General features: G+C 41.1%; 1 long non-coding RNA gene and 1 pseudogene across 1 annotated transcript; both read left to right on the top strand.

Annotated features, from left to right (window-relative positions):
- Positions 1-68,843: 68,843 nt before the first annotated feature.
- On the top strand, positions 68,844-90,326 carry LOC123383119. The gene is made up of 3 exons (XR_006592506.1): positions 68,844-68,965; positions 83,086-83,174; positions 87,544-90,326. It is a non-coding gene; the product is annotated as an uncharacterized LOC123383119 (long non-coding RNA).
- A 3,422-nt stretch (positions 90,327-93,748) lies between these two features.
- Positions 93,749-127,752, top strand: LOC101091597 (annotated as a pseudogene).
- The last annotated feature ends 16,427 nt before the right edge of the window (positions 127,753-144,179 follow it).

Here is a 144,179-nt window from a genome sequence, read left to right as displayed (position 1 = left end):
CAATTTGTCAGGAGGAAGACCAACTGCTTCTGGACCACAGTTGACCACAGGGAACTGAAACTGTGGAAAGTAAAACCGTGGAAAAGGGGAAACTACTGTACTATCATTTGAGCAACACTTTTCCAGTCTACAATAACTGATACCTAATTAGCACTTTATGCTTTAGATAAAGGTGAAAGCACCTTTATATCTCATTTAAACCTGTAAGAAATCTGTAATGAAGGCATTGTTTTCGCCATTTTCAGATGAAGAAACTATGATTTCTTGATCAGGTCAATTTTTCCTGGACCCCATAAATAAGCTACAAAGCTAGGACCCAAACCCAGGTCCTCTGACTATAAATCATGTGCCTTTGTGACTATATCACTCTACTTTAGACTCTTTGATGATGCTTCAGTGATATAATGATAGATTATCATCAAAGGCATAACCTCCAAAAATTAGTTTCCTGTTCTGCCAATGTAAGAATCATATCCTAGGCTAAAACGAGGGCAGCATGACAGGCTGAGTCACGCTGCCTCTTTTTCAAAATGGTCACAAACCATCCTTTTAATTATTCACTTTAGATTCTTGCCCATATTTGACTTCAAACTCACTGACCTATTGTTTGTGGTCTGATTTTTTTAAATTTTTTATGTTTATTTTTGAGAGAGAGAGAGAGACAGAGAAACAGAGCATGAGTGGGGAAGGGGCAGAGAGAGAGAGGGAGACACAGAATCTGAAGGAGGATCCAGGCTCTGAGCTGTCAGCTCAGAGCCCAATGTGGGGCTCAAACCCACGAACCATGAGATCGTGACCTGAGCCGAAGTCAGATGCTTAACCACCTGAGCCAACCAGGTGCCCCCGATTCTTTAATTTTTTTAAAGTCAAGACTACATTTTCAGTATTCCAACCTTCTGAAACCTTCCCTGCATTCCAAAATTGCCAAATGATCACCAACTCTTACTCAAGTTCTTTTTAAATTCAGATCTCATTATGTGATGTATTTGCTATTAAAGTTTTAAAATATCCTTAAAAGTAATTACTTGCTCCATGCCTCCATCAAAGACATTATTTAAAATTATTTTTAAAAACTTTGAAAAGTCTAGGCTGAGAATACAGTCCTGGGACTTCTGTGACTTTTCCCCAACTCAAGAGCAGGGCAGGACTCCCTAGGGAGTATATCAGAATCCACATGGCAGGAAGCTAGAGAATGTGTAGAGGTGAAAAAGCATTTTACATATAATATAATTTTATATTGAAAAAATATTGCCTTCCTATTACAAACTGCAGGAACTTCAAGAGTCTTCAAGTTTACTAATTAGGACCAAGGATTTTGAAAATTTAAGACATCTTGCCTGAATTAATAATATTCTATTAGTCATGATCCTTGAATATTACTGGGCAGCTAGCTATAAATCCGGTTTATAATTTTTTTCCTTGTTGATGGGATTTCACTAGAGACTTTCCCGCATGTTTTACTCAAGTCAAGGTAACTCTGTTTATTGCCTTTCTCTGATTTCCACTCCTTCGAACACTTTCTTCATTTGGTTTCCAGGAAACCATAACCATTTGGGTTTTCCTCTCACACTTCCGGCTACTCCTTCCCCAGTTCCTCTTCATTTCCTTGACATCTGATTTTCAAGTATCCCATAACTCAGTCCTTGGATCTCATCTCTTTTCTAACCACATCTACTCGTAGATGATCTCCTCCAGACTCATGGCTTAGGTAGCATCAGCATGCTATTGCCTGCAGCCCAACTCTCCCCCTGAACACTGGGTCTGAATATCTGTCCACTTGACATTTCCATTTGAATGTCTAATAAGATTTCCAAATTTAATGTGTCAAATACAGAGTTACTGATAACTGTCCTACTACCGCTATCACCATAAACTAGTTCTTCCTGCAGCCTTCCCAACTCAAGACATGAAAACACATTCTTCAAGAAATGAAAACTCCATTCTTCCATTTCCTCGGGCTAAAAATCCAATATTTAAAAATCAGAATTCGGCTCACTTATATCCATTCCTTAAATAGCCCTAACAGCAATTTGCTCAGCAATATCACTCCCTCGTTTTTGAGGGATTCTGAGACACACTGGCTGAAATTCCTGAACTAATTTAGAACATACAAGCCTTGCCTTCCTCTACTTGGACTTCAGTTTCCTCTTAATATTTTTTCTACCCAAAGATCATTCCACTCCATGAAATAGACAAAAACAAAATAACAGTTAAGCTTTCCTTTGTTTCTCATTCATCTGTCCACATACGCCACTCACTACAAGCAGCAGGCCTGCCCTTGTTGGATTTGGACGTGTCCTTATACAAGTACATGGTAGATCATGAGATGAGTCTCCTGTCCATATATAAACACATGGCAGATGGTCAGGTGAGTCACTTCCACCAACAATCCTTTGCTGAGGTCAGGCAGTGCTAGTCATTCTAGCTTAGTCTCTCATGTCAGCAGTCTTTAGGTTTTCTTGCTCACATCTCATAAAATAATTTCAAAAAACTAAGCATCCCTTCACATGGGGTGTTATTGAAATCTAAAATTTTCATCATACATTTGAAAATGTATTTGCAATAATAAGTAGAAAATCTTAAATATGTTATAAGCTGAAATATGATAAAGATTGAATGTTTGATATCAGAGTAAATAGTTCCTTATACTATGTGATAAAATAGGCTTTTATTACATTATGCAATAACGTGCCAAATCCAAAAGAAGTCATGCATAACTTATCTGTGGGTGTCAGCAAACATATCTTGAAAAATTTAACAGTCCCAGAAAACATCCCATTTAAAAGATTAAATATACCTTTAGAAGATTCAGAATTACTAATCTACAGCATTTTGAGTGTTCTGAATTCAGAACACCCCAATACAGATCCAGCTCTACCCTAAACAGAAATATGTATAAAACAGCAAGACAAAAAGCCCCACCAAACTGAGACAATTTGATTAATCTTTAAAGGAGTCTCCTCCAAAATAAAATTTTCTAATTATTGCTTTGGCCACAAAGAGTCTTATACCCTGGTACAATCCACCACAATAAGATTCTACTGAGAGATAAATCTGAGAGATAAATTCTACTGAGAGATAAATCTCAGGGACTTTGAAAAAAAAAAAAGCATTGTAAGGATTGAAAATTGACCTCCTTAAAACCGTGTGCACACATATACCCTTTGGAAAGTCAACATATACCCCTAGGTATACACACAAGTTTGAAGGCTGCTGCCTTAGTTCTTAAACTAAGGAATGCCCAGGCCCACAGTCCCTCATCATCCCACCCCATTACTTAGACATGGTCTTCTCAGTCTAACAAGAGTGCAGGCCTTATGGGGACAGCCTCTCTTACACAGAATGTTGAGAGTTCTTCAGAATGAAGTAAAAGAAGACCAATTTTAAAGGCCAACAGAGTTCAAGCATTCCAAATCATTTACTTAGGAGAGAGATTTGGTGACCTTATGACCTAAAGAGTTTGGATTGCAAATATTCTGGCCCACCTGTACCCGTGAAAAATTTTGGACTTTTCCTAAAGGTGACCCAACTTTCAATTGAGTAACACCTGTTCTCCTAGGACAGCCTAGAGTTTTTATATGTTCAGATGAGGAAGAAAAGTAACTTCTAGAATGTTCTCTTGGGAGGTCTAACATCATAGGACAACAGACTCCTTTGTACAATTTTACTTGCCCTAGGTGTGTGTATTATTCTGTGTGTTGTGTCTCTGTGTGAGAAAGAGAAAGGATGAGAATGAATAAGCTCAAAGGAGACTTCTATGGTGACTTTGGAGGTGATGGTGTGCTAAGAAAAAGTTACCACCTGGCTTTACAATAAGACAGAAAAAGAATAAGAGACGTCACTATAAAGAGAAATGACACAAGCAGAAAATGTGAAGTGAGGTTTACATTAGGCCATATTTGCAGCTTCTTTTAAAGTTTACTGTAAAATGCAAACTTCTATAGACAATGTAAGAATTATCCCTTCAAACCAAAAGCACCCCTTAGGGAATCAGAAGTCAAACCATTGGATTAAGGATACAATATGAATGCAAAGAAGCAAAACAAAGATGTCACATTTTCATGAAAACTTGATTAGATGGGTGCAAAAACATTGTGAGTATCTAGGTGGACTCCCTGGCATTAAGTTCCAAACCTACCGCTTTGCAAATAGTCATACAGAACTGGAGGAATGAAATAAAAAGGATAATCACAGTCCTTTCCTAAATCATCTTCTACAGAAGCTACTATTGTCTAGCAAGGCCAGTGAAGAGCCAAGCTTCCCAGAAGCATCACCACTTACACATCCAACATATGAAACTCGACACATTTTTCATAAAATATGAATCCTAAAAGGGACTAGAATAAAGCAGAGAAAATCCAGCTTACGATATGTGTGCTAGTGTTTAGGTTACTTTCTCTGAATCTCAGCTTCCTCATCCATCAAATGTTATTGCTTATTTCAAAGGTTGGTATGATGACTAGTTCCATTTACTCCACATAAAGCGCTTAGTGCAGAGTGAATGGCATGGGTTAAGCATTCAATAAGTGGAAGCTACTGTCGTTATTCAGGAGACTTAATTTCAAATCCTATCTCTCCTACAAAGAAGCTGTGTAACTTTGACCCATTTAACTTCTCTTGAGCCTCCAACATATACCCTTTAATATTCCAAAGGATTGCCATGAAGGTGAATGACACCTGAGAAAGACCTTAGCACACAGCCAGGCATATAGCAGCCATGCATGTCCTAAGATCATTTTTAGTGCTTTTGCTTCAATTTGACCATTTCTTGTTTATAAACAGACAACGTTCAACAATAACATGACAGGTGGTAAGCAAAGATCCCTTCACTTAATACAAAAAGCATGAGCTTTAAAAGACATTTGAACTCCACCTAAATTTAAAACTTACATTCTTTGTATGATACCCATTCAGAAAGTGAAAAGGCAACCCACAGGCTGAAACAAAACATTTGCAATACATGTATCTGATAAAGGGCTTGTATCCAGAATACATTTTTTATTTTTTAAGTTTATTTATTTGAGAGAGAGAGAGAGAGAGAGAGAGAGAGAGAGAGAGAATCCCAAGCAGCACAGAGCCCATCACAGGCTCAAACCCACAAACCATGAGGTCATGACCTGAGCCAAAACCAAGAGTTAGATGCTTAAGTGACTGAGCCACCCAGGCACCCCCCAGAATACATTTTAAAAAATAAAATTCTTTCAACTAAGTAATAAAGAAAAGCCAATAAAAAAATGGGCAAAATAAATTTGAATACTTTACAAAACAAAATATGAAGATGGAACAAGCACATAGAAGAAAGTTCAGCATCCATAGTCATTAGGGAAATGCAAACTAAAGGGAAATGCAAACAATAAGACACCGTTATACCACCAGAACAGTAAAATTCTAGAAGAGGGACATTACCAAGATTGTGGAGCAGCTGAAACTCTCATTCACTGCTGTCAGGAATGCAAAAGGATGGAGCCACTGGAACACAATTTGGAGCTTCTTCTAAAGTAAAGCATACACTTATCTGATCTAGCAATGCTACCCTTAAGTATTTATCCAAAGAATTTTTTTGTATTTGTGTACAAATGTTTTTAGAGCTTTTATTCATAATAACCACAGCTTTGCATGGTTTCTAATGCAAATGTCCATCAAAGGCTAAGCAGATAAGCAGGTTGTGGTCCATCAATACAATGAAATACCATTCAGCAACAAAAAAACTATTGACACATACACCCAAAATGGATGAATGGATGAATCACCAAAACATTAAAGTGACCCAAAAAAAGCCAGACATAAAAACAATACTGTATGATTTCATTCATAAAAAAAATTCTAGGAGAGGGGTGCCTGGGTGGCGCAGTCGGTTAAGCGTCCGACTTCAGCCAGGTCACGATCTCGCGGTCCGTGAGTTCGAGCCCCGCGTCAGGCTCTGGGCTGATGGCTCAGAGCCTGGAGCCTGTTTCCGATTCTGTGTCTCCCTCTCTCTCTGCCCCTCCCCCGTTCATGCTCTGTCTCTCTCTGTCCCAAAAATAAATAAACGTTGAAAAAAAAAATTTTTTTTTTAAAAAAAAGAAAAAAAATTCTAGGAGAGATTAATCTAGTCTATGATGATAGAAAGTGGGTCAGTTACCTGGGACCTGGAATAGGAGGGCGTGAGGAAAATCTTGGGGATGAAAGAAAGGCTCTATACCTTGATTGTGAGCGAGCACATTTGTCAAAACTCATCAAACTGTGCTGTAAAATGGATGTATTCTACTTGTATGTACATTACACATCAACAAAGTTGAATTTTAAAAGTTCACATGCCCTTATCCAAGATGCCAAAATCCAAAAGCTCAGAAGTCAAAGTTTTAAGTGCAACATCTGACCTAGGCTAACTCAAAGCTATTCATAGTCTATATTTATCCTATTGAGTGATAATATGTTTGCATTAAACTGCAAGTAATCAGAGTGCTTCCTCAGATCTTGCAAAGGGTATGCATATTATACAGTATATACATTAAATTGTCTTTGTAAAATCTGCAATATTCTGAATTCAGAAATGGGCCTTTCCTCGGGGTTTTGGATGAAGAATTGTAGATTGCTTTTCTTGTCCCAGGAAAAAGATGAAGAAAGTGAGAAAGAAAAAGGACAGAAGGATGAAAGAAAGGAAGGAAAAGGAAGGAATGTTTTCCTGGTGCCAGGGCAAACCCTTTATAACCAATCTTCCTGCCAAAGTGTTTTCATCTTTGCCCTTAATGCAGAAGTAGTACCTGCTCTGGTGTCTGGTGGCAGGCATGAGATGACTCCCCCAACCCTCTCCTCACGCCTGAGTCACTACAATTTATCTGATTGATTAGGTTTCCTTAAAAGATTCTGAGCACTCCCTTTTTAGAATGCGGTTCCAAGAGCAAGCACTGCTGGGCCCCTTTATCATTCCCATCTTAGAATTAAGAACCTAAGGGAGAAAACTGGGAGGAAAAAAGATGAAAGAAAAACTATTTTGAGAATTTGCCAAATGGCGAACTTTTTCACACCCCTCTCCCCCCAGCCTTTCCACAGAGGGTTGGTTTGAATCTAAACACTTCAAAGCTCTTTTGATATCTGTTTTCTCCTCCTCCATATAGCCCCCACCACAGAGAAATGGAGAAAAGATCCATATTTCGTTGTGGGGCCTTGGAATTAATTTAAAGCAAATATTTCCCCTAAAATGTTTCAATCCACAAAATGAGATTGTTTTTCAAGCTTTCATTTTACTTATTCTGTTTCCAACATGTTCTAGTGGCAGCCTCATGTGTAAACTATTGTGAACATATTAAATTAGAAACACATTTTTTATTGTTATCTTTACCTCTCCAACTTTTAGTCTTCCCTAAAATATCTTGTGACCTCTGTGGTACCACAACCCTGTCACATAAATTTTATGTCCCTTCCTCCTTAATTAGCCATGGTTACAGAGCAGCAATTATGTGGTACAGAATAGGGAAATCTCAGTATTTCCTCTGAGAAAGGGTTAAATAGACAAATATTTGGATCCGATTCCCCTAACACCTTTGAATTAATTGGATTTGAGGCTAAAAATAAATTACTTAATAGGTTAAAGTGAGGTAATGTTGAAAAAACTGTGTGAAAGGAACTACAAAAAATAAAAGAGCTTCACCATGAATAGTTAAGAGCACCTTGCAAAGGGAGGAGAAAACAGGTGGTTTCTCAACTTGATGAACACACTTCAGGATGTTTGCCATGTTAGCCCTGACACACTGACTGAAGATGTTGTTAATACTATCATCCCTTAGGGTAAGGGGTAAGCATATTTATACAACAGAAAAGGAAAATGTTCCTTCTCTTGGGGAATTTGACAGCCTCTTTAGCATTCTACTCTAAATCTAGAGTTGCTTTCTTCCTGGGAGATGAACTGAGCAAATAAAGGTGCATACTGGGGCAGGAAGGAGATGGATGATTTAGGGAAATCAGTTTAAGGAAAAACTGCATCTTCTATCTCCCTCTTGGAGATTCACTACATTATTAGCATGTCAGAGACTCTGAAAAGTCCTTCAATAAAGAAACTTATTTATATCTATTTAAAGCATAATTTCCCAAATGTACTTGACCATGAAACTCTTTGTATATCCACTAATAGCTTGCAGAACTAGGGTTCCTTAGAACACATCTGAGGAAACTGATCTAGGACTATTGTTTTCTCATGTTTTGGTGTTAATGTTCCACCCACGAAAATAAATCTCCTGGATTTGGTCCACAAGTTTAAAGTCTTAGGAGAGGGTATAGGAGTTTGCTCTTCTAGTTCTCGTGGTGTTTTGGAAGGGCAATCCTCCCCTTAGCACTCTTGAAGCATGTTGGTGGTGGCTGATCTTGGCTACATCTCAACACAAGCATCAATACTGGTCTATGACAAATCTCTTCTCAACCTGGGCCACCACACCTGGAGTTGCTACAGAATATGGAAGAGGTGTTATGTGTGTAGACTCTGGTGTTAAACTGACTGACTTCAAAAGCTCTGCTCTGTGTTGATCATCTATGTGCCTCAGTTTCCTCACCTGTATAATGGGTGACAACATAAGTCTCTACCTTATGAGGCTACTGTGAGAATAAAATGAGTTAATATAGAATTTTAGAATAGCTACTGGCACATAATTTGTAGAAAGATGAAAGAACACAACAAGAAATAAGGGAGAGGCTGAGAGACAGAGAGGAAGAAAGAAAAAGGAAAAGAATCACAGACGATGTTTGGAGTTCTGGACATCCAGGGAACAAACACGGAAGGACCAAAGTCATGGAGAGAAATGGAACAGCTCTTTAATAGTAGCAGGGCAAGCCCACGATTCTTAGCGCGAGGTTCTCTGCCAAGCTGAGCTGGAATCTATACTTGAACACCAAAAAGGGCCGCCTCCTTCCTTTCTCACAGACCTAAAATAACTTTGTCTATAAAGCAGATATGCCTATCCTACCAGCTGAAGCACAGACACAGAGAGAGAGAGGACTTAGCCAGACCATGGAGGGAGCCAAGCCCAATCAGTCCTACCCACCTGTGGAGGACAGAAGAAAAATACCTCATAAATATGAAAGAGATGCCACACAGATGCAAGACAAAGTAGGCTAAGTATGTACCCTGTCTCCAGGACTCCAGTTTAGGATCCACGCTATGGGATATGGACCATAAAGAAAAAGTAATACCTTGCACACTAAATCTGTGAGCAATTAATCAGAATAATACAAAGATATTCACCAACTTATCAATATTTACAGAAAATGTATTTCTATAAGTTACCTTTTAAAATTTGGAATGTCCCCAAATCCCCAATAGCAGCATAGCTATACCAAAATTCCTGTCTTGGAAGTGTAAAAAACAACTCACATGGATTTAGCTGTGTTGGGCATCCCTCACCAGGTAAAATGTAGGTCAGGAGTACCAGGGCAGCTGAGTCTCTGGGGCAGGAGGTATGGCTCCACTCAACGCTGGGAGGAGTCCTGCCCATGCTGTGGCACTCCTCCTGAAGGACATGTATGAAGAGCAGTGGGCAAGGCTAGACCTTCTGTCACTGCAGCCACAACAGGGGCTGGAGCAAAGCCCTCGCTCACCAGAAAATGAGGAAAGACAACCACCCTTGTCACACTCAGACCCCAGGTTCTCAGTCTGCTAGACCTGGGTCATATATTCTGTAACTCTCAGTTTAAAATCCTAGGAGTGGCTCTGGCATGGATCATCTAGTGGATCTGACTCAGTCACCTCCCCTCAAATGACACCCACGTGCCTTACCCCAGCCCTTCTCGAGGATTTCAAGGTTATTTACCTTTCTGTCAGAATGGACACTTAGAGATTCTATAGTGATACCTCCTCCTATACTGTCAAGCAGCTGGAGTTGCTCTCGCTAAAAAAAGGGGAAACCAAAAGTAGTATCTGAGAGGCTCCCTCTCCCCATTCCAGTGTACTATCCTATTATAAAAGGTTTTGAGCCCTTCCTCTTTCTCATTACACAGACAAGTAATTTTGATAGGGTAATCAATCTCAGATCATCTGTCTGACAAACATAATTGCCTCCTGTTGGCAGGTACAATGCCTTACTCATCAATATATCTTCAGCCCATAGCACAGTGACATTTAGATGCTATATAAACATCTTGAGGGGTGCCTGGGTGGCTCAGTCGGTTAAGCATCTGACTTCGGCTCAGGTCATGATCTCGCGGTCCATGAGTTCGAGCCCCGCGTCAGGCTCTGTGCTGACAGCTCAGAGCCTGGAGCCTGTTTCAGATTCTGTGTCTCCCTCTCTCTCTGACCCTCCCCCGTTCATGCTCCGTCTGTGTCTCAAAAATAAATAAACATTAAAAAAAAATCTAAACATCTTGAAAATGAGTGAATGTTATTTCTTCTGACACATTTTTTATTCAGTTCCTGTAAGAATGAGCATAAACTTCTTTGCCTAAACCTTTATACTTCTCTTGCCTAGGTTCATGAAGAGTCTCCTCTGCACATCTAAGATTGGATTTGTCTTCTGAATCCTACTTCATTAAGTTAGCATGTTAGCTACTGACTCCAGCCTCTTCCTTAACCACCATCTCCAATTCCTCAATCTGTTCTATAGTCTCAAATAAGACTTCTCAATAAGTCTCAAGTCTGTCCACTTCTTTTCATCTGCTCTACCATTGCCATAGTCCAAATCACCTTCATTTATCTCCTGGGGCCCTGCAAAAACCTCTTAACTAGACTCCCTGCCTCCAGTGTTACGATCTTGTTCAAGTATAAATCTGGCCATGTCACTCCTATGCTTAAAATAGTCTAATAAGAGAAAGATATTGAGGGCTCTGGAAACATGGTAACCTGAGTAAAATGTCCATCTCAGCATTCCCAGAACTACTTGCTTCTCCAACAGCAGGCAGGTGCTGAGACTTGTGAGAGCTTGAACCCCAAAAAGTCCCTTCAGACAGAGCTGCTGTAGGATTCCCTTCCTATTTGATTGGACAGTCCACAGCAGAACAGGGTGGGTGGCTTGAACCTATGGGTATAGAGGAAGAGCTTTTCAGTCAGGGATTTGTGGAGTCCAAATACATCCGGCATTTCCTCAAAGGTGACTTCATGTGCTTGTGCTAAGTCTTTCAGACCCTTCCAAGGTCAAGATAAGGAAAAAAGGTATATAAACCTTCCCTTCTCCTGAGCTGAGTGAGTAAAGGGAGACCACAGGAATTTCTTTCAGGTCTCTCATCAGAATGCGGACATCTGCCTTTATACTACAACTTATAGGACCATAAATTCATTGGCTTTTCACCTCCTATAGGATTCCCACCATTCAGGACACTTCAACAACCAGGCCTGAGTCCTAAAGAGCTGATAGAGAAAACTTAAAACCCATCTGAGAGGCCCTAGCAACCAGAGAGAAAGATCAGGTAATCAAAATGAATTCTCAGTGAAATAGAACTGCTGGAGAAAACAGATGAAAACTTGAATGGAAAATAAAATTAAAGAAGTTTAAAGAGACTTTACTAACATAAGTATAAGATCCCTCATTGGAAAATTTTATTAGTTGAATTAAAGGAGAAGATGAGCATTAGGACTCTAATCAGTGCTCTGAAACTAAATGCAACAAACACTTAGAAATACTGAACAAAAATGTAAAGTAATTAAAGTATCCAATAAAAAAAAGAGAAACTGGAAACATCAGCCAGAGTTAATACGAAGTTAATATGTGTTTCTGTAAGAGGAAAAGGAACTGATGGAGGAAAGGCAATCATTCAATAAAGAATAGGAAAAGATTTCCCTAAACTGTAGAAAGATCCAATTCCTCAGATTAGAAGAGTATATATGGAGTTTCAAGGCTGGACTGACAAGAAGAATCATGGATAAGCAGGTCAAAATTCTTGAACTTTAAGGAGAAAGTAAAAATCTCAAGCATGAAAACCATTTAAAACCAACCTACCTGCTACTAGGAGGAAAAAAAATCTAACTTCTCACCCAGAACCTAGGAAGCTAGAAGTTAGAGAAAAGGATCTACAGACAACTGAATGGAAGGACTAGGAATGAAGAATTTCATACCCAGTCAAGATACATTCCCTTCTCAGATGGTTGAAAAATACTAAAAACAGGAAAAGACCCAAAAAGATACATTACTCAAGTTCCCCATATGAGAAAAAAATTCACACTCTAATAAATTAATCAAAGACTTTAAGATGGGAGAAGATAAAAACAAAAACTATTGGGGCACTGGGGTGACTCAGTTGGTTAAGCACCCAGATCTTGATTTCAGTTCAGATTATGACCTCACGGTTCACCAGTGCAGAGCCTACTTGGGATTCTCTCTGCCCTTCTTCTGCTTGTGCTCTTTTAAAATAAATAAACATTTAAAATTTTTTTAAATTATTAAACAATGATCCCTGATGTGTGTGCATGTGTATAAACTTGTATCTTAATGAAAATGCATATCTCTTTGTCTAATATATAGTGTACAATTTGTTATAAATAAGGATCATTGAAATAGAAGAGATACTTAAGAAGCACTATCTCAACAAAACGTAGAAGTTGAAGGTAGAGGGTGGAAAGAGGAGAAAAGCAAAAGTACTCTCAAAGGGGTAGAAAAAAGACAGAAGTTAAGCATAAAAGTTTTCTACAGAAAAAAAGCTGAATTAATAGACTGTGGCAGTCATGGAGGTCTTACATCTTTAAGAGAAAACCTCCATGAGGAATGTAATTTGCTGACAGCCTCAAAGGGCTGAGAAAGAAGGGACTTAAAAATCAATACCTTTATTCTAGAATAAGCTCTTAGGAATTAAATGGGGGAAAGATTTAAGAACAAAAGCTATGAAACACAAATAAATTTAACAAAAAGTATGTAAGAACTATATGAAGAAAACTAGAAATATTATTAAAACAAACAAGATAACCACTCCCTTGGATGGTAAGACCTATTACCATTACATGTCAATCTTTCCAAAATAAGTTTGTGGAAAGCAATCTTACAACATATGTTAAAATAAACAGTATCCTTTGACTCAGTAATTCTAGTCCTGGGAAATAAAAGCACTAATACCTAAGGACAGATGCACAAGTATACTTACTGCAGCATCAGTTACAGTTGCAAAAAGCTCCATAAACAAAATGAGTGTTCATAAATGGGAAACTAGCTAAACACATTGTGATACATCTACACAATAAAACAGTATATGGCTACCTAAAAAAAATGAAACAGAGCTATGCCAGGTGACTTGGAGGGAGTTCTACAGTATTGAGAAAAGCAAAATGTAGGAAAACATGAAGATAGTGCCATCTCGATAAAAAAAAAAAAAATCCACACCACCCAAAACTGTGTGTATATGTGTATAAAGTAGATGTTTGGATTTCCTTTATTTTGAAATACCTATTTCTTTCCCCACACTGTAACATCTCTGAGAGGAGTTTGTACCTTCTAGTCACCAAATGCCATATGGTAGTCGTTACAGCATCCTCCTTGCCCTCACATGGGCATCAAAACACGTCTGCCCACATGCAGTGGGTGCTGGGGGTTCAAGGAACAGCCCCCAAAACAACTGCACTGCTGCAGGCCATGCTGCGTCACTAAGGCTCTTGGCACAGACGATGGCAGTGCGTGGAACAGCACGGACCACGATGTCTAGGAAATGAGAAGGAATTCCAAAGAGCCAAATTTTAACATGAAATTCCAGGGATATCTTGCCCCATTTATTCCACTTACAGTTTTCTTCTCATGCGTGCAAAAGAGTGACGTCTAAAGAGAGCTAAAAGAACTAATTCAGTAAGTTTAAAATAAAAATTACAAGGGTTAAGAAAGCACTGTGGCATGGTTTAACCGACAGCATTGGTTTCTATACATAACAAAGTAATTGTGGGTCTTACACTAACAGCATTTTAAGTGAAATAGGTGGTATAGATATACGCACATCACTATCTGTATAAGATTGTGTGAGGAAAGAGAAAGTTATGGATGAAATGATCCAGGATACAGACTGCCACAACAAAGTACCACAGACTGAGGGGGGGGGGGGTTAAATAACGGTTAAATAACAGAAACTTATCTTCCCACAGTTCTGGAGGCTAGGAGTCCAAGAGCAAGGTGTCAGCAGGGTCTGTTTCTCCTGCAGCCTCTCCTTGGCTTCTAGAAGGCCTCCTTCTCACGGTGTCCTCACACGGCTTTTCTTCTGTGTGCGTATCCTTGGTGTGTCACCCCTTCCAATAAGGACACAATTCCTACTAGATCAGGGCCCTACCATTATGATAATTTAACCTTAATTATCTCTTTAAAGGCCGTGTCTCCAAATACATTCCTATTCCAAGGTACTGGGGATTGGGGCTTTAACATCTGAACTTGAGGGGGACACAATTCAGTCCATAACAAAAAGCTCCTCGAGGAGACTTGGGAAGACAGAAGAAAGACCAAGCCAAAAAGGAAAAGAAAAAAAGACTATACTTAAAAAAAAAAAAAAGAAAGAAAAGGCATATATTCATAGCCACTCACATAAAATCACACATATGTGTACATAAATATATAAAGATACCAAATGATTTTTAAAACATATTCAATGGTTTCTCATTGTCCCTAGGATCAAGTCCAAACTGCAACACAGCTTATAGTCCTTCTAGAGGGGAATTTGTCTCCCTCCCCCATCTGTTCGGTGTCCTGCTCCCTGCACTTCTCTCTGCACCAGAAGCCTCAGGCTTTGTCCACTTCCTCAGGCACTCCCTGCTTTGGTTCAAGGTCCCTTCTCAGAAAACTCTTCTCCAAATCACCCATTTTTGCTCCCTTCAGTATCCAAGTCTCAGCTGGGTTTTACTTCCCTGGAGAGGCCTTTGTTCCACCCCACTGCAGGTTTCTCCTGGTTAGTCAAACTCCCAACAGAATCCTGTGGATTCTTGTTTAAAATGCAGAAAGCCTTGTTTTGACTTCACAGCTGCTGAGTAAGACTACTGTTGGGGGGAGGGGGGAGGGGGTAAGGATTCTTCCGCACCCTAAAGTGCTGGAATCTATGCCATGAACAAGTTAAAACCCCTTGCTGTACTCTCCCATAACACTTTGAACTTCCTCCTTCAAGATCCATCTCAAATGTGACTGTTTATTTAATGCAGGAGTTGGCAAACGTTTTCTGTATGGTCCCAGGTAAAATTTATTTTAAGCTTTGCATGCCAAGAAGTAAAATCAAGGATTCTGTGTAGATAACCTATATGACAAAATAGAAAACAAATGTCCACAAACTTTTTAACAACATTTTTTAACAAAATTTGAAATACAAGAAAATATAATTTTTCTTATAATACAAGTCTACAAATGAGAAGAATGGAATTTTTTGTTGGAATAATATTTTGCTTACTTAGGTCAAAGTTAATGTTTTCTAAAATTATAGTAGAAACATAACCTCAACCTTCTGTAAAACTTTCTCTTCCTTCTCTGGAGCACAGTATTTGAGTGGTCATAAATCAATATCACCTTGAAAAAAAAAGTGACACAAGGTACTGCTATGGATCATCACACATGTGTACACACAATTTTTTTTAATACCAAAAAATCTACTCAAATCAGCTTGTAGAATTTCACCGCTCCTTTACTTGTATGCTTTCTTTGCTCTGCCAGTCAATTCACTTCCCTATCTTTCACTGGGTAAGACAAAAGCAATTTCCTCTAGTGAATATATTTTAAAGTCAGTTTTCCAGGTAAAAATGGGCACTTTTCAGAGTTAGAACTTGAAGCTAAATACAAAAGATGACTGACTACATGTCCAAAGGAAAATACAGAAAGTCATTCTAGGTCCTGACATGTCAAGGTAAGAAAAGTGTGTGTTGGCCCTCCAAAATTTTACATGATTTTTCTTTGACTATCTTCCTGACTTTCCACAAATAGAGAGGTACGGTAATATCAGAAATGCATTAGAAGAAAACACGATTTCAGAGAGTAAGATAAATTTTCCTAATCATGTGGTTCAACATTCAGAAGCTTCACCAAAAACAAAAACAACATAAAAGTGTAAGAATCTGGATAGTAAAGAAAAAATACACCACTATAATAGGCAACTAAAAAGACAAATGACAATCTATAGGGCTTTTTGGAAATATATATTAATGTTTTTTAAAAAGACATGACAAACTAGGAAAAATATTTGTAATTTATATATAAAGAGCCTCTAAAAATGGAGAAGAAAAATTTTGTTTAGAAAATTTCACTCAAGATACAAGTGGACAGTTCACAGAAAGATAAATTCAAATTACTCTCAATTATATGAAAACATGCTTAACCTCTTTTATAATAAGAGAAATGCAAATTAAAACTACAGTTACATACAATTTCTCACCTGTTTTACTGGTAAAACACCAAAACTTTGACATCCTACTTGGCTGGTAAGACTTTAAGGGAACAGACACTCTCATAATTTGAATATGGGAATGCACAATGGTATAACCCCTAAGAAGGGGAATTTGGCAATATCTAGTAAAATGTCATATGTGTTTGCCCTTTGACCCAGCCATCCCACTTATAAGAATCTCTCCCACAGAAAGACTGGTGAAGATACAAAAAAAACACACTCACAGGCTATTCATTTCAGCACTATTTGAGCCAAAATCTACAACAACCCAAAGGTTTATCAACAGGGGGCTGGTAGAATTAACTACAGTGTATCCACCTATAGGGGTACAAGACAGCTCTAAAAAGAATATACTCCACATACTACATATACTAATGTATAGCATACCTATATAAATATACTCCATAAACTACACAGACTCTTAAACTTTGATTCATAATCCCCTTAATGTCTCCATAATTTCTCATCGTATCCCTAGGCCAAAGGAAATGCCTAATAGTTCTATTTATTAATGAAACTAATTGAACAATTTCATTTATTAATGTAAGAATTTGTTTGGTCCTGGAGTAGGGTGGAGGGAACAAAAAATAAATTAGACTTCATTAAGTATTTCTTATTTGTAGACATGTCTTTTGAACTGTAAACATATACTATGCAAATGAAAAACAAAATTAAAACTTCTTAAAGCAAGTCTTGAAAATCAAAGGCAAAAAAACCAAGTGAATTTAACTACATATGTAGTTGGTGGCATTAACCACATGGAAAGGAATTATTCCAAGTTAGTTTAGTTAGAAAAATTTGACTATACATACCTAATAGGATATGCTCTAAGGACAAAAAGAAATGCAAATGATAACAACTTAAACTGACTTAAGTAATTATAACTTTTATGTTATCCTTTGTTTTATTCTAGTTGTCTATTGTGGGACAAAGCAATTAGGCAAGCATGATGTTATAATTGAGAACCATAATATTCAGCATGGAGGAAGCAGATACAATGTAAGACTAATGAGGTTAAGTGAAAAATTGGCAGTCCTGAATTTGAACTGGATGTATCAGTACAAACTCATAACATATTTTATCTTCAAAATATTACATGCCTTGACAACTTCTGGGAAATATGATAAAGTAGGAAATCCTAAGTTTACCTCATCCCATGGATACAACTAGATAACATCCACATCTGTGTACATAACCCAGAAAATACACCTGAAGACTGGCATAACAGACTCTCCACAGATAATGTAGAGAGGAGGTGACATCAAAGGGAATATACAGGACTGAGACACTAGAAGGAGCTAAATAGACCCTCAGGACTGTCTGTGGGAGGGAGGGACACTTCAGACACAGAGAAGGAAGAGGACCATACACCCACACCAGGCACTCCGGGGAACAGGGGACCCAAATGGGTAAGATGAATCCCCATAACATTTGACTTTGAAAAACAGACAGGCCTAACAATCAGTGTGGCTTAATACCTGGAACTTTAAAAATAAGTGGGCTTGGATATGGGATTGCTGGGAAAGTGAAGTCCCCACCTTAAAAAGACAGCACAGCTAACACCTCCATTGAGATACAACACAAAAGTTTGAAAAACACCTGCGTTATATGGGAAGGAGATTTATTACTAATCTCCGAGCATGTGCTGGAAGGGCAGGGATCTTTGGGAGACTTCAAGAACAAAAGAGCTCACAGGCACCATTTCTCTCCCCCTCCCTCCAGCCTAAATACACAGACACTTGTGGGAACCAGTACAAGATGAACACCCTCCACCTAACTTGCTAACAGCACACCCCACCACCAAGTGCTTCTGTGGATCCACCCCATCAAACCCCACCAGCCTTAGTAGGAGTTTCCCCAGGCAGCTACAGGTCCCCTACCCTTATCAGACCAACGGGGAGCTTGCAAGTATCATGTACCCCACACCTGCTTTCTCCTGCAGACCTACCCCTACAATAAGCCCTTGGTTGGAGCCTATCCAAAGTGGTGCCAGAGGCCTTTATATGTCCACATAATAAAGACCATATGTGAAAAACCCACAGCTAACATCATACTCAATGAGGAAAAACTGAGAGCTTTTCCCCTAAAATCAGGAACAAAACAAGGCTGTCTACTCTCACCACTGTTATTCAACATGATACTGGAAATCCTAGCCACCGCAATCAAACAAGAAATAAAAGGCATCCAAATTGTTCAGAAAGAAGTAAAACTTTCACTATTTGCAGATGATCTGGTACCACATATAGAAAATCCTAAAAACTCCACCAAAAACCTACTAGAACTGATAAATAAATTCAATAAGGTCATAGGATACAAAATGAAAACACAGAAATCCATTGCATTTCTACACAATAAAGTAGCAGAAAGAGAAATTAAGGATATAATCCCATTTACAATTACACCAAAAATAATAAAATATCTAGAAATAAACTTAACCAAGTGAAAAGCCTGTACTCTGAAAACACTGATGAAGAAAATTGAAGATGACACAAATAAAATGGAAAGATATTCCATGCTCATGGATTGGGAGAATATTGTTAAAATGTCTATACTACCCAAGTAAATCTATAGATTTAATGCAATCCCTATCAAAACACCAACAGCATTTTTCACAGAAGTAGAACAAACAGTCCTAAAGGTATCACAATCCCAGATTTCAAGATATACTACAAAGCTGCAGTAATCACATCGGTATGGTACTGGCACAAACATAGACACATAAATCAATGGGACAAAATAGAAAGCCCAGGAAAAAAAAAACACACACACACCCAATTTTATGGCCAGTTAATCTTTGACAAAGGAGGTAAGAATATGCAATGGGAAAAAGACAGTCTCTTTAACAAATGGTGCTGGGAAAACTGGACAGCCACATGTAAAAGGATGAAACTGGATCACTTTCTTATCCTATATACAAAAATAAACTCAAAATGGATTAAAGAGCTAAATGTGACACCTAGAACCACAAAATTCCTAGAAAACAATAGTTTCTCTAACATCAGTCATAGCAATATTTTTCTAGATTTGTCTTCTGAGGCAAGAGAAACAAAGTGGAAATAAATGATCGGGACTAGATCAAAAGAAAAGGTTTTTGCACAGCAAAAGACAATCAACAAAACCAAAACACAACTTACTGAATGGGACAAGATATTTGCAAATGACATATCTGATAAAGGGTTAGGATCCAAAATTCATAAAGTACTTATACAACTCCACAGCTACTAATAACAACAACAACAACAACAACAATCATCCAATTAAAAAATGGGCAGAAGACATGAACAGACATTTCTCCAAAGACGACACATAGGTGGCCAACATAAACATGAAAAAAAAATGCTCAACATTACTCATCATCAGGAAAATATAAATCAAAACCACAATAAGATATCCCCTTATATCTGTCATAAAGGCTAAACAAAAACACAAGAAACAACAAATGTTGGCAAGGGCGTGGAGAAAAAGGAACGCTTGTGCAGTATTTTTAGAAATTCAAACTGGTACAGCCATTGTGGGAAACAGTATGCAGGTTCTGTAAAAAATTATAGAATTACCATATGATCCAGTAATTCTACTGGGTATTTACCCAAAGAATATGAAAACATCAGGTCTAAAAGATATAAACACTCTTGTGTTTATTGAAGAATGGCTTACAATAGCCAAATTATGTAAGCAACCCATCTGTCCATCAATAGAGGAATGAACACAGAAGATGTGTGTATATATAGACAATGGAATATCATTCAGCCATTAAAAAGAATGAAGTCTTGCCATTTGCAACAACATGGATAGATCTAGAGGGTATGATCACAAGTGAAATAAGTGAGAGAAAAACCAATACTATATAATTTCACTCACATGGAAAGTAAGAAAAACAAATGAACAACAACAACAAAAAGCAACGAACCACAAAACAGACTGTCAACTACAGAGAACAAACTGATGGTTACAAAAGAGAAGGTGGAGGGGCGCCTGGGTGGCGCAGTCGGTTAAGCGTCCGACTTCAGCCAGGTCACGATCTCGCGGTCCGTGAGTTCGAGCCCCGCGTCGGGCTCTGGGCTGATGGCTCAGAGCCTGGAGCCTGTTTCCGATTCTGTGTCTCCCTCTCTCTCTGACCCTCCCCGGTTCATGCTTTGTCTCTCTCTGTCCCAAAAATAAATAAACGTTGGAAAAAAAAATTTCAAAAGGGAAGGTGGATTAAACAGGTGAAGGGGATTAAGAGTACTCTTATGAGCACTGAGAATTTACAGAATTGTTGAATCACTACATTGTATCATGAAATTAATATAACACTATATGTTAACAGTACTGGAATTAAATTAAAAAAAAAAAACAGTATCTTCTCATAGCTTTGTCTACTGAAAAAGCCTAGAAACTAGGACTAACCTCAGAAATCAGCATCTCTGCACCCAGATTGGGTTCTAAATGTCATTTTCCACTAGCAGGCCCCAAGAATCTTTGCAGAAATGGATGACCCCAGGTCTGGGGCAGGAATTAGGAAAGATGAGCCTAGACTATCTTATCATTCCAAAAGACAAAAGATGCAATCAAAGATCATGTCAAAAGGACGTGGAAGATGATCCATGAGAATGACCCAAGTTCCTCATTTCTGAGTAGTAGAAGCATTCATAAAGATAAGGGAGGTGGGGCACCTGGGTGGCTCAGTTAAGCATCTGACTCTTGATTTTGGCTCAAGTCATGATCTCAAGGTTCATGAGATTGGGCTGATAGAGTGGAGCCTGCCTGGGATTCTGTCTCCTGTCTCTCTGCCCCTCCTCCCACTCATACTCTCTCTCTCAAATAAACAAACTTTAAAAAAAAGATAAGGGAGGTTTTCTGTGGACATGTTAAGTGTGGGGATCCAGTAGAGAAGGCAATATCCAGTAGGAAGTTGTATTCCCTGCTCTAAAGTTCAGGGGGAGGTTTAAGTCTTAAGGTAAAGTTACAAGGGTGCATGAAATCGTTTTTGGAGAACTAAAAAATGAGGAGGGATAATGACCAGGGACAGAAGCCTAGGAGAACAGTCATCCTTTTCTTGATGAATTAATGCACACCAACAAAGAAGGCAGAGTTTATGGGAAGGAGAAACCTATGGAATCACCTGGACTGACCCAGCCTACTTGCCTGCAAAGACCTCTGAGAGGATATGTGGCAGAGGGTAATGTGCCAGGAAACCACTAATAAGCGATACTAGTTGGAGAAGGAGAGGAGGACCAAGAAGGATGGTGCTAAAGAAGAAAAGAAAGGAGATGGTATCAAGAAAGAGAAAGGAACAATTACTAGTGACAGAGAGAGCAAGCAAAATGAAGAATGAAAAAGGTCCCCTGGAGTCGGCAAATAGTGGGTTTAGTCAGAGTGAATTTAGTGGAGAGATGAGGGGAAAAGAAAACATGCAGATGTGTAACCTGCCTCACAGAGGGAAATGACCAGAAGATAAGCAGATGATGTCAATATGGACAGAGGAACATGGGGGCATAACCAGAAAGCACAATCCTAAATGGAGGAAAGGACTTTACCAAAAGGTAAAAGCAATGGTTTAGAAGTGCCAGGGTGGTTCAGTTGGTTGAGCACCCGACTTTGGCTCAGGTCATGATCTCGTGGTTCATGAGTTCGAGCCCCGAGTGGGGCTCTGTGCTGACAGCCTGGAGCCTGCTTCAGATTCTGTGTCTCCCTCTCTCTGTTTCACCGCTGCTCACGTTCTATCTCTGTCTCTCTCAAAAATAAACATTAAAAGAAAGAAAAAAAAAAGTACAGGTCTACAATCCCTTATCCAAAACCATTGGGGCTAGATGTGTTTCTGTATTCAGAATTTTCCAGATTTTATAAACTTGGTAATGGAACATATAGAGTTAATACATAACACTTCATAACCAAATACCCTGATATTTCTTCAGACAAGTGTATGAATATTAACAGCAAGTAGGACAAATAGCTTCACATCAATTCAGGTCTATCTTTGTCACAAGATACAAATAGCTTTCAGGTCAGCATTTCTTTTTTTCAGAATTGCAGACTTTATAGCAAATAAACGCTAAGGGCAGATCTATGACAAGTTTCTGCTGAGCAGATGGCGAAAGGGACATTCACTGAGAAGAATAAAGGTCCAAGTGCCCAAGAGGGCAAAATGGAACATGCTGGGAAAGGGGACAGAAGAATAAGGAAGATGGAGAAGAAAGCTCTGGGCAGTATGCAGAGAAAAGGACTCTGAATAGAGGCTTAGCATTAAGGGAAAGGAACAAGATGTCAAGGATATGAGCATGGTTGAACTGACGGCACTTATGAATGCTGAGTCCCAGGAAGTATCAGGATAATGAGTTTAAAAGACTACATCTTTTTCTACTTCCCAAATGGAAAACTGATGAGAGGCTCTTCTGAAGACTTCTGAAGAGAAGTCTGACCAAAGTGGATAAGGGGTCAAGAAGACTTTGCAAATCCATCTTGCTTATGGTATCACAGCTTCTGGGGATGGTGAGGGGACTTACGGCTTTATGTTTATAGCACAAGACCTCTCCCCATGTGCTAAAGGAAGAGAAGGATCTTGTATTTCACAAGTGTCTTCCAGACCTTAACACCCCAAAATGTGGGTGCTTGCAGTCTTAGAGCTCTGCTATCCCTTTCATGGACCTAAAGAAAAAGAATTACCAGGTTCCTTGCCTTCCTCCCTAAAGAAGGTCATTCCTGAGAACCAGCAGTTCATGCTTTTAATGTACTTGAACATCATAGATTAAAGGCATGTCTTAAAGTAAACATGTAACTGTATATGCCTATGGAATGTCTTTTTTCTACCATGCCTTCAAGGTTTAACAGTAGGTATAGAGATTATATTTGGCTTGTTCTAGTAATATTTAATACACTCCCATCAGGCTGGAAAGACTCTTCAGCCTCAGCCAAAGTTTTTCCATACAGATTCACGTGCAATGAACCCCAGTCAAGGTAAATCCCTGGCCAAGGAGGCAAGAGACCATGCACGCACTGTTTGAGGCAGAACCAGACCCCAAGTACAGTCATTCCTGCCCCATACACTTCAGCAAAATGAGCAGAGATTAACAAAACATCACATTAAACCACTCAGCTCCTCTTCACAAAAGTCACGGATGGAATGAGGGGAACACAAGGCTTTGGCTCAGGCCTGTCAGGATGCTGCTGGCCAGGATCCCCCGGGAAGGTAAGGGGTTTATGAACACCTGAGAGCAGGCATGTGAGCCGGTGTTTAAGCAGTTCCAACATATCATCAAGGGCTTCAGCCAAGTTAATGAGAACCAGAGCTCCAGACCAAAACACTTATTTTGGAAATACCTATTTTTCAAAGATTTTTGCATTTTAAATTAAACCATATGAGTAATTGTATCCTAGTTTCGTAGTCCATTTTGGAAAATAAAATTCTTGTCCCCTAACTTGGAGAAGAACATCATGAATTTGCAAAAGAACAGCAGCTAGTGGGGAGGAGAGTGGGGAGGAGAGTGGAGGGTCGATACCTGGGGCCACCTGGAGGAGCAGGGAAGTAATGCCCCTGAGAAGAGTTTCCAGACCACTACCTCTTCCTCCCCCCATATATCCAAGTTCATCTTGCAGGCTGATCCTACCTACACCTTGCTTCTATAGAAGATGAGAACTAGCTACAAACTACTGAATTTTAGGCATTCGAAATTCACGGATTATAAAGAATTATGTAGGGGGCACTTGGGTGGCTCAGTCAGTTTAGTGTCTGACTTCGGCTCAGGCCATGATCTCACCAATCATGGGTTCAAGCCCCACATCAGGCTCACTGCTGTCAGCCTGTCAGTGTAGAGCTGGAAGCCTGCTTCAGATTCTGTGTCTCCCTCTCTGCCCCTCCTCTACTCACACTCTGTCTCTCTCAATAATAAATAAACATAAAAAAAAATTTTTTTTTAAGAATTATGTATAATCCAAGCATTGCTATGGCCTTTAAATGGGACAAATTCATCTTGTTGGTATGGGTATTTCTTTTTATTTCTTCCCTCTATTTAATTTTGTTTTGTTTTGTCCTAGGAATTATCTGCCCTTTCTGGGTTTTAGGTCTTAGAATCGAAGAGTGCTCTAAGCAGCTATCTCCAGAAAAACTGCATACGGTTAAACTGATAATAGGCATTCAGACTACAGATTTCCACAGACCTAATTCTTTTGTTTCTCCTTTGACCTGGTGATGTTACACCCAAAACGATTTAGTTCTAGAATAATTATTTTCTGGTTTTTGAAATCAATTAAGGAGCCATCAGTAAAACTTGCTCATTCTGCAAGAGGCATTCATCTCTCCATTAAATCATTAAATAAGGCGATGATAGGAGGCTGCAGGGAGTGCCCATGGGGAACCAGATAAGTAGAGGGGTCTGATGGAGTCAAGCAAGGTTGCATATTCAAATCCTCCTTCTGCCACTGAATCTTGTGTGTGGCCATCTGCCAGCCTTGTGAATAGAAGTTAATATGCACAGAGCTCTACCACGTACTAGGCACTCTCCTTGTATATAACCTCATTTAATTTTCACACATAAAATCCATTTCCATAAGGAAACTGAGACACCAAGAGGTTACTTTGGCTTGAACAGTGCCTGAGAACTAGAAAGTGGCAGAAGCAGGATTCGAATCAAAGTCTGCCAAACTCTAAAGCCCCCTCTCTTAGGACTTAGATTTGCAAACTAGGCCCCAGGAATTTCACATTAATTCATTGATTTGCATCCAGCTGTGATATGAGGGAAAGAACAGGGCATCTGAATGCTTCTAAATTCAGACTCTTCCCCTTACTAGTGTTTGTTTCCACACTGAAAAAAATAAAACTAATAATTACACTTACCTCCTAGTCTTATTGTCAAGGTCAGATAAGAAAATGAAAGTAGAAAGCATCTATCACACAGGATCTCAGTAGATTCTAATTAGGTTACTCAAAAGGAAATACAACAGAGTGTCTAAACACTTGGCCTCTGGCTCATTCTACAGGAATCAATCCCAGTTTGATCACGTAGCAACATCACCTTGGGCAAATTACTTTAGTTCTTGGCAAAATGGATATAATGTTATAAGAATCTCTGCTAGGTCCTAGGACAGTGCCGGACATAGTATTAAATGAATGGGTTTTTGTTAGAATTATTATCAATGTAAGTGAATGCAGACTCCTTGAAAATGCTAAGTAGTTTTACTACCACATGCTTGGAGAAAGTACTGCTACAGAAAAAAAATATTAATCTACAGTTAGTACTAAATGGCCCAAGCTAAAAGGCTAACACTTGGTAGAGACATAAATACATAGCTGTGACTCAGTGGGTGATAATAATGAATCATTTATGAAACACATCAAACACATTAATTTGACTTTTTTCCACACCATTTTTGGACACATAGTGTGTTCCCAGCACCATGCTTGAACTGGGAATGCAAAGATGAATGAGGGAGGATCCCTGATCTTGAGAAGTTTATCCTCTGTGAAAGAAACGGACATGAAAACAATTCCAATTCAGGTACTAAAAACTACATCAAGGTTAAAAGTTAAAATGATTTTATATTACTTAGTGATACAATTATGCATGCAGAGTATCACCTTTTCAGGCTGTGAAAAGGGGTAGGCAAGAAAGAGAGGGAGACAGAGACAGAGACAGAGAAGCCCAATGTAGGAAATAGAGATTCTGTCATGGCTAGCAGGAAGAGAGACATGGATGGTCACAGCAGTCAGCCTATAAGGATTCTGGTAAAATTATAGTGGTGGTATGATGGTGATGGCAACCAAATGTTCAAAAAACTAAATGACACTTCTAATTTCAAATATTTTAAAGCATTACTTCCAGAAGTATACAAATAAATGCTGCACCTACAAATTCCAATTTGGGGTTTGCAAAATATAGGCAACATAAGTCTAGAAAATAATGCCCATGGGGAGGTTGTAATTAAGGCCGAACAGGGCTAGTGGCTGGGGGAAAATAGCCATTGAGTGCTGGGTTCAGTTCAAGATTAGAAAAGGCAGCACCCAGCGGAGGCAGCAACAGATGATCCTTCCAAGTTGATGAGAAATCAGCCAGGAAAAGCCAGAGCCCAAAGGTTCTCCATTTCAGGCACTTAGTATAGTGCAGTTTAGGATACTTCTGAATAGTTTGCTTGCCAGTGACCTCTATGTTTGTTAATCTGCTGCATATGGGAGGAATTTCCTAGGAGAAATCTTCCAGAGGGAGACTCCAGACCCTCAAATATGAGATCAAAAAGACTAATTCAGGAAAACTGAAAGGGCTACTCCATCTAAGAGACAATTTGGGACTGGAGGCCAGCATGGGCAAGACCAGCAGGGAAGGGACCATCAGATCTAAGTTTCCTGGGCCATTCCTCAAGGTCCCCCAAAGCCCCCACTGACCCCCATGGCTTTCACCTGGCACATACCTTTCTCCCCAACCAGACTACAAGCAGGAATAAGTCACTGAGAAACCCAGGCTGTGGAAGTTCCATCTTTTTTTTTTTAACAGCAAGCGTGAACTACAGGGAGTGAGAGCATGCAGGGGAGAGGGGCAGGAGGAGAAGGAAAAAGAGACAGAATTTCACCCTACCTGTTCTTAACAGCTATGTGAGCTTGGGCAAGTTGTTTGTCATCTTGCTTCTCAATTTTTGCATAGTAATAATTAAGTAATAATTAGTAATAATTAAGTGAATATGAGCACTTATAGTAGTGCACATACTTTGGTAGATCATGAACAGTGATTTTCCATAGCCCAATGAACAGTGCATGTTAGTTTGCTTTGCTAAGTTTTCTCATCTGAAAAATGAGGGCATAAGATTCAGTCTCACAATTTCTATCGAGCTAACGGAAGTTAAAAAACATGCTGAATGAAAAAATGCAATCCAAATGTTTGTGTTTGCTGTTATCACTGCACATAGTAGGCACTGCAATCAATGACGGCTAAAATATGGAAACAAAATAGACACCAAGAGGTTGGACCAGACCCTCTCAAGACCCACCATCCTGAGATCTTACACAGGAAAGTTATTTGTAAACGTGAATGCCAGACAAGTGTTCCTTGTTAGCTATGCATGGGCCCTGGAGACCAGCACTGCCATGTGGTAAGAAGAGACAGACTCTGCCAAGTACAGCTCTGAGGCCATCCTTCACATGTGCCTGAGAAATAACTCCCCCAGAGGCCTCCTGTGAAGTGCCCCACCCCCATCTTGGCCACCTCCCCAAAGACCCCCAGCTCCTCCTCCAGCAATCTTCCGGACTTTGTCCATTCCCAGTTGGCATGGAAGTGCAGAGCTTGGCACATTCTTCACTTCATCCCCCTGGATTCACCCCAATGGGGTGGTTCTGCCTGGCTGTCCCACACAGCATCTCTAGGAGAGTTAGAAAGGAATGTGCTTAACTTGCCAGCACCAGGAGCAGAACCAAAGCCAGCATGGCCTGTCATACAAGGTAGTTTAGTGCTCCCATCATCACTGCAATATACACACACAGCAGGCCCTGAGAAGAGTCTGCACCTCCCCCAGAGCCAGAGAGGTCCAGAGAAAACCACATGGGAATGTGGGTTCTCCTGCACAAGCTGGGTCACTGATAATGGAGCCTTGAATTCCTTCCAAACATGCACCTGACATGTAAGGGAAAAGAGGGAGAACTAGCAGAAAAACAGCATCTGTCCCTGAAGCTCTTGGATCCATATAAAACTTAGAATGGCATGTTTAATATCAAATCCCAGAGCTTTGCAAACCAAGGCCATTTGCCTACCACTGTGCTCACTGCTTGCCACAGAGTACATACTCAAGCCCATTTCCTCGATCACTTTAACCGAATGCTACAGGTGCCCTCAGACATGGACAACTCGGGGGTGATAAGCATGACATTCCCAGCACTACAGTCTCACAGTTATTTAAAAATGCTGCTTCTCCCACTTCCAACATGGAATCAGTCTATTAGTCCTTATTTTGCATAAGCAGGATTATGATCTTTAATTCAAGTCATTCATAGTCACTCATCCATTTATTCATTCAATCAACAAATACTTATCGACTGCCTACAATGTGCTAGACATTATGCTAGACCAGGAGTCAGAATAGTGATCAAAGCCAGAGATGATTCTTGTTCTTGTGGTCTAGTACATTGTTCTCAACAGAGGCAATATTGCCCACAAAGGGGACAAACTGGTTCCTACGTAGTGACAAAATCTTACTCATTTTACGTGTAAAACATGGATACATATATAGCACATACTATATATATACACACACACATACACACACATACACACACATACACCTAAGTACACATATAGTTGGATTATTTTCCTATTGTTGCTACAACAAATTACCTTAAAGTACTAGATTTGTGGTAACACAAATTTATTATCTTCCAGTTCTGGAAGTCAGAAGTCTACAATGGGTTTCACTGGACTCAAATCAAGATGTTGGCAAGGCTGCATTTGTTCTGCAGGCTTTGGGAAAGAACTAGTTTCCTTGCTTTTTCCAGTGTCTAGAGGTTGCCCACATTCCCTGGCTCTTGGTCCTCCTCCAACTTCAAAGCCAGCCATGACGGTCCAGTCTTTCCTAATTGCCATCTCCCTCACACTGACTTCCTGTCTCCCTCTTTCACTTATAGGAACATTTGTGATTACTTTGGGCCCACCAGGATAATCCAGGAGAGTCTTCCCATCTCAAGGTCAGCTAATTAACAAAGTTTAATCCATCTATAGCCTTAATTCCACCTTTCCATGTAATGGGACTTACCGTTCCAGGGTTTAGGATATGGATGTCTTGGTGGGGGGAGGGTGGAGGAAGGGAGCCACTATTCTGCCCATAACAGTATCTGTAGTATTAAATTTTTCCAGGGGGAGGATTAGTAAAACATATCTTAAAAGGCTCTTTAAAGGAGCAAGAATGAAGCAAAGATTCAGAAATCTTGGTCTACCAGGTAGGCAAATGCAATGTCTTGGTTAAATCTGTACACGTTGCAGTCAACAGGCCTGGGTTAAAATCCAAACTCTGCCTACTAGCTGTGTGGCTATGAGCAAGTTACTAAAGGCCTCAGGAAGGACAGTAAATTCCTCAGTTACTGTGAGGACTTAATAAGTCAATGCACTGAGAGGACTTAGAAACTGCCAAATACAGATCATCCTTGATTTACAATGAGGATATTTCCTCATTTGTAATTATGTGGATGGAACTAGAGGGTATTATGCTAAATGAAATCAGCCAGAGAAAGACAAATATCCTAGGACTTCACTCATATGAGGACTTTAAGACCCAGAACAGATGAACACAAGGGAAGGGAAGCAAAAATAATATAAAAAAAAAGAAGAGGGACAAAACATAGGAGACTCTTAAATATGGAGAACAGAGGGTACTGAAGGGGTTGTGGGAGGGGGGATGGGCTAAATGGGTAAGGGGCATTAAGGAATCTACTCCTGAAATCATTGTTGCACTATACACTAACTTGGATGTAAATTTTTTAAAAAATAAAACAAAATGCAATGAGCCTATGTCCTGATAAACTCACTGTAAGTTGAAAGTAAGTTGCAAATGCATTTTATACACCTAACCTACTGAACACCACAACTTAGCCCAGGCTACCTTAAATGTGCTCAGAACACTTCCATTAGCCCATGGTTAGGCAAAACCATCCAAAAGAAATCCAATTTCATAATAAAATGTTGAGTATCTCATGTAATTTACTGAATGCTGTACTGAAAACAAAACAACAACAACAAAAAACCAGAATGGTTGTATGGGTGCAGCATCATTGTGAGTGTATGGGTCAGTTACCCTTGTAGTCACATGGCTGACTGGGGGCTGTAGCTGCCCCTGCCCAACATCAGGACAGAGGATCACACTGCTTACACTAGCCTGGGGAAAGATCCAGATTCAGAATTCAAAGTTTGGTTTCTACTGAACAGGTATCACTTTTGCACCATCATAAAGTCAAAAAATTGTAAGTCAAACCATCATAAGTCAGAGACCATTTATATACAGTAAGTGTTGGATAAAAGTTTTCAATAGTGTTAGGGGAGACAACAAAAGATTCAAATAATCACAGAAATCAATGTCCAAGTTCAAATGATGTTAAATGCTGGAAAGGGAAAGAAGAATTGATCTTGCAGTATTGTAAGAGTATAAGCAAGGAGGTCTCACAGTGGGTAGGCGGGAAGAGTTTCCTACAGAAGTGACTTCTAAACTAAAATTGGAAGAAGGAGTAGGCATCAACTAAGGTCAAGAGAATGGGGGTAGAGAGAGAGTCAGAGGGAGTCATGGAGAGGTTCCCAAGCAGAAGAAACATCAGGAGCCCCGGGGTGGCTCAGTTGGTTAAGCATCCAACTTCGGCTCAGGTCATGAGCTTGAGCCCCGCTTCAGGATCTGTGCTGACAGTGCAGAGCCTGGAGCCGCCTTTGGTTCTAAGTCTCTATCTCTCTCTGCCCCCTCCCCCACTCATGCACTCACTCAAGTGCACATGCACTCGCTCTCTCTCAAACATTAAAAAAAAATTTTTTTTGTAATTAAAAAGAAAAAAAAGAAACAACATCATGAAGGTTTCCTTGGGGCAGGAAGGGCCTGGCACAAACTCCTGGGACGGACAGCCCAGTATGACTGCCCAATGAAGAGCAGACGTACAGGGTGGATGCCAGGCCAGGCTGGAGACCAAGATGGGGCCAAACCAAGGATTTTCAGCCTTATCCTAAGAGCAGTAGGAGGCACTGATTGAACTGAAGCAGAAATGGTGGTGAGAGTGAAATGATCCAGACTGGAGGGGAGAAACAGCAAAACAGCAGATGCACAGCAACTAATCAGAAGGTGATGGGGCTGGCGGGGGTGAGGCACATGGAGAGGGAAAGGTGAAGAGAAAGATATTTAAAAGGTAAAATCAACTGGATTTGTGAAATGTGGCAGAGAGAGGTGGGTTATAGATGCACACATCTAGTTTCCAATGTCCCATGTGCAGGTTCTCATGCATCCATCAATGCCCAAAGCCTCCCCAAGCTTGCGGGTAGTCTGTCCAGAAAAAAGCCTGCCAAAATGACTGATCAGTCCTGCCCAGATGTGCAGTGACTTCTTGTAGCACTCCACACACCATTCTGTATCTCGGGTATAAAATAAACTTTAAATTGGATACAGCTTTAACAAAAAGTAGTGCTGGAAACAGCTCTTCTTTTAAGACCTCTGTTTACTATAGAGTGTTTTAAGCATGACATTTTAATTTCATTTTTTTTAAATATGTATTTTGTGAGAAATAAACAGGGATGACTTAACTGGAAATTGAATTGGGGTCTCCTGGCCCCTGGCCCACATTTCTACCCAGAGACGACTGTCTGCTGTAGTATAAATCCATCTCTGCAAGCTGCTGTATGATCGAAGTGAGATGTGCTTATGTTCTTCTTAAAAATGTATGCACTTCTTAGCCAGAGGGCCCATGCACCCAAGTATTGATCTGTTAGAACTTCTGCTTTAAGGAAGCCTAATTCAATTTGTGACATAATGATTCAAGGTTAGACTGTGGCTACACATATTGTCCCAAAAGTTCTCTGCATTTGCCTATTCAATATCCAGGACAGGACCACAGTTTACCAATCAACAGCTCTGAGTTCCTTAAGCCATAGCAATAGTTGGAAAAGAATCTGCTCAGAATGAAGAAGACTGGAAGAATCTAAACCATGAAAGAAATGAATAAGGATTAGGGGTGAAAGAAGGAGAAAGGAGGGCTGTCCCTGTTTCTTTCAGAAATAATGAAGTCTAGTGACTTGGGTTTTGGGGTGCCTGGGTGGCTCAGTTGGTTAAGCATCTGACTTCGGCTCAAGTCATGATCTTGCTGTTCTTGATTTCAAGCCCCACGTTGGGCTCTGTGCTGACAGCTCAGAGCCTGGAGCCTGTTTCAGATTGTGCCTCCCTCTCTCCCTCCCTCTCATTTCCCTCTCTCTCTCTGCCCCTCCCCCACTCACATTCTGTCTCTCCCTCTCAAAAATAAACATTTAAAAAAAAGAGAGAGAGAAACATGGGTTTTACTCCCACTTCTGCCACTGATTACCTATGTAACCTTTGGCAATTTAGTTCTATGCTCAACCAACAGTGAACAAATTAATGAAGGACTTCATCAGGCAAGTCAATTAGCCAAACACTGCAGGAGGCACTGAGTGTCCAAAGATTACCTAAGGATAGTGCCTACCTGTGGAGAGTTTAAAAGTAAGAGGTGGATACCTAAGCAGGAACACAATACCTAACAGGAATAAACACTGAAACAGAAATACAATAAAGGATCATAAGTGATAAAGCATAAATATGCCCCAAAGGACTATGGGAGAGACAGATCCCAACCTGGGTGCAAGGAAGACTTCCTTGACACAAAGACACTTGTGCTTGTATCAAAACATGAGTCCAATAGGGGTGCCTGGGTGACTCAGTTAAGCATCCGACTTTGGCTCAGGTCATGATCTCACCATTCGTGGGTTCGAGCCCCGTGCCAGGCTCTGTGCTGACAGCTCAGAACCTGAAGCCTGCTTCAGATTCTGTGTCTCTCTCCTCTCTGCCCCTCTCCTTCTCACGCTCTCAAAAATAAATTAAAAACATTAAACAAGAATTAAAAAAAAAACACGAATCCAATAATGAAGCAGCAGAAAGAATGAAAGAAAGAAAGAAAGAAAGAAAGAAAGAAAGAAAGAAAGAAAGAAAGAAAGAAAGGAAGAAAGAAAGAAATCCCATTTGAAACTGCACCCAAAACAATAAGATACCTAGGAATAAAACTAAAGAGGTAAAATATCTGCACTCTGAAAACTATAGAGTACTTATGAAAGAAATTAAGCGTGGGGGGGAAGAGAAGGAAACCACAAGAGACTCTTAACAGAGAACAAGCTATGGGTTGATGGAGGCAGGTGAGTGGGAGATGGGCTAGATGAATACTAAGGAGGGCACTTGTGATAAGCACTGGGTGTTTTAAGTGATGAATCACCGAATTCTACTCCTGAAACCAATATTGTACTATATCTTGGCTAATTAAAATTTAAATTAAAAAAAAAGAAAGAAAGAAACCCTGAAGTACGTCAGGAGCTTAAATTGCCCAAGGGCCTACTTTAGACTAAAGCAAGTTTGAAAATAAAATTAGCACCAGAATTGCTATGACTCATGATTCCATGGTTTAATATTGGACTGGGAAGAGGGAGAGCAACAATGTATAATAAAGCCTTAAAAACTAAAAAAAACCCAAAAAACAAAGAAACAATGAGCAAGAATTAACTAGGTGAATAAAAGCGGAAGAGTATATTAAAATAAGCCATGAGAGAATGCTGGGCAGCTCACAGAACTGTCACAAAGGCTGAAGAATCATAGTGGACAGTTGTCACTCTTCAGCTCAGCATCTGAAATTCCTTTGGGGAATTTTTTTAAGTTTTGTGGGTTTCCCTGCATAGAAGGTGAATTATCTTTCCCCCATCCTATGCAATTAGGGACAGACATCTGACTTAGGCTTTATTCGACAAGTACGTCCATATGCCAAAAATATTCAATTGAGAGCTAATGGCACAAGAAACACAGACCACACAAAAAAGAGAAAAACATTTCTGGTACTGTAAAAAGCCATTCAAGGTCTAGCTTTCACAGACAGTGGTGCTGAAGGAGCCAGGGCAGTCCCCAGGGTCAAGATGCAGGCAGAGCAGGCTGTGGTGCGGGGGCCCCGGCAATGCAATCTCAACAGACCTGCTCCAGAGCACCATCTGAGCTACAGTTTCAGTTGGGTAGCCTCTGACCCAGTTCTTCAGCCTTTGTGGTAATTCTGTGAGCTACCCAATGACAGTTTAATAAACTTCTTTTCTGCCTAAGTCAACTGGGGTTGGCTTCATTTTTTGCAGCCAAAACATCTAACTGATGAAAGAATAACATAAGCACACCCTCACAGGTGAGGGACAGTTTGGTGGCTGTGGATGTGTAGTGGGGGCACTGCAAGCAGTTCAGTATCAAGAAAGCATAAAGAATGAAATGGAAAGGATGGGAAATGAGGCTAGAGAGATGTAGCTAGAGAGAGCCACAGAGTGGCTGGTACACTGGGCTAAGAAACTTGGAATTCATCCTAAAGGTGATGGGTGCCTTAGCACAGAAGTGGCATTCGCCATATTCATATTTTAGAATGATTAATCTAACATTAGTAGCAAGACTGTAAAGTGGACAGGGGAAGATTGGGAAAGGCCAGACAAGAGGCTGTGGTGATAGGACCCAAAGAAAAGGTGATGAAGGCTGAGACAGGGCAGTGGTTGTGAGGAGAAAAGAGGTGGTGATGGCCTTGAGAAATATTTAGGCAACAGAGTAAGATGCGTACCTTCGCAAGGAGAGGAGAGAAGTCTCTTTACCATTCTGGTCCACAATATCTTCAACTATGTATTAGGAGTGAAGTCTAGGTATCCTACAAGGCATGTAACAGTCCCTGATTCTAATTACTGGAGATGCAGGCGCATTTGCCTAAAGACAGCAGAAACTTCACTAAAAGAGAAAAAATTCCTTAAGGACAGGTCAAACAGGCAGGCATCTTCTAATGATTGAAAGTGTAGGATGAAAATTAGAAGTTTGTAGAATTGTGAAAGACACCACACGTGGTAAAGATGGGTTTGTTTACTGAAACTTATGCTTCTATGACTGAAAGCTTAAAAGAGCAGGATGTCCTTATATGAAAGGAAACACTTCATTATACAACAGGTGCACTGCCGAAGTATACTAACCTTTGAAAACCTGATACACTGTAAAATACACAATCTCCTTTATAAACCGATCTTTTTTTTACCCTTTATCCAGATGTTTCCCATTACATAGACATCAATTCATGGGTGGATGTGAGGTCTTAAACATTTACAGTGAATTGTTTCCTTCATGAGATTAAAGCATTTCTTGATTGACATTACTATTCTTCCAACAAAACAAATATCTGAAGGGCATCAAAACATACAAAATAGGATTCCCCTTTTAAGTGTGTGTATAGCTAAAATTTAAAAAGGCAACCAACACCAGAACCATAAAAAATGGACATTTTCACAGAATCTCAGAGTTTCTGTGCACAGGGAAAACATACTTCTGGTCCAAGTAGAATTACTTGCCTTTGCAATTCATGAGTTCTTTCTCAGCTACAAAAAAAAAAAAAAATTGAGTTACTGCGATTATAGTTTTGTTTGAAAATGTCAAGTCCTTTTATTTCCATGTAAATATTCTATTCACTTTCCAAAAGATTTCCCATACAATCCCTTTTGACTGGATTCTTTTTATCTGAGTGCATTTTTTTCAAACATTTCCAAAGTTTTTATTTTAATTCATTAACAGTGTTCTATTAGTTTCAGGTGTGCAATACAGTGATTTAACAATTCCATTCATCACCCAGTGCTCATTACAACAAGTGCCCTCCTTAATCCCCATCATCTATTTAACACATCCCCCACCTACCTCCCCTCTGGTAGCCATCACTTTGTTCCCTATAGTTAAGAGTCTGTTCCTTGGTCTGTCTTTTTTTCCTTTGTTTTGTTTCTTAAATTCCACATATGAGGGAAATCATATGGTATTTGTCTTTCACTGACTTATTTCACTTACAATACTCTTTAGCTCCACCCACATCATTGCAGATGGCAAGATTTCATTCTTTTTGATGGCTGAGTAATATTCCACTCACTGTATGATACCTTATCTTCTTTATCCATTCATTATAGATGGACACTTGGGCCACCTCCATATTTTGGCTACTGTAAACAATGCTGCTATAAACATAGGGGTGTGACAACATGCCTCAGATGTTGGGGGAAAGTATGACTCCCTCATCCCAGTCCCTTCTGACCCTACATACCCTCCCCCAACCACAGGCAGAACATGACATTGGGCAACTTGCTCGTAAAGCCCCTTCACTGTCACAATTATTTGGCCCACAGAAAAGTATAAATTAAAATAATACTTATAATCATTGTCCATCCTAGTTTGTTTTTTCTGTCTTTCAAACTGAGGAATATTTGGCAAGTTTCTGATAGGATAAGTATATAATAAAACCCTTCCATACTCAACACACATCCATACACAACCATCCTTCATATACCCTTCCAAATTGGGCACACAAGAAATCAAGTTATGTCTTGAAATAGCCAGGAAGAGTATTTGCCTCTTATATTCAGTTTGTTATCTATTGGAGGATAATCCCATTTTTGAAAATCACCTTGATTTGATGAAGAACAGATTTGTTTCTAAAAATCAGTTTTAAAGAAACTAATGCACTCTTTCTCAAGCAGAGCTGAGTTTTTAATAGCTAAAGACATTACTATTATCCTTATTCCCTCTCCCAACAAAAAGGGATTTATAAAAATATATAAACCTGTGTTCCTGGAGACTTCCAGGTGTGTTTCCAAAGCCATAGCAACTTCTAAGGTGCCCAACAGTGGGGAGAAGTGCAATCCACCCTAGCTGGTGCAGTTCTTTTTTTCTCATATTTCTAATACTTCCTAAAACCATGAACTTCAGTAAAATTTGCTATGTAGACAAATGTTAATATCTTGGACTAATTTGCTCAAAGAGAAACAAGTTGGCCATGGCTGCAAGTGGACAGGGTAAGCAGCCCCTAAGCTGTGGGGCAAATCCTAAGAGGGGTCTCCAGTAAAAATACAGGAAGACAGTTTCTTACTACTAACCAGCTCACCTCTGCTATGAAAAATCGATTAGAGGTCGGGAAAGCTACTTTAAAACAGATTTTTTTTTTTAACATCAAGTTACTTAGTATAATTTTCTTGCCCCTTCTTTAAGAAGTATGTCCTCACTGGCAGACAGGGACAAATTTCTCCCTACTCCCCAGTATAAATGCACCTCACCATCTACTTCTCCACATCCCTGTGGCCCTCAAATTGGATTCCATGATAAATAATGCTGCTGATGCCCTTGTCTTTATCTCAAACCAGAAAATTAACACAATTTCAAAAACCTGTTTTCTAAACTCCCAGTGACTGAGACAGGAAGGGGTGGCAGGGGCGGGGAGAAGAGGACAGGCGGCCTGTTTGTACACCCACTGGCGCTGCGTTTTCCTCACCAGTGAAGCTTTCCATGGAAATTCTGGCTGCATTAGCCTTGGCTAAGCTTGGGACTATTTTTGGAAGCCTAAAAACCTCAGGGGAGTGACTTTTACTTTTATTCATGTACGGAGTCCTTACTTTTATTTATTAAAGAAACAAAAACATGTCTCCTGCTTAACTTCAACCAGCTTTCATGTCAAGTAAAACAAAACTTGTTGGCTGGTCCAATCGGCCATTGGCCAGGGTAGAGGGGGAGCCCCTGCCACAGTGCGTCTGAAGCATATGTGACCTGGGTATTAATCACCCCACAGAGAAAGGGAGGAGTTATGGTCTTTTGAGACTCTTGTACCAAAGGAACAACGTTGGGAGTGTGTTTGAGTCCGGCTGGGAGAGGAAAAAGTCTCTGGGCAAAATTCCAGCCAACTTGAAGTGTTTTCAAAAGCATTTCAGGTGGGAAAGAAAGAGATGGAAGGCTCAGTGCTCCCCCCGACTCCCAACACTGTGACACTGACATCGTAGAACCTAAAAAATCAGCAGAGAGGATCATGGGGTGAGAATCACCCCACAGATTTAACTTCACCCCCTCCCAGAGTCTAAGTGTTCATTTTAACAAGTTGTGAAGGGCAGGCAGCCAACCCCTCAGCCTCCACAAGACAAATTGATTCAAGGTTTTTCTCCTTGAGCCTGCAGCCAGGGTGACTGCAACAATAGCAGCTGAAGAGGTGCTATTGTTTTATCTCAGTGGCAATTTGAAACTCTTACCAGGACTAGTGGCCCACCAGGCATCTACAAATGGGGACAAGAAACAGCAAGAAGTTCAAGCAAAGTAGAAATTAAAGCTCTCCTAGGACACTAAACAACAAAGCTGCTAGCAGAGTCCCCAGGGAGTGTGCTTGGTGGGGCATTGCCAGGCCTAATATAAGCCTGACCCTCTATTACCTCAGCTCTTCCTTTCCTTCTATACCCTCTTCATTGCCCCCCACTTATTACTCTAGCTGGATTCACATTAGATCCCAACATGTTGGACAATGGCTACAAATATCTGTGCCACAGTGGGCAAATCATTTCAGCTTCCCTGGATTTCAGTTTCATCCGGTTAACTGGGTGTGTGACAGGGACTGCCAGCTGTTCGCCATAAATCTGTTTCATCTTCTTCCTGGGCACACAGCTAGAGTACATAACCCCATTTCCTCTGTGGTTAAGCAGGGCCATGTGACCAGCCAACAGAATATGAACAAAAGTGGCGTGTGCCATTTTCAGGCCAAAAAGTTGGTGTGCCCCCTTTTCTCTTCCCACCAACTGGATGTGGTTAATGGTGGAGACCTAAATAACCACACACTGAAGATGGCAAAGCTGGAAAATATATCCCAGGATCACCCTGTGAAAGAAAACTTGACCTTTAACCAAAATACCCTACTGGGACTATTTCATAAGGAAAAAAAACACTGATTGCACTGGGCCACTAAAGCTTTGTGGCCTATTACTGTAGCCTACCCTTCCCTAATACAATGTGATATAAAAAAAATAAATAAAATAAAAATCCCTGCCCTGTCCTGCCTATCTCAAAGGACAGTGGGAAGGATCAAATGATCTATTTTATGTGAAAATACATCACATCCTTCAAGTCTAGAGCAGAAATAACACCATCTATAGACAGCAAAGCATCCATAAGTTAACAATATGTATTGATTCCAGCATTATACTATTTAAATATTTTGTAAGAATTTTCATTTAACCCACCTAACAGCATTATGAAACAGATACTATTGCCATTCCCACTAACCAGATAAGGAAACTAGGGCTTACAAAGTGAACGACTCACCCCACATTCCACTCGAGCTGAGCACAGCAAGCCTGACCCCAGAACTGATATCCTTAACCATGAATGTAGAAAGAAAGGCAGCTTCACATAAATGAATAATTGGGACTTTTAATTAGATGAGTGAAACTTTAAAAGCACTTTGCTTCAATTACCTATTTCAAAAGAAAGCCATCTTTGGCCTACTATTTGCCATCATGCTGACTCAGTTTTTCCAACTTATTTTCCATCTACACACACAGTTCCCATCTATGGCACCTGGTGTTCTTTCAAACAAATAATGCAGACTACCACCTAGATTCCTATCAGAAGTTTGGATGCAGGATTTGACGTTTACTAGGTGTATTTTAAAATCTCAGTCCAGTACATTTTTTTTATTCCCTCTAGAACCTCTTTTGTCCTCTTCAGTGAATTTAATATAAGCTAAAAGACAAAGAAACGCTGTTTAATGGGTGAAAGAGGGCAAGGGCACCTCCCAGGTATTAACTCATTTAAGAAATCTTAAAGCAAGGTTACCTCATGCTTCCACCATTAGCCAGAGTCCCAAAGTACAATTACCGAAGCCTAGTAACGAGACCACCAAAGGTAAGCAGGCCATTATAAAAATTTAAGAGCTATTGAGTACTCCGGGTTTTGCAGCCGGTCAGCTCAGTTATTTAGCACATGTTTTTTCCATCCTTGCAATGCGTGGGGAAAATTCAGTATCCAACATCTCTCAAAACCACATTTCCACCTGTGTGGGGCAGTGGAATTAATAAGCATATAGAATAACCTCACAAATTTGGATCCCACTCATCTGGAATTCATGATATTTCAGTTACGCATATGTGGGCCTGGCCAGACAAAAAGGCTGGCAGGGGCGGAGGTCACTGCACAGAGTTGGAGTGAAATAAGGGCTGGCAGGGTCAAGGAAGAGAAATAGGGCTGCAGAGCTCAGAGACCATTATACATGCATGTTTTAATGATCAAATTAAAATCATATATATAAAGTCACTAATTATGTGCTGAGATTTACTTTACCCTTTGATATTAACGTGGGTTTGGGAAATAAATTTAAATGCTTTAATGAAATTGCAGGAGTAATGTTTCACCTGCTTGCTACTTAAACCAAACACAGCATTTTCTTGTACTTTTCAGAAATACATTCACAAAAGCAACTGGCAAAGCGATCTATTCACCAAAGGAAGGAAACAATGCAAGCCTTAGAGTCCTCCTCACATAAAAATGATAAAACGAGTCTGTAAGACATGGTTCTATTTTGAGACTTATAATAATTCTGATAACCCTCCTACAATCTCTGACCATTCTCACATACAAACAACCTGTTGCTGAGTCTGTGAGGTTTGGCTCCTCTGCACATAGAAAGTAGATAGATCCAAACACAGACTTGACTGTGGACCTACCAAGGTAAGGCCATGTTCGCTGTGCTTATTTCTGTCATTTAAAAAATAGGTAACATCATTGAGGAGGGCACCTGTTGGTATGAGCACTGGGTGTTGTATGGAAACCAATCTGACAATAAATTTCATATATTAAAAAAAAAAATAGGTAACATCAAACTAGACTTCTAAACCACACTAGATTAACCATCCTGGGGTTCATTCTCTTCCAATTTATCTTAGGGAAATGCTCCCTTCCACCTTTTCAGATCTCTTGTAAGATAATGAACATAAGGCAGTTTTGCTACCTTTGAGGACGGTTTCCATTTTGATGCTGTTAGAAAGATAAAAAGTGTAAGTAGCCCTACAGAGACAAACATGCTCCACTACCTCCATAGGACATCAAAATACATCATACTCTCTTAAGGAAAATAAAACATCAGTATAGTATGGAAAATACCTTCCTATAATGGGAAGAACAAAAGTTAAAATAAAATCTCCATGTATCTGTTTATTAAATTGTCTTTTTTCTTAATACCAGAAAGAAAGTCACTATCTTAGGTTTCCAGGGCTGTCCCAGGAACTTTGCATGTATCACTGTCTCACCTCTTCCAGCCATTTTCCAGCTATTGATCATGGAAAACACACACACACACACACACACACACACACACACACACACACACACACACCAATAACTGAAACTGTACTCCTAAGAAGAATACTTCTTTTTGTTCTGATTATTCTCTTTAAGCATTCAGAAAATAAACACAAATATAAAAGAACAAAAATCACCTATAATCTCATACCCAGAGATAGCATTTTAGTGTATACGCTTTTAAACCTTTCCCATACATACATATGCATGTATCATTTTAAAATTTTTACCAAATGGTAAGGCTATGCATTCTTCTTTATAGTCTTTTTTTTTTTCCTCCTTAAAGAACACATGATAGTTACATTTTCTGATCAGTAAAGATCAACATTATCATGGTCGGTGACCGTTAATTTAACCAATCCTCCACTAATTTACATTTACAGGTTTTCTAGTTTTTGTCCATTATAAAGAATACTGTTATATACATTCTTTGTGCATACCAGAGTGAAACTGATTTAATAAGTAAATACTCTTTTTGAGCGCACACATTGTCTAAGGATTTCAATACCTATTGTCAAACTGCACTCCAAAATGTTCTGGAACACCAAGTTTACTATCCTAATAGCAAAGTAAGCAAATGCCCACCACCCACCTTGACAACTCTTAGTATTTTTTTTTGATGTTTATTTATTCATTTTTTTTATTTTAAATTTTTTTTAACATTTATTTATTTTTGAGACAGAGAGAGAGTATGAACAGGGGAGGGTCAGAGAGAGGAAGACACAGAATCTGAAGCAGGCTCCAGGCTCTGAGCTGTCAGCACAGAGCCCGACGTGGGGCTTGAACCCACAAACTGCGAGATCATGACCTGAGCTGAAGTCGACTGCTTAACCTACTGAGCCTCCCAGGCGCTCCATTATTTATTCATTTTTGAGAGACAGAGAGAGAGAGAGAGAGAGAGAGAGGAAGGAAGGAGGGAGGAAGGGAGATGGGGGGGGGCAGAGAGAGAGGAAGAGAGAGAATCCCAAGCAGGCTCCATGCTGTCAGCACAGAGCCCAATGCAGGGCTCAATCCCATGAGCCATGAGATCACGACCTGAGCTGAAATCAAGAGCCAGATGCTTAGCCAATTGAGTCACACAAGCGCCCTGATGACTTAGTATTAATAGACTCTTTTGTTTACTTTTTGCCATTCTGATTGTTCAGTCTCTAGTAAAGCGAGGCAAGCATTCTGGCCATTCACATATCTTCCTTCATGATTTACTTATCTACTTCACAGAGTTTTCTAATGATATATTTAGCTTTTTCTGAATAATTAGGACACTCAACTGCTCCGAATTTGCTCCAAAGTTGTCCTTGCCTTCTGCTACAGATTTGTTGATCTCAAATTAAAGGTGCCTATAGTCATCTCTTTTCTAAATCAGTGTCCCTCTCTCCTAACAATGGCTTTTCAATGTTAGCTTTAGATATCTTAAAAGAGCCATGCTGTGTTTCTCTCTTGATTAAAACAGTAGGAGGTAGGACAAATTGCAATGCTATAGATGATATAAATTTGAAAACTTTAAACAAAGACTTTCTTTGGAGACACCAGGACCACTCACTAGAACCCATGCCCATTCACTGACCCAGGTAGAATTATAGCAGAGATGAAAAAACAAAAACAAAAACAAGAAAAACCCCTAACTTTTCATGTTCAATTTCTGAAGTTTCAACATAGATGTTAAAAATTCATAACAGAAACAAGAATGTGGAAAGTCCAAAAGTTTTGTGTTGTAAGAACAAGCTTTTTTAACAAATAAGATTTTTGAGAATTAAAAGCTAAACCATAAAGGAAGCAAAGCTTAGAGTTTATAAGCTTCTAGTTTTGATCTATGACAAATCTGACACTTCCCCCTCAAGCATGATGATGGTAAGAAGTGAGGCTGAGTTGGAAATATTGGTGGGGGCATTAATTAATTATTCCAATTCCAATAGCACCCTCATTGAGAAATTACTCAAATTAATAAATTGAGGGAAAAACAGATGAAGAATCAGAGAGCATATACTGAGACCAGAGGAAAGCTGCCCAGCCTAGGAAGGGGGGGATGTTTGACCTGGACAAAACTCTGAATTTATGCTGAGAAGGCCAGAACTGGAAGGACCCCCAAAAGGAACTGAGTCAGCTTTGAAAAATGGTCCAGTCTTTTACCCAACAGAAGGTTATTCACCAGCACCAAGGATCCATATGGTGGCTGAGCCCAGAGCTGCAGACTATCAGTCACCATTCCCATGGGCATCTTCATCACTTGTGCTGAACATCTTAGCTGTCCTCATTTCTGCCTCTGAGCACTTCTTCCAAAAGCCACACACCACTCAAGAATCTTCCTGGTCCATCTAAACTGTCCCAGATGGACAAGGCCCATTCAATAGCTCGTAAGTTTTATAAACCTCCTGAAGCCAACGGTGGCAGTCCTAATACTCAGAAAGGCAGGAATTAGTGTGGAAAGGTAAGCCCCAGGCACATGATCTCTGAAGGGAGTGAACAAAAGCGCTGGAGACTCCCTCCCTGCCTCAATGCCCACCATGTCCTCTAATCAAGACAGCTGTGAAACGCAGCCCCATTAAATCTGCCTGGCCTCACTTGGGAGAAAAGTGAAACAGACGTGCCAAGAGTCTACTTGCTGAGAGTCTGAGAAATCTTTTAAGGAAAACACCTAAAAATGAAAGCAGCAGACACACAAAGTCTCAATACCCTATCTCTAACTTCCTGAGAGCAAGGACTCTATCTACCTTATCACCACTGTATTCTAAGTATCTGGCTCAATGGTAGACACCTCGAAGTTCCAGTAAATGGCTTCTGGAATGAATAAATGGATGGAATACAGCACAATGTCCCGAACGTGGATTTATCTAAATTATAAGGTGATTGAGAAATGTTAGTCAAGAACATACAGCTGTGTTTTCTTTGAACTCTCACTGAGAAATTAAGAAAAAAAAGCAAAACTGTTTTCAGACCCTTAAAGCAAAAAGGAACAGAGAAGAAAACATAGCCATGCTTTCTACACCTGCCCTGAACACAATGTAACTGGCAAAGGAAGAGCTCCAGAGAGCACAGAGCAGGTGGGAGTTCTAGATAATGGTGGCCCTGCTGATGGTGACTGTACCCATACTCACCTTAGGAAGCCACCTTATAGGCACATTACCAGGAGATGACTTGGAGATGTTTTATGAAAAAGCTGGGTCTTGAGACAAACTTTTATTACTTAGGTATTTACTGAGCATCTGGTTAGCTGCAGGTAGCTATGTGCCAACCTCAGAAAACTGGGGAGATTCTGAATGAACACTGAGGGTTGCAGGTGACTCCAAATTAAGAGAACAAAGTAAACAAAGACAGGAAGGCAACAAAAAGAGTAACTGAGAATGGGCTCACAATTTACAAAGCAATTTTACATATATCATCTCATTTAGAAGGGAGACAATAGTGAACAGACAGACAGGTCTAGGGTCAATGTGGGGCTGATAACTCTCAACTTGGGGGATAGAGACAATGCATGGAAAAAAGGGAAAGGATATATTCACCCTCCCAACAGCTTTCTGGATAGAAGCAGGCAGTTAGACATTACTTAAAATTTCCATACAATGGTACTTCTCCTAGACCAACTGGACAGAGGCTAGAACTCACCTACCTTGGATGACAAGTTTCCAGGATTGTTTCCTTATGGCACATGTATTCCACACCACAGAACATTTTTAAATAGCAAATTTGGGTGAGGTTTTCAAACATAAAATTTTTAAGTGGTTTCATGACAGTTGCAAAAACTGGACTCAATGAATTTATTCTTCAGAGGATCCTGGGAAGTTAGAATTCCAGGCTGCTATTTACAAGACCAAGAATTAATTAATTCCCTTCTTGTATCTTATAGAGTTGCCACTGCTGCATGCCCATGGAGAAAATGCTGAATGCTATATTCATTACTGAATGAACCAAACATTTTGAAATCAATGGTAATCTGTGTTTTAACTCCCGCCCCCAATTTCAGAAGGTGGCAAGGTCTGACACCTTTCCCCATCCAGAGGCAGATAACATGGAAAATAATGCCTTGTTTCCCTTTCCTCTTTTAGTACATCCCCAACCTATGCCCCAAACTCTGGCTAACATACCTCTTGAATTAATGTGTAGAGAGTTTCCCAAGATCAACACTGACATCTTTCATCAAAGCCTTAATTCAAGGCTAACTGGTATTTTAAGGTAACAGAACCAGCTGTGCATACAACATGTTTGCCTGAGACACCTCTGCAAGATCCAGGCTTCTTAATATAATCATTCAAGCATGAACGAGCCCAGCAGCTCCCTGGAATCTCTGACCAGATAAAGGCAGGCAGGCAGGCAGCTACCCCTAGGAGTTTTGCATTCCACACTGAGTCCAGCTGCCTTGACCCCTTGGGAATTTCTTTCGCTGTAATTCCAAATATTTGGACCCAGCAGCTCAGTCCTCAGCAATCTGACAGTTCAATTAATATTGTCATACCTAGAAAAATGGGACTATAAAACATCCATGTGTCGTTACAATATGGTCTATTTTTAGGAACCACCCAAACTGGGACAGGGTCTTACAGGTCACCGAGGCCTTTGAATTCACGAATTCCTCATCGGAGTATGGTCCCTCTCCTACTCTTAGATGCCCTCCCTTCTCAGTTCCTTCTAGCAGATGATCAGTTACCAGTGTCATGGGTCAAAAAGGCCATTTATCTGCTGCAGATAAAGAGAAACTTTCTTCTCTAAAGAGAAGCTCTCCATCAGAAGCAAAGTGAATAAAATCTGAATACTGGAAGAAAATTCAGACATTAGATTGTCTGACCTCCAAAGACAGCTTGAGAAAACTGACCCTCTGACAGACAGAAAACCTGACTGGGCAAGAAATACAAAGAGTTTCCAGCCTTTGGAAGTACCAAACAAATTTTATTTAAGAGAACTGCAAAAGTTGAAATGAACTGTGTTTCAATTAAAGTAAAATAACCTCATGTATTTACCACATTAGGCCCTGAAATTATTGGAGAAATAAAATGGACTCCTACATAACTTGAAGTCTTCTATCTTGAAATGATCAGGTGATTCTACTACTGTCATAATCCTTTTATATTTTAATATATGCTTTTAATTAGATTCTATTTGTGCCTATCAGTCGATTACTCAGAAGTACTCAAGAAGTTTCCTGTTTACCCAAAAAACAAATAATCCAGTAAAGAAATGGGCAGAAAACATGAATAGACACTTTTCTAAAGAAGACATCCAGATGGCCAACAGACACATGAAAAGATGGTCAACGTCACTCCTCATCAGGGAAATACAAATCAAAACCACACTGAGATATCACCTTATGCCAGTCAGAGTGGCTAAAAAGAACAAATCAGGAGACTATAGATGCTGGAGAGGATGTGGAGAAATGGGAACCCTCTTGCACTGTTGGTGGGAATGCAAACTGGTGCAGCTGCTCTGGAAAACTTTGGAGGTTCCTCAAAAAATTAAAAATAGATCTATCCTAAGACCCAGCAATAACACTGCTAGGAATTTACCCAAGGGATACAGGAGTGTTGATGCATAGGGGCACTTGTACCCCAATGTTTATAGCAGCACTTTCAACAATAGCCAAATTATGGAAAGAGCCTAAATGTCCATCAACTGACAAATGGATAAAGAAGATGTGGTTTATATATACAATGGAATACTACTTGGCAATGAGAAAGAATGAAATCTGGCCATTTGTAGCAACATGGATGGAACTGGAGAGTGTTATGCTAAGTGAAATAAGTCAGGCAGAGAAAGACAAATACCATATATGTTTTCACTCATATGTGGATCCTGAGAAACTCAACAGAAGACCAGTGGGGAGGGGAAGAGGGGAAAAAAAGTTACAGAGAGGGAAGGAAGCAAACCATAAAAGACTCTTAAATACTGAGAACTAAGGGTTGATGGGGGTCGGGGGGAGGGGAAAGTGGGTAATGGGATTGAGGAGGGCACCTGGTGGGATGAGCACTGGGTGTTGTATGGAAACCAATTTGACAACAAATTTCATATTAAAAAAAATAAAGCTATGTTAATTGGAAAGTTTAACAACAACAAAAAAGAAGTTTCCTGTTTTGACTCTATTTTGTAGGGTGGGTTAGAAGTTTCAATGGACACTTTAGATTCAGTTTGTGAGTCTAAAAACTAAGAGTGGGGGCAGCAGTTTCCCAAAAGGTATATATTCTGTGGAATTTCATGGAGTTCATAGGAAAGTATCGAAGGATGGTTCATACCCCCTTTCTGGAACTGGAAGCAAAACCATCTCCTTCCAGGGAACCTGGCCTCAAAGCATAATCAAGAGGGTCTCTGAAATGCCGGGGGAAAAGGCCAAGACATTTAACAAAATAACATACCAGAGCTATACTCTCAGAATATTTGGGAACAGCCACTTTTCTTTATGACCTCCCCTCTCCATGCAAGACCCAAAGCACACACAGAATCACCGCCAACCAGCTCCACCAGCATCCAGCTCCACTGAGAGGAACAAACAGAAGCTGGGAAGAGGAAACCTTAGGAAATGCAGAGATTATCATGAGAAAGAAGTAGTAGGGAAGGAAGGACTCGAGAAGAGAGATTTCCTAAGCCCATCTGTGGGCACTCAGTATAGACTGGAATAACCTGCAAGATAAATGATTTTCGCCATCTTCTGTACTCTGAATATAGTCAATCCTCTAAGAGTACACTTTGATCCTGCAGCAGGAAGACCCTCCAACACTAAGAATATTAAGTGAAAGACTGCACATTCCTGCCTTCCAGAAGTCAAAGGCATGACTAAGAGGTTCCATGTGGCTAAAAGTTATAGGGAAATCCCATTACACTAGGCTCATGGTTCAGAGAATTATACATTAAAAAATAAGAATAGGCTTCCCAGGCAAGATAGCTTCATGATGTGGTTTCGCCTCTCTTCCAAATAATAGATGAAAACAGAAAGGGATAAAATCCTAAGACATATGTAGGCTCAAAACGTCTATAAAAAATCTAAAGTCTAGGTTGAAGCTATGGGCCTGCTGGAGTCAGAAGCCCAAAGCTGCCAGAAGTGAGACAGGGTAATAAGAACTAAAGGTGTTCCATCTGCAAGTAGGTATGGAGCCAGGTTCTTTGCATGAAGCCATAAGGCTGAGGTTCCCTTGATTACTGACGGAGTCAAAAAATAAAAAAATACTGACCGAATACATTGGACTATAGCTTCATAAGAAGCGGTAAGCTGAGGGAAATGGAAGCTCAGAGACAGAGCTTCATGACAAGGAACCAAGTTTATCATCAAAGCTCAGTTTTAAAGCCTGGTAGCCCACATATAAAGGCAAAAATGGAACAGCAACAAAACAAAACAGACTGGACACCAAGGGAAAAAAGAAACAGCAAAAGCTCCCACTTAAAATAAATCCTCAAACCAAAATTCTAAAACACAAGAAATCTAATACTAAGAAAGTTAGCCAACAAACATGAACAGAAATTTATTGCAGGTGGAAATAACTGTATGGAATTATTTCACAAAAAATAAGCGTTCTTAGGATGCTCGGAAAAATAAAGATCCTATTAAAGCAAACAAAAATTTATAAAACACATAAAAACAAAAAAAGAATACATGTGATTTTTAAAGACTTATCTGAAATATTAGAAATGAAAAATACAATAATTGAAACTTTTAAAGATTAAAAATATGTGATGACCTCTAGCCTAGAAACAAAGAGATAATTAAAGAAATGAGAAATAAGGCAGATCAAGCAGGATGAGCAGAGTGTCGATACAGGAGGGCCATCTGGACTGAGAAGTCAGAAACTAAGCAGGAGAAAGCTAAGCTACGTGGGGCAGTCTGGGTGTATGCACACATATGTACATGCATATATGTATGTCTATCTATTATTATTTATAAAGGTACATACACACATATATTTCCTAGCTCTGTCCACTGAGAGGGCCTTGGGGCAGGGACACCACAAGAACAATGAGCACACTTAGTGCCCAGTGCTTGGCTCCTAAGTACTCTTCTCCACTCCAAGATCAGAGTTCCTTTGAAAAATAGATGACTCCAAGACTGGGGTAGGGAAAGTAGAACACCTTGTCACACCAGAAAGTAAGGAAATGTTTAAAAAACGAGGGAGACGTGTCAAATGAACACAGAACCCAGCTTGGATGGATCCCTACTCATCTTGGTGATGTTTAAGCAGAATGTGATGAGACAGAAACAGTAGCAAAGTCTCTGCACCCTAATGGTTCCAGCAGCACATGGTACAATAAGATGTCAGATGGTTCTCGATGAGAGAGCACATATTTGACCCAACCAGTTTAGTTTTCGTCTCACACTGCCTGAAGTGCTCAGTGCTGAAAAGCGACAATGATTACATAATGTCCCTCCTACTGTCTTCCTGTGAACACCAGAGTTTGAAACTTTAAAATCCCAGATATGGGCATGAACTTTAATTCTGATTTTTGTAATCAAGCCAGCTCCAAAATGGCCTGCTTCTAGGAGATATATGACTAATGTTTTCATTTCACAAAATCATAGAAATTAGAAATGGAAAAGACTTAAGTCATCTTATACTTGTGTCCTGCCAGACATTGTTCCCCAAGGTTTGTGGGCTCCAACTGTGTCCAGGCATGCTTGCCATGAGGCTGCAGTCCCCTACCTTGGACAACGATCACATTCTGATAGTTCTTCCACTCAAAAAGATTTTCCCCTGGGATTCAACCCCACTAGTCCTTTTGTAATTTTTTTCTTTTTCCATCTTATTTTTTAATTATAGTTTTACCACTCTCCCTAGAGTAGGAAAAACGTCTTTTGGCTCTATAACCCTTAAAGGATGCTGAACCTAAAGTGCTGAGTGAGAATTGTTTTAGTTTAACCCAGGGAGACATTTCTGCTATTTGCCCAATGCCAATGGTGAAAATAAACAAAAGTGGGGGAAATACATAGTGAGTTACAGGGCTCCTAACATATATAGAACTTTGTATGATTCAGAAGATAGACGTTTTGTGAAATCATTATAGAGCTCCCATCAAATTATCAAAGAGTGACCCCAAAATGTTTAAGAACTGTTGCCCCAGAGCAAGGTCACAGAGAAGAAATGGAATGAACTCTTGACTTGGGAGTACATAAGCTGTGCATTCTTTTTTTTTTTTAATTTTTTTTTCAACGTTTATTTTATTTTTGGGACAGAGAGAGACAGAGCATGAACGGGGAGGGGCAGAGAGAGAGGGAGACACAGAATCGGAAACAGGCTCCAGGCTCTGAGCCATCAGCCCAGAGCCTGACGCGGGGCTCGAACTCACGGACCGTGAGATCGTGACCTGGCTGAAGTTGGACGCTTAACCGACTGCGCCACCCAGGCGCCCCATAAGCTGTGCATTCTTGAATCTGCTGCCAACTAACCACATGGTCTGAACAAGTTTCTTAACTTTTCTGGGCTTTGGCTCCTATTTCTAAAAAAGGCAGGGAGGAAAATATGGCAAAAGATAAAGCGGAGGTTGAATTAGATTATTTCTAAGGTTGCTTTCCACTCATAGAATCCTATTTCGTGATGAACACCACCAATCCTTATGTTCTGGTTCTAAAAGCTTTGCCCATGGGCTGACAGCTATTAGTTCATTCCAACTCTGCCCCTCTCCTAGATGAAGATCTTTGACATAGGTGTGCTATGTGTAAGTAGCATCAACAGACTTCAGTACACATAAGCATGAACCCCTACCCCAGCCACATCCAACACCACAGTACCCCAGCTTATGAAAAAAGTTCCATGGACCATTACTCAGTCACATAGTCCTTAATCTTCTGAATTGCTCCAAAATGGAGGCCCCAGTGCTTTACATGGATATTGCTGTGAAAAAAGGCTACTCAACCTTTCTCCTGTTTCTTCATTTATCCCACATTTACTGAGAAGCTACTACATGTCAGGCACTAATCTAAATCCTGAGACACTACTATAAATAAAACCAGTCCCCATCCCCAAGAGGCTAAGGATCCTAACACCACTTAAAAGCCCTCTCCATGGAGCTGTTCGTGGTCCAGGTATAGCTACTGGCTTGATTCAACTGAGGAGAGAGAGAGAAAGAGTTAGAGCTGGCATTTAAATAAGGGGAGATAGAGTACCACACACCTACCTATCCAGGGAAGAGTGATGCTGGCACCTTCCCAGAAGTGAGAATGATAACCCAGCCTAAGGTGCACTATGTCCCTGTGCTTGGTCAGGAAAGATGCTAAGGTTTTGTGTTTTCAAGTTCTTCTTCCACCAAAAAGAAACTAACTACCATACTAGATTAGCACTTAAGTATTGCTCTCCCAAGGAGCATGATCCCTCAAGACTCTGAGCCAGCTAACTTCATTAGAGCACACCTAGTAACACTAATCCTAGTGTGATGTTTCCCACAAGGGAAGAGCAGACAGCATTTGCCTTTTCCCCAAATGGCTAATATTTCTTGCCTATGTTCTTTTCAAATTGACATCTCATTCTAGTGGAAAGCATTTCTCTCATTTAAGGCAAAACACTGTCAAATATAAAACATCCTCTCATGGCAATACCAAAATGCACAAAATTCTGTACTTAACTGTTTACCATTTCTTTCTGTTGGGGATACTTGCCTGGGCCAAAACTGTAAGTCTACAAAATAAACGCAGGCTTATGGCAGTGAATGAAGTGGTCATTGCACAAACAATACCAATACCAGCAATCCAGAAGTGAGACTCAGCACCACCATCTCCCCCAGAACCCCAGGAAGATATTCCTCTCCCATCAGGGACTCAAAGATAAAACCCCATCTCACTTAGTGAGAATATACTGTCATAGCCACCCACCTGCTCCCCACCCCCTATAGCTGGACAGTAGTGGGGATGTCCTATGTGAAAGCCAGAATGGAAGATATATAGTAACAAGGATAGAGAAAATCATACTCATGCACTGTAAATACATAATATGTAAATAACATTGACCACTTGAGGTAAAGAGGGAGGAGACCCCAAGGAGCACACTCAAATAAACTCACACTCAAAGATGGTCACTAAGTCACCTTATAAATGGAAAGGGTCCCATTGGCTGAAGGGTCCTTTGTTTCTGTGTTCTGTTTGCAGTCAGATGCTAGGACAGATCTGAACTGCTTGATATTAAAAAAGAGGTCAGGAGTGCAGAGTTACCAAAATAAAGAGGAGGTAGGATGGGGGACAGGCCAAGATGGTTGAGGGTCAAGAAAGGGAGGAACAGAGAGTGGAGGGGAGAGGGGAAGAAGGAACAAGGCTACATAGGGGACTGGAGAGAAAACAAATGCCTAGTAAGGGATTTTAAGTTGTTTTGAGATGATGAAGGTATATGCCCCCAGTTTTCATCTATGCAATCTACAAAAAGTTGACAGAGCTCACTGATGTTTTTATGCAAGTGGGTTATTTGGGGTTCAAAGTCAAAACAGGATAATCCAGACACAGGACTAGAAGATGAAAAACCACATAGTTCATTTAACTCCATTGCACACCCACTACACCCGTGGCCCTGTGAGGAAACCTTCAGGAAAGACAAAGGAAAGACAAAGTCCCATGCAAGATCTGTGTGGGAGTTCACCCATACCCAGCAAGGTCTACTCTCTGGAATTCAGTTCTGTAAAGTGTCTGTTATTATATGCCCTTCCTGCTGGAGGTAACTGATCAAGTCCCACCTAGAAATAGCCATACTCAAACTACAGAGGGAACAGTGCATGGAGTCAGCAACGTCATTTACCTCCTGAAGGTAAATGTTCTCCGTGGTTACCAGGGCCAGCTTCATGGGTGTGTGACCTGTGCACACCCACACATAGAAGGGCCTATACTTAGTTTAATGCTCTCCTACTTCAGTCTTGAAATTCCTAATAATTTTTGAGCAAGGCCTACTGCATTTTCATCTTGCACTGGGTCCTGCAATTATGTATCCAGTCCTGGTAAATTAGACCATTTAAACAAGAGAGTCAGGGAAAGGTCAACCACTAGGGCTAAGGGCCTCTGACATTGTAAAAGGAACTCTGAACTTGGAATTGAGACCCAGGTTCAAAGACTGACTCTGCCATTTTCAGCTGGGTTCTCTTAGATAAACATTATAATGCCCCTAAGACTTATTTATTCACTGGTTCCTTCAAGTGGGAAAAACAATCACAAGAAAAACTATAATAGAGTGTGATATACATTTTGATAGGAGAAATAAATAATGCTAAAAAAACATGAAGAAGGGGTACCTGATCCTCTATAAGGAAAGAGAAGGAAAACTGGGAGGGATGGATGAGGAAGGGGAGTGAGCTTGAAGGAAAGTCTCCCCAGTGCGGAGATTCCACCAGCTGCTAAATAAGTCTATTCCAGTTATGCATCCAAGAACTGGGAAAACAACCACAGGATGGGTTTAGGGGTTGACTGGGTGGAGGACCTGAACTAAAATTCCATTGATCACCTGCCCTTCCCTGCCCTACATTAATTCATAGGCCACAGTGACATTTTTGGGTCTTCTGAAATTAGAGCCAGTTTAGAGTTAATGCCCAGGAATCTCTGAAAAGTTTCTTTCCTTTGCCACAGTGCACACTGACTCCCACCAAACATCATAGGTCTTATAGGAAAGAAAGGAAACCTGCACTTCTACAAAATTGTTCTATTCTTTTCTGATCAACCAACACATCAGAGCTGCCATGAGGATGGAACAACAGAGCCTTTGGTACTAGTGAGTGATTATTCAATCAAAAAAAAAGAAAAGAATTGTGATAAGAAAGGATGTTAGTTACAATATGGTGCACCTCCCTGGACATGAAACCATGGCCATCTCACCTGCTTTTCTTTTCCACCTCCAACTGTGATCATAATTTAAAACTCTATTAAGACTCTCAGACTTGGTGTAAGATCATCACCAGGTTTCAATTTCCAAGATCTCAACTTGCTCTAACTTCACCCTAACTACCCCTTTTCTTCAAATCATAAATCTAAGGCTGGTTACCAGACATCAAGGGTATGACAGAAACATTCACTGCTCACTGAATATCCATGAGCTCAGCCACATTTCCTAGCCCCTCTCCCCTAGTAACTGGGGGTGGGCCATGTGACTAGTTGTGGCCAATGGGCCCTAACTGAAAGTGATACATCACTTCTGGACTGAAATTTTGAAGAAGCAGTGCATGACCCTGTGACTCCATCTTCCACTTCCAAAAGCATTACCAAGATGTCAAGCAACCTCTATCTCTGAGTCAAGGTGCCCTGGGGAACTGCCAAGCTTTTCTTGAACAAGAAATAAACTCTCTATGTCAAGCCACTGAGATTTTTGAGTGTGTTCATCAAGGCAGCAGAGCCTAGCCTGACTAATGGGACTAGGCAGCCAGAAGCACCTACTGCTCAGTGGGACTCAACTCAAAGTTGGGAATAGAACCTAACAGCCCCACCCTCAGATAAAGGCGCTCCTTCCTCAAGATTATCTGGGTCAGAAGCTACCAAAAATAGTGGCCATCTAACTGGTAATAAAAGTGGAGAAGAGAAAGGCCAAATAAAATAAGGACAGGAAATGAAAGTCTGCCCTCTCTTGTGGATATACTGGTCATCCCAAAGATGCGAAGTTGGGAAAGATGTTACAGGGTAGGGCTCATGAGAGGGTGGGAATGGAGGCCATACAATCAGCATGGAAGCTCTGCTTCTCAGCCAAACCCCAAACTTTTATGTCAGGCCAATAGGAGGGTAAATTAGAAAGCTGAAAACCTAGGCAGCCACAGACAAAACTGTAAAGTTTATTTTCAGAGCCTGGTATCTGCCACACGGCTGACACAATCGATATTTCTTGAATTATTTGTTCATTCCCCTGGCCCTTTTCCCCTTTCAGCAACTTGAGCCTCATATTTCAGCCACCCAGTGTCCAGTTCTTTTGAGGCAAACTCTGAAGCTATCCCATCAGCATCCCACCCCCAACATCTTCCTTCTCTCCTACCTTGTCTTCTTATCAGTCTTAAGTCCAATTCTCTTCAGGCCTGGGCAAACAAGTGCATTAATTTATGCAAGCCAAGGCAACACTAGCCACTTTGGGATTAAGGCCTTATGCTCCTAGATAATTACATTGTAAGAGGCAACATTGCTGCTATGGTTGAAATACGTGACTGTCTGAATTTCAGCCCTCAAAGTCAAATCCAAGGAAGAAATCTTTGGGACAGCAGAAGCCTTTCAGGGCTTTTCAAATCACTCTGGGGACATAGATGACAGTCTCCTCCACTCACCTCTACCATAGGGTCTGGCATTGTAGCCACAGACCTCCCTTGCTCTGTCCTGTCAAAGCCATAATCTCCTCCACCTTGTCCCGATCACAGCCACTCTTATCCTGAGCTCCCTCCCACATCTACTTGCAATGACACATCTACATCACTCTCACTGTGACTTGGGAGGAAAAGAAAGGAGCAGAGAGACACCTGGGTTTTCTGCCACTGAAACTGGAAAACAGTCCTTTAGAAAAAGATGTCAAGGTCCAGTGGGACTTATTTTTCCATCAAAACACTGTAAAATGAGTAGAGGTTTCACATGACGCGCACGTCTTGGTATGTGTTTGTTGTTTTTAGAACAGCAGGCTGCATATCTGAAGCGATACATGCATATATGATGTAGGCCTTACCATGGCAAATGCCATGCATTTTTTTGGTTGAATACAAGGGTAAATAAGGGCATAAATATTGCATTTTCTGTTGCTATGGAGATGCAACAATTTGGGCCCTCGTCATTGTGGAAACTTTTTAAGTTTTTGGGTTCACTCCCTGCTGTGAATATTCCTATCAGAAAGTCTCCAGTCCCTGCTGCTGCTCTAATTATGCTTAACCCAACCAGCATTCTTGGCTTGTCTTTTCAGATGGGATACGGCTTGATCTGTGAGGGAGAAGATTCATTATCTGGTTTTCCTTTATTCCCAGATGTGAAATCTATATTTTTAATATTAGAAGTATTAATATTAAAAGCATATTTTAAAGTCAAGATTCTGTAGTCTACCTGGCTACAAAAAACTCTTCAAAGTCTTAGAGAGTTTTTGATCTATTTTTTTGATCTAGACAAGGAATGGGTCTAATACCATTTGAACTCTTACTGAACAAAGTGTTTTAATTCCTAACCCTAATATGTCAGCATAGAGAATGAGTGTTTTTAACCTTTACATTGTCTTAACATCTCCATCACAGCCATTGATTTATAAGTTTCTACCATCTAAGCTTGATCTATGATGTAGTTTCTGCTAAATTTATGTCTTCAAGGAACAAAAACCTAGATTTAGAGACTTAGAGTATTTATTCGAAGATAAGCTGGTTTATTGCTTACCAATGAATCAATATATTTAACAATCATTAAAACAGTTAATGAGCACTTACTATGTGCCAGCCATCATACAAAGCATTGGAAATTCAAAAGGGATTAAGATCCAGCCTCTGCCTCCAAGTTGGCCTCACTGATAAAACACCAACGTGTTTGTGTTAGGCTGAAGTTGAATTAAATTCTAAATTAAATTCCTCAAAACCTAAGATTATGAGCTTATTTGTTTCTATACTAAAGTTTAAGACAATTAATAGTAACATTAAAAATTTAGAGTTTGTTTTCTCAAATTATCTCAAATACATATAATCAAGTCTCAATCATAACAGCAGCATTCAAAATTAATTGGAAAAGTTTCTAAGCTCCTTTGCAGCCATAGTGTCAGTGGGCCCTTGTCAGCTCTGGGTTGTCACTTGGTCAACTGGCTGTTGACATGGTCATTCTGGTCATAAAGTAAGAACACATACATCTAATCTGTTCTTCTATGACCCTCGAAGATCCCATCCTAACACAAGCAAGGTTTTCCACTTCCTGCCTATCTACCAGAAACTTCCCTCATGCCAACTGCCTCCTTTCCCCAAAATATAGCTTTTGGTAAAAGCTCTACAGTCTGAGTTGGCCACATGTGGATCTTGACATGGACTGAAACGCTTTTGAAATTTAAAAAACCCTTTTGGCTCATTAAAAAAAAAAAAAAAAAAAGCCTGGTTTTGTCTTGCTTGGACTCAAATCTGATTTAAAACCCAAAGCTAATCAATAACCACTTAATTTTAGGCTTTCCCTTAAGCAATGACATCATTAATTCAACAGGTAAGGAAGCTATGGAACATTTAGGATCCAGAATCATTGAGAAATTCTTTGCTTCATTACCTTAAGCCCATTCTCGCTGATCAGTATTTCTGTTTCCCTCACCCTATCTCACCCCTGGACCCAATATAGACTGAGAAATTTAAGGAACTAAAAAAGGTTTATATTTGATTCAACCAGAAAATTGAAAAATGGATTTAATTTCCAATTGTATGTGTTTTCAGAATTTCACAATTTGTTTTTAATCACAAATGGGTGGAACGGACCATCATCTTTTTGGTGTTAGGATATTTGAAGAATTAACTTGACCCTTCCCCATCTAAACCCTTGGCATACATTCAAATGTTCCATACTTTTACTTCTGCTTTTCTCTAAGAGGGTAGATAGTACTTATCAGGTATGCATCTGGGTAGACAATAAAGGGTCAGGATCCAGAACAAAACCATCTGCTGAGGGAGGCAGCCAGGGACAAACCCTGAAGAAAAGTCTAGGCCCACAGGAAGAACACAACACATACTCAAAGATAAAGAGAACAATAGGTAGTAGCCTAAGCAAGTGGTGACCACCATGGAGTGGGACAGGACAGTCTAAATAAAACAACTGAGGTGTCCCCACAGACTGAGGAAGTACAACACTGGAAAATCCAGGAACAGGTAAAAATAAATTAAGCAAGTAGGCTGACCAAAGAGTCCATCAAAAAGTAATCGAAATTCACCATTAAAATTGAAGCCTTGGCAATCATCAAAAAAACAAGAGGACAGCAAGTGTTGGTGGAGGATATGGAGGAAAAAAGAACTCGTGTGTGCCATTGTTGAGAATGTAAATTGGTGCAGCCACTATGAAAAACAGTATGGAGGCTCCTCAAAAAGTTAAACTTTTTAGAACTACCAATAATCCAGCAATTCTATTTCTGAATATTTATCCAACAGAAATGAAAACAAATCTCAAAGAAAGATCTCCCATACTCACTGCAACATTATTCACAATAGCCAACATACAGAAAGAAAGTGTCCATCAATTGGCATATACATATGAAATGGAATATTATTCAACCATAATTGCCACTTGTGACAACACAGATAGAGACTCAGGGCATTATGCTAAGTGAAATAAGACAGAGAAAGCAAAACATTGTAGGATATCACTTATATATGGCCTCTAAAATATCCAAACTCCTAGAAACAGAATAGAACAGTGGTTACCAGGGGCTGGAGTTGGGGAAAATGAAATGATGTTGGTCAAAACCTTCCAGATATAAGATTAATAAGCTCTGGAGATCTAATGTACAGCATGGTAATTATGGTTAATAATGTGGTATTATGTCCTTGAACATTCACCTGTGTGGTTATCTTCCTATGATGCCACTTTCAAACTATAATTTCCCTGATCAAGCACCTTTAATGCCTCTAGCAGAGGCCTCTGTGCTAAATCCAGCCCCAGATGGCTTTTGTTCAGCTCACAGTATTTTTTGAAAACTTTATCTTAAAATGTTGTATCTAAATCAAGATTCGCATGTATGTGTATATGTGTATGTGTGTGCGCACACGCACGTGCGTGCGCACACACACAACCTCTGGTTTCTCTTAGAAATTCAGAATGTCTGGCAACTCTGTGCCTGTGTTACCCCCTGGCAATAATCAGCTGATGCTGAGCAGCCCTGGATGCCTGTCCCTGGCATCTGCTCTCTACTATCCACAATGTCCCCACCAGCACCTTTGTTCCTCTCCTGGCCTTTCACCCACTGTGGTTCCCAGTGGCACTGAGCAGTTTTTAGAATTTGTTAACCCTTGGCCTATAGGATGAATTCTAAACTCCTAGCATTCGAGATTCTCCTCAGTTTGGTCATGCCATAACACTACTGTCCAACGTCTGAACTCTCCTTTCAAAAACTTCGGATATCTCTTAAAAAGATCTTCTTCCCCTTCTCCCTTCATTAAAAAACATTACTGACTGCTGTCACATGCTAAAGAGTAAGCAAGACCCACACAGAACCTGCCTTCAGGAAGCTGCTATTCCAGTGTCTGTTGTTTTATAAACACAGGGGGAAAAATTCCCTTTAGGATACTGGACATCAACACTGACTGCCCCCTGGAATCTGGAAGGCTTTAAGAGAAACTGATATTCAGCCCGTCTTATTGGAGGCTGATTCTGTCCAGTAGGGTAGACTGGCATTTTAACCACAGGATGCAATAGAGAGTGTCCACTACTAGGAGGCTGGCAGGAGAGAGAAAAGTAGCTCACTCCAAGGGAACTAACCCAGTCTAGAGGTTTTCTGAAGAGAGTCACATCTAATACAAGGTAGAACAAAGTGGGTGAGGAGGGAATGCTCCATACAAGAGCCACAGATATAGCAAGGCCAAGAGGTGAGCAAAAAACCCGAAAGGAGTTGGGCTTGGATACAATGGGCAGTGAGAATGGTCTCTGTGGACCAAGGAGTATGCAAGCTAGAGCTGGAGAAGGAAGTAGGCACGATCACACAGACTTTATCCCAACGGCACTTGGAAGCATTTGAAGAATTTTACAAAAGGGAGTGGCATGCTCAGTTCTGTGGTTTAGAAAGAGCATCATGACTGCTTAAGGAGAATAGATTGGAAGAGACAATGAGAGAAGATGGAAGACATGTTTAAAAGACTATTATGAGGCCAGACACAAAAGGTCACATATGTGTGATTCCATTGATACGAAATATGCGGACTAGGTGAATCCTTAGAGACAGAACACAGATTCCTGGTTGCCAAGGTTGGGGAATGAAGGGGAGGGTGTTGCTTAATGGGGACAGGGTTTCCTCTGGGGTGATGAAATGTTCTGGAACTAGACAGAGGTGATGATCGCACACACTATGGATCACACACTAGCAAATGAGCCATTTTATGTTTTATGAACATTTTAGAGTAATTTTGTGTCTATTCTAAAAAGAGGATTATGGACTCCAGGCAAGAAACGTTAGGAAGAAGAGATGTCATGACATGAACTCCAGCCTGGCCCATGCCATTCCCTTCACCCTCTGGATGCCCTTTCCTCTCCTTCCCACCTCCCTTGACTGACTCATCCGCCAGCTCCATTTCACTGGCTACCACCTGAGACCTACCCAGCTGGAGTTCATCATTTTCTCCTCAGAACTGGAGGCCATGCCTCTCCTCACACACTCCCTACCGCCTCTTTATCATTTCTTCATGTCTGTGTTCCTCATTTCCTCAATGTAAGATAAGCTCATGAATAATAGCATCATTTAGTGAATACAGGATGAGAAGGTCGATGCTGAGATCACTATGTGGCTTTTCAACAAGGACAAGATGCAGGCTTTCTGCCACCTGGATATGAGATTGCAATAGAAATTATATATATAATTATACAATCTACTCATATATAGAATTTCCATTATAAGTCACAAATTCTGGGGACCTAGTAGAGAATATCATAAAAATATTTTTAATTTTTATTTATTTTTGAGAGAGAGACAGAGAACGAGTGGGGAGGGGCACAGAGAGAGAGAGAGGGAGACACAGAATCCGAAGCAGGCACCAGGCTCCGAGCCATCAGCACAGAGCCTGACACAGCGTTTGATCTCACTGTTTGTGAACTGAGCCAAAGTCAGACACTTAACCGACTGAGCCACCCTGGCACCCCGAAATATTTCAAAGTGATACACAATTTTCACATCCTGTCAAAGGACATAAGGGGCATCTGCCGAAGCAGAATTACGGTTTTTCCAAATGATCTGTAAGTCTAAATTTCCCTGCTTCTCACTGAGGGAGGTTTACTCCATGATGAGCTGACTCCAGTATAACTACGCTGTATCATCTAGCTCCTCCATGGCTGCTCAGAAAGCTGGAGTCCATTCCCATGGAATGGCACTATATCCCAGTCCAAAAGTAGACACGCACCTAGTGTAGATAGGGCTGGGGTGCTGGGCATGAGGGAGAGTCCGCCTAGGCATGGAGCTCAGACTCCTGCCACTCAAGGTGCTGGGCAAAGTCTCTGGCAACACCTGCACAGAACAAAAAGCAGGCAGCACCTTCAGGAAGGAGGGGACAATGAGGAGGCAGCCAGCTTTGCAGCCGGTACAGTGACTCAGATCAAACAATGTGCTCCGAAGAGCTCTGCAATGTAACTGGCATCAATTTATTCATTCAGCATAAAGTCACTGAAAACATACCACCAACCAGGCACTGTGCTGGGAAAACAATGGGTATCAATAAAGACAGTCACTCCTGATGCTCTTAATAGGGGATACAGACCAGTCAATGGGAAACTATACATGTATATAGCACTAAGATAGGGTCAGTGGATACTCAAGACAGTACACAGGGAAAGAAAATAGCAGAGACTATAAGCTTGAGTTCATGAGTCTCACTGCCCAAGTTCACATCCTAGCCCTGAGCAACTGTCTGAATTACTTAATCTAGTGATGGCCCCCAAAAAGATATGCCCACATTCTAAATCATGAAACCTGTGAATATGACCTTATTTTGATAAAGAGTCTTTACAGATGTAATTAAGTTAAGATACTGAGACAAGGTCATCCTGGGTTGTGTAAGTGAGCCCTAACTCCAATGACAAGTGCTTTTATTAGAGACAAAAGCCATAGACACAAAGGAGAAAGAAGGAACAAAGACTGGAATGATGTAGTCAAGAAACACCTGGAACCTCCAGCAGCTTCAAGAGGGCGGAAAGGCTCCTCTGGAACCTTCCCTCACCTTGATTTTGGACTTCTAGCCTCCAGAACTATAAGAGAATAAATTTCTGTTGTTCTAAGCCACTAAGCCTATTGTAATTTGTCATGGCAGCCGAAGGAAACTAATACCCTAAGCCTCTCTGATCTTCAGTTTTCTCAACCCTAAAATATGGGAAAAAAAATAGTACACATCTAACTGGGTGATTAAAATGAGATAAGGCACAGAAAGCCCTTGGCATAGCACTTGCTGTGTGGAAAGGTACTCAATAAGCATTAATAGGATTACCAGGGTGGTTCAGTTGTTAAGCATCTGACTTTAGCTCAGGTCATGATATCCTAGCTCCTGAGTTCCAGTCCCACAGTTGGGTGAGCTCATGCCCTGTGTCTTCCTCCCCCTCTCTCTCCCCTCCCCGCCCCCTCCCTCCCTGTCTCCCCTCTCCCCTCCCCCACCCTCCCCCTCCCCCACCTCCCACCCTCTTCCCTCTCTCCCCTCCTCCCCTCTCTTTCTCCCCTCCCTTGTTCCCTCTCACACTGGCACCCTGCTGGCTCTGACTTGCTCATGCTCTCTCTTGCACTCTCTCACTCTCTAGCTCTTTCTTTCTCTATCTCTCCCCCCCTTGTGGGATTCTCTCTGCTCCTCACTCACTTACACCCTCCCTCAAAAAAAAAAATTATGATAATAATAGGATTACCATTACTTGTAGTAATGTAGAAGTAGTATACATACAAGTCTAACCCAGGTTTGCGGGGAGCCTCCTGAGGAACTGGCATCTAACTGAGACATAATGGATGAGAAGAAGGGATTAGCTGAATGAAGGAAAATGGGAGAGGATTTAGAGGGGGCGGGGGATGGAAACAGAGATGTAGGGGTGGAGTTTCAAAAGGAACAACATGTTCAGAGGCTAGGAGGTAAGCAGGACCAGGAAACATCTGAGAAATTGAAAGCAGTTCCTACAAATATTAAGTGGCATACAGAAACAGCTTCATTTCTATGATGTGCCAGCATCATTTCAAGTTAGTGTGAGAATAGGGAGGCTTGGTGTTATTTTACATTTACTCCCAATCTGATGTCCTGTCAAATATTCACAAACAGATCTTCTCCATCTCTAACCTGGGTACAGGGACAAGGGTTTTCAGAAAGCACAATTAACCTATTTTCCTTTCACTCTTGTGCTATAAATCTCACACTCACAACTATCCTAACTCTTTTCCCCTAAACCCTTTTGTACTTAGGCACATATCCTTCTGACACATAGCCAACAAATAAGTATTTGCATTTTGTTGGGGATATAGGGATTCTTCACAAGCCAAGTCCATGGGGACTTCCAGATGATGTGCCTGTCACAGACCAATTTGCTCTCAATCCATTCCCAACCTTTCCCCTCCTCTGCTCTCTGCATTCCTTAGGCTTCCCTGTCCTCTGGCTTCCTGGTAGTCCGACCAATGGAAGGTGCCTCCTTAAGTCTAAATTTCCAAGAAATAATACAATGATCTTGCAGAGCTGCAGTAACTATTAAATGAAAAAAACATATGTTAGGTGCCTATGGCAACAACTATTGCTTTTCACTCATTATACACTTTCTCTTTCCTCCAGTATAATAGCATTCATAGCCGGGCACATGAGCATTCAGAGTAAAACCTAGATTTTCAACTTCCCTTGCAGCTAGATGTAGTCATGGCCTAAGTTCTAAAATGTGAAAAAGAAAAAAAAAAGTGTGTGATCTCTGGGCTTGCCCTCTTTTCCCACTTTCTCCTTTGCTCTGGCTGGCGTGTGATGTGATGGTGACCACCTTGGAATGTATGAGCAGGGACAACACCCAGGGGATAGCACAGCAACAAGATCAAAGAAACTTGGGACCTTGAATGACTGCAGAGCAGAGCCAAAAAGCCAGCCAGACTTCCACAACGACAGAAATAAACTTCTGTGCTCTTTAAGCCGCTGTTACTTTGGAACCTGGTTGCACAACTTAACCTATGTCTCATCTAATTTAGCACCCAAGAAAAAGTGTCTGGTACACAGTAGGCACTTAAGGAGGAAGTTATTGGCATTGCAACAAGGTACCTGCGGAGACCAACTTCGCTTGTTTGAAAGCTGAAAAAATAACTCCCTTCTCAAAGTAACAGTTTCTGCCTTCTGGATGCAACCCAGAACTTGGCTTTGAAGTAGTCTATCCCTTTGTTCTCAGGGCAGTAACATGGTTGAGCCCTTTTAATTACACAGTAAGGAAGTTGTCTTAAAATTAGCTAGGGAATTTTTGAGAGAAATGAATTTCCTGCAATTAGGCGAATGGGTATTTGAGAAAATTAATTTGGGATATTAAAAGAAAGCATACTCTTATTAGTAGGACACAGACTAATAAGGCTGGAGATTTACTGGTTACGCTAGTTACTACTAATCTTTCATCATGGCCAGCCCTGGACCGAGTAGATCAGCAAACATCTTAAGGAGTATTTGGATATAATGCCTCTAAAAATTTTCTTTTAATGGTCCTTTTATACAAAGTCCGAAACTCCTATACAAGCTTCTCTGCCTTCCCCCAAGTCAACCTCCCCAGAGTAGCAGTTCTATGCCAAGAAAACTTCTTCCTGTCACTTCTTACCCTTCTTTGCAATACACACAAAATATCCCCCACAAACAACTGTGTTGTCTGTTCTCGCTGTTCCCTTTTTTCAAGAATCCACATTTACCCACACTCTCCAATTTTTTCTCCTTCATTTATATCCTAACCTCTTTCACCATTGATCTCCTCACACACACTAGTTTTTCTCCAATTGCTATCCATAATGGTCATTGTAGCTCAGTTACAATCTTTCAACAGTCACTATTTTATACTGACCCAGCACAGCCATTCAGTGGTGGCCCAGAGTTTGAGTCACTAAGCTTAACTAGAAATCTGATAACCCTATTTCATTTTTTTATTCTCAAAGAAACTGGCCCCTACTGAGGATCTCCTCTAGGCCAGGAGTTGTACTAACAGCATCACAGCATAGGATACGGCACCAGTTACTAGATGGTGTTTTCCGCCTGATCATTAATTGTAATTGTTAGAAGCAGCAGTATTAGAATGAAAAGAATAGCCATGTTTACCCCAAAATTCCCATTTGTGGGCGGGGGTGGGGGGGGGAAGTTGGGAAAATTCATTTTGATCTTTATTTCCTCCCCTCCCCCCTTCACTTCCTTCTCCTCCTCCTCCTCCTCTTCCAGTTTGCCACAGCCATGCCCAACCCCACCACAGCCACCACCATTACTGCCCTGGTCATTATTTTCAGAGAATTAAGCCGAGCTCTGGAACCCCAGGCTCTGCACCTAGAGCTGTCTTGCAGGCACCAGTCTGCAGTGTGTGGGATTGGGAGCAGGGGAAGGACTCAAGGAGCCATGAAGCCCTTTATACCCACTCTGCCCATCAGCTCCCCCATTCCATGAAAATGCCTCTTCCCACCTTAGGCATGGAGGCTGCTCTTCTCTGGCTCCTTTTCCCTGCTAGCACTTTCTCTCCTGGTGCTGTCACCCAATTTTCTATTTGTAAGAAAACAAGGAGAAGCTATAAGGGCAAGAGGCTGCATGCAGAGCACTGTTCCAGCTGAACCCCCTAAGACAAATCCCTCTGGAAGAAAAGTGTGGGGCAGTATGTGTGGGGAATGGAAAATCTACAGGATCTATAGGCATTATAGCTATTTATTTGGGGAAAAGACAAAATTCTCAATTCTGCCCCCACCCCACCTTTGTCTTCTCCCATCAAGGTTCCCTCCCCAACGCATTAGAAAGGGATTATTTCAAGGAGGTTTCAAGGTTTTTGGCTGCTGCTTTCTTTAAGAGGAGAACTGTCTCTCCCTAAACAAGAGGCTCTGGCAAAGCAAGAGCAGACCCCCAGGAGGCTGACAGCTCCAGAGTTCTGGGACTTTGCTCTAAGCACTAATGCTTTCAAGGGCACATTCCACTCCAGTTTATTTGTATTTGGAAAATGTGGCTGCATCAGTTCACCACCCCTGCAAAAGAAAACACCTATAAAAGGAGAATCTGGCCTTCAAGAGGACAGTGAAGGTGAGATTCAACTTGCACAGGGCATTAACGGAAGAATCACAATCAGCAGGAAGCGGACCAGAAATAAAAATGGATTCCCACCTCCTACTCACCCAAGTTAAACTTGAAAGGAGATGGAAGTAGCCACAGCTGGGCTGGCACAGCTCTGCCCTGGCACTGCCCTTGGCACTGGCATCTACCCGGTTCACTCTGAGTCTTGCTCAGGGTTTGGCTGGTCAGGAGGTGCCCCTGCAACCACCATAAAATAACACACGAAATTATGTTTTCAGTTCCCATAATGTGTACTTTGACCCTGACTCCTCTGCTGGGAAAGAAAGATAAAATTAGAGTACTGGATGGAACTTTAGAGATTATCAAGATGAGCAGTTTTTCCGTGCTTCCATTCCTGCATCTAGGATGGGAAGAAGAGGTGGGTGACTTTTCTGACGTAGGGGACCAGCCTCCTTGATCCCATCAGTGCTCTTCAGCCTTCCATGAGGTTGCTTAGCATTGTGGCACTTTCCTTTCATGACTCTGTATGATAAATTTCCCCCCAAAAGGCCACAATATTTTGTACCTCCTCCCATCAATCCCACATCCAGAAGAACCCATTTCCCCACTCCCTGAACCTGAGGTTGGTCGTGTCACTTGCCTTAGCCATTTGGGACATTAGCAAATATGGTACAAGAAAAGGCTTGAAACATGCTCATGCTGTGACACTTGCTCTCTCTTGCTACACTCAGAACCTTGAGATTATGTGAACGTGCCCCAACTAGCCTGCTGGAGAACCACCAATGTACCCCAGCCATGAGGCCATCCTAGACCATTCAGCCCCAGGCAAGCTGCCTGCTGACCTGCGGGCGTGTGAGTGAGCCCAGGAAAGACCAGAAGAACTATCTGTCACTCAACAGAACAGTGAGCTAATAGTATCAGTTATTAATTCAAATTTTATTAAGTCCTTTCATCAAGATAAAAAGCTTCTACACAGCAAAGGAAACAATCAATACAACTAAAAGGCAGCCTATGGAATGGGAGAAGATATTTGCAAACAACACATCTGATAAAGGGTTAGTATCCAAAATCTAGAAACAACTTCTCAAACTCAACATCCAAAAAACAAATAACCCAGTTAAGAAATGGGCAGAAGACATATACACTTTTCCAAAGAAGACATCCAGATGGCTAATAGACACATGAGAAGACACTGAACATTGCTCATCATCAGTGAAATACAAATCAAAACCACCTCACACCTGTCAGAATGGCTAAAATCAACAACACAAGAAACAACAGGTGTTGGCAAAGATGCAGAGAGAGGGGAACCCTCTTGCCTTGTTGGTAGGAATGCAAACTGGTACAGCCACTCTGAAAAACAGTATGGAGAGTCCTCAAGAGACTAAAAATAGAACTACCCTATGATCCAGCAATTGAACTATTAGGTGTTTACCCAAAGGATACAAAAATACAGATTCAAACAGGTACATGGACCCCATTGTTTATAGCATTATTGACAATTGCCAAACTATGGAGAGAGCCCAAATGTTCATTGACTGATGAATGGATAAAGAAGTGGGTGTATGTGTGTGTGTACACGTGTGTGCATACACACACGTTATGTTTTCAGTATACACACATACACACACGCACACACAATGGAATATTACACAGCCATCAAAAAGAATAAAATCTTGCCATTTGCAATGATGCAGCTGGAGCTAGAATGTATTATGCTAAATGAAATAAGTCAACCAGAAAAAGACAAATACCATATGATTTCACATATATGTGGAATTTAAGAAACAGAACAGATGAACCTATGGAAAGGGGGATGGAGAGAAGAGAGAAACAAACCACAAGAGACTCAATGATAGGGAACAAACAGAGGTTTGATGGAGGAAGGGGTGGGGGATGGGTTGGATGGGTGATGGGTATTAAGGAGGGCATTTGTGATGAGCACTGAGTGTTGTGTGTAAGTGACGAATGAATCACTGAAGTCTACTCCTGAAACCAATATTTCACTATATGTTAAGTAAAATTTAAATAAATTTTTAAGAAGTGTTGGGGCGCCTGGGTGGCGCAGTCGGTTAAGCGTCCGACTTCAGCCAGGTCACGATCTCGCGGTCCGTGAGTTTGAGCCCCGCGTCGGGCTCTGGGCTGATGGCTCGGAGCCTGGAGCCTGTTTCCGATTCTGTGTCTCCCTCTCTCTCTGCCCCTCCCCCGTTCATGCTCTGTCTCTCTCTGTCCCAAAAATAAATAAAAAAACGTTGAAAAAAAAAAAAAGAAGTGTTATTAAGTCCTTATATTTGGGGTGGTTTGTTCAACAGCATAAGCTAACTGATAGACTTCATTATGTCAGAAGCAGATTTGCTTTCCACCTGAAATACATACACACACACACACACACACACACACACACACACACAATTTGCTCTGGAATGCTCACCATAGAGTTCTTTCCACTATAAGCCACTTACAATGTACCAATGTCTTAGGCTGAATTTGTTCACTGAACACTTGCACAATTGTTAGATTATCTTGGTTTATTAGGGTACGCTAAATGCTGAATACCCAAAATGCAAAGCCTCAATCCCCAAAGAATTAATTTTTCATACACAGAACAGTCTAGAGTGGTTCCAGACTGAAGGAGGGAGGTCTGTTCCATGTAGGTATTCATGGACCAAAGCTGACAGCAGCTCTGTCATCTTCACCATGTTTCCAAGGTCATCCTGGGCATTGCCATTCCAGTTGTGCACAACAGAGAAAGAACAGAGGAACAAACATGGAAGGTTATGGCCAGCCCAAATGGGTCTATACCATATTCACACACATTCCACTGGCATGAATTCAGTTACATAAATACATATAACTGTTAGTGAGATTGGGGATAGAAGGAAAGAATGGACTCTTGGTGGACAGCAGCAGTCTCTACCATACTTGTGTGGCATGTAGAGTTTAGAAATTATGACCTCAGAGTTAGGAATCCAAGAAAGAACCAGGGATTCTGCATTGATGGAGTCCACAAGAAAGAAGAGACAGAAAACCAGGCAGATTCATTATGGACAGAAGAATCACAGTAACTCCTACTCTGTCTTTTCCCAGGTGGAGGCGGGGCCAGGTAGGGGTAGTAAGACTCTATTCTAAACATTAAATAGCTCAAGAGGGAGGTTGGAAAGCAACCTCTGACGATCTGCTGATTGGTTTTCAGAAAAGGCCACTAATGTCAAGGCTGACTGTCAACAGGGCTTCCATTCCAGCTGGGATCCTGTCTCTGAACAGAGGCAAGGAAGTACTCTGAGCACTTATAAGTAGGTTTGAGCCAGACTTCATTCCTCTTTGCCCATTTACTCACGTTAAGTATGTTTGGAAAGAGGAAACAGGCCCATAAAAGTGTCATAACCCAGATCTCTTCCAATAGAGAGGATATTTTCTAATATGGAGGGCCACTACTCACAGAAAAATAATCAGTGGCATAAGTTATATAAGCCTTCCTCATAATTAGGGGTGTTCCAAGAAAGACAGTCATATAATGTTCTATTTGATTCTTAGATTAAGAGCAAAAAATACAAATGGTGTATAATTAGAAAAGTATGTGCTGCAGTTTGATTTTAATGCTGAATAAGACAGACAACAAGTGTTTATAAAGATAGAAAATCAAAAGACAGACAAAAACCAGGGTAAGAGGAAATAGGGGGAGAGAAACAGAATAACACTCTTAGTAATACACTCAGAGACATACCCTGAGCAGCCACAAACACACTCACATGTATGTAACAGTTTTCAAAACTGATGTCAACATTGTGTGACCTTTTAAGATACTGTCACCACAAACATTTAAAGCTCCATTGTATTTTCCCAACTATAGGCATAAATGAAATTGTCTTTTCATACCAGCCAGTTAAATTGATGGAATTAAATCATGGGATAGAAAATCCAACAATGAAGTTCTATTTTCTTTTTCTAGGTAGCAATAGTATTTACCACAAAGTGAAGGATTAATGTAGGAAGCACCAAGCATCCAGGAAAGGAAATAGAAAGGATATATAAACCGTGAAACTCAAAGAAGAAAAAAATCCTAAATTCAAAAGAAGCCATTTTTGGTTTCACTAGAATACTCATTACTGGCTCATTGAAGAGTACACCGTTTCCTTCCTACTTCTTGATAACACAGTAGCACTTCATTTAGGTTTTTTAAATATTTTTTTAAACAAACATTTCTTGAGTAACCTCTATAACGTAAACACTGTTAGGCACTAGAGCTACAGAATGACTGAAATATGACCCCTTTTACAAGGAACTCACATTTTAGGGGGATAGGCAGAGAAACAAATATTATACCATTGGTGCCAAGTAGAAGTATGCACAAGATATGGTGCTGCAATCCCTCAGAGAAAATGTAAGTATCCACAACCCAACTAGAGTGTCATCATCCGCAGCTGTTTCCATAATTGTTCCTTCTAAATGGCCTGCCCAAATGTCATGTGACTCAAAGGACACATGTCTCCAACCATGTTTGTTAACAATTACCTAGTGCTATGTAACTAATCATTCCCAAACTTGGTGACCTAAAATTTATTTGTTCGTAATTCTATAATTTGGGCTGGGCTCAGCTGGGTAGATTGTCTCTGCCTGCTCCATGAGTTCTCTGGGTTCATTCATGTATTTTCAGCCGGTTGGCAAACTGAGACTAGAGAATCCAAGATGGCTCTACTCACAGCTCTGGCACCTCACCTATGACAGCTCATAGTCATTTATCCACCAGGGAATCTTCCTCCCCAGCTCCTCTCATCCTTAAAAAGGCTAGCCTAAGTTTCTTTACATGACAAACCACAAGAGTATTAAAGCGGACTCTGTCCCAGAACTTGTACAATGTTTCTTCCACCAAGTATTATTAGCCCAACAAGTCATTAGACCAGCCCAGGTTCAATTCAGGGAGGTGTGATTTACTGGAACCACTTTGTAACAATTTAATACAATGTTTTTGTGACCAAAAGTTTGCATTGCATCATAAGGAACAAAATATTCTAACCCCAACTTCTAAAGTGTCAAAGTATTCTCTTAAACAGGGAAATATCCATCCCCTTTGATTTCTCGCTGTTAGGTTAAGCAAGATCTTGATAATGTAGTATTTTTAACAAATGCTCCAAAGCTCTACTGAATGGTCCTTCTGCATAAGAACATCAATGGTAGAAATCTAAAGTAGAAAATGGTTTATCACAAGTTTAAAGATTCCTGTTCAGAACCACTTATGGAGTCCCAAAGACCACAGTCTAAGTTCCACTTCCTGACAATCATTTGGGGACAGTGGAATGTGAAATATTCATCTCTCAGTGTCTCCTAAAGCTCTTTTTATCTCTGAGATGGTTGTTCACAAACCACAGAGGAAGGCATGTCTCTGAAATGGTTGTCTTCCTGCAGAGACAGCAGGTGTCAGGACCTTTTAAATAACAGGAAAGGCTTAATTAGAAAAGCAGAATCCTGCCCCAGCCCCCTTCAGATGCACTATGTTTACCGTAAGGCCCAGGTATTTGAATAGTACACACACCACACTAGTTAACTCTGGTAAAAATGGTTTGCAGGCTGCCCTTTGAAAACACTGCCTTACAGCAATGGGGTTTTCACACTGGACTTTAAGAGGCAATTCTCCAGTTTACTCTGTCCCACAAAGGTGTTGCTCTTAGAATTTAGCAAAACACATACCCCAGCTTCTTTTTTCACATTCAGTAGAGAACACGAGTTGCACAACTAGAAAAATTCACAGAGCCAATTTGTGTGAATTACCAGCTCTTTCTCAACTCTTAGCTATTCACAATAGTATCAAACTGCCTCCTTGAGGCAGATATTAAAACTGAAGACATAATTTAACAGACTGAAACAGCTTTGTAGGCAAGGACTTTACTGGTCATAACCTTCCTCTTAAACATGTCCTCCATATACAAGATTCATCTGAAGAATCCAGGAATCTCCATAGTATGCACTATAAGCATAAGCACTCAAAAGCAATGCCCAGGCTGGAAGCAAACTTAACCCTAGAATTTGTTTCTATGGTGCCTGAAAGCCCAGTCACTCAAGGCAATGTCCCCATTAGAGAGATCTGGCATCCACTGGCCACTGAGGTAGACCACCATTCTCTAAGGTTCTGGGCTCTGCTCTATGGACAGCTGTAAATAATTCTTTGGGGGGGGGGGGAAAAGGGGAATTCTCTCATCTGTTGGGAAAACATTCAAAGATGCAGTGTACTTCACTACACAAAATGTGGAAGTACAGTTAAGAAAATATAAATAAATACTTTTTTATTATAAATTAAAGGGATAGGTTTCTTTTCTCCACTTTCTTGAATAATATTAATGACTCACTGGTCACAAAACTGAGGTTGATGCTTTTCTTCTCTTGAGATTTTCAAGAGAAAAGTTAAAGAGGCAATAAAACCAACTTGGAAAGCATATGAATGAAGTGCCATGTAACCCCAGGGCAGGGTGACAAATCACACATGCTCTTTTCAGCTCTTTGATTCTAGGATTCTTCTGGATGTTCCAAAGAAACAGAAAGGACTGAAGTTTTAAGTCCTATTCCTAGAAAAGAACTGCCAAAAGTTTCTTTTTATTCCCTATTCTGAAGAGAGCAAGGATGAAATGACCATTCATTCATCCACTCAATAAGCATTTCGGAGCACCATAGTCAAGATAGCATGATTAAGAGTCTAATTAAAAGCCTCTCCATTTCTGAAACATCCAGCTAGAATTATCAGTATCTTGAATCTATTTTGCTTTCTCTTAAGTGTTCTGGTTGTATATTGTCTAATAACAACCCAAAACTAGAGTGGCTTAAAACAAAAACAGTCATTTATCTTGCTCATAAATCTAGTTAGGGTAGAGCTCTCATGGAGTAGGGATGGTTCATCTCGGCTCCATGCAGCTTCAGCGGGGGAGGCTCATCTGGAGCTGGAAGACTGACTTCCAAGATGATACACTCACCTGTGTGCTAAGTTGATGCTGGCTATCATCTGGGAGCTCAACCCGGGCTGTCATCTGGGACTCTGGTTCTTCTTCACAGGGGCCTCTTCATGGGATACTTGGACTTCCTCATAACATAGCAGCTGTATCTCAAGACTGAATATTCAAAGAGGTCTGGGTCTACATTCTTTTTGATTAGGCAACCCAGGAGTAACAGCCCAACTCAAGGGGTGAGCAATTAGATTCCATCTCTCAAAAGGAGTAGTAGCAAAGAATCTGACTTCCCTTTATTCTACCATAACAAGATTAAGTCTCACAAATTCTTGCTCACAGTTTTTTCCCCAATAGTTTTAATGAGAGCTTCTTTTACATGTGCCTGTAGAAAGAATGAACCTCTTAAGATTGCCTCAGAGGAGAAGTATCCAGAAGGGTACTGTGTAATTGCCCTAGCAGCCTACTAGAAGTAATAGGAACTCTAACAAAGTAAAACACAAACTTACTTTGAGATTAACATTTTTCTCTTACGTTAGCACACACTCTTTCATTAGTAAATATGGTAGACACAATTGTTTGATTATCCCAAATTCATTTCACTTTCCTCTTCTGAGCAAGCCGTTTTGTTCAAAATCACCTTCTCTAAACAGCCATGTTGCTTCAGAAAGATGTACATCCCCAGCACCAGGCAGTGGATTAGGTTTGGTTTAAGTCCATTATCTCGATTTCATTACCCTTTCCAATAAATGGTTAGGCCTGTGACATACTCCTAGCCAATGACAAGTAAGAGGGAATCTCTCAGAATGTTTCAGAGAGGGGTTTGTTTGTTTTTTACCAATAGAAGACACAGGAAAATATAGTTTCTCTTTTGTTGTGTCTGAATAGGATGCTCAGAACTGCCACAGCCACTTTGCAGCCATGAGAAGGACGAGTCTAACGATGGGCCTTTCGGTGTCTTTCCATGTTTCTGAGTATCTCCTATGCTGCATTTTAGATACAGAATGTATAGACATTTAGACTGATTTGTTTTTAACCCTCAGGACAACGACAGAATCTCAGTGTAAGAAGCTGTGTTAAATGGTTAGGATAATCAACTTCTACGGAACTATACAATTAGAGACATCCATGAAAATTGAAAAGGCTAATACATAACAGAGCCTCATTTTTCATGGATTCTATATTTATTAATTCATCTACTCACTACAATTTGTAACCCCAATATCAATATTCATCCTGCTTTCCCACTCCTACATGCACAGAGTAGGGGGAGATTTTGAGCTGCCTGACACACACATCCCCAGCTGAGGTCAAACAGTAGGACACCCTGCCTTCTTGTTTCAGACTTCAGACTATATAAAAGTATCCTTTTTCATGGTATATTTCGTGTCACAATTTTTGTTTTGTACCTTTTTGATGATTTCACTGTTAAAAACAGCGCCATAGTACTGAAGTTCTATCTACTCCTCCTAAGCACAAGAAAGCTATGCTATGATAAACACTACAGAGAAAATACATCTTAGATAAGCTTCACTCCATCATGAGTTCTAGTGCTGTGGCCAAGAGTTCAGGGTTAATGAATCAACAATATAATAAAGTATATTTAAATAGAAGCGCACAAAAAACAAGGTTATATACTAACCACTGAAGAAAATGTGACCAGAGGCTCACAGTCTAAGCCTGTATTTCCTCTAGGAATAGTTCAGTATTTGTTAATTCAGTGTTTATAGAATCTTTTAGAACAACACTACCATGCATAATGTAAACTGACTAGGTTTCCTATTATTTGCTTCTTTCTTGCACAAAAAGTATAATGTTCAGGGGGCAGAAACTCTGGAAAATGAGTACCATCAATCTCTGTGAATCCTTCTCTTACAAAATCCAATGACTTCACAGTTCTGAATCCAGCCTGCCTGGAGCCCTCCAGCGGCCTGGCATCATAACCAGATGACCTGAGGTAGTTCACCTCCACATTCCAACCGTTGTCAGCAAATCACAGCAGGCTACAATGAAAGGCTCACACTCTGTAGTCAGAGAGGGACATTAGAGGAAAGTTTTCCCAAAAGCAGATGTTCCCACAAAACATCTATTTTCAACTTGGACCTGATTATTCTGCCAGGTTTCCTCACTTGAGGTGATGGAACATTCATTTGTTAAAGTGGTACTTTGATCTGGGGTCTCCTCCAGATCTGTATCAGACAAGAAAAAAATGTTCTTTCCAACACAAGCATTTGAGCCCAGCCTGCCAGGGAAAGCCAGCTTCCTTCTGAGTCAGGCTCTAGCTCACTTTCCAGAAAGGGCCTGGCTGCATGTTTCCCAATCTCTCATGTGTCATCTTCCCTGGGTGGTAAGATATTTCTGTCACCCACTGGTGAAGTCAAGACCACTGAATCCTACAGAAACCTGGCCAACATAGGCCACTTCCATAACTGCAAAACTCAGCCAATGCAGGAGACCTCCAAGGTTAGTTCCTGCATCCAACTGAAGGCCATGACCAAGGGAGTTACAGCACTCTCCACTGCATGCAAAAGGGGATTTAGATACGTCACGGCTAGTCCTTATTGACTACCCCACACTTGTCCCAGAGGTAGCCTGTACTCCTGGCTGACATCTTCTTCCCTGAAAAGCCAAACTCCTCAAATAATTTGTTCCCACCTAATGTCTCCCTCTTTCCCCACTCTCCAAGTTGTCTTCAATCTCTACTATGCCACCTAAAATTTACAAAAGTTTTCAATCACTTCCTATCAGTTGGGCTTTTTCAGTCTTAGCATTCAAGCAGTCTTAGCAGCATTTGACACTGCTGAAAGACACCCCCTTGCCCGCTCCTCAAAGTACTGTCTTTCCTTTGCTCCCAAACTTCTGCTTCTCTTATCCCACTCCGTCCCAGGCACTGTGACTCACTCATCATCTTCAGTCTGCTCTTGGATTCCTTGAAAACCTGGAGTGAGGCCATCTTCTTTCCTTACTCTATACCCACTCCCAAAAGGGCCTCATCCCACATGCAGCTTCACTTACCATTTGTAAACAAGACCCAAATTTACAGAAGCAGCCCAGATTTCTTTGAGTTTTGGACTTCTTTATAATAGTAACAGTGACCAACATCAATATAGTCCTATTTCTGTGCCAGGCACCAATCTAAGTTCTTCATACATGCTGGGGTGCATGGGTGGCTCAGTCGACTCTTGATCTTGGCTGAGGTCATGATCTCACAGTTTGTGAGTTCATACCTCGCGTCGGGCTCTGCACTGATGGTGTGAGGTCTGCTTGGGATTCTGTCTCACCTTCTCTCTGCCCCTCCCCCTGCTTGTACACTCACATTCACACATATAAAATAAATAGGCTTAAAGAATAAGTTCTTTATGCATGCTAAACTCCTTTGGGCCTCAAAGGAACCTTATAAGGTAGATACTGTTATTATAATCCCCATTTTACAGATGAAGAAACCAGGGAGCACAGAAAGATTGAGAAACTTTTCCAAGGTCACACAGCTGGTAAGAGTCAATCAGGGTCCACAGACCATGCTTTAACCACTACACCACCACCTTTCAATCTGCTTACTAAAAATCTCTATTTGAATATCTTATAGAAAATAGGAACCGAAGTCCTAATATTTATCTCCAAATTTGATCTTCCTCCAGTATTCCCTGTCTTAGAGAATGGTCGCCACCACCCCAACAGCCATTCTGCTGCTCCCTTACCTGCCTGTCCCAACAGCTCCCAAATCCTATCCAATCCACCTCAAACATATTTCTCATATCTAACTTCTCCCCAACGGTAGTATCTTGCCTGGGCTTTTGCAAGAGCTTCCTTCTGTATGCACCCAGGGCTGCCTCCAGAACTTTCTCCCATGACAAATAAGGCAACTTTTTAAAACTCAGACCTGCCTATGTCAGTCACATCCTACGCAGTTTCCCATTGCCCATGGAGGAAAGTTCAGAATCTTTCCCAGGCCTACCAAGCCCCGTAGATGGAGCCTGCTTTCCTCTCTTGTGCCCTCTTGCCCCTTTCCTCCTTACTCCGCAAAGTCCCCTTTCAGTTTCTCACACGTGCACCTTCTTCTTCCCAATGGTCTGTTCCCCCTGTGTGACCACCCTCCCCTTCCCCACTCCCACCACCCGCAACCTCACTTGATCTAACTTTTGCTCATACTTCAAGATATCTTTCAGAGTTCAGCAAGCCTTTCCAGACACGTCACATTCCTGTAACACACTTTCCAAACACGGTGCTTCTCCTTTGTAGCACATCACACAAGCGTCAATAAATAATTTTGTCATAAGCTATTTAACATGTCTCCCTCAGAATATCCATGATGACTGAGGCACTTCCTGTCCTTGTCACTATGTTCACATAACCCATCAGTGTCCTGAGAAGGTTCTCTCTCAAATGTTTTTATTTCCCACCCCCATCTGCCACCCCCAGGGATAGAGTCATATTAGAAGCAGCTTAAAAGCCAGGTTGAGAAATTGGCACTTTTTCATCAGACAATGAGAACTATGGCAGTGTTTTAGGCAGGGAAGTGGTAGGAATAAAGTGCCATATTAGGAAATTAACCTGACAGCACAGTAGAGAGTGAACTGCATTACACAGACGAGCAGTTGGTCCAGTCATGGTAGATCAGAGCCCAGGCTGGCAGAGTGGTATAGAAAATGGAAATAAACAAGGGGGCAGAGTCAAGAGATGCTGCAAAGTAAAAATCTGCAGGATGTGGTAACTCAAGTTATGGACTACTTGTAAACCGGTCAGTTTATTTCTGCTACCTAGCAGAATGGGGCTCTGTATTAGATGCCTATGATGTAGTCATGTGCTCATAGAAGACTAGAACGTAGGGAGTCAATAGGAAAGACTGTAGGAAGGGTGCCCAAATTCCCACCCTTGTACCCTGAGAGAATGCAGATAAATAAGACAATTACATTTGCAATAAGTAAATACGAATTAAGACAAGGGCAGATAACTAATACAATTACAACTCACTCCACCTTATCTAGTATCTAAAAGACTCATCTGTTGTTGCTTAAAGCAGGTCAACCTGGATGGCAGTAATAAAAAGCCTTTCTGCTTTGGCCATGCTCTGTTTTCATCACAAACAACCATTCTTTACATCTGAAACTGAAGTTTCATAACCTTGTTATCATATTTTAAAACATCGACTTCCTCTTATGAAACAAAACTTTGTAAAATAGGCCAAAAGCATTCCAAGTGTTCTCTGATAATAGACAGAGACAGGCATTATCAAATAATCTGGCTGCATTTACAAATGTATAAAAATATTTAAAGTCACTAATCTGAGTGCTTCTACCTTAAAGGCCATTATTTACTTCTAACATTAAAGAGCTTTCCATCATCCACACATAATAAAGAAATGGAAATTCTGAATAGCCCCACAAATGAGATGCCTCTCTATCTCTTAGGTTTTGAGGCTTTTGTCTCTCCCTAAAGATACCCAGAAAATTTAAACTAACTTTCAGGAATGGCTTGGCCCTAAGTGAGATATATGTAAGTATATAAAATGTCAGACTGCATTTCTCAATCCTGGCCTTTTGTACTGAACTTCTAGTTCATGGGAATAAAATGGCACTCAACACCACTACGCTCTGCATAAGTATTTTGGGTGCATCATATGACTTCTCAGCCAACAAAAAGCTTGTCTGAATCAAAATGCTTTGGAAATTTCTTAAAAATGTAACACTCTGTGCAAATCTATACATAAACTCACAGCTCCTCCCCATTTACCAGCAAGGCTGCAAATGGATTGAAAAAGGCAAATCAGAACCGTGGGCTAAAATGTGCCCCCATTAACCAGTTGTAGAGCACTGGCTTTTCCAAGCCTCCATGTGCTGACCAGCATTCCATGTTTGTGTTAGTGTCTCTCTTATCTTAAAAATCATGATTTATCTGGACAAACTTTTAATAAGGTCAGTGGTTATGTCAACAAAAGAATAGTATTTGGTCTTGAAATAGAAGGGGAAGGACTCTAAGCAAAGTGCAATTAACGACAAAGCAATAATCCATTCAAACCAAGAGGAAATGGCTTGAATGAAAACAAATGACTTGAATTTTTAAAACATAAACTATTTTTAAGTTATACAAATGCAATTTCCCATTTTTGTTTACTTTGGTTGTATTATTTTTCTATTTACATATAAGCCAACTAGAGCCTGATGGCTGATTTCATCACAGAAAAGAACAGCAGAGGGGTGCCAAATTTCTTGGTACCTGCCACAATAGAAATTGTTCCCATGCGTGCTCACTGGGCTCAGCCTATGCAACTACTGGAGATTACTGTGATACAGGACTTCTTTCCTTGATACAGCACTAATTTCATCTTTGCAACAAGCCTGTAAAATCAGTACTCCTGGGCCTACTTCACACATAAGCAAACTGGGACAGATTGGGCAGTCAGAAAGATTATCAGCTAGCACAAGGATGATAGGTCACATAAACTCTGGTCATTTGACTCTAGGTCCATTCCCCACACACACTGCTATTTGATAAACACAGATCAAAATTTCTGGAATCTCTGGTACATGCCCAGGGCCAACCCAAGATTCTTTAAACCCCATGTTAGTCCAACAACTGTACCCCTTTCAATCCAGTGGGTAGAATCAAGCCTGAAATAAACAGCTCCACCTATTAACCTTTAGAAAAAAGACTCAAGAGGAGCACCTGGATGCCTCAGTCAGTTAGGTGTCTGACTCTTGATTTCAGCTCAGATCATGATCTCAGTTTGTGAGATCGAGCCCCACATTAGACTCTGCATTGACAGCATGGAGCCTACTTGGGATTCTCTCCCTCCCTCTCTCCCTCTCTCTCTGACCCTCCCCTGCTCGCACTCTCTCTCAAAATAAACATTTAAAAAAGACTCAGGGCACCTGGATGGCTCAGTCAGGTAAGTGCTCAACTCCAGCTCAGGTCATGAGCTCACAGTTCATGGGTTCAAGCACCGCATCTGGCTCTGTGCTGACAGGGCAGAGCCTAGACCCTGCTTCGAGTTTTGTCTCCTTCTCTCCCTGTCCCTCCCCGGCTCACCCCTCTCAAACATTTTTTAAAAAAACATGTTTTTAAAGACTCAAGACAAAATATCTAGATTTCCTTCTATCAACTAACCACTGACTACATGCATTGAGTATTTCAATACCTGTAATTGACACATTGACACACACACACACACACACACACACACACACACACACACACATCATTTCCCCTCTTGACTTATCTGTTGCGGGCAATCATGTTCAAAACTAGCTGTGGCCAGAACTAAAGGAGGCAGTAGAGTCAAGTGAACAATGCTGAGCTGCCTCATCTGGGTGACCATTCCCAGCACCCCATTATTTGCAGCACCAAGTTGAACCCATAAAAATCTTATGTCCAGACTTGTTCTGCCACACCAGTAAGCCTCTTCCTTCCATCAAAGGACTGAAACAAATACTATCTACTGTTTATTCATTTACTTCATTTAACAAATATTGAATATGGAAAATCAACTGTGCATCACGCATTCTGATAAGTAAACACAGTCTTACTGCTCAAAACCGAAGTGTGGAGCTTAGAAAACAATGTTTTGAAGTGTGTTAAGAGGTACAGTAAGGAAGAATAGTGTCTATGGACAGTCTATAGACTTAGAGATCAGAGAAGGTTTCCTGAGGGAAGGCATGTATGAGCAAAACTATTATGGATAGAAGGGAGTTAGCTAAAGGAAAAGCCTATGTGCTGGGAATTTTCTGCCTTCTCTTTTAGTCTTTTAATAACTTTCTAAGGTTATCATCACCATATGTCAGATGGGAAAACAGGTTCTCATGATTCTTATAAGGGCCACCTAGTCTCAGAATTCAAATGCAGTTCTGCAAACCCCAAAGCCCATGTGTCATTACTCTCACTACTCTGCAAACGAAACACCTTCCCACAGGTCCTGTAGGAGCCATGAATGGGCATCATTGTCAGTCTAAGACTCCCTTCCTTTGTGTTATTAGTCTTCTGAAAGATGCACAGAAAAGGTTCTCATGCCAACTGCTGTTTGGGCTGCTATCTCAGGCACCACAACAGTGGTGCTGGGTCAGAACTAGGGATTGATTGGGGGGGTGGGGGTGGGGTGGGAGGGGCTCTGTTGGGAATGTGCCCTTCCTGAACCACAGCGGGGGGCCCTGGGTTCTGCAGCAGGCTGCATTCACAGCACCAGTGATTGATACACCCACAAACCTCTCCATGACTTCATCTGTCAAAGCCACACATTCATTTGTATCAAAATTACATCATTTTATACAGCTTGGTCAGCTGTCTTCTTCCCCAAACTTGCTACCTAAAGACACTGGGAGGTTTTCACCAAACTCATCCACTGGCAGAAGAGAATTTGAATCCATCAGGGATATTCAGAAGAAAGAACCACAGGCCCTGATAAGATTATGGGGATGGATTACCTAAATAAAACTGTAGTGTACATTCCTACCTCAACTACTTTGACTTAGTGGGAAAACCCATCTGAGTGTGCAAGTTCTGGTGCGTTGGTCCAAAGAACAGTCTTATCACCTTTCTGCTGTACCTTCACTGGAAGATCTAACTTTGGTGAATGAGAATCTTGCAAGACTCCAGAGTTCTCATTCTGAAAGTAATTTCTCATTAGCAAGATGCAGGCATTGTAGGCAATTTGCTAGATCTAAAACTTAGTCCCTATAACAGCCCCTATAAATCCTAGATGCCAGCTTGCTCTCTCCTGCTGCTTTCTCTTAATTGCAGACTGTCTCAAACAGATCAGTTAATTGGGAATTCTGGTGAATTATGTTCCATGTGGTTGAAGTGTCTTTGAACCGAGGTTAATTTTATGTTCATTGAGACCTCCTAGGTGCTGGCACCATTTATGTGTAGCAGAGGACCTCCTCTTCAAGAGCAATTACTCACAGTCACCGACAAATATGGTCATTTCACTGACAAGTCTCGCTCTAGTCTAGGCATCAGTGATGGGAGGAAATCCTCCCTTGCAAGTCTGTCTTCACTATCAGAGCAATGGCACTGTTCTCGGTCTTCCTCTTCCTCCCTTTCCTACTCTCTCTCCTCATAGCTCCAACGTGACCTCATGCTGCTTCTGGCTGCCCACAACCTCCTTCCCAGGGTACTTCTCATGGGGAGAAAAGGTCTCTTCCCAGGGGATTTCTGTGTCCTCCAAGCCAGTCCCCCATCCCATTCCCTGTTCTATTTCCCTCAAAGAGATCACCTCAGGTAGACTGAAAGCAGTTTTAATCTTTTAAAAATGATTAATATAATAATTACTAATATGAGTGAAATAAATGATACCGAAACATCAGTAGATTTAACTCCTCTGGAAAGGGTCTCCATTTTAAGACTTTATCAACCTATGCTAAATGGGGAGACACAAAGTTAAGTGGGGACAATCTGTTAACAGTCTTCTTCTGTGACAAAACTTCAGGAGAACCTTGATCAGCACTATACTCTGACACTTCCAGTCCACCATTGGCCTTTGCTTTAACAAACAGTAACCTCCAGAGGATGGAATTTTCTCCCATGCTCAGGCAAGAATTAGCTAGGTGTCATCCTGAAACACAGAGGAGTGATGAGAATTTTGTCTCTCTGCATCATCTGTTAAATCTTTACTGAAGGAGTCATTTATTAAATCTTTACTAAATGTCTGTCATGCTGAGTATAAAGGCTTAAGAAGGTCTCCATCAAACTCACGATTTTATGTTCTGGATACAGACATATATACAAAAATATATACAAATAAGGAAAGCATGGCATGAAAGATGCTCCTCTTACTAGAGCCACACATGGGAGATTTACAGAAGACTAATATTCTCTCAGTTATATTGGGAGCAGGAAAAAGGGAGAGTATGAAGTTGTGGGAGGGCAAGGCCAGGAGTTCTGTCCAAGTGCAGAACACTCAGCCCTTACCCACAGCCAGGCTCCTAACTTTCCTACCATTTGAAAAGAGGTTCTAGGGACACAGCCAAATAGTCTACCCTGAAAAGATCAGCGAAGAATTAAAATCAATTGTCCAGACAACTCACAGGGCTGATAGACTGAATGAAGTAACATGGTGTAGTAAAGAATGGGGGGGGGGGAGGCGGGGGGGACTGGCATGGGTGTGCATATTGGTTTAATCACTAATTGCTAGGTGATTTGAGGCAATTAAATTCTCAGAATTAGGTTTCCTTGTCCGTAAAATAAAATATACATTTCATAAGGTTGTCTTAAATATGCAATTATAGAGGTAGTATATGTAAAGGACCCAGCACCCCAGAAAAAAAAATCTTACAGCGCCCTTACTTCCTGATTTCCTCTCCAGGCCCATATACCTGTGTGGAGAAACTAATCCCAATCACAGCAGAATGAAACAACTTCCGGAACCCATGGGCAGGGGAATGACTCAGTCAGGTAAGCATCAATCATAACAGAATTGAAACAACTCCCGGGACCCTTGTGGGGGCTCAGTTGGGTGAGCGTCAGACTTGATTTCAGCTCAGGTCATGATCTCATAGTTCGTGAGATGGAACCCTACGTCCGGTTCTGTGCTGACAACATGGAGCCTGCTGGGGATTCTCTCCCTCTCTTTCTCTCCCCCACCCCCAACACTCTTCCATTCACATGCCCTCACGTGCTTGCTCTCTCTCTAAATAAAATAAACAAACAAACAAACAAAAGAGGGGCGCCTGGGTGGTTCAGTCAGTTAAGCGTCAGACTTCAGCTCAGATCATGATCTCATGGTACGTGAGTTTGAACCTCGTGTCGGGATCTGTTCTGACGGCCCAGAACCTGGAGCCTGCTTCAGATTTGGTGTCTCCCTCTCTCTCTGCCCCTCCCCTGGCCATACTGTCTCTCTCAAAAATAAATAAAATCATTAAAAAATAAAATTAAAATTAAAAAAATTTTAAAACCAACTCCCAGCATTCAGATCTGTGGTCTCAGAAAAGCAATGGAGAAGTAGACATAAGGGTAGGTCTTATTAGACAGAAGAGGCCAAAGTGTGCCAGAAATATACCCAAAGGCCACAGGCACGCTACTTTGCAATGCCCTGAACATAGTCTTTAGCTCCCATATCCACCCTTTTTCTGATCTACCTTTTTTCCATTAGCACTTCCTTGAGCCCTTATTAGCTAAGATTCTGGTTCTCCGATAATACCTTGAGGGACAGTCAGCTTTTGGACAGGCAAAATCCAAGGATGTATCAGACAGCTGGGGAAAGCAATCAAGAGTTAAGGGATGGGAGCAGGAGGAGAGGGGTGGATACCAGGGGAGGAGATGAATGGGCCCAAGAAAGCTTCACTCACTCCATATCCTTGTTGAGGATCAGCTCTGTTGTGCCAGGGTCTCCTAAGCATCAAGAATAATGTTGTTCTAGTTAAGTCCCAGAACTGGAAAAGGACTTTCAAAATCATCAGGTTCATCCTCTGCCCCCAAAACCCAAGACTACCTAAGAACTAGAGCAAATACAGAAACAAGTCTAATTATTAAAGAGACCTTCATTTCTTATGAACCACCATGTGAATTTTGTTTTCTCTTTACTACCTCCCCAAACTCAGGAAACACATGCATATTGACCTCAACCAGCTCTGAGTGACAAGCAGAGAAAATAAAGCAGAAAAGAAGGTGGGGGGGAATGCATCCAATTAAATCAGTAGGATTTAATTGCCCATATGGAGTTAAGCTGGACAAGGGTGATATCAGAGGACAGCTGGAGGTGGGAATGTCTGCATGCATTAGGGGCTGAGTCTGGAGGCTAGGAAGGCCATGAGACCATTTAACCCATTTTTCTTCCTAATGTTTATTTTGAGAGAAAGACAGAGCACAAGTTGGGGAGGAGCAGAGAAAGAGAGACAGACAGACAGACAGACAGACAGAATCTGAAGCAGGCTCCAGGCTGCGAGATGTCAGCACAGAGCCTGATGCACACTCAAACTTACAAACCGAGAGATCATGACCTGAGCCAAAGTCAGACTCTTAACCAACTGAGCCACCCAGGTACCCCTAAGCCATTTGTTTAATCTTTGGGCTTTGCCAACATTAATACCAATTTACCCCTATGTTAAAATACCAGCTAGATTGCCCTCATAGGAGACTAGAAACAAAGCAGTGACTTCAATTCATTCACTGATTCATTGGGCACCTACTGTGGGTCAAGGGTGCATCCAGGCCTCCATCATGTTGAACTCCTCAGTAAGTTGGGTGGACATATGAGGGTTATTGACCTTGATAAGAGCAACCCTCATAACCTGAAACTGACACCCGTCCAGCTGACCCTCAGTGTTTGTTAAAGAACTCATGTACCCTGCTACCTCTTTTCACTGCTGCTGTCAAAACACAGAGCCGGGCACCCTGAAGGTGGCTTGATAAATTCTATTCAACCCATAATCGAGACGACAAGTTCCCTGACCTCAGGGTAGCATTGAATCCACTAAAACAAAACGTTTTCAGAAAGGCTTATTTTATGGAGTAGATTCCAAAGGACTATGTGCTCAGAATAAGTAATCTGACATGATAAAGGCCACGTTCAGTGTCCCTAAAATGCGGGCACATGTGGTACAGGACACAAACAGACTCCAAGCTCGCAATTGCTTTGTTTTAACCTTGGCAGCCCTGCAGCTTGGCTCCCACATTCAAAGGGATGATGTATTTTCCCATATTTATTATTTGCACTGGACTACTGAGGAAAAAAAGCAGGGCAGCAGGCCGATGTGTCTCAGTGTTCCTGCCAGGAATAACAGAGAGGCCTTGCACCAGCGCCTCATTAGCTTATGGAAAACAGTTCCCTAAGGAAACTGCAGGGTGTAAATAAATTTAAAACATTTCAGCTTTTTGAGGCCTGCAGATGCCAAATTTGTAAAACAGTGGTGGCTCAAGAACGCTGTAACATTCTGTTGCACGTCTCATAAATTTAGCATAAGTTCTGTAGTTGTTAATAAGCAAAATAATGTGATATCATGGACATACTTTTTAAATACAATATGCATTACTTTGTTATTTATAAGCAAAAATTTTGTTGGTAAATTCAGTCCAAAAGGACAGGACAGTTGTATAGATCCTCACGCATATATGTTCCTAACTCAGGGCCCTATTTAAGGAACTATCCTCTATGGACACTATACCATGCCCTAGTATATGGGCAGAACTTGCTACAGCTTCATAGATTATCCATGCTTCGCACACTGTGCTAAAAAGCATTATATACAAGAAAAATGGGTGAGGTTTAAACCTACATCTCGAACTGAATATTTCCGCTAATTGTTAACAAGATACACACCAAGAGTGGGCTTTTAAACTTATGTCACAGACAACATCTAATCTAATCCCCTCATTTTAAAAACAAAACACTGAGTGCCAGAGAATCAAAGCAATTTATCAGATTCCCACTACAAGTCAGCGGCAGAGCTGGGAGAACACAGATTTTTTTCTCTGTTCACTGTTCATAAGTCTAATAGGACCAGATCTGCATAGCACATGGCACCCTGGCACATGGGGAGCATGAAACAAAAGTTGGCTGTGACTGTCCCTGTTGCTACTGTCATTATTTCTGCTACTCCGAGGTGCTAAGTAATACAGCTTATTTTCATCTTTGCCAACAGTAAGGACTTCTGAGAAGCTCACACTAAGACTAGGCTTCATATATGTTATCAAGATATTTTAAAGCACTAGCCCAATTTCTTTCATTATGTGAAATAATATTCCTCCCTCCCCAATATTAACTCCTGGGCCCAAGAAGTCTCATACACTCATTTCATTTAACAACACATGATATACTGTTTCCCACTAAGTCGCGATTTATTCATTGAGTACCAACAGACTATAGACTTTCTAAGGGCAGGAACCACATCCACTTTTTCATCTGTAGCCACAAATCCTAATGCCTACTGACAGTAGGCTCTCAATAAATATTTGATGGCTATGGTACTCAATGATGGGGACTCAAAGGCAAGTAAGACATGATCTTTCTTACATTTCACAGTCTGATGAGGCCCATTCTTCTTGAACCTATTTCAGTTTTTAGTCCACTCCATCCATATAAATTGTTAAGTCCATATAACCCATATTCCTATTAATCCAGGAATAATCTTCAAATAAGATTTCATCCAAGATTGGTCTTCAAATAGCCCTAACAATAACACACCTCAAATATACTAGATAAAGGTGATCCTTAAGAGATAAATGGATACGTGGGCTATATAATAAAAGAAAGCTATACAGATTGGGCTAAATAAAAAGTCTACATAATTTTTTAAAGGACGAAATTAACCTAAATTCAATTCAAATAAGATAAAATAAATCTCAAGAATTCAGTTCTAAGAAGCCATTTGATCTATACCAAGGGCTTACAGCACATGAGCTATCAAAGACCTTTGGCACAAGGTTACTCAATCAGAATATGCAAACTAATGCAAGTAAGTAATACCTGGCCACAGGCTAAGGCTAGCCCTAAGAAGGGAGTAGCTAGGCAGCCCAAAGGTTCACAATCAAGGTCCTGATTTATGGAGGGTCTCTTCAGTGTTTCTCAAACATTAATGTGGATCAGAATCCCCTGGAGGGCTTGTTAAAACACAAATAGCTAGCTACCCTCAGAGTTTCTGGGGCAGAACCCAAGAATTTGCATTTCTAACAGTTTTCCATGTCATGCTGATGGTACTGGTCCAAGAACCCCTAGTTTAGAGAAAGCACAATATACACATCCCAAGACTTGTGGACAGTAAAATATCAATGCCAGTGACCTGTATAGTATGAACTAAGTTTGCCTTTTTTTAATTCCTTGAGCCAGTCAGCGATCGTGTGTGCCATACATCTGAGTGACTCAAGCCAAAGCAGAAAATGAATTAAGAAGCCATTCCAGTTATGGGACAAAATGTAGAAGAGTAGCCTGAGATGGAAACCCAAAAAAGGAAAAAAAAGTTCCTCAGATAGAAAAGCATCAGAACCAGAGGCAAGGAGGTGGTGAGTAGAAGAACTTGACAGAGAGGGGGAAAGTGGATGAGGAGAAATTGCACCACTGGAGTAGTGCCAAGGAACTGGGGCTCCTCCAAGCTCTGACTGTAGGCTTTGTGAGTAACAGCCCCACTTTTTGTGCATTTACCATTATTCCAGGCTCTGTCCTAGGAGATATGCAGGTCTCTCTGAAACCTCCCAACATCCTCTGAGGTAGTTCTCTCTCTTTTACAGATCTGGAAACAAAGACTCTACAAGATTAAGTAATAACAGCTAGTAAGTGGTAGATTCGGGATTCAGATTCCTATCTCTCAAGTTTGACTCTTTTCACCCACCCAGTCTGCCTTCCTATTCGTCTTCTCTGAAGATGAAGCCTAAAGGCGAAGGCACTGAGGGAAACCACAAATAGTGGCTAGAATAGGGCTAGAAAGAAGTAGAACATAGAGAGGAAGAGGGAGTACGGTGCAAGGGCTCACACTCTAGCTTTGGGACTAGACAGATCTGCACTCAGACCTGTGTTTCTCTACTTAGGAGATATGTGGTCCAGGACAAATCACACAATCTGACCCCAATTTCCATGTGTGCATAAGGATATTAACAGCTACCTTCCAGTGTTACTAAGAATATAGATATATTTTTATTTTAGAACTAGGGGTTTTTTTTTTAGTACATTTGTTAGCAAATAGATATTCAACAATAAAGGTGATAGTGGGTGATGATGCGGTGGAGAAAATCCTGAGACCCTAGTAGTCAAGGAGCCAGAAAGAGAACATTTAACAGCTTTCAGTAGGTTTCAAGCCCCAGGTTTGAATCAAACCTACACCCAATACAAAGAGAATCTGCCACTGTCCGTTGCCAACCAGGAATGTGAAACTGGGGAGGTATGTGAAAAGCAACTGAGCAACTTCTGATCCTATTTTCAAAAACAGAATAATATATATATGTACTCCAGAAACCCTAGGCTTTCAAGCTTATGGTTGAACCTATATGTATACAACCTTTGGACACCGCAACAGAGCATTCCTTTTTAATTCAGAGACAAAATAAACAAGGCTACCCGCCCTGAGGGTTACCCAACAAAAATCAATACATAATGCTGGAGTTGAGACCAGAGTATTCAAAGACACCTTGAAGAGACCAAGTGATGCAAAGGTTCCAGTAGATTTCACTGAAACTAATGAAACGTATTTACAGCACTAAAGGAAAGACACAAAGAGGGGGCTGACAGGAAATAAGACAAATGCGGGAAGGGATGAATGAATGTCAAACTGTCAGGAGCAGAGCAGACAGTAATTCTTTACTAAGAAGAGTATGCTCTAGTCCAAGTACCTGAACTAAAAGCTCCTTGAAGACAGGAACTATTCTTTCTCACCTTTGCATCTTCAGGAACTAACACAGTGCCTGGCACATAGTAGCAACTTAATATGTCAAAGCCCCACTGTATGCTTTCTGGGAAGCCAGGACTATGATGACTGACTTCACAAAGGATGTGCTGTTCCCTGTACTCTGCCTTACATGTCAATCAAAAATATTCCCTGGTTCTCTGTGACTCTTAGTCCAAAGCCCTAAGTCCTGTTAGTGTGGTATTTCAGCCCCATTCCATTTTCCCTTTCCAGGGTAGGTTCCCATTCCTTCTCCTAAGTCAATTCTCTCTTCCTGCCAAAATGATCTATCCAAGCCCAAAACCAAGCCACCTTACATTCTCTCAACACTTTTTCCCTACATGATTTGTCTCAACCATAAATGCTCTCTGTTTTTCTGTACCTTTTAAGGTCCCGTCTCTAGAAATGTCCCCTGGACACCTCAGAAGAATTTTCACTCTCCCACTTTCAAACTCTTTGAGCTCTTGTTTCTCTACTACTCATTCAGCATTCACCAAATACCATCTTGTGTTGACATTTGTGTTTTTTCAAATGACTGTCTTACCTCCCCTGATGAACTACAAACATCACGTCTTATTCATCACAGCATCCTGCCTTGGGCCTTGCACAGAGTTAGCACTTAATAAATGTTTGTTGCTGCTATTAATGATGAAAAACAAATGCTTTGGTAATTCTGAGGCATCTGACATGCCCAACCCACCCACACTCTATGTCATCATTTCTTCCACTGGAGGTAAACAATGTCTCTTCCACCAGCAGTTTCCACCCAGTCCCTCCCTGTGCCCTGGCTAACCGGGGACAAAAGGAAATACTTGTTTGTCTCAGCCTGGATGGGAATCTCCAGCCTGTCAGAGGCTCACAGACTCTCACATCCCTAGCAGCCACCTCTCTAGGCCTGCTTTTGGTTGTCAACCAGCTACAGGATCTTCTAAAAGGCATTAAACAGCCATGCGGCTCTGGCCCTAAATTTCATTGCCCTTTCACATAAGGTTGTCATTAAGATAAACGAGATCATAGATCTGAAAATGCTATGAAAAAAAATCAAAATTTATACACAAAAGAAAAGTGTTTTAAGGAACCAACTTAGCCTTTTCTGCCCTTTAGGAGATCACTTGGTTTGGTACCCTGGCAACCCAACCACCTAGAACTGTCCCCTTTTCTTTTTTTAATGTTTGTTTATTTGTGAGAGAGAGACACAGAGTGTGAGCAGGGGAGGGGCAGAGAGAGAGGAAGACACAGAATCTGAAGCAGGCTCCAGGCTCGGAGCTGTCAGCACAGAGCCCAACACGGTGCTCAAACTCATAAACCAGGAGATCATGGCCTGAGCTGAAGTCTGACGCCCAACCAACAGAGCCACTCAGGTGCCCCAAATTGTCCCCTTTTCTTAGAACCTAGTGGTTTTTTTTTTTTTGTTTTTTTGTTTTTTTGGGTTTTTTTTGGTTTTGTTTTAATCAGAGAAAGACTGAAGTATTAGAGACAAAGTGGCTCAGAGGAATCCTCGGCCAGGAGGGTATTTTAAGAGTTCCCTGTGTTGTGTTCATTTTCTTCTGCAGCCTAATTCTGAATTTAGACATGCTGAAAGGGTTTCTTTTCTCTCAAATGCTTCAGAGGATAGCCCTGAATACAAAAAGATTGCTTAAACATGCAAGACAGCAGAGAACAGAAGGCCAGTCCCCCCAGATTTCTCCAGTTCCACAGGCCACGGTTAAATGGCCAATAGCCCTCAACTGGCTGGGAGGAGTCAAGAGAAAGCCACACTCCTTGAATCTCTGGTAGTTGTTTCTTCTTCTAAGAGGTTGCTTAGAGAACAGAATACCCCAAAGAAATGTTCTTTCTCCTCTACGGGATATTCTAAGCAGGCTGCTGATGGAACAGACACTGACACGCTCAACTAAGTCATCTTCCAACATCCACTGAGTGCTCACTGTGTGCCCAGCAGCACCATAAGTCTGGCCCAGCTCCAGATGATGGGAAGGACTTGATGCTTGGCATGCCACAGTTAAAAGTTCTTTGCCCAAAACCCTAGTTCTCCTTTAATCTTCATCACTGCCCACCATTTCATGCTGCTGACTTTCACGAGAACAGATGCTGATAGGTAAAAGGATGTGCAAAGAAGCACATTTAAAATAAACAAGGTACAGGGGCGCCGGGGTGGCGCAGTCGGTTAAGCATCCGACTTCAGCCAGGTCACGATCTCGCGGTCCGTGAGTTCGAGCCCCGCGTCAGGCTCTGGGCTGATGGCTCAGAGCCTGGAGCCTGCTTCCGATTCTGTGTCTCCCTCTCTCTCTGCCCCTCCCCCGTTCATGCTCTGTCTCTCTCTGTCCCAAAAATAAATAAACGTTGAAAAATAAAAATAAAATAAAATATAAATAAATAAATAAATAAATAAATAAATAAATAAATAAAATAAACAAGGTACAGAAAACACAGTAAGACCTTTCCCTGACCCTTCAACACATAAAAACTGGGAAGCCTGTCTTAATCAGCTCATGCTGCTCTGACAAAATACCACAGACTAGGTGGCTTAAACAGAAATCTATTTTGTCACAGCTCTGGAGCCTGGAAGTCCAAACTCAAGGTGCCAGTATGATTGGTTTCTGGTGAGAGCTTGGTCCTGGACTGGAGAGAAAGAGAGCAAGCTTTCTGGTGTCTCTTCATAGAAACACACTAATCCCATCATGACGGCCCCACCCTCATGATCTCATCTAAACCTTTCAAAGGCCCACTCTTTAAATACCATCACAAAGAGGATAGCGCTTCAACATATGAATTTGGGAAGACATTCAGTCCATAAAAGAGCCCCAGAGAATGTCCAGAATCCCTCCTCCATACCACTGGAAAAAAAAAGAAACCACAAAGCCCCATGTCTATTACTCCCTCAAAGATAATGGTCCTGGGTCTCCCTAGCCTGTAATTCCATTGGCTACCAAACCTTTAAATGACTCAGACTGGTGCACCCAAAATATGAGTCCTGAATCCCTGCCCTCAGCCTTATTCCTTGATTTATTTTACAGTCTTAGAGATTGAGAGTTTATCCAATATTCCATGCATACATAAGCATAATAATCCATGCAGTTTTGTTTTTACACAAATACCTGAAAACTACATGAAAAAGAGAAGACTGAGGGTGCAAAAAAGCCCAATGGGCCTCTCCCTTATCCTACTTTTGCCCCAAGGGCTCCTTAACCTGAATCTCTCCCCAGACTGTACTCTCACATACAGACATGATACCTGAAATGCTTCTCAACCAACAAGACAGCACTCAGCCAAGGGGTGGGCAGGACGCTAGAGGCTCCTGCTGTGCCCAGACCACTTACCAATCATTTACAGAGTGTGCACTGCCTGAGACTTCACCCTGCCAGTGTACAATCTTCCCATTGAAAAGCAGCTGTTCCCCAGAACTCTGGCTCAGGTACAGAGGCTCATGGGTGCTTAGCCCTGTCAAGGGCAGCCCACTGTATTCGCTCCCTTTCTTTTTGGATGTGGTCTGCTCATTACACTAAATAGTCAGCCCTTTGGAGAACTCCACCTCACAGTTTCATCCACTGCCCACGGGTCTCAATTCCTCACTTTGCACACAATGGGTTATTAAGCAACACTAAATAAAACCTGCACTGAGCCTTCAGAGTGAGCTGGACATCACCACTTGACAGACAGCCATTATGGACTGGATGTTTGTGCCTCCCCCATTGCCTCCAGACCTAACCCTCAGTATGGCTGTATTTGGAGATGGGCCTCTAAGGAAGTAACTAAGGTTAAATGAGATCACAAGGATGGAGCCTTGACCCAATGAAATTAACGTCCTTATAAGAAGAGATACCATAGAGCTTCATCAATCCTGCACTCTCTCTCTGCCACACACAAGGAAGTCACATGAACACACAGCAAGATGCGGCCACCCATATGCCAAAAAAAGCAGCTTCATAATGAAGCCTACCTTGCCAATACCTTGATCTTGAATTTCCAAGGCTCCAGAATGAGATTACATTTAAGTCCCCAGTCTACGGGTACTTTGTTATAGCAGCTCAAGATGACAACACAACATGACATTCTGATTTTCATTCTCATGACGACCCTGTGAGGTCAGTACTACTACCTGCATGTAAGAGATGAAAAAGTCTAGGAAGAGAAAGGTCACCTAACCTGTCCTCCATCACAGAGGGCAGTAAACCCAGCATCAAGCTCAAGTCTACATTCAATGGAGTGAAAAGCCCATATTCTTAACCAGTAAGCTAGACTGCCACATGGATGCACTTCGCAATGGAAATAACCATCATTGCCACGATAGTAATAGCTAACAGAAATGGAGCACTTACATGTTGCAGTATCATGTTAACCACTTCTCAAACATACTTCTTCCTTGCAACAACCCTTTGAGGCAGGTGCAATTATTACTGTCATTTTATAGTACCTAATAAAGAAAACAAAGATGTCATGACTCCATTTCTAACTCCTGTCAGTATTCTGTTTTATCCCTTGTTCTTCCCTGAAACAACCTTCAACAAATATTCATGATGAGTCACGTGCCATCTGGTTGGGCCATGTGTGATTTTCCAAATGGACTTAAATTCTTTCTGGAACAGGGGAGGGTGCACCCTAACTTTTCTTTTAATCCACAAAACAGCAGGATGTCAGGGCCCCACTGGGCTCACAAGGACCATGTCTGGAAAAGAGCCAGGTAAGAAAGTACCAGCAGAAAGCGTCTTATTTTCTGTCAATTCAAACACAGCCTGCGCTCTGGTACTGAGGGAAGCAAATCATATCCAGGCACACGCCCAGGAACAGGTCCAACCCCACTCTGCTGGCAGAGCGGCAGCCCCCACCCTACCCTCCTCACAGTTTGTGAGCAGGCTGCCAGCACCACACTTCTCGGCTTCCACTGAATGGCGGAGGGGCCTTCACTGCAGCAACAGATGTGGGCCAGTGTGCTGCCATCCATCTTCCCCAGCCATCTCCAGGATGGTAAGGAAAGTGGTGCAATGCTTTTCCATGACAGGCCAGAAACACAAGCTCTGCCTTCAAGTCTGGCCTCTCCCCCAAAAGTTCCTAGAATTGACCACATCTCCCCTAGACTCCAGGCTTCCTGGGGTGGCTTCACCCCTTTGCAAGGCTTTGCAGCAGAGTATGACATCATAGCATGCCCAGAGTGTGAGGTAATAAGTGAGTCATGCTCCAAGAAAACGTCTGTCTTCCTCACAGCCCCCAGGAGTGGCCTGAGGAAGGGCTATCTGAGGGAGGATCTGCAAAGCTTAGTGCCGCATATCTGGTCACCTAACTGATTTCCACGAGGGAACCAGACAAAGTAAGATGGCTCCTCAGGGGCAGCAGCCCCATGGCCAAGTGCCATGGCTGCCTGGAATGCGAGGAGAAAGGGCCATGGGTTTTGTGTTTGGGGGGGGGGGTTGTTTTTGTTTTTGTTTTTGTCTTAGAAGAGGGAACACTGTTTCAGTGGTTGTTTATCATACCAACTTTACCCATGGTGGTTTTCTTCATGTGTGTAAAACTAAAATAATGGTATTGCTGTTCCCTTTTGATTAGTTACTTCTTTTTTTTTTTTTTAATTTTTTTTTCCAACATTTTTATTTTTGGGACAGAGAGAGACAGAGCATGAACGGGGGAGGGGCAGAGAGAGAGGGAGACACAGAATCGGAAACAGGCTCCAGGCTCCGAGCCATCAGCCCAGAGACTGACGCAGGGCTCGAACTCACGGACCACGAGATCGTGACCTGGCTGAAGTCGGACACTTAACCGACTGCGCCACCCAGGCACCCCTGATTAGTTACTTCTAAGGACTTGTGATTCCTCCACAGTCCCTGAAAGCATCTTTTTTTTTTTTAATGTTTATTTATTTTGAGAGAGTGTACGCGTGCAAATGGTAGAGGGGCAAAGAGAGGGAGAGAGAATTCCAAGCAGGCTCCCCGCTGTCAGCACAGAGCCCAACACAGGACTCAAATTCATGAACCATGAGATCGTAACTTAAGCTGAAATCAAGAGTCGGATGCTTAATCGACTGAGCCACCCAGGCACCTCTAAAGCATGTTCTGATACAGGAAGGTTTGCCTTGCCCATACCCAATACAGTCAGGACTCATCTGGTTTGACAGGAGGGGTACAGAAAGAACCAGAGGATGCAAATCTCTCCTCTACCAGCTTACAAATCCTCTTGTGGGAAACTCCCACCATTCAGTTGCTCCTCGAGGTAGGAAATCCAACCAGAATAAATTTAGAAGGCAGAATCCAACATCATAACCAAAAGGGGCCTCAATTATTTTTTCTAGTTGGTAACAGGTATTGAAGGACTGAAATCCACACACTACCACTCCAATGCGCAAAACTGTTCCTTCTTTTATTTTTCTAGACCTGAAATGAACCTGCCGAAAGCTCCCATTCCCAGACAGAGCACAGAAAATAATCTTGCTAGTTAAGCCTATTCAGTCTCTTTCCATTTAAAGCAGTATCATTTGGGATATTCTCTCAAAGTTTGAACTCCTTTTCAGGGCTGTTTTTATTCCTCTAAGTGCCACTCCTGTATCCCAACATTGGGAGTATGTACAAGGTGTCATTGTTGCATTCTAAAGGCATTGAGAGAAGGGGAGTCCCTTTTACCCTTCTCTTTAGCACTGTTACATTTCCTAATACCTGGGTGTTGGCCTCTGTCTAATGCAAACCCTTCTCAAGTATCAGCAGCTGGGGGCCTATATGCCCTGTTCCGTTGGCCAGGACAGGGCCCAAGAACCCCCACTGGATGAATAACACCCAGCTTGACTCTTTGCTGTCCCTCAGAGTGTCAGCCACACCCTTCCTCTGATCTATGGACTGTTCATCTCAAACCCCCTTGGGTATGCTCATTTTGCCACCCACCATAGTAACCCCAGGGGGGAAAGTTCACTAGTTCTCACCTCTTGGTTACTGAATCCCCACTAAAGGCACATAATCCAACTACTTCTCACCTCCCAAACTGCTGACTAGTCCAAGCCAAGTGGGTCTATTATCTGGATTACTAGAGTGGCTACTCAACTTCCCTCCCTGCCTCCACCTGAACATGGTCAATTCTCAACACAGCAACAGAGGGAGTGATCCTCTTAAAAGGAAACTCAGGTCCTAAACTCCTTGACTCAACACACTCCACTGGCTCCTCCTTCACTCAGAGTGAAAGCCAAAGTGGGAGGCTGTACTGAGCAGACACCCATTCCCTTTCTGACCTCTCTCCTATCCTGGCAAGTGCTTAATCCACTGTTCACTCTGCCCTCCTTACTGAGTCCAACTTAGGGCTTGAAGGAGAAAAGATAGAAAAGGAAACAGAATCAGGAAAGAAAAATGGTATGGAAGGAAAGGTCAGAAGGCAGGGGAAGATAGCACATGTGCATTTAGCCTCAGAGTGGGCTTTGGCAAACAACAGGAGTGAGAATACCAAAAAGCTGGGCCCTACATTCCATCACTCTCCCACTGCATGCACTTGGCCAAATTCTGGTCTCCTTTATGCCCTTGGTCACCCCTCACCCTCTTCATGGGACATCTGATACTACAGTCTGCTTCCTACAACCTCTGGTACTCAGGAGTCCCCTTACCCTAGTCTACATTTCCATTTTTCCATAGCATTTATTATATAACATTCTCCATAAGCTAATTATGGCCCTTTATGTATCTATCTTCCCCCACTCTCTCACCCTGCCTCATTCCTCCAGAGCAAGGACCTTTGTTTTGTTCACCACTGCATCAATGTCATTTGACTACATTCTAAGCGATTCAATGTGAGCAAAAGTGATGTGTGCCACTCTGTGTCTTGTTCCTAAAAGAATTTAGGTGTCGGCATCCCTAGCCTTTCTTCCTTCCTACTAGCTGAGAGATGATGATACATGGAGTGGTCTGATGCGGACAACAGTGTTTCCACATTCACCCAGATCTTCTTACCTACAAACTCAGAGTTTGAGCTTCTAGCTAAGAGAAATGTGCTTCTAGATCATATAAGCCATTGTGTTTTGGTGTCCCTTTGTTACAGCAAATTATTTTATGAAAATCTATTTCATTTAGTCCTTTCCATATAAGACATCATTACTTTCATTTTCAAAGGGAAAAACTGGTTCAGAGGAGCTAAGTCACCTTGCATGAGATCAATTCAGTTAAAATATAAAGCGTTCCAGACACAGGCACAATGGAAAATATTAAGGCACAGCACCCATCTCAGGTAGACACAATCTGCTAAGGCCAGAGTTAATAGATGAAACAACCACCATCTAAACATCTGGTGTTAGATGTGCTCCTCTACACCAAGTTGTCCACATCCCTGCCTTTCCTGGAACCAGCCATAGGAAGCAAACCTGACTATCACATGCACCTGGGTGGTTCTTCTGAAGTACAGTGTTCAGCTCAAGACAAGCTGGTTGTTCTCTCTTTGCACCATCCAGGTGGGAGTCCAGAGGAGATACAGGATGAGCAGTACCTTCATGCACATAGCAAGGGGAGACTGAGCCAGGAGGGAGGACCATCTGGCAGAGGTCTCTCTTACAAACCTCTCTAACTACAGTTGTGCCCAAAAGCTTCTAAAGACCATTGATCAGAAAGCCCTCAAATAATAGTAAACAGTGTAATCCAAGGTAAATTATTGGCTCTCTGTACCAGAGAGATGTGCCTCATCTCTCAGAAGACAAGGAAATGCTCAGAAGACAAGAGTGGATATGTGCTTCCATGTTGCCCACAGAAGGTTGGGAACAGGCCAAAAGATAGAGAGGTCATTGTCAGCAAGATTTACATTCACCCAGCAGGAGTGGAAAGGCTGCAAGAATTATGTGACTCACTGAAGTTCGGGGTTAACAGATACATCAAAAGAACATAAACCAGTGATTTCTGAAGGTGACCATTAAACACAGCACTCAATCTTCTAGGGTCTGGAAGCCATTCTTCAGAGTGTCCTGTTAAATGCCTTTTTATTATCAGCAACTGGTCTTCTTTAAAAGATACATGCAGCTAACAGCCTCCTATAGGCAAGACAGACTCCAGGAAATCTGATTTTCCCCCTTACAAAAGTCATATTAATGTCACTTCTTTTAACAAAACAAAGAAAGAAGAAAAAAAAAAAAACAAAGAAACAAACATACAAAAAAACAAAGCCAGGTATAGGAAATTCTCATTTAAAAGCTGGGCCCCTGGTGCTTTAGCAATACACAATCACAAAACCAAGCTCCTTAAATCTGGGTTAGCCATGGACTCCTGCTCATTCAGTACCCTGCTGGGGTCCAGTCTGATCTGTACCCTGAAATATGTGCTGTGTCTCCTCAGAGTTAGGTGACATATACTCCACCAGGGAAAGAAAGAAAGAGTTTTTCTGAAATTCACTGTGTAAGGACCAGGATACAAACAAATATCTTCCAATATCACCAGAGGCGATCCTATAAAGGAAGCAGATACTGGAAAAAGAGAAAAAAGAGGCCCATTTTTATTAAAAATGCAGAGGAAATCTTTCATAGCCGCCTTTGTGCAAGCATCTCCTCTAAGGACCTACAGTGCCTGCAAACACCTGCACACACACAGCAGTGGCTATGCCATCACCATTCCCAGTCACCTCTTGCTCAATCCCACTACAGAGACTAAGAAAAACCAGATGTTCCCCAAGCCTCCCTTGCAGCTAGAGGAGTCCAATGACCTACTGTTGGTCAATGAGAAACATAGGAACATCTGTTGGGAGTCCTCTGCAAAAGACTTTTCCTCCCTAATAAGAAAAGAAGGGCTCATTCTTTCAAGTCCAAGCCTTGATGACTAGAAGGACATCGTCATCTTGCAACCAGGAGGGACAGACCAAGAAAATTCCAGAGATGCTAAGCCAGCATCAGGGCATACTAGAGGTGTTCAACCAGTCTTGAAACCACCTGTCTCCAATGTGCTAAACAGATAATCATCCTTTGGTTTGATCACAGCTTGCTGGCTTCCCTGTCACTTGTAGCCAAAAGCATCCTCCAGAACACAACAAATATCCTCTATTCTTTCCTGAAGTTGGATTTGGCACTTCACCATAGCTCTTAAAAGCAAATCCCATTCTGCCAAGTATTAGCACTTAATGCAGATTTTTGCTGAAAATCTAATGGGAATATGAAGGAATAGGTTAGATCACACATTACCCGGTGAAATTTAATAAAAATCCAGACTAGATCAATGTTTCCTTCTAAAGACCCAGTCTGAATTATTCCTCTTGACATTTTTTCCATGCAGATTTTTGAGACTTACCATCTCAGTCTTCACTGCCTCCTGGAAATTCCTAATTCCCAGCCCCTTTTGTCATCTCCAGCAATTTATCTCTCTCCTGGATTCTCTAATCATGAATCCTCACACTCGTGATTCTCCTGGTAAACAAGAGGCATTACCTAATAGAATCTGTCCTCTTTAGAAGACAGGGTCTATGAATAGTAAATAGCAAATGATCTTCCTTTTTTGCAAGTAATTTCTTACCACACTATACCCTCTTCCTGACCAAGGTTGATTGGCTAACTAGGAAGAATGGAAGAAATAGATGCAAAGGAAGAGAAAGGGGAAAGAGAAGGAAATGAAATAAAGACATCCCATCAATGCTCACTTTCCACCATTAGCCCCCTATCACTCTCTTCTTAAGAAAAAGAACTGAAGGAAAAAACACAACACTTTCTTCTATTTCCCCCCCACACACCTATCTTCTACCTTTTGGATCTCCTCCCATTAGCTAGAAATAATTTTGAAAGGGCAACCTATATTCCCTATCTCCCTTTTGTTGCTTCTCACTCACATCCTCACCTGATCTATGGCTTCACCCTGCTGGCACCACACTGGAACTGTTTAGGTAGAATCTAAAACCCTTTGGTGCTCAGATGACCCATCCAAATGAAATTAAAGTGCCATCATGATGATATGGTACTATTTCATTTTGATGTAGGTTCCTACAAGACAAGCTACGACCCCATGTTAAGGTATCTTTGGGCCACAGATTAAAAGACTAAAAGTATTACCTTTTAATCCCCCTTTGCTATCAAGGTGCACACACACTCCAGAGTCACTGCATTCCTGCATAAAGCTCTGCCCAATTGTGACAAACAAGCTTAGGCCCCAGAAGCCAGGCCACATGCACTGAAAAGGCTTGTAGGTGAAAGCCAGCACCAAAGTGATGAGAAGTGCAATCTATGATACAACAGGTGGCAAGCGATAATGGTTCTCAGCAAACATGCAAGTGGGCTTTGAAGTTTTCTGAGATGCTTGTTGCTTTTCACCCCATGGATAAGGCAAATATGCTATGTACAGACAACGTCTAGCACTTTGTCACGGACTACAGCTATGGATGCCAATGCTGTGATCTCCTATGCAGCACAGAAAAATAAACCCCAGGCTTTAAGAAGTTTTTGCCATTTTAACATTTTTTCCCTAAAAGCATAAAACTTTGTTTTCAAGTTCAAGAGATCTCCTACCCATTGGGGTTAAAAGCTGAAAATGAGGAATGGCTCTATCCCTCAAACCTCACTAGCTGCCCATGGCAAGCGGAATGTGTAAGGTTGCTGAGCTTCCTTCCCTGGGCTTACCAAGGGTGCTTCAGGATGGGGGCCTGGAATTTGGAACATTCTTTTGTCTCACAATTGCAAATGGCATGAAACTGAATCATGTGGAAAGGAGGAGGAGGATAAAGAAATTGTGGTTTATATACACAATGGAGTACTACGTGGCAATGAGAAAGAACGAAATATGGCCCTTTGTAGCAACGTGGATGGAACTGGAGAGTGTGATGCTAAGTGAAATAAGCCATACAGAGAAAGACAGATACCATATGTTTTCACTCTCATGTGGATCCTGAGAAACTTGACAGAAACCCATGGGGGAGGGGAAGGAAAAAAAAAAAAAAAGAGGTTAGAGTGGGAGAGAGCCAAAGCATAAGAGACTCTTAAAAACTGAGAACACACTGAGGGTTGATGGGGGGGTGGAGGGAGGGAAGGATAGGTGATGGGCATTGGAGAGGGCATTTTTTGGGATGAGTACTGGGTGTTATATGGAAACCAATTTGACAATAAATTTCATATATTAAAAAAAAAAGAAAGAAAGGAGGAGGAGGAGCTGCCAGAGCTGCAAGACTCTTGTCTTACTGCAGCAACCATGGCTGAGCTTAGAGCTAAATGCCTTTTCCATCCCCTGGGGTCTCGGCATGATCAGGTGACATATTGCTGGCCTCATCTTAGCCCAGCCGTCACTTTCGGCTCGATTTTTATCAGGCATCATGAGGCCAAGAAAAAGGGTAGAGGGGTAAAGCAGGCATCTGTTTATTCAAGTGATTTTTGTTCAAGTTTTGTTTTGTTTTGTTTTTTCATTGCACTGTGCTCCTTCCTAGCCCCACTTGTAGAAAGAGCACCTTTGCCAGAAAACCTGGTAGCACCAGCTGCTTCACAGGAGAGGTGTTGTAAAGAGAGCCCAGAGATAGCCGATTACCTACCTGCTTGTCTGAGTAGGCTTTATTCACCTGTATTTGCTAAATTCAAGCTGCCTTGGAGGGCACACAAGGGCTTGGTTGATTTGCTTCTGTATACTTGTACATATGACAGGAATTCCTCAGAAAACACATCTTCAGTCTAGTCACTGTGTGCATTACAAAGCTGTTTTCCCACCCATGTATGGGAGGAAGGGGACACGGCCTTTCTTGCTAATTTAAAAGAAAAAAGAAGTGCTAGGGATCCATAGCACTTTATCCTAGAGCTAGAACACATGTCTCACTTGCCTTACTTTTATCACTGGCTACCCCTCTCACTCCTCCCCTGGCATAAACCAGGCCTCCGAAGTTTGCCCAAGTCCTTCCCCCAGTGTCAACACTGCCTCCTAGGAAGGTACTAGGAATTGGGGGGAGGGAGGGAACTGGTTCCTATCTTTATACAGCAGAGTCAGTCCCATTGCCAACTCTATCTTACACCAATCCTATTTCAGTAAAACTATCAAAACACGTGGATCTTCCCCTCTAGATCACAAGCCACATGAGGGCAGAGACTATGTCTCATTCACCTTCCTATGCCCAGCCTCTTTCTTGGCACACAAGAGTCACTCTACAAATGTTAGTTTAACTAAACTGGTCATTTTGTAGAATTAAATGGGTTGAGTTCTCATTTTTCATATTCACCAAGCAAAGTATCAGGTATCAGCTTTACTCGTATATTGAAGAATCTCCATCAAAGCCATCAGGTTTTCTTCAAAAATTTTGCTTAGGTCTCTCTAGGCCAGCTCTAGTTTACTACTGTTATTTTTTTTATCATTTTTTTCTTTCACTACATTAATACCTCACTTCAAACTGTAAATTACAGAGTGATCTGTGTTGGTCTGGCCCACTAAGAAGCAGATACCAAGATAGGATTACATGTGCAAGGCCTGTATTAGGAGAAGTACCTTTACAGAGATGAAATGGGGAGGAGCTGGATAAAGCTGGAGAGTGCTCAGATCACTGGGCATGTCTCAAGAGGGAGGAGAGGGTAGATGCAAGCTTCCAAGGTGGCTGAGTAGCCTACAGAAGGTTTGGCAAGGCCATCAGTGAGCTCAAGAGCCAAGGTTGGCCTCCAGAGGATATACATGTTCCCCCCCCACACCCCATAAATAGGCCTGCCTCAGTCTCCCTGCCACAATTAGCTATAGGCTAGGAGCAGCCCTCAGGAAGTGACCTCAGCACAAATTTAGACACGGATTTCAAAGCTAATGGCCTCCTACCCAAATGAAGCCTCAAGGTTTGGGATGACAACCACCACAAACAAATCAGCTGTCCTCCAAGAGTTCAGGAGGACCCAGGTTAAACAATGGTTCACCTTCCCCCACCACAGTCAGGCCTGGGAAATGACCAGAAGAAACTAAGAGGTACAACAGGGCAGAAGCACCATCACATTTTGGCAAGCGGTTCTCTGTAAAGGAACTAGGCATGAACTGGCAGAGCCACTGTCCCAGAGGCAATGTCACACTGCAACCTACATGGCTAGTGTCTCCTTGGGTTATATATGGCATTAAGCTACCTGGAGGGGCTATGCCCAAACCCCCATAACCTCTGTCATACCCTCCAGAAAGTCACTCCCAATAAACACACGTTCCAAGTAAAAACCAAGGTCCTTACTCTGCCAAACATATACTGCTGTCCCCATGTGAAATCTGAAGGACTCACAGGGCATAGGACAATTCAACCCCTCTGCACTTGCCAAGCAAACAGCCTCGCTAAGGGCGAGGAGCCCCTCACACCAGAGTCTAACAAGGAATCATTCTGTTCCTGATTTGGTTGTGTCTTTAATTGCACTGAAAAAAGAATGGGGCTGGCGATGAGAAGGGCTGGCAGTCAGCACTCCCCATGCCCCTGCCTTATTACAGACAGAAAAGAGACAATAGGCTATCCTACTAGACATTTCTTCCCCACCCCACCTTCTTTGCCCTGGCAGTCAACCTAATACCAGACCACACAACCTTCCCCTAGAAGAGAAGGCCTGAGAGAATTTGGTCATGAGCTCTAAATTCATCTTGGGGTCTAGGTAGAAAATTGCCCCAGCCCATCAAAATGTCCATTTGGGGGCACCTGAACGGCTCTGTCAGTTAAACATTCCATTCAATTTCAGCTCAGGTCATGATCTCACTGTCGTGGAATCGAATCTTTTCTTGAATCTTTTTAAAAGACATCCATTTTGTTCACCATGGAGTATACACATGGAGTGACAATTACCTCAGCTTTTCTTCTGGCTCTCTTTAGCACACTCACTCACCTAGGTATCAGTGAAAGAAAGTGTTTCCTACCATGTCATCCCCAGAGGTATAGACTCTGTTTTTAAACTGTGTATTCTGTTCACACATTTTGGGCATTCTGACAAGTCATTCGTCTATGTACCCTTCAAATAGCCTTGCACATAGGAGACGCCTGATACGTGTTTGCTGAAATAATTGCCCATCCCTGCTTCAACCCAGCTATACACAATATCCAATCTCCTCATGCTGCCCACTTGTACTGAACGGAAACAGGAGTGGGCCCCTCAAAAACCATATTTGTACTATATGGTCATAGCTGATTAGCCAGATCGAACATCTGACCCAAATTTGGCAACTCAGATCATCTGTCCTGGGAATTTGGAATTAGGATTTAAAGACTGATAGGATTCATATGTGCAGCTAGGAGTGGTCAGAAATCAGATTCCACTAAATTGAGGAAAAACTGGCCTGCAGAGACAGAATATAGGAGATAGAAGCCGATACTGTCAGTGCCCTGCTCAGATCCTTCATACCACTTCATGTGCACTAGCCAACCACAAATGGCCAGCTTTATCCAAAGCCTTCCTCAGCAGCCCTGAAAAAATGAAAAATTAGTGCATAGATACTCCAACTCCCTCAACCTCTACATGGGATAACTCTGAGTGTGTGTGCTAGAACACTGGTTATCAACCAGGCAATTTTGTACCCGAGGAGGGCATTTGACAATGTCTGCAGACATTTTTGGTTGTCAGAACTGGGGGAAAAGGAGTGCCATGACATCTATCAATGGAAACCAGGATGCTGTTAAATACCCTACAATTCTCAGGAAAGCCCCCTAACAAAGAATTACCCAGCCCGAAATGGCAATAGCATCAAGTGTAAGAAACTCTGCTCTAGTGGAAGAGATTGAAGACTAAGCTCCCCAAAGCAAGTAACCAGCTTACTAAGGTGTCCTTTACTGGCCACCTTCTCTTCCTTCTCTCTTTCCTTACCACTGCTTTCCTTCACCTCCCAGATAAACCACTTGTACTTAAATCCTTATTCAGGATCTGTCTCTGGGTCAACCCAAACTAAGGTGCTGAGTTTAACAGATGTTCAGTTCCTGGTTCCAATGCTTCTTATGATGCAAAAAATTTAGTCCAAGAGCAAGAGCTTGCTAACTATACAGTATTAGAGGGGCACAGTCAACCCACAAGATTGCTTACTTCTGACACCAATTGCAGGTTCAAGGGGTTACCAAAACCACCCTCAGTTTTCATCCAAGGGATAAATCAGGCTAGACCTGCTCTCTTTATGCAGCTTTCTTCCATTCAAGGACCAACTGAATTCTCTAATCTCTATTAGGATTAGAGTGATCAACCATCCTAGTTTTCCCTAAACTGGTTTCAGCAACGCAAGTCTCACTTCCCAGAAAACCCTTTAATCCTGGGCAACATGAACGGTTGGTCACCCTAATTAAGATTCAGTATTTGGAGGCTCTTAGGTTATTGAAAGCTTGCCTCATATCCAGTAGATACTTGGTCTCCATAGGAAATCAATGTTATATGCTTTACATGGGGGGGGGGGGGCGGCGGGGGGCAGGGTGGGAGTGCGTGGCTGGATCCAGGCACACTCCCCACCTCATAACATTACTGAACACCAAATCTGCAGACTGGCTGGACTGAGAGACCTCCCCTGGGCCCACATGGAGCCCCATGGCAGTGAGGTATCACAGCTTGGTGGTGAGATCATGCCTAGAAAGGCTTCTGAAAATGTGAACTGCTGAGAGTCATCATTAATTATATATTAGAGGGCACTCAACCAGGAGAGTTGGCATGCACACCTAAGGAAAACCCCAGTGGTCAGCAGCTGGAATTAAGAGATTGCCTCATGCTGGGACTGACATCAGCCATCTCAAAAAAGGGGGTGTGGCCCAAAAGGCTGTCAGCCTCAGCGACTGCAGGATCACAACATAGCAATCTTGTGCTTGGATAACGTGGAGACTGCTTAAAGAGAAATTCAAGAGTTACCACATGAGCCATAAAAATAAAACTGACCATCCCTCAATATCAAATCCAAGAGAATAGAGTCTTGCCTTATGTTTCTTATGCTCAAAATCTTGCCACAGAGAGACAAAAAGAGCATAACATGCAACTACCACAATATGTGCAATACACCAGGAGTTCTCTACAAGTATGTGACATTCATTCGCTCTGTAAGTGTTTATTGAGCATGTCAGGTACTATACTAGACACTTGATACTCAGGAAGGGAAAAGTCAGGAATCCCTGTCCTCATGAAATACATATTCTAAAGAATATGAAACTTCTTATGACATAATTCTATAGTGAATAAGTATTTGGTAAACACTGAGAAGAATGAAAGTAATACCATGTGAGCACTAATATTGTTTTAAGTCAAAAAAAAAAAAAATTAAAGGTCAGTGTTATACCTCACAGGTGGGACACCAGGGAGGATTATAGGGAAAGGAAGCCTTGACCAGACAGTCTCTAGAGGGCAAAGTGAGTCTGGCAGGAACTGACTCAACCAAAAAAGCTGACTCTGGAGAAGGCAGCAGGATGGCTCAGGCAACAAATGATGGAAAAAGGCTGGCAGCCACCAGGAAAGCATTCTGGGTGCAAGTCTGAGAGGGTGACTGACCCAAGATTGAGTGAAAGGAGTTAAGGTGTGACTGGCATGGTGTGGAAACCACCTGGTAACTATACCTGCTATATGCTGTTCTCACCTTCCTCCTTCATCCAATCATCCATTAAGTAGTTGAGTCTCCCCACCACATGCCAAGCACTGTGCTTCATGCTGGTTTCACACGGTGCTCAAAGAGATACAATGTCTTCCCCCAAAGAACTTTCTGTCTGGAGGGGTGCTAGACAAGTAAATAAGAAGTTATGATGGGTACGGTAATGCTACCATGGGGTATGTAGAGACTGTCAAGCATGCTCATCTCCCCCACTAATACTTTATTCAACTCCAGCCCTCCTCAGCCAATCAGGGTTCCCTCACTTTACTTGAATGATGGAGGTCATTTCTTCTCATAGTGTTCTTTCCCATGCTGTTCTGGACTCTTGGAATTTCCTCCTGCTTCCCCACTTGATCAGGCTAAGTCATACTCACATTCCACAACCATCCCATTCATATATTCTGCCTTCTCCTTTGCTCAGCCATGGTACATACAACATTCCCTTCTAGAACACTTACCACACCTTATGCCAATTCTTGGCTTATTTATTTTTCTTCTCTACCAGACAGAAGAAAAGGGCTCAACCATGTATCATTTGTGTTGTTCCCAATTTATTCATTCAGCACAGTAATGAAGATTTCTGAATGAACAAATGAATGAAATGAAATGACAAAAAACTCTAGCTTCTAGGGATTAAGAAAAAAAATCAGTAATTAGGCATGAGGTTGATAATTCTGGACAAAGAGACAAATATGACTGTGCCCTTTGGTAGAATTTTTTTTCCAGTAATTTTCCCCTTTATTCCAGCTTTTTAAACAAAAAAAACCTACACATTCAAAGTATACAATCTGAGGAGTCTGGACATATAAAAACACCTGTGATACCATAACAAGCAAGGTAACAGATATATCCAATACCTCCCAGAGAGAAGGCTTAGCCAGCTAGGCCACTTTGCATCATTCTTTCTCCAACCAGTGGGCCAGGAGGCCAGGAATATCCCTCTAGCTAGTGGAGTTTCCTTTACCAGATGTAAGAAGTCACGGGAAAAGTTCTTCCATCCCAAACACCTCCCCAAAATACTAATCAGAAAACCACTATTAGAGAAAACCCATCCTCTAAAAGATGTTGACTCCAGACTTCTACAGGAATCTAAAGATTGTAATCTCTACTAAAACGCTTCCCAAAAAACCTTCCAATAAACTCTAATAGTTTGGTTTTCTTCTGAGACTTGAAGACAATCCTCACATCACCCTGATGATCTAGGTTCATTACTAATGGATGAGTGATCCACTAAGGCAAAAAGAAAGAGGGAGGAACAGGAGAGAGGGGGAGTGGAAGAGGCAAAGAGGGAACAGAAGGGGAGTGAAGAACTGTGGTTGGGGAAAAAGGAAAAAGAATGTCTAGAGTTGGTCTTTTGAGCCATTTAGACTTTTAGGTTCAATCACATTACACCAATCTGTGATATTTACAGTCCCCAGGTGCATTTCACCTGATCAAAAATACAAATATCCTTTTGCATGCATAGGTACGCATGACCTGCTGTTTAGCCTTTTAATCATAAGAAAAAAAATACATTTATTCACTCAGAACTACAACATCTAAACTCCTGAAGCACTACATAGTTCAACATCTGGAATTCATCACCAAGGTTACACTACTCAAACAGCCAGCATAAGGGAGACAGGCTAAACCCTTACAACTTAGGCACACACAGAAGTGGGCTGAGGAAGCATAGGTTACAAGTCCGTCTTCAACTTCATTTTTCTCCTACACAATTAGTCCACAGGTTGAATGGCATTTACTAATAGGACTAAGGTTGGCAAAGGCACTGAAAATATATTGAGTTAGAAGCAAAAAGCCAAGGGAGGTTGAAAATTTGAGAACAATCTAGTACCTCTCAATATATTGCCATTTTTAGACTTAAAGGTTTTGGTCCATTTTTGTCAAGTGGTTTCTCCTTCCCTATAACCAGAATCTTAGTACACTTTACTGTAAAATAATCAGGATAAGGTTCTCAGGGAAGCCTAGCTCCTTGTCTTATGCTGAATCCCTCAGGAACTCTGCATCCTCAAGGAGCTTGTAAGTGATGGGTCATTTACCATGCATCAGACTGTCCTGGGCCAAGCACCCGTACTTAGTGAAGCATTTGTAGCCCAGTTGAGAACTTAAGTCACCTTGACAGCTACAGGACTGTACCTACTATAGCTAAACCTACTTGTGACAGAAAGTCTCTCCACTATGGAAGAGCCATCTGGGGATGAATGGGGGGTGAGAAAGCCCACAAACAGAGCCAACAGCCACTCAGAGGGAGAACCAAGAGCAAGGACCCTGGAGTCAGAGCCAATTTTGGATCCTGACCCTGTTTCTTGAGAGCTGAGTTGCCTTCTCTGAGCCTTAATTTCCTCATTTTTAATATGGTAATAGCAGATGCCTGGGTGGCTCAGTTGGTTGAGCATCCAACTTTGGCTCAGGTAATGATCTCATGGTTCATGGGTGGGCTCTCTGCTGTCAGCACAGAGCCCACTTCAGATCCTCTGTCCCCCTCTCTCTCTGTCCCTCCCATGTACACTAACTCAAAAATGAAACATTTAAAATTTTTAATACAATGGTAATAACAGTATCTACCTAACTGAATTGAGATTTAAATATTCAATTACATAAAATGCCTAAAACAGAGCCAGGCACTTAGTAGACCTCAGTAAAGGAGTCTTCCTTATTGTGCATTTGACAGTGTGTTCCATTCAGTAGTTGTCCAAATCCCTATAGTTGTCAGTTTTATTTACAGCCTCCTGAGGACAGGGAACATGGAAGCCCAAGATCTGGCCAGTATATAGCCCCCAAGATTTGAAGACTTTGGGTACTGATCAGATTCCCAAATGTTATAACTAGAAGAAAACTAAAGAACTGTCTAGGCTGAATACTTTCCAAATTCTCTTTTACACACAAAAGCCATTCTTCAAACAAAAAGTTTCTACAGAAATTCAATACAAGGGGTGCCTGGATGGCTCAGTCAGTTGAGTGTCTGACTCTTGATTTGGGCTCAGGTCATTATCCAAGGGTTGTGGTATTGAGCCGTGCATCAGGCTCCATGCTGACCATAGAGCCTGAAGATGCTCTCTCCCTCTCCTCCCACCCCCTGCTTGCTCACACATGCTCTCTTAAATAAAGAATTAAAGAAATTCAATATAAAGCAGAGCAGAGCTAATTTAAGTGGGGGTGGCAAGGCACAACAAACCACTTGCTATTCACAGCCATTCCTGCAGTGATGCCCTTAAAGCACATCCACCAGACCCCAAGTCCCCAGATAACATAGTTAGAAAACTACTGGTCTAATACACCCTGCTCTTTTAAAAGCAGAAAAACTGAAGCCCAGAAAGGTTAAGTCTCTGCCCCAATGGTACTCAAGGATCGAGTATAGAACCAGGTCTAGAACCCTAGACTCTTTGCCACAAGACAATGGTCAGCCCCAGTGGTATCACCCACAAGGGGAGAGAAGAAACGTGTCTTGATTGCTCCTCCACCTTCCAGGCCATTCATTCAAACCTTTACCAAAGTTTTCCCATCATTCCTGTCTCCCCTGCCCAAAATATCCCACCCTCCAAACCTTCCCAGTCTCCTCTTCTTTCTCAAAACTTACCCACCCTCTCTTGCTCCCTCAAGTCCCTGCTCACCACTGTTCAACATGCTGACAAACCAATCAATAAAGAGAGATTCTTGGATGCTTATATATTACCTGAGTGATGTCTACAAGTATACTTTAACAAGAACCTTCTAGAAACCTTTAAAAAAATCTCAAAAGAAGATTTATGTTGAGCCCTAGAAGGTTTTGAATAGAGGTTCTTTTAAATCATACCAAGACTTACCTTCTAGTATGGGAATCACTTCACTTCTGTACGCCAGAGATGAAAGGCTACAAGGGGAAAGTAGAAGTGGGGTTAAATACCCCAAAAGGAAACCTGACACCACAACTCCAACTGAACTTTCCACAAAAAAGACTCCCCATCCCCTGTTCTCAGTCACCTGAGAACCTGAGAACCTAAGCAGTGCAAAAATCATAAGCACTTCAATCAGAGTGCTACAAAAGTAACTGACAGTCAGAAAACCCAATTTCTAGCCCCTATTCTGCCATTAACTAGCTGTGTGGACTTGGAACATTCTCATTACCACTTAACATCCATGTCTCCTCAGCTGTAAAATGGAGAAAGGGGATATAATGGCTCTAAAGTCCTCTCAGATCCTATGTTGAACAACTCTGTCATTCTTCAAGCTGTACACTTCATGGGAGAGAGGACGGAGACAGCTGGTCTTCAAAAAGTGCTCTTTCTTCTGTAGCTTCCCTTTCTCCACTCAGAAGCAGCAGCCTACCAGGAACTACTTGCAGCTAGTGGGGCCATGTGACTTGTTCTCCCCAACAGAACATGAGTGGAAATAATGCCTGTCACTTCCAGGCAAGGTGATTAAGATGCTGATGTCCCTTTTCCACTTACTCTTCCCCTATCTCTGGCTGGATGTAGAGGATTATAAGGCCTAGAAGAGGCAGAGCCACAAGAGAAAAGGAGCCTGGGTTCCTGAATCACTGTGTGAAGTGGCCACTGACCAGGAACACGCACAATGGACCATTACATGAATGAGAAGTCAACTTTTAGGTGAAGCCACTGAAATTTGGTGGTTTATTTGCCACAAGCAGCTAGCATGATGTTAACTACAAGTAGTACAGAGTTCTAAGAGATTTGGAGCTTCATTACAATTTGAAAAATCTTTATGCAAAGCAGAATGCTAAGAGTTGGAGAGATTGAACAATGAGAAAATATATCCCTTCCCTAGTACAGCATAAACATATTCAAGTTCCTATAAGGCAAAATGAGGTGAATTCCATAAGAAAGCAACAATCTGTAGGAGGTAGAATGAATAAAGGCCACCCAACTCACCTCACTGAAGGCTTCTGGAAAACATCCAAGGGAACCATTATTAGTTCCCAGATGGACTTGAAATTATGTTCCAGTTCAGTTAGGCCTCTTGATACTCAGGATGACCCACACTGCCCTCTGATTAACACACTTTGGTTTGGGGGTAATGGCTGCTTCCCCAATACATCAAGACTCCCAGCATTCCCCAGACTCAGCCCAGGCACAAGGATGTGATTTGCCCAAAGCTGTAGTTCATCCTTTCTTAACTCTAATTCTCCTAGATGAAGGAACAAGGTATGTCAGCCCCACTGACTACCCAGAGGGACTGGGAAGAAACACAATCACCAGCATCAGAAAGCATGCTAAAAGGCCCAATCCCAAGGAACATTAAATTTGCTAACACCTCTGAAAAGAGAACAGTTGGATATCAGGTGGTCACTAGCCACTGAAAGTTACTCTAAACTTCTCAGAGGTTGAGAATATTGCCATTTATTACTTGGGGACTTGTCAAAGTATTATTTTCATTACACTAATAAATACTGTAAATGTCAAAATAAAAAATACTTTAAGTTCTGGAACTTGTCTTATCTAAATCTATATGATCTGGAAATATTTAGCAAGGGAGCCCTGTAATACAAAACAGATACAGAAAGGGTCCCAAGTAAAGCCCTTGGGAAATGCCAAACTATTAATTACATGTTAAACCTAAAGTCTATTTAACAGCAATTGCCTATACTGCAAAGAACAAAGCCAAATGTATTCCAGGGGATGGAGGAGAGAAGTCTAAATTCTTTGGCTTCTTTGAGGAAAGGCCTCTAAAGATGAAACAAAGTTGTAATGGGTATTTGAATTTTGTTTAGATTGTGAGGAGAAGGGAAGAAACTTGGAGATTTTTGTTTCTCAAAAAAAAAAAAAAAAAAAAGAATTTTGATTTTTTTGCTTTACTATAATAAGCCTAAACTAAATCTAAATAAGAACTTGTACGTCAAAAACTCTAAACTGGAAATTTTGCCAAGAAGACTCTCACTTCCCTACAAACCTGTCTATAAGCCCTCTTCTCACATGGAATCCATGTCATTTATCAAAATATTTTCACTTTAAATAAAAAAAAAGTAACATGAACATTTAAAGGGGAGTTTCACATATATATGCACGGACAAGTGGGTCATACTTTTTGAGGGTTTCTGCTTTGACATCATTTGTAACTACATGCAATGTGTTCTCTGAATTCTTCACAAAAGAGGTGTTACAGAATTATTAAACTGCAACACTGATAATGTAGATGTATTCAAATTCAGAATGAAGATGAATGTGACCAGCATTTGGACGGCACGGCGTGACCCAGTTTGCAAGTGAATCATAAAAAGATTTCAACCTCCACATAAAAGTGCAGCAATTTACCTGCACCACCCCAGCGAAGACCAGCACAGTTCTACATTTTTCCAAGAGCCATAACCACCCACAATGACACATCCTTGGGCACTTGCAGAGGCCCCTAACAGCTAACACACTACACCAGGCCTATAAAGCATGTTTTTAAGTTTGTTTATCTTTATTTATGTGAATTCCACCCCCTCCCTCCCCAACGTCTTCGATGAGGCCATTAAGTGCTTGTTTCTGAAGCTGGTGCAATCCTTGTTTTTCCTGTGGCTTTTGCTCTTCAAATCTGGGTCTCCGCCCACAAGTCCTTCTTAGCCAGCTGGCTCTTGGGTACTTGCTTGGCAGAAACCACGTATCCTTTTATTCCGTGCTACCTGGCTTCTTCCTGCCGCAAGGAGGTTTTCCCCAAAGCGGATGGAAGGCATTTCACACAGGATGAGCAATTATTTGTGTTGTGTTTTGCCACCAAGTCTCTTTATTGCTCTCCCAGGCAGATCTGATAGAGTTCCTCTGAACAGCTGGAAAGGATGTGAACCTGGGGAAGTTTCTAGTCAGTTACTTCATTGGCTGTGATTATGGAATTGATAAATTTTAGTGGTTCATTTTTTTTAACCTATTCATTTCTCCAAAAGGTGTTTCTGCCACTTACAGATTTTTTATCTATAATAAGATGTTAATGCTAAAACAAGAACTAACGTTTAAGATTGTTGAAAACACTTTTCAGACCCATCCAATTCATTACATGTAGGTAGTGAGTAAATGCCAAATGAGTTAAGTAAACTTAATATGAATTGCTTTCATGTTAAGATTAGTTTTAAAACTAATCTTACCTTGAACAGCCATATTTAAAATTATAGTAGATTCACAGTGCAAAGCATATAAAGCTTAGGAAGGCTTATTCTTCTATCAAAACACCAATACACACACATACACCACAAACTTCAGGAAAGAAAATGACAGGCTCACATAAGAGCAATTTATATCATGTATTTCAGAGAACTGGACATGGAGAAACTTCCTTGACATAAAATCTCTGCTTATGATCTGGTTTCATGCTTCACCCAATGCAGAAAAAATAAGCATTGAAAAATGTATCGAAAGCAAGTAATGCTATAAAAGGGGGGAAACTAGCTATAACATTGCTAATTTGTAGGATACATTTCAGGATACTAATTTTAGAAAACAAGATAGTACTCTGCTGAAATGCTCAGCTGTTTCCCCATAAATTTCTAAGGAATAGCTATGAGGGAATCAATTTCACAACAGAATATTCCTCAGGACTTGTAAGTTTCAAATCAAACTTGAACCTTTTGGGGTTCAAGTTTGTTTGTTCTCAGTGATACATAGCTTCCTATTTATAAGAAGAAAAAAAGAGGGTCACCTAGGGGGCTCAGTCAGGTAAGCATCCAACCTCGGCTCAGGTCATGATCTCGCGGTTTGTGAGGTCGAGCCCCGGCTCGGGTTCTGTGCTGACAGCTCAGAGACTGGAGCCTACTTCAGATTCTGTGTCCTCCTCTCTCTCTCCACCCCACCCCTGCTTACGCTCTGTCTCTCTCTCTTTCAAAAATGAATAAACATAAAAAAAAAATTTAAAGAAAAAAAGTCCTTAAAAAACCTTTAAAAAACTCAAAAGGCTTCTTGGACCTTGAATCACTCTTGCAAAACATTTTGATGATTTTAGTGTAAATAAATCTGAAACATATGATTAAGTGTCCATTAAAATGTACATGAGTTTAAAAATTATGAGGAAAAAAATTCTGACCAAGACAAGCTTTATGTTTTTGCTGACCTCCTAGCACTTGAAAAGTGGTTGGATACATCCAAATCACTGCTGTGTTTGCCATGAGTGTGTGAATATACCTTTCCAAGTTTCAAATGTAATGCTCATCATTTTAGTGCACCGTTAATCACTCCAGAGCTTTGTCACAGAAACAGGTGCCAATATGGTCTTCATCTGACCATATGGTATGCTTCCCTTAGCATGCACCCCAGAGTCTAGCCCCCTACCTCCTGAGGGAATGAGTCCAGGCCAGGATGTGCTAATCCCAGAGCTACCCTAGGAGTTAGGAGCTATTCCCAACAGCTCATAAAATGCTGAAGTATATGTGGTGAGAGAGTGGGTGGGATGGGGACTCAGCCCTCCACACCCAGAAGAGATCTTGAGACCTCCTCTCCACCATGAAGAAAAGAACTAGGTTTTCAAAGCATTGAAGTAAAAGGACTTATTTTTTGTCAGCTGTTCCTCTTTACTCTAGCCTGAATCCTCCCTTTGGTTTGCTCCAGCAAATACTGGCAGTACATCAAAGAACTGTTAAGACCATGGATCCCATTTTCAACATGCAGGTAAACAAGGAGAGCCAGGACATAAGGATCTGAAGCATGATAGTCATCCTCTTTCCTAAGGGACATGTTCCTTAGGACACCCCACACTGCCTACATTATGGAAAGAACCCTCAGGAGTTTCCAAAAGTCAATGTTAGTGTGTCCAGGTGCTCCATAAAATATAAGAATTATAGGGCTATGAGGGGCTTTACAGGACTGTCGTCTCTAATGAGCCCCTACTTTACAATAAGGAACTGGAGACCCAGGGAAGCTTAAGAGACTCACAGACATCACACAGTTAGGTGGTAATAAATCTTCTAAGCCTGAGTCCAGAGCTATCTTCACTGTACCAGGCTTGCAGTTTGCCCCTGGTTCTTTGGTGGCTTATCTGTTTAGGAGTCACAGATATCACCTCATACTTGTTAGCATGGCTATTAATCAAGAAGAGCTAACAGGTGTTGGCAATGACAGAAAAAGGAACCTTTGTATATTGTTAGTGGGAATGTAAAGTGAATAGTCACTGTGGAAGACAGAATAGAGGTTTCTTAATTAAAAAAAATAGGGGGTACCCAGGTGGCTCAGTCAGTTAAATGACTGCATGTGGAGCCTGCTTAAGATTCTCTCTCTCACTCCCCTCTCTGCCACTCCCCTGATTGTGCACACATGCAGTCTCTCTCTCAAAAAAAAAAAAAAAAAAGAAAAGAAAAGAAAAATTAAAAATAGAACTACCATATGATCCAATAATTGCAATACTGGATATTTACCCAAAGAATACAAAAACACTAATTTGAAGGGACATATGCACCCCTATGTTTACTGCAGCATTATTTATTTACAAAGCCAAACTATGGAAGCAGTCCAAGTATCCATCGACAGATGAATGGATAAAGAAGATGTGGTATGTATATATATGTACACATACAAATACACACAATGGAATATTATTCAGCCATAAAAATAAAAGAAAATCCTGCCATTTGCAACAATGTAGATGAATCTGAAGGGCATTCTGTTAAGTGTAATAAGCCAGAAAGAGAAAGAAAAATACTGTATGGTATCATCTATTTGTGGAACCTTAAAAAAAAAAAAGTTTAACTCCTAGAAGCAGAATAGAATGGTGGCTGCCAGGAGCTGAGAGGTGGAAGAAGTGGGGAGAAGTAGGTCAAAAGATACAAACTTTCACTTAAAATGAACAGGTTCCAAGGATCTAATACACAGCATGTGATAATACTGTATTGTATACTTAAAATTTGCTGAGAGTATAGATGTTAAATGTTTTCAACACACACACACAAAGGGGTGGTTATGTGAGGAGGTAGATGTGTTCATTAACTTGATTATGACAAATATTTCACAATGTACACATCAAATCATTACACTGTATACTTTATATACAGTTTTGTCAATTATACCTCAATAAATGTCGGAGGTACTAAAAGAAAAAAGTGACCAGATAGGAATTTGCAGCTAAATGGAGAATCATCTGAGTTAAATGATGGTACAGGCAGCTTCAGACCACCTGCAATAAGGAAAAAGCAAAAGTCTGGAGGACTCATAGCAGGTGGCAATTCAAATAGAGATGCTATTTGTCCTGAGAAGACATGATGGGATTTGCCAGCCACAAGAGCAAATCTCTTTCAAAATTAAATACAACGTCAAGGCAGAGATAGGTATTTATCAATGAATGGGTGAAACACAAGCCCTGAATCATGCTGGGTGGCACTAAAGAATGAAATTGGCAGTACACACACACAAACACACACATAAGCATATGCATGCATTAGGAAGTGATAAGAGACAAGGTAGCCCCTCTTGCTCAAAGAGCTCTCTGTTGAACCCTCTACAGCCAACAATAGAGTCCAAGGTGATGATATGGCAAAACCTACAATGGCCAAGGTCTAAGATTTATGCTTTTCTACTTACAAGTCAGCACCCTTGATAAACTGCATTTACTTTTCCAGAGAACTATTTACGAAGTTGGCTCTAAGTTTAAGTAAAAATAGGTCCCTGCCTTTTTTAAAGTCCCTAGAAAAACTCCTACATCAAAAATACCTCTTTCACCCTGATCTAATGCCTGGAAACTGGCTCATAAACTTGTTTGAGTTATCTATAGCTGTATAACAAACCAGCCCAAATATTAGCAACTTAAATAAACAATAATTGTTTTATTATCTGTCACATTCTTGGCCAAGCTAGCCAAAGCAGGCATGTTCTTCACATTGGCTGGGACTATAGTCATCTGGAGCCAAACTAGGCTGAACCATTGACATCACAAGGCTGGCAGCTGAAGCTAACTTTTGACCAGAGAGCCCACATATAGCCTCTCCATGTGGCTTGGGTTTTTATCTCACCACAACTGTGTTCTGAGTGAGGATATGACAAGAATGAATATTCCAAGAGGGGGGATATAGAAGCTGCCCATCTCCTCTAGGGCTGGGCCCAGAAGAGACAATGGGTCACTTCCACTGTGTTCTATTAAATAGCCACTGGTCCAGCCCAAGTTGAAAAGGATAGAGAAATTGTCACTCCCTGAGAGGAAAAGTCTAAGAATTAGTGGACATCTTTAACCCACCACAGAGCTTCATTCCTTTTCTTCTATATTTTTATCTTATAAAAGCAGCCATGGTGTTGGCAATGCATTCTCTTTGCACAAAACAGTCACTGCAGCTCACTAGAAATATTACTTGAATCCTTTCCTGAGAAGTAGTTCTATGGGAGGAAGGGTATAATACATCAAAAGCATGGTCCTAACTCTTCACCTTTTTCTAGATCTGTGCTCTTTGCCATGTAATTTGGCAATGTCCACCAGTCTGACTCTAGGCTCATCCACATGGTTTGCTTTGGCCAATGAGATGTTAGCAATTCTGACACAAGAAGATTTGAAAAGTGCTTCACAGTTGAGCTTAACCTCTTTCTCACACCTTGCCAACACCATAAGAACATGATTGGACTCAACTGCCAGAAGATGAAGACACCTAGCAAAGGTCAGTTGCCCCAGCTGAGGCCATCTTACTTAGACCATTCAACAGCCCAATACCCCCCAGATGAGTAAGCAAGCCCTGCCAAGATCAGCAAGACCCTCTAGCTAATCCCCAGCTGACTCCAGAATGAGGAATAAATGCTAATTATGTTGCTGAGGTTGCATAGTTGTTACTCAGCATTACTGTGGCAGTAAGTAATCAATACAGAAAGTGTAGGACTAGAAATGTTTGAGAATGGTCAAGGTAATCAAGAAATAAAAAGTAAACCTATCAAACTTGACACTTTGTTTTTCCCTGTTGCCATGTAGAATTATTAAATACCTAATTGATTATCCTATAAGTATTTCACAGAAGTGATTCATTTGCAGCAGGGAATCATTTGGCACCAAGACAATGGGGCTTCTAAACATCGTGATGACAACAGGAAAAGTGGAGGGAAAAAAAAAAAAGAACTCCATTGGGTTTTGCTGGAATCAGCCATATCCATGGGCACTTGGGGTTGGATGCAGCTCAGCAGAGCCCAAAGCCAAGTGACAAATGAAGCCACTGGGTACATGTACACCAGAGGGAACCCTGGCCTTTGGCTATGGTTCATTAACGAGATTGAGCTTTCTCCTTGAAAATCTGGTCAGCAGCTTTGAGAATCCTTCGAGTTAAGCCTAACAGGCAGATGTAAAGTTTCCTTTTGTCTGAGTTTGGGTGTTTTGCAAGATTTTAACCACTGAGCTTATTTATTTTCTTTGCTATAAATTACAAGTGTAATGTGTGCATGTAATATATGTATAGAAGTATATAGCTATATATACATCTGTGTGTCTGAATATATATCTCAATCCATGGGAGTATACTGGAGCAGGTCCTATAGGAGCTATAATAAATAATGGGAAATGCATGGAGCCCTTAAAAAAAAATGGTAATAATCCATGATTCACATTGTCTGTCACAGCCACACAGAAATTATAGCCTCCTTGCAGGTGCAGTTTTACAGATATTGTTATCTTTTCTTTCCAGAAAACAGCCTCTGTTATCATGATGATTGTAAATTGTCTTATTATGTAACACACTGGTCTGAGTTTACACAACCCAGTTTTAACAAGAGGTTCTCAGCAGTAAATGGGTGTTTTCCATTGTACACATACCCCTAAAATGTGTAACAACCATAATGCATAAGCAAAAACATAAACATAAATTTAAGAAAAGAAATTGAATTCTCATGGTAACGTTAAATTGTTGCATTTGAGCTCCCATTCAAAAATCTATAATTAAATATGTATGTAGTCACGCAGATGAAAAAATGATTATGCAACCAATTAGGAGATTCACATTCATTTTCCAACTTGACAGGTGTGTTTTATTTGATCCATGGTCTACAAGGTGACAAATACAAACACAAAAATAAATGTAAAGGATCTAAGAACAAGTTATCAACATACCTAGATGCTTACATATTTCTAAAAGTATCTAACATTTTATAAAACATCCAGAGTTTATATTCAACTATATGATGGCTGTGTCTATGCATTTTAATTCAAGCTATTTTTTAAACTGGAAGACAGTAACCAAAACATTTTAAAAGAAATCATTTTTGTGGGTGGATTCCAAAAATAGACAAATTTAGTCAGGTACTCTCTCTCCCCGAGCTTTGAGTAAGCTGTGAGTTTGGGTTGGAGGAGGGAGAAAAGTTGGGTCACTTCCAAAGACCTAGTCAGCTTTACAAAAAGTTGAGTTAACCTCATGGAGGCCATGCTCTCTACACAGAAGCCTAGATCAGAGAGGAGGGAAGAAACTGATCAAACTGGATTGAGGATTTTCATAACACTCAAATTATTCATTTACAATAACCTTTCCTTCTGGTTTTGGAAAGGTACCATGTCCATGGAAAGATTTTTGCAGCCTCAAAATTCTTTGGAACAATAGTTCATACAAAAATATATATTATTAAAAAACTAGATCATTTCCAAAACAATACAAATTTAGAAGACTAACCACTTGTGCATCCATACTGATATTTTTTTTTAAGACTCAAAAGCTGTCTGCATCCAAAGGAAGAACTAATAGACCACATTCACCCCTCAATACAAGGCAACACTCATTTCCACATTTAGTTCTGAATTCAGTGCTGGGACACCCGGGTGGCTCAGTCCATTAAGCATCCAACTTTGGCTCAGGACACTATCTCGCAGTCCCTGAGTTCAAGCCCCACATCAGGCTCTGTGCTGACAGCTCAGAGCCTGGAGCCTGTTTTGGATTCTGTGTCTCCCTCTCTCTATCTTCCCCTCCCTCACTCACACTGTCTCACTGTCTCTCTCTCTCTCTCTCTCTCTCTCTCTCTCTCTCTCTCTCTCTAAAATAAACAAACATTAAAAAATAATAAATTCAGTGCTAAAATTTCTCTTCCACCCGGACGCAAGGAAAACCCTTCTTTCCCTCAGTCCCTTCTCCATTCCTCAATCTTGATGCATTCTGTGTAGCAAGTCTCCCTTTTCCTTAGAAATCTCAGAACAAGTACACTAAGATTATGTCGAAGAATAACCTTAGAAGATGCCACGAATTAGTGCTTCAATGAATTAAACAATCATCTCACCCAAACCTTTACAACACTACAGCCAAAGACTGTACTACCTCCTATTTAATGGATGGGAAATGGAGGCTTAGTGAGCCTCATGGATTACAGTAGTCATCCCTCTGTCTTAGATGGTAGTGCCTTAGATCATCAGCCAGCTAGGAAAAGACAGAGCTAGGATTAAATGTAGATTTTTCTGCCACCTGGCCATATACCACTCCTTTACACCCAGGTTGCTCCTGGAAGACTCGCAAAGGGTGGGAATGAGCCAGCACTGAGGGAGAAAAAGAATGCCAGCCTCCCTAGAAAGAGTGAAAGCCCATCTCCTCATACTCCAAACTCTCCTCCTCCCTTCCTGTCTCCTCTTGAAACCTTTATCCCACTACCCAGCATCACCAAAACCTGCTAGAGTTGCTTTCTACATTTCCATGTGAGTTCAGGCCCCACCCCACTACAGAAAGGGATTCTGTTTTCCTGTGTCACCTAAAGATGCCACATATGTACTCAGTGTCATCCTGCTTTTGTTAAAGTATTTCCAACTTTTCCCAAGCATTTAGGGTTTGGTTTGGACAAACCTAAAAGACATTTTGCCTGATGCTTTTTCCCATAATTTTAAACTTAAATGTATTTTATGAGAAGTCTAATCCGTATGTTTCTGATTAATTTGTAAGAGCCATTTGATGTCCAAGGGCCTTTTAAGTTTTTATAAGCCTTTTTAAGACTTTCCCTTAAAGATGTTTTGCCAAAAGAAAATGAACTTAGATCCCCATAGTTCAAGTTTAGTCCCAATCTCAACAATCACAGGATTTGCTGCTGAAACTATATTGCTTGCTGCTCTAAGCCAATCGTCCACAACTGCCCTGGGTGCAATTCATCATTTACACCTTTGCTCAAGGTTCCCCACTGAGATGTTGCTTTATCTTATAAATGGGATGATGATTAAGTTTCACTGACAAAAACATATCTCACAACTTAGCCTAGGTCTATACCCAGCTACCAAAGAGACTCTGGCAGCTGAATTGGATGAGTGACTCAGTAAGGCATTAAGGTTAGTCCCCATAGAAAAGGTAAAGATTTTTTCTTTGACATAAAGGATTATTTCTGTGTTGGAAATCTGGCTTGTACTCCCAGTTCTATAATTTCCTAGCTGTGAGCATGGACAAGTCACTATCTTGAGCCACAGTCCCCCTTAATAATAAAGTAGAAATTATCTCTTTAATCTTGAAAATGGCAATAAATTATGCCTGTCAAGTGCCTGTCATATAGACCTGTGATTCCTAAATTGGAGTCTGTATACAGATACATACATAAACATATATAGACATATGCAAAGATTAAAATGAATGTGTTATATACAGAAATCATCTGAGGGACATGTTTGAGATGCAAATTCCTGAAACCCACTCCAGAGTCTGCTTCAGTAGATATTAACTTAGGCCCAAGAATCTGCATTTTGACACGATTCTTGGGTAATATAGGTGGCTTGAGGACCACACTTTGAAAAACAATGACTTACTATAATGCGAGGGAAGAAGAGAGAATAAAATGAAATAAAGATTGTAATAAGATGAGGATACTAATAAGGAGAAGATGTTAGAAGGCCAGGAAACACTTAAGGAAAAATGAGGCACTGCAGTTTGTGGATACCTGCTTAATTATTTGCATTTCTCAGAGGAGAAACATAAGCATACACATAAAACTAAATTAATGGGTGTATTCTAGTTAACATTCAGAATGGGTTCCAAATTTAACAATCTTTGGTAAAAAATATTAGTTATAATGCAATCTAGAACCATACACAAACTATTTCATTATGGATAGAGAATGTTGAATTTTAAATTATAAGCCAAATTTTCAAATTCAGCCTTAATTAAAGTTCAAATCAGAAGACACAGATTTCTACTAACAGGAAAGTTGAGAGATCAAGAAACCTTAAATTACTGACTCAAGACTTCGAGAATATCAGCATACTCAAGGCAAGAGGGAAAAAAGAAACAACTTTATAAGATTCCCTAGACACTATTGATATGTGGAAATAAAGCAAGACCAACCAAATGAGAACAGGCACAGGCTATTTATTCAGAGCTTGCTATAGCAAGAGAGTCAGTCACCATACTACAGTTTTGTCAAAGACTCAAAGGCAAGCAGAGGAATGGGGTATTTCATAATGGAGAAAAGGGAATGATTTAGGTATGCCCTGATTGGAGGTGGTGGGGTAACTAGAAGTGGGGCATGATATGTGACTGATTAGGGGGCACATTTGGCTTTCTCCAATTGCTCCTAAGTTGGAAGCAGGGACAAAGATTAGGGAAGCTGTCAGTTATTAATCAAGTCCTGATTACTTGGGGCCAAGTGTTACAGAGGTTATTGTTTGGCTGCCTGGATTATTACTAAAAATAGCTGTCTGACCTCCTCCAAATCTGATTTGATAACATTCTGGCTTCCTAGGCTGGCTATTAATTTAAAAAAGGAGGAAAAAAAAAAAAAGGAAGAAATGAGTTTCCTAGGCAGGTTGCTGCAGGTTGTGGGTCAAAGTTCTATTTGTATATATAGTCTGACCATTGTCCATGTGTACATTCAGTCTCTCAAATACAAATTTTAGCTAGGGGATAAAGCTCTTATTTAAAATAAGAATTTGTTGGGGTGCCTGGGTGGCTCAGTCGGTTGAGCGTCCGACTTCAGCTCGGGTCATGATCTTACCGTCTGTGAGTTCGAGCCCCACATCGGGCTCTGGGCTGACAGCTCGGAGCCCCGGAGCCTGCTTTGGATTCTGCGTCTCCCTCTTTCTCTCTGACCCTTCCCTGCTCACGTTCTGTGTGTGTGTGTGTGTGTGTGTGTGTGTGTGTGTGTGTGTGTGTCTCTCTCTCTCTCTCTCTCTCTCTCTCTCTCTCTCTCAAAAGTAAATAAACGTTAAAAAAAATTAAAATAAATAAATAAAAAAATAAAATAAGAATTTGTTTTGTATCTTACTGTACCATCTCTCTTCTAATAAATACTCCATAGTACACTTATCTATTTTCTCATTGGTTACAAGAAAATTTGTGTAGCACTGTTTAACCTACTTACTACTCTGACAAATTTTATAATTCAACCAAAATAAAAACTATTCCTATCCTCTTAAAGATGGGGGAAAAAATCATCTTTTTTATCAATCATGGCATAGGTAGAAACATTATGGTGACTTCAGTAGAAACGTTTTAAAAACAATGGCATCCTTCAATTTCTTCACGATAGAGAACTACTTCAGGGGCAGTTTAAATCTTCTCTAACTGGAAACATATGAACAGTAGACTTTTTGATATTTTTGCACAATTTGGTTTATAAGATTTACTATTTCTGCATGTGATCTAAAATGAGTACCTAGTAATATATACTGGTGGCTCACCCTAAACTCTTCTGGGTAAACGGTGAGTGCCATGGAACTAACCCAATGGAGATCTGTGATCAAGCCAATGGTACATGGTGCCATGGATCATTCATGGCCATAGAGAACAGACCACAAGAATCTTCTCAGCTTAAGACCAGAGTCAGGCTGGGAGAATGAATGGCTATTAAGGGAGGCAGTTGGGAAGTCTACTCATGGAGTTCAAAAGCTGTATCAAGTTCAGGATACCCCAAGCAACAGTATGCACTAGGCAGTCCAGTCAGACAAGTGGAGCCCAGTGGGGGAACTTAAGCAGCAATAAAAGCTAGAGCTCCCTCAGGCCAGCAGGTACCAATCAGAATATCTGTGCATGGCTACAGGGCAGGTTTGAGTCAAGGCTCTAGTCCCAGAACAAGTCTCAAAAGAGGAAGGCAAGGTACCAGACCAGGATCTGTAGTCACAAGCCTGAGCATATGACCAATAGAACGTGAACAAAATTAGACAGTGGAAATTATATCTGACAGCATTCAAGTGAAAAAAAACAAAGTCATTCTAGCTATCTTCAGGAAAAAGGGATTCAATACAATCAAGTCCTCATTGTAATATCATTAGAATGCTGGATAAATGGGCTCAAGGCTGACTCCAAGAAGGACTTGTGAAACAACAATGCCAAATTTGCCTGCCAAGGGAGTCGCTTCCTCTGCCTTCACGAAGAAGGTGTAGAATCAAGAAGCTTCTACCATCTCCACAACAGCCTCTTGCCCCCATGACACTAGGGAGTAAACCCTGGAATGCTTCTGCAATCAATGAAATCAGTACAAACCGACTGCCATCATCACTACAGTCACCCCTTGACCCTCACCAAGGGGTCAAGTGGTAGAATCATTGCCACAAAAAAAGCCAGCATCTACTTTGCCTTGCTTTTCACTAACAGATAGTTAAGCAGTGCTCCAAATACCACACAAGTGTGTCTAACTGGTGGAAATGGATCTCATCCAGAACCCCAGGTTTCCCAGCTTCCACCATACAGAAAGACATAGTGGAATAAGTGAGTAAGTAAATGCTGAGTGCAAAACCTCCAGTCCCATTGGAATGGAGAAAGAAATTGCTATTCCTCTGAGTTGCAAGTATCTGGTGGTCATTCCTAGAGTATCCCAGGAATGTTTCACAATAGGGCAACTCAAGAAGCAACATGGAACACCGTAGTAGTCCTAATTACAAAGAAGCTACCATTTTCTAAGCAGTAAACCCAAATTGTACTTTAGGTACACTTCATAAACAGGTTCTGCAAATAAGTCATGTAAGGTATAGATTAATCTCCATTTCACAGGTAAGGAAAGGAGTTTTAATTTAAGCAACTTTTCCATACCTACAACCGGTAAATGACAGAGTAGAAACTTGAGGCTGGACTCTGAACACAAAGCTCAGAACCCTTCTACTGTACCACACTGTTTCCCAGTGTTAACTGAGCCACCAGTTCCCAAGTCTTAAAGGAAAATTTAATTCTAAGTCCTGCCAAGCGTTGGCATCACAGCTGTTGATAAGGCCTGTCCTGGATCAGGACCTGTGTCTAGAACTGGAATTGCCACAGCCTTCAGGTAAAGAGCCCACTGAGACAGGAAAAATAAGTCAAAATCTGGGTTTATACAAAATTGGTTTCTGTGACTGACCAAAAGAATGGCTTATATGTTTCAAATGTGTTATTTAAAATTATTTAAAACATACATATAGAATGAAGGGATCAAATGGACTTTGATCTAGGAAAAGGATCTCACATTTACTGTAGTTTATTCCCACAAAACATTAGTTCCATGTTCTGCTATTGTCTGCCTTAACTCTAGTCTTTAAAACAAGGAGCCAGAGCGGCGTCTGCATGGCTCAGTCACTTAAGCATCTGACTCTTGATCTTGGCTCAGATCATGATGGCGCGGTTTGTGAGTTTGAGCCCCTCACTGGGCCATGCACTGTCAGTGTGGAGCCTGCTTGAGATTCTCTCTCCTTCTCTGTCCTTCCCCTGCTCACGCTCTTACTCTCTCAGAATAAACTTTAAAAAAATTTTTTAATAAAAAATAGAAATAAAACAAGAAGCCAGAGCCCCTCAATACTATATCAGGTCCCATAGCTCCATTTATGGCAATTGCTCAGAGGCCTCTTTTGCTCTCTGTGTACCCTATTTGGCCTCCCTTGTTCCTAAGACAACAATGCCATTTATCCTCTGGCTTACCTCTTACCAGTCACTTGGGACAATTATCCCTTCTAATTGGGTTCAGGTCCCTGCATTCTAGGCTCCTCTCAACTAGTAACAGTTGGTCCAAGGAGCTCAACTCAGCTCAACTGCCTCAATAATGACACTTTGCTAGGGGCAAAAGAGAACCTTAGCTTAACATTATCCCAACCTCGAGGACCCTGTAAGTCAACTTGTTTTATTTAAACTGCCCCAAAATATATGCTGGCAATCACACTCCAAACTTATGGCCCCCCACTATACATCTGAAGGGTCTCATGACTGAAGTTTTATTAAATGGTAATAAGTGGCATTTCCCTAGCAACAGCTAGCCCCTCAAAGTCTTGGAAACCTTGCTTCCAAAATTCCTTAGAGACTTACTCTATCCCTGACCCCCTGGCAACCTAAGGGTATATAATGAGTTACACGTCAGGACCCCAGTGCAGTTCTTCCTGCACCTGTGTCCTGTCCCCGTGCTTTAATAAAATCACCTTTTTTGCACCAAAAAAAAAAAAAAAAAAAGGAGGGCACTTGTTGGGAACATTGGGTGTTATATGGAAGTGATGAATCACTGGGTTCTACTCCTGAATCAGTACTACACTATATGTTAACTAACCTGAATTTAAATTAAAAAAAACAAACAAACAATGAGCACAGCTACTGTTCAGATATAGATTTCTAAGTATCACTCTCCAAACTCTTCAGTGCTGCCTGCAGAGGTGGCAGCCATCTCCTACTCATCATCACTGCCACCCTCAGACCTCTGGTAAAGCTCAACATGGTTAAAAAGAGGACCAAGAAGTTCATCCGGCACCAGACTAATAGGTCGAAATTAAGTGCAACTGGCACAAATCCAGAGACATTGACAATAGGGTACACAGTAGACTCAAGGGCTACATCTTGATGCCCAGCATTGGTTTCAGGAGCAACAAGAAAACAAAGCACATGCTGCCTAATTGTTTCCGGAAATTCCAAGTCCACAATATCAAGGAGCTTGACATACTGCTGATGTGCAACAAATCTTACTGTGCAGAGATTATTCGTAAGGTCTCTTATAAGAACGCCAAATCCATTTTAGAAAGAGCAGCCCAGCTGGCCAGAGTCACCAATCCCAACACCAAGCTGCACAGCAAAGAAATTGGATAGACAAGCTTATACACACATAGTATTTGTGTTAATAAAACCATAAAACTACAAAAAAAAAATGTATCACCCTCCACTAAAAGAAACAAAGGCTCCTTGGAGGAATGGCTGATTCTCAGACTAGGGCAGAGAAAGACCAAGATGAACCTGGAACACCAGTCTAATGGGCGAGTAAGGAAGTACTCCTAACATGAAAGAGAGGTATCAAAAGAACACAGAAACCAATTTGAAAGGTCTCTTAATGGTCAAGTCTGGGACAGTTTGAGCACCAAAATAAATAAGGATAGTAATGGATTAAGACCCACTAAACAAATTGGAATCCAGTAGTTCATTCTCCTATATATAGGTGAAAAAATAAGTGGAAAGAAAAGAAAGGTCTTCCTTATAGCAGAATGTCAACAAATACAAAATTGTGGCACCATGAAATCATGTTTTTCAACTAGAACTATAATAACGGAGGCAAGAAACCAATGCATTCTCAAACTAGTGGGTCAAAGTGGAATGAGGAATGGGTTTTTACAGTCTCAAACTATACGTCCACAAAATACTCATGAATTACATCAATAAGGTGCAGGGAAGGAAATTTACAGTGGAGAAACCTGGCAGACACCATCTTCACCAACTGATAAAATTAATAACCACCAGTAATTAGTCAATAACATATGCCACATTATGTTTTATGAAGAACACAGACTCGGGGTGCCTGGGTGGCTCAGTCAGTTAAGCGTCTGACTCTCGATTTTGGCTCAGGTCATAATCTCACAGTTTGTGAGTTCAAGCCCCGCATAAGACTCTGCTCCGACAGCACAGGGCCTGCTCGGGATTCTCTCTCTGCCTCTCTCTCCTGCTCGTGCTTGTTCTCAAAATAAATCAACTTAAAAAAAAATGGGGTGCCTGGGTGGCTCAGTTGGTTAAGTGCCAACTTTGGTTCAGGTCATGACCTCTAAGTTCATGAATTTGAGGTCCCAGTCGGGCTCTGTGTTGACAGCACAGAGCCTGGAGCCTGCTTCCAATTCTGTGTCTCCCTCTCTCTCTGCCCCTTTCCCACTTGTACGCTCGCTCACTCTCTCAAAATATAAACTTAAAAAATAATAACACAGACGCATTGGGTCTAGTCATAAGGAAACATTAGAAAAACCCAGGTCGGGAGCGCCTGGGTGGCGCAGTCGGTTGAGCGTCCGACTTCAGCCAGGTCACGATCTCGCGGTCCGTGAGTTCGAGCCCCACGTCAGACTCTGGGCTGATGGCTCGGAGACTGGAGCCTGGAGCCTGTTTCTGATTCTGTGTCTCCCTCTCTCTCTGCCCCTCCCCCGTTCATGCTCTGTCTCTCTTGGGAGGGGAGGGGGGGAGGGGGAGAGATAAATTATCTCTCTTTGCCCCTCTCCCCTCGGGGGAGGGGAGGGGAGGGGAGGGGAGGGGAGGGGAGGGGAGGGGAGGGGAGGGGAGGGGAGGGGAGGGGGAGAGATAAATTATCTCTCTTTGCCCCTCTCCCCTCCTGCTTTAAAATTTAAAAAATTAAAAAGCACACGATTCAGACCTCAGTCCTCTTGCTATAGAGATCACGGAGATAACTGGCAAACCTTGAGTAGGGTCTCTAGGTGAAGGATATATGGAATTTTTCTGGAAGTTTAAAATAGTCTCAAGATTTAAAAAAGTGTTATTAAAAGGCTTAATTTTTAAATATCTACAGATTTTTTTTTTTAAATCAAAAGCAAAGTCAGAAGATAAATGACAAACTGAGGGTTGCAGAAAAAGAGGAAACAGACACTACGAGGAAACACAACTGCTCCTAAGTGTATTACTTGGGATCATCTATTTGCAAAGAAATACTGTATACAATGAATTAGGATTCTAATTCAGTGTGACTGTTGGCCCAAATTTAAAATGGACCATCTTAACTAAAACACAGGGCTCTAAAATTCTAAGTATCACTATATCTAGAAACATCTTCACAAAAGCTATGCAATTCAGTCTTCTTAATTCTCTACCACATTATAAACAGTTCTTGAATTCAGCTCCATAACCTATGCCTCAGGAGGTAAGTTTTAGGAAATAACATAATTTTAAAAGGGGGGAAGAGAAGAAGTGAGATTTATACCGGCCAAGTTTGTACACAGATAGGAATGCAGGGCCACTTTAATATGCCTTCCAGATTTGCTTGTCCTCATACTCTTTCAAGCCATCAGGCACCATGGCCTCATCCCCTAGCACTGCACCACAGGCTACCTCAGCCTCCCCTGGAGTGAGAACAAGGCTTTAACAAAGCCATCACTGTGTCCTCTGCAGAGGGTCCATAGGGGCTCTGGTGGTCAGATCTAACAGGGATCCAAGGCCATGTTGCAGAGCAAAAGATCTACCTAGCCCAGAAACTGTCCAAAAAGGCCAGGTAACACAACCCCTAAGTGCAGTGGCTTTAACACTTCATGGGTAAACTTCAGTGGGAAAGGACTCCAGATGATTCCAAGGTGTGGCAGTTCCACACAGCCGATCTGAAAGGCAGAGCCCTTGCCTGGTGTGGTCATAAGGTGTTCCCACTGATGAAGCTGTGACTACCTGGGTAACACAGGTAGTCTAGCATCTGCTTTCCCTGTGTCACTTCCCTTTTTGCTTCACTCTTACTGCCCTAGGATTGCACCTCTGATAAATCCTTAGGATGCAAACTTTGGCTCAGGCTCCATTTTCTAGGAAAACTATTAAATAGTACTTTTTTTTTTTTTTTAATTAAACAAGTTTCTTTACAGTACTTTGACAAGCTTTTGTACAAGCCTTTGACATGCTGGTGTAGGTCATGGGTCTCCAAGAGTGACATTTTACGTGCTGCAAACCAGAAAATTTTTCTGGAGAACATTTTTGCAAAAATAGTGCTCTATGGAGTAAATATCTTGGGAAAGCCAGTGTTGTAGACTTCCATTATAAAGTAACTCATTACATGAATCTGAATGTGCCACAAATTTAATCTTATCTTTCAAAACAGGCAACACAATAAAATGTGTAACTAACACTTATTCTTGAACTTAGGTTGTAAAATTAATGACAAATATGAGGCCTCTGTTGAGGGTCAGGGGAAGTGAAACTACTTCACAAATTACAATTACATACTTATAACCTAGAAATTCCTACCAGTCTATGGCCATACCACCCTGAACATGCCCAATCTCATCTAATCTCAGAATCTAAGCAGAGTCAGGCCTAGTTAATACTTGGACAGGAGAAATTCCTACCATATGACAGACAAAAGTCAGCCTTTACATACTACCCTGAGGTAAGCATTTTTATCATCTCCATTATATAAATGAGGAAACTGAGGCACAGAGAAGTTTGTAACTTGCCCAAGATGACATAGCTAGGGAGTATCAAGTGAAGGACGTGATCCCAGAGCCTGCATTCTAACCACTACATCATCTCTACATTAGGATTAGTTCATACATTACACTCACCCCTAGCAAGAAAACAGGGCATAAGATTCTTTGTTTCTACTCAGCTCAACAGGATACAAAGAAATCAGACTGTTGAAAGAATCCCAAAGCTTCAAAAGGAGAGCCTTCTTTGATGCCCAGAATTGATGCTACCCTTATCTTGGACTAGTTCTGCCTTTTGAGCAAAATGGCACCAAAGAAGGGAATCTCTGTTTAGTATGATTTGTTCTGGTAGCTGTGCCTCTAGGTTATGCTCTGCCATGTGGCTTCCTGAGCCTAAGACTCTTTCCTACTCAGTTGGGATCTGCTCATAAATACCATATCCCTTCATATGTTTACCAGACAAGCAGCTAAGAGGGCAGGTGGGAGTAAAAGGAACAACAAAGAAAAAAGCCGTAAGTGGAGGGAATGCCTTAGATCCAGCAGAAGATGGGGCAAAAATCCTAGGCAGATAAGAAGATAAGGAGGGAAGCAAAGTCTCCAAAGAGGCAGGTGTATGGTTTAAGGCATCTGAACAAGAAGGTGTTAGGGGGTAGAAATGAAGACAAGGTAGGGTCAGTCCTTCTGGCAGTTAGGTGCCTCTGCCCTTTAATAGCAAAAATGTCCTGACGCCTAGAAGAATCGTAAGTACACAACAGGAGAATAATCAGGGCACAGTGCAAAGACTCTCCACCTTTTTTTTTTTTTTCTCCAAACCTAAGTGTGACTTATCTGTAATGTAGGAATGTTGCACTGGAGAGGCATAGAACTGGAAAGCTCATTAAAGTAAAAAAAAAAAAAAAATTCTCCAAAGGACTTCTGGAGAAGGGATCCAACCTATCCGTCTCATCACTGTACAATTCTGAAAAGGCCTTGAAAAATCCTAACCTACACATGTATCCATCTCTGAAACTGTTTATACGTACTACCTTAACTATAATAGATAAAATGATTTGTGTTTCAACATGTAAATGCTTGTGCAGGATTACAGTAGCAGAAAACAATGAAATGATCTGACACATATATTTGCTCTTTATGAATGTTTGCTTTTGAGAACACATCAGAAGCCATTCTGTATAAGGACAAGAAAATGAAAGAGAAGTTACTGGTGCATACTAAATTATATTATAATATACACTTACCTTTGGCAACTTCATATCTGAAGGCAATAAGGAAAATGAGGGATTAACCTTGAAGATGAAGACATTCAAAAATGCAGGAGATAGGATATTTTTTATATGTGAGGCAATTCCACATGTAATGGGGACACTGTGCATCCTTGGGCTCTGTGCTGCACATTAATACCCCACTCCCAGATTTCAGAAATGTCCCCAATGAGAACCACTGATCTACAAGTCTTCACCGGATGGGTGATGGGCATTAAGGAGGGCACTTATTCAGATGAGCACTGGGTGTTATATGTCAGTGATAAATCACTAAATTCTACTCCTGAAACCATTATTATATTATATGTTAACTAACTTGGATTTAAATAAAATTAAAAATAAAGAATAAAAGTCTCCACCTGAAAACAGGCTATCCTTTTGAACTTCAGTGTACATCCACCTTGACTGATGTGGAAGTTGGGTTCACAGGCAGTGTTTCTCAATTATTTTTGGGAGGTGAGGGAAAGGGTTAAACCTATACAACAAATACAAACTGAAAAGCTGATTATATACTACCTACTACATGATTATTCATAAAACTGAAACCGTTTAGTAGTACCATTCTTTTACTCAATTAGAAAACTTACTTTCTGCCCCCAAAAGCTCAAGATTTGCATATTCTGATTATAGATAAACAGATAACTGCAAGTCTTTCATATCACTGAACACCTTGCAACTTGGACCTTTTATGCTAAGATTCTTGGGAAATTCAAAACCTTAAGAGTCACAATTCTTGTGTTGGAGAAATCCTAGAATAGGAAAACAAAGATATCAAACTACTATTATGCATCAGCTTCTAAGTAGGTGGCTTTACATATAACTAAGAAGTCTACTTTGCTCATTTAATCCCACTGCAACACTATAAAGTAGGAAATATCTTCTTACAAATGAAGAACCTGAGGCTTAGTAGGGTTAAGTAATTTGTCCAAATCAAACAGGTAGTTCATGTCAGAGCCAGGTTCCAGGTTCCCATTCAGGTCAGACTCTAAACCAATGCTAACATCAACCATCACTATCACCAAGGAATTGAAGGGAAGTCATTATGGAAAATAGTACACAGGTCCCTCAGAAAATTAAAAACAGGACTACCATATGATCCCACTTCTTGGAAATGAAAACAGGATCCCAAAGAGATATCTGCACCCCCATGTTCACTACATTATTCACAATAGCCAAAGAACACAAACAACCTAATTGTCAATAGATGAATGGATAAAGAAAATGTGGTATATATTAACAATGGTATTCTACTCAGCCATGAAGAATGAAATCCTGTCATTTGCAACATGAACGGACCTGGAGAACATCGTGCTAAATGAAATAAGCTAGATACAGAAAGACAAATACCATTGCAATATCACTTATGTGTGAAATCTTGAAAAGTCCAACTCCTAGAAACAGAATAGAGTTAGTAGTTACCAGGGGCTAGAGGAGGGCAGTGTTGGCCAAAGAGTACAAACTTCCAACTATGAAATAAGTTCTGGGGACTTTATGCACCATGCACAGTATGGTGATTATAGTTAAAAATACTGTATTATATACTTTAAAGTTGCTAAGTGAGTAGGTCTTAAATGTTCTCACCACAAAAAAAAAATGGTGATTATGTGATGTGATAACAGGTCTGCTAGCATTACTGATGAAAACATGTGTAGCATATAAGCATATCCAATCAACACGTTGTACACCTTAAACTTACATTATGTTATAGGTCAATTCTAGCTTAATAAAGCTGAAAAAAAATTAGTAAAAAAAAAAAAACTGAAGAGAGGCTGACATTTTTTTTAAGGCCTCATCTATGTGCCATCTCCAGAGGTGCATATTCACAATCACCATCTTCTCAACCCAAAGACAGGTAGACATGGTCCTCACCAAGATGAACAAACAAACCCAGAAAGACAAACCCTCGGTCATGGTCACATAGCGAGGGTTTATCAAAGGTGAGATTTTAAACCCAAATCATGTGCTTTCTACTACATCATGCATCAGTCTCTGCAAGGAGTGTCCCATCCATGGTCATTAACTAGCTAGAAGTTATTTCAGACCCTTGCCTGAACCTACAGGAGAGCTTAGAACAAAGAGCTACAGTTATTTCCTAGAAAATGTTAGATCATCTAAGATGACAAAACCATTTTATTATTCTCAAATAAAAAAGATCGCTGTTTGCAGAAGACTATTATTTAAACAGGCTTTTTGGCTGCGTTGTCTACAAACAGTCGTTCAGTTCACCTTGGGTAATATCCTGACATTAAATCGTAAGGACTGGGGTAAGATTTTCAAACAGTGCATGGAAGTTTTGAGTCATACTGTTCCCTTTCTCGGGATCTAAATGATCTTGATTTTCCTGCAGTTTATTGTAGTCTTTTTGCAATGTAGAGATCTGGTCAGTATGAGCTTCATGTTGTTCAGTCTTCTGAGGCTTATCACACTCCTACCACCCACAGTCTCTGTACAGGCCCCATGTCTAATACAAAATATATGAGCCTGGTTGCACACTGTCTTGTCAAGTCATGTCAGGGAGACAAGATATGAAAGTTACATGGACTGAAACTCTCCTACACAGGTGGTAAGCATGTAAGTGGGTACAACACATTTTGGTTCAGAAGTTCCTACTGAAGCCAAACACACGTATGCCTATGACTCCTAAGTATGTCTCCAACAAAAATGAGTGGGTTTTAACATTAAAAGACCTGAATAAGAATGTCATTAGCAGCTTTGTCATAGTAGCCCAATACTGGAAACCAAAATATTCATCAATAGTGGAATCTATTGATCTATTTATATAAGATCTATTTATATAAGATATGACAGCAATAAGAAAAAAAATACTAACTTTCAACAACATGGAGGAATATCAGATATAAAGTCGAGCAGAAGCTGTACTCTATAGAATTCTATATGTATGTTTAAAAATAGTTGATGTGCATCTATGGTGATAAAAGTCTAAATAGTGGCTACTTTGACAGAGATATTACCAGTGGGCACAAGGCAATTTTCTGGAGTGGTGGAAATAACCTGAGTGGTCATTACATGGCTATACACACATATAAAAATTAATCGATAAATCTTAATCTTAAAAAAGATTTAATCGATAGGAAATTTAAAATGATATGTGCAAGTTACAGTGCAATTTAAAAATGGAAGTTCAATAGCTGTGTGAGATTTAGCTTAGAGATATCAGAATAAGAAGAGTCACCAAGAACACTATACAAATACACACTATGAATGCAAACAATGGCAGGGCACTCCATGACCAAGGTCGGACTTAAAGGGATCTATCTAAAAGGTAAGCTTGGAGCTAGGTCTCCAAGCATGTTTATAGTTAACTGCCAGTTGCTGCATAAAAAGCCTAAACAGATAGAATCTTGAACCTCATGTTCTTATACTCCAGAACAGCCCACACCTAAGGGAACTAACCTCCAGAAACATTAGGCACAAACCTTTTCTTCTTTTTTTGGTTGAAACCCTGTCAACTAATTCTGTTAGACAAGAATGAGAAGAGACCAGAAGAAGAAGATAGCCAAAGAGGCTATCACTTCCTTCACAGAGTGATAGGAAGCAGTTATAGGTTCTCAGAAACACACATATCAATAATGAAACAATTCTCAGTAAGGGTGAGCCACTGGCAAGCTCAGTTAGTGCTCTGGGAAGAAGAGGAAAGACCATGATTGAAGCAAGTTCATCTGGAGAACAGAAGCCAGTGAAAGATCAACTCTCCTGAGTCAAGAAAGGATTCACTAAGTAAGTATTTTAATAGCTTCCTGGAAGAATACCTCCTAACTAGGAGATATTACAGGAGACTCACTTAGCTAAGTTTTAACTATTTTAGCATCTCTAACTATAAAATATTAAATCTTTAAATGTTTATTTTTGAATGAGAGAGAGAAAGCGTGTGCGCATAGGTGGGGGAGGGGCAGAGAAAGAGGAAGACGCAGAATCCAAAGCAGGCTCCAGGCTCTGAGCTGTCAGCACAGAACCTGACACAGGGCTCGAACTCACAGACTGCGAGATCATGACCTGAGCCAAAGTCAGATACTTAATCAACTGAGCCACCCAGGTGCCCTATCAAAGTATGAAATATAAAGTAGCCATAAATATTGTTATATTCTTTAACAAAAAAAGATGACTGGTTGACATAATAATCAACATAAAATAATCAAAGAAATTTGTTTGTCACTGTGCCTAAAGAACACACATCCAATTGTGCATAAAGAGGCCAATTCCTGTGTCAACTAGAGATGGTTACACTAATCTAAAGTGAGAAGCATGTGCAGGGATAAGCTCAATATTAAGTACCTGGCTTAATAAGGCAGAGGCATCCTGGCTGGCCACTCACAGGCAAGGGAATAATGTAGGTACCAGGAGACAAGTAAAGGGCTCCTCTCTGGCCTAATCAGGCAGCTGTCCAGACACTATGCTGGGTACCCCAGCAGGACATGTTGCTGAGCTATGTATGTCCCTATGGGGTTTCCAGAGGGCAGTGCAGCTAGGATCCCTCTAGGAGAGCTTTGGGGCTGCAAAGGGGGTAAAAGAGAAAAGGAGAATTAGGAGGTTTGGATTTCTTTTTATTATTCCCTTCCCTGTACCCCACCTCCACATAAGGCAGAATCGATGACCTCATTTCCAGCAGGCTTCTCTTGACCTACCTGTAGTATTAAGCATACATGCTAAGAGGAGTGAGAAGGCCCAAGAACCAAAAATAATCATTAAGGCCTAAAGAAAATGAAGCCACTATCAGCCAAGAATTTTCACCAGAAGGAAAAAGTTTAAGAAGTGTGCTATACTTATCAGAATGGGTAAGAAAACAAGACCCATCTATATGCTGCTTACAAGAGACTCGTTTTAGACCTAAACACCTGTAAATTGAAAGTAAGCGTATGGAGAACCATCTACTGTGCTAATGGTTGTCAAAAGAAAGCTGGTGTAGCCATACTTATAATCAGACAAACTAGATTTTAAAATAAAGACTATAACAAGAGATAAAGAAGGGAATTCTATCTTAATAAGGGGTCTATCCACCAAGAAGATCTAACAATTGTAAATATTTATGCCCCCAATATAAAAGCACCCAAATATATAATCAATTAATCACAAAGAAACTCATTGATATCACTACCATAATAGTAGGGGACTTCAACACCCCATTTACCACAATAGATCACCAAAGCAGAAAATCAACAAGGAAACAATGGCTTTGAATGACACACTGGACTGGACGGACTTAACAGATATATTCAGAACATTTCATCCTAAAGCAGCAGAATACACATTCTTCTCAAGGTCACAAGGAACATTCTCCAGACTAGATCACATACTGGGTCACAAATCAGCCCTCAACAAGTACAAAAAGATCGAGATCATACCTTGCTTATTTTCAGACCACAACACTATGAAACTCAAAATCAACCCCAAGAAAAGATTTGGAAAGACCACGAATACTTGGAGATTAAAGAACATCCTACTAAAGAATGAATGGGTTAACCAAGAAATTAAAGAGGAAATTAAAAAGTACATGGAAGCCAATGAAAATGATAACACCACAGCCCAAAACCCCTGGGATGCAGCAAAGGCAGTCATAAGAAGAAAGCATAAAGCAATCCAGGCCTTCCTAAAGAAGGAAGAAAGGTCTCAGATACACAACCTGACCTTACACCTTGAAGAGCTGGAGAAAGAACAGCAAATAAATCTCGAAACCAGCAGAAGAAGGGAAATAATAAAAATTAGTGCAGAAATCGGTCTTGGGGAGGGTGGGGCCAAGATGGTGGAAGAGCATCGAAGTTTTTTGTGTCTCGTGTCCATAAAATACAGCCAGACTAACTAACTAACTAACACCAAACCATCCTGCACACCTAGAAAACTGATTGGAGGATTAACACAACAATCTGCACAACATGAACCACAGAGTTCAGCAGGTATGCAGTGTGGAGAGGTGAACTTGGGGAGCGAGAAGCCACGGGAAGGGAGGTGCTTTTGCAGGCAGAGAGAGGCTGAGGCAGAGGGAAGAATATGGGAAAAGCACCCCTCCCCAAAAACAGCTGGAGAAAAAGTGGCAAATTGGAAACAGCCACAGAGACTAAACTAAAAAGGGAGAAAGGAGAAAGGAGAGGGTTTAAATTCCATTAAGACTGTAAACAAGGGGAGCGCAAAGTCTGCAACTCCACAGCTCCATACCAGGTGGTGTTCTGGTGGGAAGGACGAATCCCCAGGAGCAGAGTGGGGTCAGGGAGGTTCTTGAGCCACACAGGGGAAAGCGGTTCCACTGCTGGAAGGACATTTGATAGAGACTGTTGAAACCACCTGGTCCCAGCAGACCCCAGAGAACTGCCACATTTCCGGGTGCTGGAACAAGGTCGTTAAGGGTGAAGTCCGGTGCCAGATGTGTGTTGTGATTTTCCATAATCTCTGAAAAGGTGCTGCTACACTATCTCACAAACTTTTTCTGGGGTGGGCTGGCACCTGGCCGCGGTCTCGGGACACCGGCAGCAGCAGGGTCCAGCAAGTGTTCCTGGGTACAGCCAACATTCAGCCGTTGCTCACTGAGACCCTCCCGCAGAGGGGCAGAACAGGTCAAAGCTGCAGTCCTTCAGAAGTAAAGGGCCGGGGAAAACAGCCGCATCTGAGACAAAACTCGGGAGAGAGGTACTGCCTGGGGCCTAGTCACAGACAGTGAAAAAGCGGGGAGTGGACAAAAGCTAAAGACAGAGGACAGGTGCACAACTGCTGATCCGGGAGAACAGAGCTCCGATATTAGAGACTGGGTACTGGGTGATGCCATTTTCACCGCTCCCGCGCATGCGCAAATGCACCTATGAGCTCAACAACACTCCACCCCAGTAGGCTAGCAGTGCCATCTAGTGGACAACGGAGCCATTACACTGAGCCCCGCCCAACTGGGCCAACCTCCCTCTACAAGAACACAAGTCTCTCCGCCTGCTTGGTTTATGGACTATAAAGCAGTTCATAGTCTGACTTCTGGGGAAAAATGAAGTAATTTTAGTCCTATTTCAATCTGTTAGCAGGTCCATCTGTTCAATTTTCTTTCTTTCTTATTTTTTTTCTTTTTCACTTCTTTTCTTTTTCTTAAAATTTTTTTTTCAACGTTTATTTATTTTTTGGGACAGAGAGAGACAGAGCATGAACGGGGGAGGGGCAGAGAGAGAGGGAGACACAGAATCAGAAACAGGCTCCAGGCTCTGAGCCATCAGCCCAGAGCCCGATGCGGGGCTCGAACTCCCGGACCGCGAGATCGTGACCTGGCTGAAGTCGGACGCTCAACCGACTGCGCCACCCAGGCGCCCCTCTTTTCTTTTTCTTGAATAAAGAAAAATTTATTTTTATTTTCAATTTTTATTAAAAATATTTTTTTTACTATTTTTTTTACTTTTGTGTAAATTTTTTCAAATTCTATTTTACTTCCATCATTTTATTTTAGTCAACTTCAGTGTATTCACTTTTTCAAATTTTCAAACGTTTTTTTCTTCTTTTTCTTGCAGAAAGAGAAAAATTTTTATTTTTAATTTTTATTAAAAATATTTTTAATTTTTTTCTACTTTTTTCTACTTTAATATTTTTCTTTACTTTTGTGCAAATTTTTTCAAATTCTATTTACTCCCATCATCTCATTTTAGTCCACTTTAGTGTATTCATTTTTTCAAATTCTCAAACGATTTCATTTTCCCACTGCCCTTTTTTCTCTAATCTGTCAAACCACTTTCGACACCCAGACCAAAACACACCTAGGATCTAGCATCATTTTTTTTTTAATTTTTTTTTCAACGTTTATTTATTTTTGGGACAGAGAGAGACAGAGCATGAACGGGGGAGGGGCAGAGAGAGAGGGAGACACAGAATCGGAAACAGGCTCCAGGCTCTGAGCCATCAGCCCAGAGACTGACGCGGGGCTTGAACTCCCAGACCGCGAGATCGTGACCTGGCTGAAGTCGGACGCTTAACCAACTGCGCCACCCAGGCGCCCCAAGATCTAGCATCATTTATTCGATTTTGTGTGTGTGTGTGTTTAATTTTTTAATTTTAATATTTTAATTTTAATTTTTCTACCTCATTAATTCCTTTTCTCCCTTTAAAATGACAAAATGAAGGAATTCACCCCAAAATACAGAGCACAAAGAAACGACAGCCAGGGATTTAACCAACACAGATACAAGCAAGATGTCTGAACCAGAATTTAGATCACGATAATAAGAATACTAGCTGGAGTCAAAAATAGATTAGAATCCCTTTCTACGGAGATAAATGAAGTAAAAACTAGTCAGAATGAAAATTAAAAATGCTAAAACTGAGCTGCAATCACGGATGGATGCCACGACAGCAAGGATGGATGAGGCAGAACAAAACCAGCGATACAGAAGACAAAATTATAGAGAATAATGAAGCAGAAAAAAAGAGGGAGATCAAGGCAAAAGAGCATGATTTAAGAATTAGAGAAATCAGTGACCCATTAAAAAGGAACATCAGAATCATAGGGGTCCCAGAAGAAGAAGAGAGAAATAGGGGTAGAAGGATTATATGAGCAAATCACAGCAGAAAACTTTCCTAACCTGGGGAAAGACACAGACATCAAAATCCAGGAAGCACAGAGGACCCCCATTAGATTCAACAAAAACCGACTATCAACAAGACATATCATAGTCAAATTCACAAAATACTCAGGCAAGGAGAGAATCATGAAAGCAGCAAGGGAAAAAAGTCCCTAACCTACAAGGGAAGACAGATCAGGTTTGCAGCAGACCTATCCACAAAAACTTGGCAGGCCAGGTAGGAGTGGCAGGATATATTCAATGTGCTGAATCAGAAAAACATGCGGCCAAGAGTTCTTTATCCAGCAAGGCTGTCATTCAAAATAGAGAGATTAAAAGTTTCCCAAACAAAAATTAAAGGAGTTCATGACCACTAAACCAGCCCTGCAAGAAATTTTAAAGAGGACTCTCTGAGGGGAGGAAAGACCAAAAAAAAGAAAAAAAACAAAAAACACTGACCAAAAGCAGCAAAGACTAGAAAGGACCAGAGAACACCACCAGAAACTCCAACTCTACAAGCATCATAATGGCAGTAAATTCATATCTTTCAGTACTCACTCTAAACATCAATGGATTCAATGCGCCAATCAAAGACATAGGGTAACAGAATGGATAAGAAAACAAGATCAATCTATATGCTGTTTACAAGAGACCCACTTTAGACCTAAAGACACCTTCAGAGTGAAAATAAGGGGATGGAGAACCAGCTATCATACTAATGGTCAACAAAAGAAAGCTGGAGCAGCCATACTTGTATCAGGAAATTTGGACTTTAAAATAAAGACTGTATCAAGAGATGCAGAAGGGCATTATATCATAATCGAGGGGTCTATCCACCAAGAAGACCTAACAATTCTAAACATTTATGTGCCAAATGTGAGTGCACCCAAATATATAAATCAATTAATCACAAATAAACTCATCGATAGTAATACCTGAATAGGAGATTTCAACACTCCACTCACAGCAATGGACAGATCATCTAATCAAAAAATCAACAAGGAAACAATGGCTTTGGATGACACACTGGACCAGATGGCCTTAAGAGATATATTCAGAACATTTCATCCTAAAGCAGCAGAATATACATTCTTCTCCAGTGCACATGGAACGTTCTCCAGAATAGACCATATACTGGGACAGAAATCAGCCCTAAGTAAGTACAAAAAGTTCGAGATCATACCGTGCACATTTTCAGACCACAACGCTATGAAACTCGAAATCAACCACAAGAAAAAATTTGGAAAGATAAAAACAGTCTTGGAGACTAAAGAATATCCTACTAAAGAATGAATGGACTAACCAAGAAGTTAAAAAGGAAATTAAAAAGTATATGGAAGCCAATGAAAATCATTACACCACAACCCAAATCCTCTGGGACGTAGCAAAGGTGATCATAAGAGTAAAGTATATAGCAATCCAGGCCTTCCTAAAGAAGGAAGATTGCAGATACACAACCTAACCTTACGCCTTAAGGAGCTGGAAAAAGAACAGCAAATGAAACCCAAAACCAGCAGAAGACAGGAAATAATAAAGATTAGAGCAGATGGGGCACCTGGGTGGCTCAGTCAGTTAAGCGTCCGACTTCGGCTCAGATCATGATCTCACAGTCTGTGAGTTCAAGCCCCGCATTAGGGTCTGTGCTGACAGCTCAGAGCCTGGAGCCTGCTTCAGATTCCGTGTCTCCCTCTCTGTCTCTCTGTCCCTACCCTGCTCATGCTCTGTCTTCCTCTGTCTCAAAAATAAATAAAGACATTTAAAAAATTTTTAAAAAATATTAGAGCAAAAATTAATGCTATTGAATCCAAAAAAACAGTAGAACAGATCAATGAAACCAGAAGCTGGTTCTTTGAAGGAATTAACAAAATTAATACACCACTAGCCAGTTTGATCAAAAAAAAAAAAATGGAAAGGACCAAATAAATAAAATCAAGAATTAAAGAGGAGAGATCACAACCAACACCACAGAAATAAAAATAAGAGAATATTAAGAGCAATTATATGCCAATAAAATAGGAAATCTGTAAGAAATGGACAAATTCCTAGAAACATACACTACCAAATCTGAAACAGGAAGAAATAGAAAATTTGAACAGACCCATAACTGTAGGGAAATCGAATTAGTAATCAAAAACCTGCCAAAAAACAAGAGTTCAGGGCCAGATGGTTTTCCAGGGGAATTCTACCAAACATTTAAGGAAGAGTTAACACCTATTCTCTTGAAGCTGTTCCAAAAAAGAGAAATAGAAGGAAAACTTCCCAACTCTTTCTATGAGGTCAGCATTACCTTGATTCCAAAACCAGACAGAGACCCCACTAAAAAGGAGAACTATAGACCAATTTCCCTGATGAACACAGATGCAAAAATCCTCAACAAGATATTAGCCAGCCGGATCCAACAATATATTTAAAAAATTATTCACCATGACCAAGTGGGATTTATACCTGGGATGCAGGGCTGGCTCAGTATCCACAAAACAATTAACGTATTCATCACATCAACAAAAGAAAGGACAAGAACCATATGATCCTCTCAATAGATGCAGAGAAAGCATTTGACAAAATACAGCATCCTTTCTTGATAAAAATCCTCAAGAAAGTAGGGATAGAAGGAACATATCTTGAGATCATAAAAGCCATATATGAATGACCCAATGCTAATATCATCCCCAATGGGCAAAAACAGAGAGTTTTCCCCCTAAGGTCAGGAACAAGACAGGGATGTCCACTCTCCCACGGTTATTCAACGTAGTATTGGAAGTCTTAGCCTCTGCAATCAGACAACACAAAGAAATAAAAGGCATCCAAATTGGCCAGGAGGAGGTCAAACTTTCACTCTTCGGAGATGACATGATACTCGATATGGAAAACCCAAAAGATTCCACAAAAAAACTACTAGAATTGATTCATGAATTGAGCAAAGTTGCAGGATATAGAATCAACGCACAGATATCGGTTGCATTCCTATACACCAACGATGAAGTGACAGAAAGAGAAATTAAGGAATCGATCCCATTTACAGTCGCACCAAAAACCATAAAATACCTAGGAATAAATCTAAACAAAGACGTGAAAAATCTATACACTGAAAACTATAGAAAGCTTATGAAAGAAATTGAAGAAGACACCAAAAAATGGAAACTTATTCCATGCTCATGGAGTAGAACAAATATTGTTAAAATGTCAATACTTCCCAAAGCAATCTATATATTCAATGCAATCTCTATCAAAATAACACCAGCATTCTTCACAGAGGTAGAACAAAGAATCCTAAAATTTGTACAGAACCAGAAAAGACCCCAAATAGCCAAAGCAATCTTGAAAAAGAAAACCAAAGCAGGAGGCATCACAATCCCAGACTTCAAGCCATACTACAAAGCTGTAATCATCAAGACAGTATGGTACTGGCACAAGAACAGACACACAGATCAATGGAACAGAATAGACAACCCAGAAATAATCCCACAAACGTATGGCCAACTAATCTTTGACAAAGCAGGAAAGAATATCCAACGGAATGAAGACAGTCTCTTCCAGCAAGTGGTGCTGGGAAAAATGGACAGCAACATGTAAGAATAAACCTGGATCACTTTCTTACACCGTACAAAAAAATAAACTCAAAAATGGATCAAAGACCTAAATTTAAGACAGGAAGCCATCAAAATCCTCGAGGAGAAAGCAGGCAAAAACCTCTCTTATCTTGGCTGTAGCCAACTTCTTACTCAACATGTCTCCGGAGGCA

This window comes from Felis catus, chromosome F2 (genome assembly GCF_018350175.1).
Source record: "Felis catus isolate Fca126 chromosome F2, F.catus_Fca126_mat1.0, whole genome shotgun sequence".
NCBI classification, from domain to species: Eukaryota; Metazoa; Chordata; class Mammalia; order Carnivora; family Felidae; genus Felis; species Felis catus.
This window is presented reverse-complemented; position numbering and strand designations above follow the sequence as displayed.